Source organism: Ranitomeya imitator, chromosome 1 (genome assembly GCF_032444005.1).
Source record: "Ranitomeya imitator isolate aRanImi1 chromosome 1, aRanImi1.pri, whole genome shotgun sequence".
In the NCBI taxonomy this organism is placed as follows: domain Eukaryota; kingdom Metazoa; phylum Chordata; class Amphibia; order Anura; family Dendrobatidae; genus Ranitomeya; species Ranitomeya imitator.
Window position 1 is genome coordinate 362,620,005 of NC_091282.1, and position 144,179 is coordinate 362,764,183.

The window sequence follows — 144,179 nt, forward strand, 5'->3', positions numbered from 1 at the left end:
CAGGAAAATGGCCGCGGGATGCCGCGCGTGCGCAGAAGAGATCGCGGCGGCCATTTTCCCAAAGCCGAGATGCAAACTCGGCTTTGGGAAAATGGCCGCCGCGATCTCTTCTCGGCTTTGGGAAAATGGCCGCCGCGATCTCTTCTGCGCACGCGAGGCATCCCGCAGCCATTTTCCTGTGGATTCGTCACTGCGACATGCGCACACCACTACGCCACCAACGGAAAGCTGGGGAAGAAAAGAGCGATGTCACCACGCCCATCTGACCAGACCAGCCTGATTGACAGGCGAAAACGGCGACTTTGGTAATGTATTTCGCAGCATAAGTGGGGAATCGGGGTACAATACATACACTATAGTACCGCACAGCGCAGGCCCTATTTAACAGTATTTATATCTCAATCTAAAAAAACGGGGGTGACAGGTTCCCTTTAAAAAAAAAAAAAAATACACCTCTAGTCTAGTAGATGCACACCCAGATTATGAGCTTGGGGTATGTCAGAGGAAAGCTTGTACATGAGTATAAGGGCTCACACTCACTTGCGAGCAGCTCGGATGAGTGTCGCATGTTAATACCCGGCCCTGCACCCGGCACTCAGGAGTGGAGCGTGCGGCTTCATGTATTCCTATACGGCCCCACGCTCCGATCCGAGTGCCGGCAGCAGCGCCGGGTATTAACATACGAGACTCATCCGAGTTGCTCGCGAGTGAGTATGAGCCAAAAGCAAAAGACAGAAAGTGTAAGCAGCAGTGAGGTATCCAAAGCAGAATCCACTTTAATAACCCAAGGTCTGCCCAAAAATAAAAGTAATTTGAAAGAAACGTGTGAGTGTTTTGTCTGCAAGAAATCAGGGCACCTAAAGGGTAAGTTCACACAAGGCGTTTTTGCTGCTTATTTTTGCTGCATTTTTTTAATGCTAATTTTCAGCTGCTTTTTACAGTACCAGCAAAGCCTGTAAGATTTCAGAAATCTCATACACACACATTGTTTTTCTGTCATCAGGATTTTGAGCATTGCAGCGTTTTTTTTAAACATAGGCCATGTCACTTCTTTCAGCGTTTTTCACCCATTGACTTGAATGGATGGTGAAAAAACGCTGCAAATACGCAGGTTGACTTTTCTTGCAGCGTATTTGCGGCAGAAAAGTCAAGGACAGCCAGATGTGACTTCACACTCGACTCGACTGGTGGGTCCATACAGCCTGCCATCCAGCAAAGCGGACCCGAACCCCATTCCTTTGAATGGGGGGGTCCGACAATACAGTGTTTGCCACGCTGTCATATGCATAATAGCGCGGCAAACACCGCTTCTGATTGGTGGGGAAATCCTCCCCACTGGTCAGAGAGCCGCGGTTCCCACGCTGTCAGAAGACAGCGGGAGCCTCTCAGCTGTGATCAGAGGTATAAACTTTACCTTCATTCACTGGTGTCAGCTGATGGGATTACTGCTCCTATCATCTGACACCTGCTACCGCTAATTACAGCAAGAGCAGGAGCGGCGGATGGGAGTATTCATCAGCCGCTCCTGCGCTGTTCATTGGGTCTGGAGCCGCCAACTCCAGAGAAGTGGTTTTGTGTTAAATTGTACTGAACCTGGCTGTTATATCCTGAGCGATCGGATCCCCGTAGCTGCAGAGACTGTATATCATTTTGTTTTGCTTTCCTGTTTTTTTTTCCCGAAGGACCGTGTTTATTTTCACTTTACGTTGGTTTATACCACATGTATAATAAACCAGCCGAAGATTTAAAGAGACAGTGTACCTGTGTCTACCTCCGTGTGCAGCCGAGTTAGATGATCTACCACAGCGTGTGCATCAAAGTATACATGGTGTATAGACTCTGGGGCAACTAGTCATATAACTGATGACAGGAGCTTCTTCTCTAACCTTGACTACAGTCAGAAATGCAAGGAAAGTGAATACACTGCTAAACATCAACAGCACAAGAATTGTATCCATGCATGGCACGGGCATCTTGCACTTAGAGACCTAGAAGCAATAAGAAAGTTAAAAAAAAAACTAATATCAACTGCTGGCGATACTACAGTCAATCGGTGTAATCAGACAATGATTTATACTAGCTGTCTTAAAGGGAAAACACGAATAAAATCCTAAACTAAGAATAGTCCTACAAAATCAACTTCTGGACTTGACACACACAGATGTTTGTGGTTCAATGAATATTCAAACTCCTGAAAAGAAAATAAATGTTCTCATTTTTATCAATGATTATTCAAGATACATAGTGGTCTATCTGCTTCACAGCAAAGATGAAATTCCAGAGAAACTTCGAATATATCTCGCTATATAACAAATTTGGGAGAATGCCAACATTTCTGCTTGCAGATTATGGAACTGAATATATAAGTTGTGGCGCTAAGTCACTTCTCACGGTCAAGCCTTGAGATAGACTATTCAAGGAGTCTGAGGTCAAAAGCCAGAAAGGTACGTCATAAAAAGAAGGAAGAGATAAAGACGTAGTCAGGTAACGTTTCGAGGTCAGAACACCAGGAGGATAACGGATCAGAGCAGAAGGGGTAAAACAGAGGGATGTTTAGAACGAGGTCCAAGGTCAGGCAACAAAAGATCTACAAAGAGAACACAAGGCACAGAGAGACAAACCACACAGTAACTGAATGTCTGGCAGAGGTCTGGGAGAAACAGCCCTGTTAAAGGGAACCTGTCAGTAGGATTGTGCACAGTAACCTACACACAGTGTCAGGTTGGCGCTGTTATACTTATTAAAATGATACCTGGTGATGAAATCCGTCTTGTGGTTGTTGTTTAATCTTTATTTTCAGTTTTGAGTTAATGTTCAATTTGTTTTTATTAATCAACTAGATTGTGGCCCGATTCTAACGCATCTGGTATTCTAGAATATGCATGTCCCCGTAGTATATGGATAATGACGATTCCAGAATTCGCGGCAGACTGTGCCCGTCGCTGATTGGTCGAGGCAACCTTTATGACATCATCGTCGCCATGGCAACCATTATGACATCATCGTCGCTGTGCCCGTTGCTGTTTGGTTGAGGCCTGGCGGCCTCGACCAATCAGGGACGTGGGATTTCCAGGACAGACAGACAGACAGACAGACGGAAAAACCCTTAGACAATTATATATATAGATATTGAAAATACAAAAAACACAACATACGACCAAATATATCATGATCTTAGTCATGCAGGACTTAACAAAACTTGTAATGATAACCATATTCATACGGAAACAAATAGATCACTGAACATTGCAGCTGCAAAAAAAAAGCGACCTCTATTTTCATATCAGTGGTTATGTGCTGTCTCCGCCATCTAATTTGTTACCTCTGATTACCTGTTTGCATAATTTGCAGTTTTCTCAGTATACAGTATTGATATAGTCATACCTTTATTTATTTGTAGTGTTTTGGCTCCCTCTAGCGGTCAGAATCATGTTGACAGTTCTATTTTTCTGTTTTTGTATTTTCCATGTCTGATTCTCCTCCCCCTTTGCAATGCATTATGGTAGCTCAGCCTCCATTTCCCTCCATTTTCTCTTCACTTTCAGTCCGCTTTCAAGAAAAGACGCTTGTACTTCATCCCCCTTGCGATTGCATTGCCGGTATGTCTTTATGTTTTCTCTAGATATTCCTGCTCTATATTAGCCTAGCCTAGCCAGTTGTACTCCTAGTTCAGTTACTAGCTTTCTAAATGTTATGCATAATGTACATCATGTGTAGTATGTATTTTTACTATACCATGCACTGATTCTATGTATATCATTGTTTACAGTTTCACCGCATCAATATACCACTACGTTTAATATAGCACAGACTCAACCACAGTCTCCTTATTGGACTCCGGTATAGCGGTTTAGCTGCCTGTATAGCTACGTGAGCCTGCCTTATTTAGTGAGGACAGAATAGGTTAGCACTGCAGCCTTGCAGCGCTGGAGTCCTGGGTTCAAACCCCACCAAGAACAACATCTCCAAGGAGTTTGTATGTTTTCTCCGTCTTTGTGTGGGTTTCCTCCGGGCACTCCGGTTTCCTCCCACATTCCAAAGACATACTGATAGGGAATTGAGATTGTGAGCCCCATCAGGGACAGTGATGATGTGTGCAAAATGTAAAGCGCTACGGACTATGTTAGCGCTATATAAGAAAAAATAAAGATAAAGAAAGATATCAGCAAATGAAAAATTATTCAGAAAATTCCAACATAGAGGTTAGAAAGAGAAAGAGGGAAAGATAAAAACATTTTTTTAGGAAGGGTGGGAGGATTAGAAGGGAGAAGAGGGATGGAAAAAGGTAGGGAAGAAAAGATGAGGCAAATAAGAGGACAATCTTGAGATAAGCACAAATCAACCCAAAACCACTTCATGGGAGAGTGACCCATCTGTTAAATAGTTTATAAAAATCCATTGAGTCCTGAAACAGGATACAGTTGCTCCACAATCTCCTAAATCCATCACCATTTTCAGAGCTTTTGGCCGTGAGTTCTTCCATCCTACAAATATTAACCATCTCTGCAAGCCAGTTTTGAGTTAATGATATGCCCGTGCTTTGGGGCGGCCTGTGGGGGTCTTCATGTGGTGCTCTGATTAGGTATTCATCAGTATGGCTTCTGACAGGTCACTGATCCCTCACTCACCTGCCCCCTAGTTTACATAAAGGATATTCTATATATTTAAAAAATAAATCGCCTGCAGGCAGACGGTGGTCGACGCTCATAGCAAGTGAGCCTTTCTGCTATTCACAGGCGATCTGATCATCATCTGTGTGTAGCAGAGGCGATTGAAGTACAGCAGCTTCTAGTCTCCCATAGAAACTATTGAAGCATGCAAAAAGTAAAAAAAAAAAAAAAAAAATATTAAAAAAATTTCAAATCACCCCTCTTTTGCCCCATTGAAAATAAAACAGTAAAAAAAAATGAAATATACACGTTTGGTACCGGCGGCGTTCATAATCGCCTGATCTATCAATATTAAAAAAAAAAAACGATCGCTTATCAGCTTAACGAGAAAAAAACAATTAAACCGTCAGAATTAAGTTTTTTTGGTTGGCGCTACATTGCAATAAAATGCAATAACGACCGTTCAAACTTTGGATTTTTTATTGACCGAAAAATAAAAAAGTTATGGCTCTGGGAAGAAGTAGAGCAAAAAAGGAAAATGCAAAAACGAAAATACCTCTCGTTAAGTAGCCTGGCAATCACCTAGGACAATGAACACCTAGAGACAGCTATCGCCTCCCAGTCTCTGATTGGACAGCCGAGCTGTCAATCAACACATTGACCGCACAGCACGCCCCTGTACCAGACTGGATGGCTGAGCTGTCAGTAACTGCACTGAGGGGTGGAACCGTGACAGAAGTAACGAAGTCAGGAAAAATGGAATCGTGTTTCAGACCACTGTACGACACAACTCTGAAGAAAAAGGCGTAGCAGAAAGAAGAAATCGGGCACTTTGTGAAGTGGAAGAAGCATGCTATTTGATGCAAATTTTCCAACAACATATTGGGGCAAAGCAATCATGACAGCGTGTTATCTTCAAAACAGACTACCAGGTTAAGCTACTGAGAAAACTCGATTTAAGCAATAGATTAGGAAAGATATATATCTTGGTACCGTGTTAGCCAGTAGATAGAAAAATATTTAGAATTGAGAGTCCTCAGTAGTCTCGAAAGCTTGCAATTTGTTACCATCTTTTCAGTTAGCCATTAAAAGGTATCAACCACTGAGGACTCTCAATTCGAAATATTTTTCTAGCAATAGGTTAGCAAGAAGCCTGAACTATGGTACAACAGATAAAAATATTCAGAATTAGTATTTGTAAATATTCTCAGAGAAAAGCGTACCAAGTGGGATCTCATGCAAAAGTGGGTATCCTGGTGTGCCACAGTGAAACCCAGAAAGGATATAGAATTCTGCACCCAGAAACGAGCAAGGTCCCAATAAGCAGAGATTTATTGTTTGATGAGAATTTTGTGTTGCTCAAGTTTCATAACATCATTCCAGTAGTCCAGCTGAAACAACAAAAATCTCAGTCACAATTTTCAAAATAAGAATAGGATGTAGAAGTTTGGCTAGGTTCAAACAGGCTGTGATTCAAAGCACTCACTGTGTGTTTAGATGGAGCACTGTTATGGCCGGCAATCAGGCAACACAGCGTGCAGTAATCAGCGCACATTCAGAGATCTGGCAATAACCAAAAACAATAGGACGAGCTCTGAGACGTGGAATCTCTGTAGACTGCAGTACCTGATCTATCCTCACACAACTATAAGCAGCAGTGGATTGCGCCTATCACTACCTATGCAACTCGGCACTGCCTGAGGAGCTGACTAGCCTGAAGATAGAAATACAAGCCTGACTTACCTCAGAGAAATACCCCAAAGGAATAGGCAGCCCCCCACATATAATGACTGTTAGCAAGATGAAAAGACAAACGTAGGAATGAAATAGATTCAGCAAAGTGAGGCCCGATATTCTAGACAGAGCGAGGATAGCAAAGAGAACTATGCAGTCTACAAAAAACCCTAAAACGAAAACCACGCAAAGGGGCAAAAAGACCCACCGTGCCGAACTAACAGCACGGCGGTGCACCCCTTTGCTTCTCAGAGCTTCCAGCAAAAGATAATAGCAAGCTGGACAGAAAAAACAGAAAACAAACTAGAAGCACTTATCTAGCAGAGCAGCAGGCCCAAGGAAAGATGCAGTAGCTCAGATCCAACACTGGAACATTGACAAGGAGCAAGGAAGACAGACTCAGGTGGAGCTAAATAGCAAGGCAGCCAACGAGCTCACCAAAACACCTGAGGGAGGAAGCCCAGAGACTGCAATACCACTTGTGACCACAGAAGTGAACTCAGCCACAGAATTCACAACAGTACCCCCCCCTTGAGGAGGGGTCACCGAACCCTCACCAGAACCCCCAGGCCGACCAGGATGAGCCACATGAAAGGCACGAACAAGATCTGGGGCATGGACATCAGAGGCAAAAACCCAGGAATTATCTTCCTGAGCATAACCCTTCCATTTGACCAGATACTGGAGTTTCCGTCTAGAGACACGAGAATCCAAAATCTTCTCCACAATATACTCCAATTCCCCCTCCACCAAAACAGGGGCAGGAGGCTCCACAGATGGAACCATAGGTGCCACGTATCTCCTCAACAACGACCTATGGAATACATTATGTATGGAAAAGGAGTCTGGGAGGGTCAGACGAAAAGACACCGGATTGAGAATCTCAGAAATCCTATACGGACCAATAAAACGAGGTTTAAATTTAGGAGAGGAAACCTTCATAGGAATATGACGAGAAGATAACCAAACCAGATCCCCAACACGAAGTCGGGGTCCCACACGGCGTCTGCGATTAGCGAAAAGCTGAGCCTTCTCCTGGGACAAGGTCAAATTGTCCACTACCTGAGTCCAGATCTGCTGCAACCTGTCCACCACAGAATCCACACCAGGACAGTCCGAAGACTCAACCTGTCCTGAAGAGAAACGAGGATGGAACCCAGAATTGCAGAAAAATGGAGAGACCAAGGTAGCCGAGCTGGCCCGATTATTAAGGGCGAACTCAGCCAACGGCAAAAATGACACCCAATCATCCTGGTCAGCGGAAACAAAACATCTCAGATATGTTTCCAAGGTCTGATTGGTTCGTTCGGTCTGGCCATTAGTCTGAGGATGGAAGGCCGAGGAGAAAGATAGGTCAATGCCCATCCTACCACAAAAGGCTCGCCAGAACCTCGAGACAAACTGGGAACCTCTGTCAGAAACAATATTCTCAGGAATGCCATGTAAACGAACCACATGCTGGAAGAACAAAGGCACCAAATCAGAGGAGGAAGGCAATTTAACCAAGGGCACCAGATGGACCATCTTAGAAAAGCGATCACAGACCACCCAAATGACCGACATTTTTTGAGAAACGGGAAGGTCAGAAATGAAATCCATCGAAATATGTGTCCAAGGCCTCTTCGGGACCGGCAAGGGCAAAAGCAACCCACTGGCACGTGAACAGCAGGGCTTAGCCCTAGCACAAATTCCACAGGACTGCACAAAAGCACGCACATCCCGTGACAGAGATGGCCACCAGAAGGATCTAGCAACCAACTCCCTGGTACCAAAGATTCCTGGATGACCGGCCAGCACCGAACAATGAAGTTCAGAGATAACTTTACTAGTCCACCTATCAGGGACGAACAGTTTCTCGGCCGGACAACGATCAGGTTTATTAGCCTGAAATTTCTGCAACACTCTCCGCAAATCAGGGGAGATGGCAGACACAATGACTCCTTCCTTGAGGATACTCGCCGGCTCAGATAACCCCGGAGAGTCGGGCACAAAACTCCTAGACAGAGCATCCGCCTTCACATTTTTAGAGCCCGGAAGGTATGAAATCACAAAATCAAAACGAGCAAAAAATAACGACCAACGGGCCTGTCTAGGATTCAAGCGCTTGGCAGACTCAAGATAAGTAAGGTTCTTATGATCAGTCAATACCACCACGCGATGCTTAGCACCCTCAAGCCAATGACGCCACTCCTCGAATGCCCACTTCATGGCCAGCAACTCTCGGTTGCCCACATCATAATTACGCTCAGCAGCAGAAAATTTCCTGGAAAAGAAAGCACATGGTTTGAACACTGAGCAACCAGAACCTCTCTGTGACAAAACCGCCCCTGCACCAATCTCAGAAGCATCAACCTCGACCTGGAACGGAAGAGAAACATCTGGCTGACACAACACAGGGGCACAGCAAAAACGACGCTTCAACTCCTGAAAAGCTTCCACGGCAGCAGAAGACCAATTAACCAAATCAGCACCCTTCTTGGTCAAATCGGTCAATGGTCTGGCAACGCTAGAAAAATTACAGATGAAGCGACGATAAAAATTAGCAAAGCCCAGGAATTTCTGCAGACTTTTTAGAGATGTCGGCTGAGTCCAATCCTGGATGGCCTGAACCTTAACCGGATCCATCTCGACAGTAGAAGGGGAAAAGATGAACCCCAAAAATGAAACTTTCTGCACACCGAAGAGACACTTTGATCCCTTCACGAACAAGGAATTAGCACGCAGTACCTGGAAAACCATTCTGACTTGCTTCACATGAGACTCCCAATCATCTGAGAAGATCAAAATGTCATCCAAGTAAACAATCAAGAATTTATCCAGATACTCACGGAAAATGTCATGCATAAAAGACTGAAAAACAGATGGAGCATTGGCAAGTCCGAACGGCATCACCAGATACTCAAAATGACCCTCGGGCGTATTAAATGCCGTTTTCCATTCATCTCCCTGCCTGATTCTCACCAGATTATACGCACCACGAAGATCAATCTTAGTAAACCAACTAGCCCCCTTAATCCGAGCAAACAAGTCAGAAATCAATGGCAAGGGATACTGAAACTTAACAGTGATCTTATTAAGAAGGCGGTAATCAATACACGGTCTTAGCGAACCATCCTTCTTGGCTACAAAAAAGAACCCTGCTCCCAATGGTGACGACGATGGGCGAATATGTCCCTTCTCCAGGGACTCCTTCACATAACTGCGCATAGCGGTGTGTTCAGGTACGGACAAATTAAATAAACGACCCTTAGGGAATTTACTACCAGGAATCAAATCGATAGCACAATCACAATTCCTATGCGGAGGTAGGGCATCAGACTTGGACTCTTCAAATACATCCTGAAAGTCCGACAAGAACTCTGGGATGTCAGAAGGAATGGATGACGAAATAGACAAAAATGGAACATCACCATGTACTCCCTGACAACCCCAGCTGGTTACCGACATATAGTTCCAATCCAATACTGGATTATGGGTTTGTAGCCATGGCAACCCCAACACGACCACATCATGCAAATTATGCAGTACCAGAAAGCGAATAACTTCCTGATGTGCAGGAGCCATGCACATGGTCAGCTGGGCCCAGTACTGAGGCTTATTCTTGGCCAAAGGTGTAGCATCAATTCCTCTCAACGGAATAGGACACCGCAAAGGCTCCAAGAAAAATCCACAACGTTTAGCATAATCCAAATCCATCAGATTCAGGGCAGCGCCTGAATCCACAAACGCCATGACAGAATACGATGACAAAGAGCACATTAAGGTAATGGACAAAAGGAATTTGGACTGTACAGTACCAATAACGGCAGAGCTATCGAACCGCCTAGTGCGTTTAGGACAATTAGAAATAGCATGAGTAGAATCACCACAATAGAAACACAGTCTGTTCAGACGTCTGTGTTCTTGCCGTTCTACTTTAGTCATAGTCCTGTCGCACTGCATAGGCTCAGGTTTACTCTCAGACAATACCGCCAGATGGTGCACAGATTTACGCTCGCGCAAGCGACGACCGATCTGAATGGCCAAGGACATAGACTCATTCAAACCAGCAGGCATAGGAAATCCCACCATTACATCCTTAAGAGCTTCAGAGAGACCCTTTCTGAACAAAGCCGCTAGTGCAGATTCATTCCACAGAGTGAGTACTGACCACTTCCTAAATTTCTGACAATATACTTCTACATCATCCTGACCCTGGCATAAAGCCAGCAGATTTTTCTCAGCCTGATCCACTGAATTAGGCTCATCGTAAAGCAATCCCAGCGCCTGGAAAAATGCATCAACATTACTCAATGCAGAATCTCCTGGTGCAAGAGAAAACGCCCAGTCCTGTGGGTCGCCGCGCAAAAAAGAAATAATAATCAAAACCTGTTGAATAGGATTACCAGAAGAATGAGGTTTCAAGGCCAAAAATAGCTTACAATTATTTCTGAAGCTCAGGAACTTAGTTCTGTCACCAAAAAACAAATCAGGAATCGGAATTCTTGGTTCTAGCATCGATTTCTGATCAATAGAATCTTGAATCTTTTGTACATTTACAACGAGATTATCCATTGAGGAGCACAGAGCCTGAATATCCATGTCCACAGCTGTGTCCTGAAGCACTCTAATGTCTAGGGGAAAAAAAAGACTGAAGACAGAGCTAAAAAAAAAAAATGATGTCAGGATTTCTTTTTTCCCTCTATTGGGAATCATTGGTGTGGCTCCTTGTACTGTTATGGCCGGCAATCAGGCAACACAGCGTGCAGTAATCAGCGCACATTCAGAGATCTGGCAATAACCAAAAACAATAGGACGAGCTCTGAGACGTGGAATCTCTGTAGACTGCAGTACCTGATCTATCCTCACACAACTATAAGCAGCAGTGGATTGCGCCTATCACTACCTATGCAACTCGGCACTGCCTGAGGAGCTGACTAGCCTGAAGATAGAAATACAAGCCTGACTTACCTCAGAGAAATACCCCAAAGGAATAGGCAGCCCCCCACATATAATGACTGTTAGCAAGATGAAAAGACAAACGTAGGAATTAAATAGATTCAGCAAAGTGAGGCCCGATATTCTAGACAGAGCGAGGATAGCAAAGAGAACTATGCAGTCTACAAAAAACCCTAAAACGAAAACCACGCAAAGGGGCAAAAAGACCCACCGTGCCGAACTAACAGCACGGCGGTGCACCCCTTTGCTTCTCAGAGCTTCCAGCAAAAGATAATAGCAAGCTGGACAGAAAAAAACAGAAAACAAACTAGAAGCACTTATCTAGCAGAGCAGCAGGCCCAAGGAAAGATGCAGTAGCTCAGATCCAACACTGGAACATTGACAAGGAGCAAGGAAGACAGACTCAGGTGGAGCTAAATAGCAAGGCAGCCAACGAGCTCACCAAAACACCTGAGGGAGGAAGCCCAGAGACTGCAATACCACTTGTGACCACAGAAGTGAACTCAGCCACAGAATTCACAACAGAGCACATTTTACTTTCACTTTGCAAGCTGACAGACGAGATGTTAAGATCTTAAGCTATAAGAAATACCAGTTGTAAGCTGTGTTATCTTTGTTCCTGAACAAATATATATACACTGTTGAACGGCTGGACAGTACAGAGATTAATGTGCTGCCGACAAGTACCCTCTGTAATGTAAAGTGCTACGGAATATGTTGGTGCTATAGAAAGAAAAATTATTATCATTATTCTTTTGAGATCTCTCTGGTCAGCGTGCATCTGCGTACCATTTAACTGTATAGGAAATTGCAAAGAACCACTGCAAAAAACCATAAACCGTATGGTTAGTATACATTTTTTATGGTGTACAGGTGTCTAGGCTTCTATCCTGACTATGGCCACTGTCGGCGCTTACCTCCTTGGCGTAAGCACGTGACAATGGCCAGTAATGAGTGCATCCTTAGCCTTAGTTGTGCTGTGATATGGGCAGAAAAATTGGTGATAAGCGATTTCTTTTTCTTTACCGTATGGTCACTAATTAGCACAATTTTTTCATTTCCAGTAAAAATGCATGTACGAAGACATCCGAAAAGAAAACATAATAAAACATAATTGTTTGCTTTAATTTTCTGAAAGCAGTCATAGAAAATAGCACTTTGTCCAAAATTTTTCAGAATTTACAAGATTACTATACACTTAAATATTGTAACAGAAAACAAACAGTTCTACCGACGGATAAGTGGTCTTGTCATAGGTTGGAAATACTTTGGGTCAGAAAGTGAAAGGTCAAAGAATTTTAAAGAAAGTAATAGACAATGTGTAATCTTATTGAGGGTCGGAGTCAGGAAAAGTATCGTTTGTATTAGAATTATTGGGGTATAGGTCAGTCAAAGACAGAAAAGCTTGACAACTAATGTGACAGATAAAGACAGCAAATCAACGGTTACAAAGAGCGGCCGTACAATAGGGATGCTTTACATTCCACAAGTTGCTTTGCTCTTTTATCAAGTAAGAAAATATACTTTGGGATAATTTATTAGATCTTCTTTTCATGGCAAAAACAATATTAAACTGTGTATCTTCCCCAATCCACAGTATTGACATAATGTTTTCTAATGTTACTTTTTTCTTTTCTTTTAAATCTTTTTTTTTCAGAATTTGTGCACTATATTATATTTATTTTTTTAGACCATTTTGGGGTACAAAATATTTTTTGATCGCTTTTTATTTAGATTTTTCAGATGCAGAATGAACAAAAATCAGCAATTCAGTAACAGTTTTTAGCTATTTTTTTCATGCCGTTTACAGTGCTGTAAAAGTGATCTATTCGTCCGGTCAGTATGATTACAGCGATACTAGATTTATATCGTTTTTTATGCTTTGCTGCTTTTGCAGACTAAAAATAATATTTCTAAAAAATGAATTTGTTTTTGCATCACCATAGAATACCAATACCTGCAGACAGATCTCTAATGATCCTACTGCTAATATAATAATAATGAGATTAGGCAGGTTTTTTCAAGATACTTGAGACTTAAAGGGAACCTGTCAGCAAGATTGTGCACAGTAACCTATACACAGTGTCAGGTCAGCGCCGATATACTGATTAAAATGATACCTTGGTTGATGAAATCCGTTTCGTGGTGGTTGTTTATTTTCAATTTTGAGTTAATGATATGCTCGTGCTCCGGGGTGGCCTGTGGGGTTTTTATGTGGTGCTCTGATTAGGTATTCATCAGTATGGCTTCTGACAGGTCACTAATCCCACACTGACCTGCCCCCTAGTTTACATAATTAATTTTATGTATTAAACAAAAAAAATCACCTTCAGCAGGTGCCGGCGGAAGTGCCTGCGCTGCAGCATGATCGCATCTATAATGTGATTTTTTTTTATGGTATACATTAATTGCTTAAAAAAAAAAGTCTGAAAATGGCGCCGGCCACGCCTGTGCAGTAGCAGCAATCCGATAGCTGGTGCTGCGCAGGCATCAGCGGTGCCATCTGGCTAGAGAAAAAATAATTGCATCCTTCAAGATGGCACCGTCTGCGCAGTGGTGTCTATTTGATAGCTGCTACTGCGCAGACGCCGGTGGCACCATCTTGGAGGAGGTAATTTTTTCTTTCTTTAGCAAGATGGCGCCGCTGGCGCCTGTGCAGTAGCAGCTATCAGATCGCCGTTAGCTGCTACTGTGCAGGCGTGGCCGGTGCCATGTTCAGACTGATTTTTTTTTTCTGAATTAATGTACAGTGGGCACGGAAAGTATTCAGACCCCTTTAAATTTTTCACTTTTCGCTTCATTGCAGCCAGTTGGTAAATTCAAAAAAGTTCATTTTTTTCTCATTAATGTACACTCTGCACCCCATCTTGACTGAAGAAAAACAGAAATGTAGAAGTTTTTGCAAATTTATTAAAAAAGAAAAACTGAAATATCACATGGTCATATGTATTCAGACCCTTTGCTCAGTATTGAGTAGAAGCACCCTTTTGAGCTAGTACAGCCATGAGTCTTCTTGGGAATGATGCAACAAGTTTTTCACACCTTTATTTGAGGATCCTAGCAGATCCTCTCCAGTTCTGTCAGGTTGGATGGTGAACGTTTGTGGACAGCCATTTTCAGGTCTCTCTAGAGATGCTCAGTTGGGTTTAGGTCAGGGCTCTGGCTGGGCCAGTCAAGAATGGTCACAGAGTTCTTCTGAAGCCACTCCTTTGTTATTTTAGCTGTGTGCTTAGGGTCATTGTCTTGTTGGAAGGTGAACCTTCGGCCAAGTCTGAGGTTCAGAGCACACTGGAAGAGGTTTTCCTCCAGGATATCTCTGTATTTGGCCACATTAATGTTTCCTTCAATGACAACCATTTATCCTGTCCCTGCAGCTGAAAAACACCCCCATAGCATGATGCTGCCACCACCATGCTTCACTGTTGGGATTCTTTTGGGCAGGTGATGAGCAATGCCTAGTTTTCTCCACACATACCGCTTAGAATTAACACCAAAAAGGTCTATCTTTGTCTCAAACCAGAGAAACTTATTTCTCATAGTCTAGGAGTCCTTCATATGTTTTTTAGCAAACTCTTTGTGGGCTTTCATGTGTCTTGCACTGAGGAGAGGCTTCTGTCTGGCCACTCTGCCATAAAGGCCCGACTGGTGGAGGGCTGCAGTGATAGTTGACTTTGTGGAACTTTCTCCCATCTCCCTACTGCATCTCTGGAGCTCAGCCACAGTGATCTTGAGGTTCTTCTTTACCTCTCTCACCAAAGCTCTTCTCGCATGATTGCTCAGTTTGGCTGGACGGCCAGGTCAAGGAAGACTTCTGTTGGTTCCAAACTTCTTCCATTTAAGGATTATGGAGGCGAATGTGCTCTTAGGAACCTTGAGTACTGCAGAAATTCTGTTGTAACCTTGGCCAGATTGGTGCCTTGACACATTTCTGTCTCTGAGCTCCTTCACCAGTTCCTTTGGTCTGACATGCACTGTGAGCTGTGAGGTCTTCTATAGACAGGTGTGTGCCTTTACAAATCAAGTCCTATCAGTTTAATTAAACACAGCTGGACTCCAATGAAGGAGTAGAACCATCTCAAGGAGGATCTCAAGGAAATGGACAGCATGTGGCTTAAATATGAGTGTCTGAGCAAAGGGTTTGAATACATATGACCAGGGGTGTCAAACTGCATTCCTCGAGGGCCTCAGACCATGCTTGTTTTCAAGATTTCCTTTGCATTACACAAGGTGCTGGAATCATTCTGTGCAGGTGATTAAATTATCATCTGTGCAATACAAGGAAATCCTGAAAACATGACCTGTTTGCGGCCCTCGAGGAATGCAGTTTGACACCCCTGCATATGACCATGTGATATTTCCGTTTTTCTTTTTGCAAAAATTTCTACATTTCTGTTTTATTTCAGGCAAGATGGGCTGCAGAGTGCACATTAATGTGAAAAAAATAACCTTTATTGAATTCACCAAATGGCTGCAATGAAACAAAGAGGGAAAAATTTAAAGGGGTCTGAATACTTTCCGTACCCACTGTATATTGGTATACATTATGTATATAACTCCTAATAACATTTAGAATGGTAGCTAGATGTAATGGTAATTGCTATACTGGCCGAGATCAAATAATGCTGTCCGCTAGATACAGATACCGCGTCTGCTCTGCATTTATTGAATTATGATGTGTACTTATGGGCAGTAGCGTAGCTACCGGAGGGCAGAGGGTGCGAGCGCCCCGGGCCCCGCGCTCTGAGGGGGCCCACCCGGAGCTACGCTACTGTGACTGCATCGGCGCGAGCAGTGTGCCGATACAGTTAAATTCTGCGCCAGAGCAGGGAGAATCGATCTCCCTGCTCTGCCACTATGGGGCCCCTGAGCAGATGGGGGGCCCGGTGCCAGCAGTGGGCCCCCCGCTCGTCATCGCAAGTCAGCTGTTTCGGCATCTAGCTGATATAGCTGACCATGGTCATGAGGGAAGGAGTGCTGCACTGCGTTCCTTCTCCCATCATCCCCCACATCGTCTGACAGTTGGCACGATGACGTCACCGTCCGGCGCCCGCTGTCAGGAGATGAGCGGGAGCAGGGAGTGCCGCTAGAACAAGGAGGAAGAGAGGTGAGTATTGTGTTTTTTTATGGGGGTGCTGTCTTATATACTGGATCTGCCTATAGGGGGTGCTGCCTTACATACAGGATCTGCCTATGGGGAGTGCTGCCTTATACATAGGATCTGCCTTTGGGGGTGCTGCCTTATATACAGGATCTGCCTATGGGGGGGTGCTGCCTTATATACAGGATCTGCCTTTGGGGGTGCTGCCTTATATACAGGATCTGCCTATGAGGCGGTGCTGCCTTATATGTAGAATCTGCCTTTGAGGGGGGTGCTGCCTTATATACAGGATCTGACTATAGTGAGGGTGCTGCCTTATACTACAGGATCTACCTATAGGGGGGGTGCTGCCTTATACATAGGATCTGCCTTTGGAGGGGTGCTGCCTTATATACAGGATCTGCCTATGAAGGGGTGCTGCCTTATATATAGGATCTGCCTTTGGGGGTGCTGCCTTATATTCAGGATCTGCCTATGGGGGGTGCTGCCTTATATACAGGATCTGCCTATAGTGGGGGTGCTGCCTTATTCTACAGGATCTGCCTATGGGGGGTGCTGCCTTATACTACAGGATCTGCCTATGGGGGGTGCTCCTCATCCTACAGGATCTGCCTATGGGGCGGGGTGCTGCCTTATACTACAGGATCTGCCTATCCTATGGGGGTGCTGTCTTATACTACAGGGTCTGCCTATAGGGGTACTGCCTTATACTACAGGGTCTGCCTATGGGGTGCTGTCTTATACTACAGGATCTGCCTATAGGGGTGCTGCCTTATACTACAGGGTCTGCCTATGGGGTGCTGCCTTATACTACAGGGTCTGCCTATGGGGTGCTGCCTTGTATTATATTGAGGACTAACTGGCACATTATACTATATGGAGGTTATCTATGGGGGCCATCATACAGTGTGGAGATTACAGTGAAGGGGTCATTATACAGTGTTGGAGCCATCAAACAGTTTGAAGGCTACTAAGGGGTCAGTATACTGTGTGGGTGGTACTATACAGTGAGGGGGCTGTTGTGAATTCTGTGGCTGAATTCACTCCTGTGGTCACAAGTGGTACTGCAGCTTCTGAGCTTCCTCCCTCAGGTGTTCTGGTGAGCTCGTTAACTGCTTCATTACTTAACTCCGCCTGATGCTGCTATCCTTGCTCCTTGTCAATGTTTCAGTGTTGGATCTGAGCTTCTCCTGATTGTTCCTGTGACCTGCTGCTCTGTATAGCTAAGTGCTTTTTGCTTTTTTGTTGCTTTTTTTCTGTCCAGCTTGTCTTTTGTTTTGCTGGAAGCTCTGAGACGCAAAGAGTGTACCGCCGTGCCGTTAGTTCGGCACGGTGGGTTTTTTTTGCCCCCTTTGCGTGGTTTTGCTTTAGGGTTTTTTGTAGACTGCAAAGTTCGCTTTACTGTCCTCGCTCTGTCCTAGAATATCGGGCCCCACTTTGCTGAATCTATTTCATCCCTACGTTTTGTCTTTTCATCTTACTCACAGTCATTATATGTGGGGGGCTGCCTTTTCCTTTGGGGAATTTCTCTGGGGCAAGTCAGGCCTATTTTTCTATCTTCAGGCTAGCTAGTTTCTTAGGCTGTGCCGAGTTGCCTAGGTAGTTGTTAGGCGCAATCCACAGCCGCTTTTAGTTGTGTTTAGGATAGGTTCAGGTGTGCAGTCTACAGAGTTTCCACGTCTCAGAGCTCGTTCTTGTATTTTTGGGTATTTGTCAGATCACTGTGTGCGCTCTGATCGCTAAGCACACTGTGTTTCTGGATTGCCTTCATAACACCTGTCATTAGCAAACATAACAGTACAAGGAGCCCAAACTAATGATTCTCAATAGAGGGAAAGAAAAAGTTCTGACATCATTTTTTTTTCTTTTTTTCTTTCTGCTCTGTGTTCACTTTTTTTTTTCCCCCTAGACATTTGGGTGATTCTGGACACAGGTGTGGACATGGATATTCAGGGTCTGTGCTCTTCAATGGATAATCTCGTTATAAATGTACAAAAAATTCAAGATACTATTGATCAGAAATCTATGTTAGAACCAAGAATTCCTATTCCTGATTTGTTTTTTGGAGATAGAACTAAGTTTCTAAGTTTCAAAAATAATTGTAAGCTATTTCTGGCCTTGAAACCTCATTCTTCTGGTAATCCTATTCAACAGGTTTTGATTATTATTTCTTTTTTGCGCGGCGACCCTCAAGACTGGGCATTTTCTCTTGCGCCAGGAGACCCTGCATTGAGTAGTGTCGATGCGTTTTTCCTGGCGCTCGGATTGCTGTACGATGAGCCTAATTCAGTGGATCAGGCTGAGAAAAATTTGCTGGCTTTGTGCCAGGGTCAGGATGATATAGAAGTATATTGTCAGAAATTTAGGAAATGGTCAGTACTCACTCAGTGGAATGAATCTGCGCTGACAGCTTTGTTCAGAAAGGGTCTCTCTGAGGCTCTTAAGGATGTCATGGTGGGATTTCCTATGCCTGCTGGTTTGAATGAGTCTTTGTCTTTGGCCATTCAGATCGGTCGACGCTTGCGCGAGCGTAAATCTGTGCACCATTTGGCGGTACTGCCTGAGGTTAAACCTGAGCCTATGCAGTGCGATAGGACTATGACTAGAGTTGAACGGCAGGAATACAGACGTCTGAATGGTCTGTGTTTCTACTGTGGTGATTCCACTCATGCTATTTCTGATTGTCCTAAGCGCACTAAGCGGTCCGCTAGGTCTGCCGTCATTGGTACTGTACAGTCCAAATTCCTTCTGTCCATTACCTTGATATGCTCTTTGTCGTCGTTTTCTGTCATGGCGTTTGTGGATTCGGGCGCTGCCCTGAATCTGATGGATTTGGATTATGCTAAACGTTGTGGGTTTTTCTTGGAGCCTTTGCGGTGTCCTATTCCATTGAGAGGAATTGATGCTACACCTTTGGCCAAGAATAAACCTCAATACTGGGCCCAGCTGACCATGTGCATGGCTCCTGCACATCAGGAAGTTATTCGCTTTCTGGTGTTGCATAATCTGCATGATGTGGTCGTGTTGGGGTTGCCATGGCTACAAACCCATAATCCAGTATTGGATTGGAATTCCATGTCGGTATCCAGCTGGGGTTGTCAGGGGGTACATGGTGATGTTCCATTTTTGTCGATTTCGTCATCCACCCCTTCTGAGGTCCCAGAGTTCTTGTCTGATTATCATGATGTATTTGAAGAGCCCAAGTCCGATGCTCTACCTCCGCATAGGGATTGTGATTGTGCTATCAATTTGATTCCTGGTAGTAAATTCCCTAAAGGTCGATTATTTAATTTATCCGTGCCCGAACACGCCGCTATGTGCAGTTATGTGAAGGAATCCCTGGAGAAGGGACATATTCGCCCATCGTCATCACCACTGGGAGCAGGGTTCTTCTTTGTAGCCAAGAAGGATGGTTCGCTGAGACCGTGTATTGATTACTGCCTTCTTAATAAGATCACTGTTAAATTTCAGTATCCCTTGCCATTGTTATCTGACTTGTTTGCTCGGATTAAGGGGGCTAGTTGGTTCACTAAGATAGATCTTTGTGGTGCGTATAATCTGGTGAGAATCAGGCAAGGAGATGAATGGAAAACTGCATTCAATACGCCCGAGGGTCATTTTGAGTATCTAGTGATGCCGTTCGGACTTGCCAATGCTCCATCTGTGTTTCATTCTTTTATGCATGACATCTTCCGTGAGTATCTGGATAAATTCCTGATTGTTTACTTGGATGACATTTTGATCTTCTCAGATGATTGGGAGTCTCATGTGAAGCAGGTCAGAATGGTTTTTCAGGTCCTGCGTGCTAACTCTTTGTTTGTGAAGGGATCAAAGTGTCTCTTCGGTGTGCAGAAAGTTTCATTTTTGGGGTTCATCTTTACCCCTTCTACTATCGAGATGGATCCAGTTAAGGTCCAAGCCATCCAGGATTGGATTCAGCCGACATCTCTGAAAAGTCTGCAAAAGTTCCTGGGCTTTGCTAATTTTTATCGTCGCTTCATCTGTAATTTTTCTAGCATTGCCAAACCATTGACCGATTTGACCAAGAAGGGTGCTGATTTGGTTAATTGGTCTTCTGCTGCTGTGGAAGCTTTTCAGGAGTTGAAGCGTCGTTTTTGTTCTGCCCCTGTGTTGTGTCAGCCAGATGTTTCTCTTCCGTTCCAGGTCGAGGTTGATGCTTCTGAGATTGGAGCAGGGGCGGTTTTGTCACAGAGAGGTTCTGATTGCTCAGTGATGAAACCATGTGCTTTCTTTTCCAGGAAGTTTTCGCCCGCTGAGCGTAATTATGATGTGGGCAATCGAGAGTTGCTGGCTATGAAGTGGGCATTCGAGGAGTGGCGTCATTGGCTTGAAGGAGCTAAGCATCGCGTGGTGGTATTGACTGATCATAAGAACTTGACTTATCTCGAGTCTGCCAAGCGCTTGAATCCTAGACAGGCCCGTTGGTCGTTATTTTTTGCCCGCTTCGACTTTGTGATTTCGTACCTTCCGGGCTCTAAAAATGTGAAGGCGGATGCTCTGTCTAGGAGTTTTGTGCCCGACTCTCCGGGTTTATCTGAGCCAGCGGGTATCCTCAAGGAAGGAGTCATTGTGTCTGCCATCTCCCCTGATTTGCGGCGGGTGCTGCAAAAATTTCAGGCGAATAAACCTGATCGTTGTCCAGCAGAGAAACTGTTCGTCCCTGATAGGTGGACTAATAAACTTATCTCTGAACTTCATTGTTCGGTGTTGGCTGGTCATCCTGGAATCTTTGGTACCAGAGAGTTAGTGGCTAGATCCTTCTGGTGGCCATCTCTGTCACGGGATGTACGTACTTTTGTGCAGTCCTGTGGGATTTGTGCTAGGGCTAAGCCCTGCTGTTCTCGTGCCAGTGGGTTGCTTTTGACCTTGCCGGTCCCAAAGAGGCCTTGGACACATATTTCGATGGATTTCATTTCTGACCTTCCCGTTTCTCAAAAGATGTCAGTCATTTGGGTGGTCTGTGATCGCTTTTCTAAAATGGTCCATCTGGTGCCCTTGGCTAAATTGCCTTCCTCCTCTGATTTGGTACCTTTGTTCTTTCAGCATGTGGTTCGGTTGCATGGCATTCCTGAGAATATTGTTTCTGACAGAGGTTCCCAGTTTGTTTCAAGGTTTTGGCGAGCCTTTTGTGGTAGGATGGGCATTGACCTATCCTTTTCCTCGGCTTTCCATCCTCAGACTAATGGCCAGACCGAACGAACCAATCAGACCTTGGAAACATATCTGAGATGTTTTGTTTCTGCAGACCAGGATGATTGGGTGTCCTTTTTGCCGTTGGCTGAGTTCGCCCTTAATAATCGGGCCAGCTCGGCTACCTTGGTTTCTCCATTTTTTTGCAATTCTGGGTTCCATCCTCGTTTCTCTTCAGGACAGGTTGAGTCTTCGGACTGTCCTGGTGTGGATTCTGTGGTGGATAGGTTGCAGCAGATCTGGACTCAGGTAGTGGACAATTTGATCTTGTCCCAGGAGAAAGCTCAACTTTTCGCTAATCGCAGACGCCGTGTGGGTCCCCGACTTCGTGTTGGGGATCTGGTTTGGTTATCTTCTCGTCATATTCCTATGAAGGTTTCCTCTCCTAAGTTTAAACCTCGTTTTACTGGTCCGTATAGGATTTCTGAGGTTCTCAATCCTGTGTCTTTTCGTTTGACCCTCCCAGACTCCTTTTCCATACATAATGTATTCCATAGGTCGTTGTTGCGGAGATACGTGGCACCTATGGTTCCATCTGTTGAGCCTCCTGCCCCGGTTTTGGTGGAGGGGGAATTGGAGTATATTGTGGAGAAGATTTTGGATTCTCGTGTTTCTAGACGGAAACTCCAGTATCTGGTTAAATGGAAGGGTTATGCTCAGGAAGATAATTCCTGGGTTTTTGCCTCTGATGTTCATGCTTCCGATCTTGTTCGTGCCTTTCATGCGGCTCATCCTGGTCGGCCTGGGGGCTCTGGTGAGGGTTCGGTGACCCCTCCTCAAGGGGGGGGGTACTGTTGTGAATTCTGTGGCTGAATTCACTCCTGTGGTCACAAGTGGTACTGCAGCTTCTGAGCTTCCTCCCTCAGGTGTTCTGGTGAGCTCGTTAACTGCTTCATTACTTAACTCCGCCTGATGCTGCTATCCTTGCTCCTTGTCAATGTTTCAGTGTTGGATCTGAGCTTCTCCTGATTGTTCCTGTGACCTGCTGCTCTGTATAGCTAAGTGCTTTTTGCTTTTTTGTTGCTTTTTTTCTGTCCAGCTTGTCTTTTGTTTTGCTGGAAGCTCTGAGACGCAAAGGGTGTACCGCCGTGCCGTTAGTTCGGCACGGTGGGTTTTTTTTGCCCCCTTTGCGTGGTTTTGCTTTAGGGTTTTTTGTAGACTGCAAAGTTCGCTTTACTGTCCTCGCTCTGTCCTAGAATATCGGGCCCCACTTTGCTGAATCTATTTCATCCCTACGTTTTGTCTTTTCATCTTACTCACAGTCATTATATGTGGGGGGCTGCCTTTTCCTTTGGGGAATTTCTCTGGGGCAAGTCAGGCCTATTTTTCTATCTTCAGGCTAGCTAGTTTCTTAGGCTGTGCCGAGTTGCCTAGGTAGTTGTTAGGCGCAATCCACAGCCGCTTTTAGTTGTGTTTAGGATAGGTTCAGGTGTGCAGTCTACAGAGTTTCCACGTCTCAGAGCTCGTTCTTGTATTTTTGGGTATTTGTCAGATCACTGTGTGCGCTCTGATCGCTAAGCACACTGTGTTTCTGGATTGCCTTCATAACACCTGTCATTAGCAAACATAACAGGGGGCATTATACTGTGTATAAGAGAGCATCATACTGTGTATAGGGGAGCTGTACAGGGGAGGCTCGGGACATTATTAAATGTAAAGTGGGCACTTATTGTTATAGGGGAACTCAGGATACTGTGACTATCAAAGGGGCACACAGGGCAATATTACTTTCTAGGGGGCAAAATGTGGGTGCTGTTTTCTAGGGCACTTGCACCCGGCATTACTATATTATAGAGGGGTACTTTAGAATTTAGAGGGTACAGAGAACCACACAGCAAGTGCAGTAATAAGGTCACATACGGCAGCAGAGGCTCAGTATCGGGGTATCAGGTGCAGTAATAGGGTCGCATACAGCAGCATCGGCTCAGTATTGGGGTATCAGGTGCAGTAATAGGGTCACATACGGCAGCAGCAGCTCAGTATCAGGGTATCAGGTGCAGTAATAGGGTCACATACGGCAGCAGCGGCTCAGTATTGGGGTATCAGGAGCAGTAATAGGGACACATACTGCAGCAGCGGTTCAGTATTGGGGTATCAGGGGAAGTAATAGGGAGACACATACGGCAGCAGCAGCTCAGTATTGGGGTGTCAGGTGCAGTAATAGGGACACATACGGCAGCAGCGGCTCAGTATTGGGGTATCAGGTGCAGTAACAGGGTCACATACGGCAGTTGTTATCAAGGCTACCTGGTTAGGGGCCCACTCAGAAGCTTCACCCCCCTTGAACCAAAACCCTAGCTACGCCTCTGCTTATGGGATATCGTTCAGACTGTACCCTCAGCCCCTGATGAAGCCACCTTGCGGTGGCGACACGCGTCGGGCATCTCCACAAGCTCCCCCTACTAATGGCCATATTGGTGGTATCGTACCGGGTCTCCATTTATACAAACTTTGTGTCCTCAGTCTATTTCACGCTTTTATGGGCTACTATGCGTTTTGCCCAGGTGTATTTTGGAGCATTTGTTCCTTCATACCATGGACTCTTTTATATATTTGACCTTTGGTAGACCACTATATCTGTTCTAGTGGAATTTTTTTGCAGTTTATTTCAATACATGGGTGTGAACTATATGTGTATAAATTTAGTGAAGTATTCATCTTCACATCTACGCCTTTTACTTACATTTATGTATATCCTATTATTTGAGAGAGAGAGAGAGAGAGAGAGAGAGAGAGAAAAAAAAACAAAAAAAAAACCCACCAAATTCCCATTGACTTTGCATTGGGTTTCGTGTTTCGGTCGATCCCCGACTTTTCGCCATAATCGGCCGATTTCACTCGACTCGACTTTAGAGATAGTCGAGTTTCGCGAAACCTGACTCGACCCTAAAAAAGTATTAAAACACACAAGTACCAAATGATCACAGGAGATATATTATATATCTATTTATATCCCACATACGTCATATATTGCTCCCCAGGTACTCAGTGCAAATGTGTGATTACCATCACTACGTAGACTAGTTAATCCCAGACACCTTGACTACAGACACACCAGAGTTTAGCACCACACAGGGAATGATATTTAAAAATCTGCCTTTATTACACAATTAGAGAAATAGCAACAATATAATTCATAAAAATATGTATCAATATAAAAACACAATTTCAGAACGTACCACTGGACATGTAAGATTTTTTAATATATCAGCGTACCCAATATTACATTAGTTGATCACCCCTAAAAATATGTATCTATATAAAAAAATAATAAAAACCTATGCCAGATGATATTAAAAAATCTCTCTTCTTTATAATCATAGGTCTTATACCAGGTGCTATGTGTGAAAAAATAAATATATAAATAATGAAAATAAATAATAGTGCAAACTATATGCTCCTCAAAAGTGCCAACTTTTTCCACAATTCATGGACTAGAAACCGTGCTATGTGCTAAGCAACTAGACATCAATCAAATGCCTCATAATAAGGTGCTATGTGCAATAAAAGATAAGTGACACGTCAGCAGACCTCAACCAATAACAAAATACTAAGTGCTAAGAGTAACTGGTACTTCTCAAAGTGTGCACCCAGATTCATATAAGTGAATACACGGTGCACAGGGGGACCTCAAATAATAGTATGGATATTGGTAGAATACCTTGGGTAGCTGTGTCCAGTGGTACCGCACCCCAACGCGCGTTTCGGTCACTTCCTTCGTCAGGGGGTGAAGATTATGAGTCCAGAGGGGTTTATATATCGGCGTTCTCCTATCGTTACCGACGTTACCAAGGACACGGGGACGCACGGGGACGCACATCCACAGGCTCCGGATCACAGACCACGCATGGGCGATCTCTCCTATACTGCGCCCCGGGTGGTGCGCATGCGTGGTCTGTGATCCGGAGCCTGTGGATGTGCGTCCCCGTGTCCTTGGTAACGTCGGGTACTCGGCCCCGTACGTCCGGTCACGTGGGGCGTGACCGCTTCCTCCTGGATCCTCCTGACTGCGCATGCGCCGGACTCACTGTGGGCGCAAGTGATAGGAGAACCCCGATATATAAACCCCTCTGGACTCATAATCTTCACCCCCTGACGAAGGAAGTGACCGAAACGCGCGTTGGGGTGCGGTACCACTGGACACAGCTACCCAAGGTATTCTACCAATATCCATACTATTATTTGAGGTCCCCCTGTGCACCGTGTATTCACTTATATGAATCTGGGTGCACACTTTGAGAAGTACCAGTTACTCTTAGCACTTAGTATTTTGTTATTGGTTGAGGTCTGCTGACGTGTCACTTATCTTTTATTGCACATAGCACCTTATTATGAGGCATTTGATTGATGTCTAGTTGCTTAGCACATAGCACGGTTTCTAGTCCATGAATTGTGGAAAAAGTTGGCACTTTTGAGGAGCATATAGTTTGCACTATTATTTATTTTCATTATTTATATATTTATTTTTTCACACATAGCACCTGGTATAAGACCTATGATTATAAAGAAGAGAGATTTTTTAATATCATCTGGCATAGGTTTTTATTATTTTTTTATATAGATACATATTTTTAGGGGTGATCAACTAATGTAATATTGGGTACGCTGATATATTAAAAAATCTTACATGTCCAGTGGTACGTTCTGAAATTGTGTTTTTATATTGATACATATTTTTATGAATTATATTGTTGCTATTTCTCTAATTGTGTAATAAAGGCAGATTTTTAAATATCATTCCCTGTGTGGTGCTAAACTCTGGTGTGTCTGTAGTCAAGGTGTCTGGGATTAACTAGTCGACCCTAAAAAAGTAAAAGTAGCTCAACCCTAGAAATCAGTATCATGGGTCAGAAAAGAGGCCGAGAGACAACAGGTTAAGAGTTCAATAATATTTATGATGGTATGCAGGTAAACAGATATGACACAGCAAGTTAGTAGCAGACAGAGCTGGATAAGCAGTAAGCACGTGTACAGACCGTGGAAGTCCAAGTATGTGAGATCCAGAGACCTGGAGACCAGGCCAGGCCTCCTAGCAGGGAACAGTCCAGCAGCAGAGATGAGTGCAGAGCAGATCCAGGGAAACAAGTCTTATGATGAAGAGATGTAGATCCGGAGACAGATGGGGTATCCCAAAGTAACGAAGAAACCAGCAAGATAGCAATTCTTCCAGCTTGATCACAAGTCCAGGAACAAGATACTCAAGCAATGAGTAATATACAGAGCTCCCTTATATACACCACAGACAGGAACAAGGAAAGTCTGACAGGAAGCAAGATGGCCCCCGTGAGGCCAGTGACTCCATCTTAGGTAAGGGCAAAAGTAACCGAACTGAGGGCAACAGCAGACAGGAACAGATGTACAGTCCAAATCCTTACAAGGGTTTTGTATATGTCATGTTTATGACTTTTTAATGTTTTTTAATTGGTACAGTAACTGTTTGTTTGTATCCAATAAAATTATTTTTGTATTTTGCGGTGATCCCTGTTATGGGCTGTAGCCAGGGTTGAGCGAAACGGGTCGAAAATTTTCAAAAGTCGACGACTTTTGGCAAGGTCGGGTTTCATGAAACCCGACTCGACCCCTGTGTGGGGTCGGCCATGAAGTCGGCGATCTTTTGAATCTAGAATCGGAATTCCGATACCGATTCCCGATATGTTTAAGATATCGGGAATTGGTATCGGAATTCAGATTTAAGTGTAAAATAAAGAATTAAAATAAAAAATTTGCTATACCTACCCTCTGACGCTCCCTGGTACTAACCGGGAACCTTCCTTCCTTAGAATCAGCCTTCCAGGACCTTGCGGTGACGTCGCGGTGATGTCGCGGCTTGTGATTGGCCGCGCAGCCGCCCATGTGCCCATGTATATACCTAATAGGTATATACTCACCCTCGGACGCGCCCTGCTTCTTTCCGGCAGCCTTCCTTCCTAAGAATCAGCCCTTCCAGGACCTTCGGTGACGTCGCGGTGACGTTGCGGCTTGTGATTGGTCGCGCGAGCGGTCACATGGGTGGCCGCGCGGCCAATCACAAGCCGCGACGTCACCGCGACGTCACCGCAAGGTCCTGGAAGGCTGATTCTAAGGAAGGAAGGTTCCCGGTTAGTACCAGGGCGCGTCAGAGGGTAAGTATTGCGATATTTTTTATTTTAATTCTTTATTTTACACTAAAATATGGATCGCAGGGCCTGAAGCAGAGTTTCCGCTCCTTCAGACCCTGGGAACCATGGAAACCCAATGCACTGCATTGGGTTTCGAGTTTTGGCCGACCCCGACTTTTTTATAGGATTGGCCGATTTCACTCGACCCAACTTTTGAAAAAGTCGGGTTTCGTGAAACCCGACCCGATCCTATAAAAGTAAAGGTCGCTCAACCCTAGCTGTAGCTTTTTCTCTGTATTAGTTTTGTCTCTTCTTTACTGACTTCAGGTGTATCCCCATACTTATTGTGTGACTATATAACTGAGAAATAATAATTGTGAATGTAAATTACCATTAAACAGGTAGCCACATAGATGTGCTCAGCGTCCCCTTCACCGCCAGCTTCTTTGGGGGCGTGTGTAGTACAATTCTTAATGTTATAAGGAGATAATGAGTTATATTCCACTTACAGTATTGTTACATTACTTACTTGATTATGGGTATTGCAACTATATGAAGATCCTATGGGTTCTAACATATTCTCATTTAGTACTCACTACAGAGCATATTTCTTCTGTTACCTTATAGGGGGAGTCATTATGCCTATATTTGTCCCCTTTGTTATTAACTGTATTCTGGTTTACATCTCTATTTGCTTGGTGTCCCTTTATAGCATTTTGCTTTTCTATTTCCTGTTTTTAATATTATATATTGAATAAAAATGTATCCTAATTACGGTATATCTGTTTTGGATCTCTTACTATTCTCCCGCATGTACTGTATTTGTGGGGTCTTTGTTGTCATACCTTACTGACTAAAGCCTATCCCAATATAAAAGCCTTCAAGTCATCGGCACTGATATGTACCAAATGCCCACGCAATATTAGGGAACAATCTAATTCGGGCTAGTATTGGTAACTTTACCTGTGTACCTACTGATGGCCAGACCACGGCTATTTTGCTCTGGTGTGCGCCTCTACGGGTCCCGGCTATTATTTTACTAGTCTTATATTACTTTTCTAATTTTTCCTCTATTCCCCTTTCTTCCCACCTCTCCCCTTTGTCACGACCCACAAGGGTCGGTCCAGCGGACGGCATAACAAACGCCAACAATGGAATGGGAAAAGGGGGATGAAGGCCCTAATAGTAGGGAACAAGGGATGGGGCACCTCCTAACTCAGCCTGTGCCTATCCCTAAGCTCCCCTAGTGCCCTATGTGGGTCCTTACCCCCGCCGCTGTCACGTACCTGGTCCCTAGCTGTCACCTCACCAAACCCTGGCTAGTGTACTAGCTAGTGAAAATACACAAGCAACTTAGCTCCAGGCTCTGCTGCCAAGCTCCACACCACAGATGATATGGAAACAGGACTCCAAACTCCACAGACGTAGCAGTTTCAGTGCTGACACCAGAGAGGTGCAAATTCAAGGCGGGTCAACATAGAAAACTCTATTACCAACAGTCAGCTGATGCGTCAGGTGACTATTTAAAGGATGGTGGGAGTGGTCACCACCCACATCAGCTGACCTGCAAACAGAGCAACAGCCAGCAAGGATACTGACATTAACCCTTGCTGGCCCAAAAGGAAAAACGACATTTACATTAAAGCAGAACCAGAGCTGTCACAACTTCCACAAAATGAGTCGTGACGCCCCTTCACTCTTTTCATCTCAAACTCATCATTCATTTAATTTATAACATCCAATTTTCACTACATATTCTATACAGCTTATGTTACATTTTCTGCCCAATAAACCCATCCAGGGGTTTATGCACATGCCTATAGACACCTAGAACTCCCACTTTTTGCATAATCTGCACTCTATGACATACATCTGATTTTTCCGCCCACGACATGCTCATCATGACGCAATTCACGTCATCTCACTGGCACTATGCCACCTCCCAACTTACAACTTGCAGTCTGATTCTCTGCCCACGACACTTTCATCATCACGCAATTCACATCATTTTCGCTACCACTTTGCCTCTTCTGACATGGCGACCCTCGTCATTTGATTCTACGCCTACGACACGCCCATCATGATACAATTTATGCCATCTCACTGGCACTACGCCACCTCCAACACTTTGACCCTCGCCACCGGAAGCACAATACTTAAACCCCATAGTCTGCATTTCCAGTAACCCCTTTAACGGCTAGGGATGCGCATTCTTTACTTTTGTACTGTACATATTGGATCCAGGTATGAACTGAGCTACTCATTATCCAGTAGCTTTATTTAATGTGGGCTTAAAATGTTCTCTCCATATTCATTCATCAGTCTCCACTGCAGTGGGAACAACGCATGTCCTAATCCTCTTATCTAAGAGATTCAGGAACATTACCCCTACTTCAATGTTTTCTAGCGGCTGGTGCCCCCATAAATCATCTTTTGTTCTGACTGTCTTTTTATATATCATCATTTTCTTATTACTTCATAATTCCATGACATCCCTTGAGGACTTTTAACTTTTGCTCCAGCCGGTGTGCATGCATATATGTATTTATACACATTATGCTTTATGTGTTTTTTTTTTTTCATTTTTTTTTATTTATCTTAAGTGTTGTGCTATATCTGAATTTTCCAATTTCCAATTGTTCCAATTTGATAAATGGAGAATGTTCTCATACTATGTACAGTACAGACCAAAAGTTTGGACACACCTTATATTCTATTGGACACAGTCTATTCAGTAGGACTATCAGCTGTGTATCCACCAGGCTTCTGCACAACACAACTGATGGTCCCAACCCCATTTATAAGGCAAGAAATCCCACTTATTAAATCTGACAGGGCACACCTGTGAAGTGAAAACCATTACCGGTGACTACCTCTTGACTACCTCTTGAAGCTCATCAAGAGAATGCCAAGAGTGTGCAAAGCAGTCATCAAAGCAAAAGGTGGCTACTTTGAAGAACCTAGAATATAAGACACAATTTCACTTGTTTCACACTTTTTTCTTAAGTATATAATTCCACATGTCTTAATTCATAGTTTTGATGCCTTCAGTGTGAATGTATAATTTTCATAGTCATAAAAATACAGAAAAATCTTTAAATGAGAAGGTGTGTCCAAACATTTGGTCTATACTGTATATACAGGGTGATCATAAAAGATTCATCGGGTTTCAAAGACGTATATTACATGCATAATAGTGACTGACACATGATAACAAACATAAACTCTCCAAGTTTAGCACATTATTTTACAAATGTTCTGAGTCATTTTTTTTTTGGTACATGACAAATATCTATGCGATGTTTGATTTCTGTCCAAAGGTCTCTCGAACCCTCTCCACTGCTTTGCCTTTTAACACTCAGTAATACAGGGCTTTTACATTTACACAAATATTCTGTGTCCTTAAATTTCCGATACCACCACAGAATGCTCCGGAGACCAAGAGGGTCTCTTTCATACTGTCTTCAAAATAATTGCTGCATGGTATCAATTGATACACCAAAAAAGACTAACTTCACAAAAAAGGCCAGTAAAAATATAATTTTTATTAATAGACAATAGTAAAAACACAGTAATATTGGTGAGGGGACACCTCAAACACAGAACAGAAGGTGGGTAATCCCGAGAGACTCCAAACAATTCAATACAATTTGTATAACACGTATCCAGACAAGTGTCCATATACAATTAGTCATGTACCTACTAGCGATAACATACAGCTCTTAGTGAGAGATAGACAAGCAAGTACAATAAGGAATAGTTACCAGATAGGAGCGCTCCTGGAGCCCCACCACACCCGACGCGCGTTTCGCTAAATATTCTGTGTCCTTAAATTTCCGATACCACCACAGAATGCTCCGGAGACCAAGAGGGTCTCTTTCATACTGTCTTCAAAATAATTGCTGCATGGTATCAATTGATACACCAAAAAAGACTAACTTCACAAAAAAGGCCAGTAAAAATATAATTTTTATTAATAGACAATAGTAAAAACACAGTAATATTGGTGAGGGGACACCTCAAACACAGAACAGAAGGTGGGTAATCCCGAGAGACTCCAAACAATTCAATACAATTTGTATAACACGTATCCAGACAAGTGTCCATATACAATTAGTCATGTACCTACTAGCGATAACATACAGCTCTTAGTGAGAGATAGACAAGCAAGTACAATAAGGTATAGTTACCAGATAGGAGCGCTCCTGGAGCCCCACCACACCCGACGCGCGTTTCGCTAAATATTCTGTGTCCTTAAATTTCCGATACCACCACAGAATGCTCCGGAGACCAAGAGGGTCTCTTTCATACTGTCTTCAAAATAATTGCTGCATGGTATCAATTGATTTACACTTCTCATACTCTAAAACACGAAACGCTTGCATAGTCGCCATTTTGGGATCTGATGCCGTCCTACCACTTGGTGAGTCACAAACAAGTCTGCAGGCGAGATGTGACCGTTCAATACATTGTTATTAATATAAACATATGATTACACCATATGTTTCAGGTGTATTTTTCTTCCTTTTGGATATATATACATATCAAGCTTGGACACACTCATTGTCAGAGTAAGAGCCCTGAGCTTGAAACGCGTAGACAGATATCCTAATCCCCCCCTTCACTCCTCACTTCTCTCCTTCTTCCCTCACATTTTATTTTATCATTATAATTTTTTCATTTTAAATGTTATCATTAAAAACTATGTTTTAATCTCAACATCAAGTGGATGCTGGAATCCTCTTTTTCTGTTTGATCTTGTGAATATACATCATTGACTAAAGTCATTTGCAACTTACCATCTTGATAGTGCAGTGGATATTTCTTCTTGGATTGACTGAGTCGACAGCCTACTCCCCCAGCACCTCTCTTCTTTTTGAGTCCAGACTATTTCTCTTCATTTGCATCACCATATTCTGAGAGCAGTAACCTTTTTATTTTTTTTTCCAAATTTGCTAAATAAACTCTTACAGTTTATTGTACTGCTATCTTTGCAAAACAGGGATGCACGGTCACTGAACAATGAAGTTTACTAATATGTTGATTACACTTTGTACTGGGCCATGCAGTTTGTTGACTTGCAAGCATTGAAGGATAAACTATAATCAAACAATGCGAGCTAACATCATCACACCTGCCCCTTGACTTGAATGATGGATTGAAGGACAATTGTGAACTATATAAAGAGACTTTGCCAAAGGAGTCTACAGGATGTCAGCTTAGGGGACCATGGCCCCAGATGGAAGAATACAGATTTGTTTCATTGACCATCATTGAACCCTCAGAGACGTCTTGAAGAATCCAGGTTGGGACAATCAGGTCACCTGGCCACATTCCTCACTGCTCTTGGTTAGCTTCCTAAGCTTGTTGCTACCTCCTTCTGTGCTGGCCTGCCAAAAGCAGGGTGCCACTGTTGGGGGTAGTTGGACCTGGAAGCAGCTCTAATCCCGGCGAGTGAGGGTGAGACTCTGTAATTTGCACCATCTTGGTATTTTGCTGGGACTGTACTATATGCTATTGTTTGTTGTTGATTCAATTAACTATTGCAACACTGTTTTACGCTCACCCTGTGTTGTCTATCTGAGTAGAGTTCTGCCCATGGGAAATGAAATCGGGCATTCAGTGGTATGAGTACTGGTCCATGCAGTCTTTATAAAGGCAGCCGGGCCAGCAAACAAGAGCACTCACTGATCCCGTGTCTCTCTCTATATAATATATGTATATTGTAGCGTGGCTAAGGGTCGTATAGTCAACGGGAGGTATGTGTCACAGAGATGGCTTGTCTCTGTGATGTAACCCGGAGTGTATGGCTTGTCTCTGTGATGTAACCCGGAGTGTTTTCTTTAATGCACATAAGCACTAAGGGATCGTTTAGTACAGTTTGGTCTGGGTTACGGGTAGCTGTCCATAAACCCCAGTCGACCTACAGTATACTCACACATACCAGCAGCTCTCCTAAACAGATAAGTTTCGGCAATCCTCATCTCTTTATTGGAGTAAGTAAATAAGTAATTATACAAAACTAGTCTGCTTGTTATTATATCCATGATGATATAGGGTATTAACTACCGTATCACCCCATTAGCCTCTACTACTGGACATTCCATCCTACTATGGCTCTATGAATAATTAATTTTCAACTTCCTCTACTGCAAAAGTGAGTATACCTTACTTTTTGTCATTCACATCACAAGATACAATCTTAGAGCAGTGAATATTGTAATATATATCATGCCACAGTACATGTTGGCATTCATGGTTCCCCCAATGAACGGTAGCTCCCCTCAGCCGGCAGCACTCATTCAGCCCCAAACCATGGCACTGCCATTACTATGCTTGACTGTAGGCAAGTCACACTTGTCTTTGTACACCTCACCTGGTTGCCACCATACACGCTTGCCACCATCTGAACCAAATAAGTTTATCTTGGTCTCATCAGACCACAGGACATGGTTCTAGTAATCCATGTCTTTAGTCTGCTTGTCTTCAAAAAAGTGTTTGAGGGCTTTCTTATGCATCATGTTTAGAAGAAGCTTCCTTCTGGGATGACAGCCATGCAGGCCAATTTGATGCAGTGTGCGGCGTATGGTCTGATCACTGACAGTCTGGCAGTACTCATATGTCTATTTTGAAAAGTCAACCTCTGGATATGACTCAGAGCATGTGCACTCAACTTCTTTGGTCATTCACACCTGAGATCTTGCAACACTAATCAGTTACATAACAGCGGGGAATGAAAATGGCTAATTGGCCACAATTTGGCCATTTTAATTTAGGGGTGTACTCACTTTTGTTGCCAGCAGTTTAGACATTAATGGCTGTGTGTTAAGTTACTTACACCAAATTTACACTGTTATACAAGCTGTACACTGACTACTTTACATTGTATCAAAGTCTTATATCTACAGTGTTGAAAAAATATAAAATATTTCCAAAAATATGATGGGTGTACTCAATTTTTTTTATACTGTGTGTGTGTATACATATGTGTTTACATGAGCAGTACTACAGTATACATATACAATACTGCACAAAAGATTTAGGCAGCACTATAAAGCAATTACATAGAAATATTAGTATTATTTGTAATTTGATATGCTGTCATATATATTTTATCATATTACGCCTATTACTATTATTACTAATGGGTAATTGCTTTAGTTCCATTGTACTCAATATCTTACAGCTCCTTTTTCAGTCAGGCACTTTATTTCAACAGGTGACCTCCTTTCCTTCGGTTCACAATGCTCTTTTTTCCATTCCCACTAAATTCCTTTGGAGAGGTTTACACAAAATTTGCATTCATTTCTTGGTCATCTAAGACTGTTATATTGTTCAAGTCCCCAAGGATTTTTTTTCTTTACATGTTTTTCCTACTTTGCTTTGTCTCTCAGTTTCTACTTCACTAATTCCCCTGCTCCCGCTGTCTGCTAATGTTCAACTCTTTTCTATTAATCTCAGATTGCTCATGGACAAAGGAATCTGGGGAATAGAAAGCACTGGATCTGGTGTCCTGGCTATGAGAACAGAGGCTGATCGTATCTTATTTTGTGTAACTTTGATATATTAGTATAACCAAAGTTGTATACCCTACTACTGTAAATGTCTTGCCATAAGACTATGTTACCAGTGGTAAGAATAGTTAGATATACTTGTATACGTATTAAGTATGAAAAGTAATAAGTAAATGAATTAGTGGAAGTATATGCATCCTGATTGTGCAACTTTAAAGGGAACCTGTCACCTGAATTTGGCGGGACCGGTTTTTGGTCATATGGGCGGAGTTTTCGGGTGTTTGATTCACTCTTTCCTTACCCGCTGGCTGCATGCTGGCCGCAATATTGGATTGAAATTCATTCTCTGTCCTCCGTAGTACACGCCTGCGCAAGGCAATCTTGCCTTGCGCAGGGGTGTACTACGGAGGACAGAGAATGAACTTCAATCCAATTTTTCATCCAGCATGCAGCCAGCTGGTAAGGAAAGGGTGAATCAAACACCCGAAAACTCCGCCCATATGACCCAAAACCGGTCCCGCCAAATTCAGGTGACAGGTTCCCTTTAAACATAAACTATCGATTGGCTGACAGCTATCTATCCGGACTGCCTAATACACGTGAACGCCTGGCTTAGCCGAGCACTTCTGTGTTCTACTCACTAAACAAAAAGATCTACTGTAGAAATTCGGTATAGCCTAATCCTTCTATTTCTAGACATCATCTCATCTGATGGGGAAGAGTCAAGAGGCCCACATACATGTTGGATGATTGACTGATCCTGCCCAAATTGGTGGGTTTGGCTGACTTTTATCTTCTGTGTATGTGGGTCTTAGTTAACCCCTTTCTGACATTAGACGTACTATCCCGTCGAGGTGGGGTGGGCCCCTATGACCACCGACGGGATAGTATGTCATATGCGATCGGCCGCGCTCACGGGGGGAGCGCGGCCGATCGCGGCCTGGTGTCAGCTGCCTATCGCAGCTGACATCCGGCACTATGTGCCAGGAGCAGTCACGGACCTCTCCCGGCACATTAAACCCCGGCACACCGCGATCAAAGATGATCGCGATGTGCCGACGGTATAGGGAAGCTTCCCGCAGGGAGGGGGCTCCCTGCGGGCTTCCCTGAGCCCCCCGCAGCAACGCGATGTGATCGCATTGCTGCGAGGGTCTCCTACCTCCTTCCTCGCTGCAGGCCCTGGATCCAAGATGGCCGCGGCATCCGGGTCCTGCAGGGAGGGAGGTGGCTTCACAGAGCCTGCTCAGAGCAGGCACTGTGAAGCCTTCAGTCCTGTAAGTGAGATCGGTGATCTGACAGTGCTGTGCAAACTGTCAGATCATCGATCTGTGATGTCCCCCCCTGGGGCAAAGTAAAAAAGTAAAAAAAAAATTTTCAAAATGTGTAAAAAAAAAAAAATTCCTAAATAAGGAAAAAAAAAAATATTATTCCCATAAATACATTTCTTTATCTAAATAAAAAAAACAAAACAATAAAAGTACACATATTTAGTATCGCCGCATCCGTAACGACCCAACCTATAAAAGTGGCCCACTAGTTAACCCATTCAGTAAACACCGTAAGAAAAAAACGAGGCAAAAAACAACGCTTTATTATCATACCGCAGAACAAAAAGTGGAATAACACGCGATCAAAAAGACAGATATAAATAACCATGGTACTAATGAAAACGTCATCTTGTCCCGCAAAAAACGAGCCGCCACACAGCATCATCAGCAAAAAAATAAAAAAGTTATAATCCTGAGAATAAAGCGATGCAAAAATAATTATTTTTTCTATAAAATGGTTTTTATTGTATAAAAGCGCCAAAACATAAAAAAAGATATAAATGAGGTGTCGCTGTAATCGTACTGACCCGGAGAATAAAACTGCTTTATCAATTTTACCAAACGCGGAACGGTATAAACGCCTCCCCCAAAAGAAATTCATGAATAGCTGGTTTTTGGTCATTCTGCCTCACAAAAATCGGAATAAAAAGCGATCAAAAAATGTCACGTGCCCGAAAATGTTACCAATAAAAACGTCAACTCGTCCCGCAAAAAACAAGACCTCAAATGACTCTGTGGACCAAAATATGGAAAAATTATAGCTCTCAAAATGTGGTAACGCAAAAAATATTTTTTGCAATAAAAAGCGTCTTTCAGGGTGTGACGGCTGCCAATCATAAAAATCCGCTAAAAAACCCGCTATAGAAGTAAATCAAACCCCCCTTCATCACCCTTTTAGTTAGGGAAAAATTAAAAAAATGTATTTATTTCCATTTTCCCATTAGGGCTAGGGTTAGGGCTAGGGTTAGGGGTAGGGTTAGGGTTAGGGTTAGGGCTAGGGTTAGGGTTAGGGCTAGGGTTAGGGTTAGGGCTATTGCTAGGGTTAGAGCTAGGGTTAGGGCTAGGGTTAGGGTTAGGGTTAGGGCTAGGGTTAGGGTTAGGGCTAGGGTTAGGGTTAGGGCTAGGGTTAAGGCTACAGTTAGGGTTGGGGCTAAAGTTAGGGTTAGGGTTGGGGCTAAAGTTATGGTTAGGGTTTAGATTACATTTACAGTTGGGAATAGGGTTGGGATTAGGGTTAGAGGTGTGTCTGGGTTAGAGGTATGGTTAGGGTTACTGTTGGGATTAGGGTTAGGGGTGTGTTTGGATTAGGGTTTCAGTTATAATTGGGGGGTTTCCACTGTTTAGGCACATCAGGGGCTCTCCAAACGCGACCTGGCGTCTGATCTCAATTCCAGCCAATTCTACGTTGAAAAAGTAAAACAGTGCTCCTTCCCTTCCGAGCTCTCCCGTGTGCCCAAACAGGGGTTTACCCCAACATATGCAGTATCAGCGTACTCAGGACAAATAGGACAACAACTTTTGGGGTCCAATTTCTCCTGTTTCCCTTGAAAAAATACAAAACTGGGGGCTAAAAAATAATTTTTGTGGGAAAAAAAAGGATTTTTTATTTTCACGGCTCTGCGTTATAAACTGTAGTGAAACACTTGGGGGTTCAAAGTTCTCACAACACATCTAGATAAGTTCCCTGGGGGGTCTAGTTTCCAATATGGGGTCACTTGTGGGGGGTTTCTACTGTTTAGGTACATTAGGGGCTCTGCAAACGTAATATGACGCCTGCAGACCATTCCATCTAAGTCTGCATTCCAAATGGCGCTCCTTCCCTTCCGAGCCCTCCCATGCGCCCAAACGGTGGTTCCCCCCACATATGGGGTATCAGCGTACTCAGGACAAATTGGACAACAACTTTTGGGGTCGAATTTCTCCTCTTACCCTCGGGAAAATACAAAACTGGGGGCTAAAAAATAATTTTTGGGGGAAAGTCTTTTTTTTTTAATTTTCACGGCTCTGCGTTACAAACTGTAGTGAAACACTTGGGGGTTTAAAGCTCTCAAAGCACATCTAGATGAGTTCCTTAGGGGGTCTAGTTTCCAAAATGGTGTCACTTGTGGGGGGTTTCTACTGTTTAGGTACATTAGGGGCTCTGCAAACGCAATGTAACTGGGGTACATTAGGGGCTCTGCAAACGCAATGTAACTGGGGGCAAAAAAAATAATTTTTGTGGGAAAAAAATTTTGTTTTATTTTTACGGCTCTGCATTATAAACTTCTGTGAAGCCCTTGGTGGGTCAAAGTGCTCACCACACCTCTAGATAAGTTCCTTAGGGGGTCTACTTTCCAAAATGATGTCACTTGTGGGGGGTTTCAATGTTTAGACACATCAGGGGCTCTCCAAACGCAACATGGCGTCCCATCTCAATTCCAGTCAATTTTGCATTGAAAAGTCAAACGGCGCTCCTTCCCTTCCAAGCTCTCCCATGCGCCCAAACAGTGGTTTACCCCCACATATGGGGTATCAGCGTACTCAGGACAAATTGTACAACAGCTTTTGGGGTCCAATTTCTTCTCTTATCCTTGGGAAAATAAAAAATTGGGGGCGAAAAGATAATTTTTGTGAAAAAATATGATTTTTTATTTTTACGGTTCTGCATTATAAACTTCTGTGAAGCACTTGGTGGGTCAAAGTGCTCACCACACCTCTAGATAAGTTCCTTAGGGGGTCTACTTTCCAAAATGGTGTCACTTTTGGGGGGTTTCAATGTTTAGGCACATCAGTGGCTCTCCAAACGCAACATGGCGTCCCATCTCAATTCCTGTCAATTTTGCATTGAAAAGTCAAATGGCGCTACTTCCCTTCCGAGCTCTCCCATGCGCCCAAACAGTGGTTTACCCCCACATATGGGGTATCAGCGTACTCAGGACAAATTGTACAACAACTTTTGGGGTCCAATTTCTTCTCTTACCCTTGGGAAAATAAAAAATTGGGGGTGAAAAGATAATTTTTGTGAAAAAATATGATTTTTTATTTTTATGGTTCTGCATTATAAACTTCTGTGAAGCACTTGGTGGGTCAAAGTGCTCACCACACCTCTAGATAAGTTCCTTAGGGGGTCTACTTTCCAAAATGATGTCACTTGTGGGGGGTTTCAATGTTTAGGCACATCAGTGGCTCTCCAAACGCAACATGGCGTCCCATCTCAATTCCTGTCAATTTTGCATTGAAAAGTCAAATGGCGCTACTTCCCTTCCGAGCTCTCCCATGCACCCAAACAGTGGTTTACCCCCACATATGGGTATCAGCGTACTCAGGACAAATTGTACAACAACTTTTGGGGTCCAATTTCTTCTCTTACCCTTGGGAAAATAAAAAATTGGGGGAGAAAAGATAATTTTTGTGAAAAAATATGATTTTTTATTTTTTACGGTTCTGCATTATAAACTTCTGTGAAGCACTTGGTGGGTCAAAGTGCTCACCACACCTCTAGATAAGTTCCTTAGGGGGTCTACTTTCCAAAATGATGTCACTTGTGGGGGGTTTCAATGTTTAGACACATCAGGGGCTCTCCAAACGCAACATGGCATCCCATCTCAATTCCAGTCAATTTTGCATTGAAAAGTCAAACGGCGCTCCTTCCCTTCCGAGCTCTCCCATGCGCCCAAACAGTGGTTTACCCCCACATATGGGGTATCAGCGTACTCAGGACAAATTGTACAACAGCTTTTGGGGTCCAATTTCTTCTTTTACCCTTGGGAAAATAAAAAATTGGGGGTGAAAAGATAATTTTTGTGAAAAAATATGATTTTTTATTTTTACGGTTCTGCATTATAAACTTCTGTGAAGCACTTGGTGGGTCAAAGTGCTCACCACACCTCTAGATAAGTTCCTTAGGGGGTCTACTTTCCAAAATGTTGTCACTTGTGGGGAATTTCAATGTTTAGGCACATCAGGGGCTCTCCAAACACAACATGGTGTCCCATCTCGATTCCAGTCAATTTTGCATTGAAAAGTCATATGGCGCTCCTTCGCTTCCGAGCTCTGTCATGCACCCAAACAGTAGTTTACCCCCACATATGGGGTATCGGTGTACTCAGGACAAATTGTACAACAACTTTTGGGGTCCATTTTCTCCTGTTACCATTGGTAAAATAAAACAAATTGGAGCTGAAATAAATTTTTTGTGAAAAAAAGTTAATGTTCATTTTTATTTAAACATTCCAAAAATTCCTGTGAAGCACCAGAAGGGTTAATAAACTTCTTGAATATGGTTTTGAGCATCTTTAGGGGTTCAGTTTTTAGAATGGTGTCACACTTGGGTATTTTCTATCATATAGACCCCTCAAAATGACTTCAAATGAGATGTGGTTCCTAAAAAAAAATGGTGTTGTAAAAATGAGAAATTGCTGGTCAACTTTTAACCCTTATAACTCCCTAACAAAAAAAATTTTGGTTCCAAAATTGTGCTGATGTAAAGTAGACATGTGGGAAATGTTACTTATTCAGTATTTTGTGTGACATATCTCTGTGATTTAATTGCATAAAAATTCAAAGTTGGAAAATTGCGAAATTTTCATTATTTTCGCCAAATTTCCGTTTTTTTCACAAATAAGCGCAGGTACTATCAAAGAATTTTTACCACTATCATGAAGTAAAATATGTCACGAGAAAACAATGTCAGAATTACCGGGATCCGTTGAAGCATTCCAGAGTTATAACCTCATAAAGGACAGTGGTCAGAATTGTAAAAATTGGCCCTGGTCATTAACGTGCAAACCACCCTTAGGGGTAAAGGGGTTAATGCAAGACATAATCATTGGATAGGAGTGGTGATGTTTCTGGCAAAAGAAGACAAGCCCTTTTTCTTAATTTCAGGAAATAGATATCTGGCCAAATATTGGTGGAATCTATTCGTTTCAAAATGTTGGTGGCAGTAGGGACTTGTAGATTATACTTCTAATATTACTGCTAAAGTACATACTCTTGCCACTCTCGCATGTGGGGGTGCACGCAAGCATCCCAAAAGCAAAGTGTCCCAGAAGATAAGCATTGTGAAACAGCAGTTATTCCATGGCACAGAACTAACATCCATCTCTCTTCACACAGGTATAAACTCCCTCTGCTTGCTGTCTCCTGCAATACATTCAAATGGTGCAACTTCCTACCTCTAATAGCTGTCTCATCTGCTGCAATAGTCTCTAATGGTATAAACTCCCTCTGCTTGCTGTCTCCTGCAATACATTCAAATGGTGCAACTTCCTACGTCTGATAGCTGTCTCATCTGCTGCAATAGTCTCTAACGGTATAAACTCCCTCTGCTTGCTGTCTCCTGCAATACATTGAAATGGTGCAACTTCCTACCTCTGATAGCTGTCTCATCTGCTGCAATAGTCTCTAATGCAATCTGGACTATAAATTTAGAACCATCCTTAGGGGTGCACGCATGTGGGGGTGCACGCAAGCGTCCCAAAAGCAAAGCGTCCCAGAAGATAAGCGTCGTGATACAGCAGTTATTCCATGGCACAGAACTAACATCCATCTTCTCTCTTCACAGAGGTATAAACTCCCTCTGCTTGCTGTCTCCTGCAATACATTCAAATGGTGCAACTTCCTACCTCTGATAGCTGTCTCATCTGCTGCAATAGTCTCTAATGGTATAAACTCCCTCTGCTTGCTGTCTGCTGTCTGTCATCTGCCACTCTACCATCTAGCAACATATTTTAATGTGCCTGCTTAATGATTGGTATAATTTATTGGTTGCATTGTACGATTTACTCACTGTTTGATGTATATCCATGACTGTGGCCACTCTAGATACTATCAGGTGGAAGGTGTCATAGCATGTTACCAACCACAATGTGTTTGATCATTTAACCACCCCCTGGTGTGCTGGCCCCAGCTGCCACATTATCCCTACCCTGGTCCCACAATCCATCTCTTTTGACCCAGCAGTCTGGACTATAAATTTAGAACCATCCTTAGGGGTGCACGCATGTGGGGGTGCACGCAAGCATCCCAGAAGCAAAGCGTCCCAGAAGATAAGCGTTGTGATACAGCAGTTATTCCATGGCAGTTAGTCAGGGCAGGAGTCAGGTAACCCACACTCTGCTCTCCAGTCTATCCATGTGCTTTATTCCTATCCTCCTATGCTCCCTTGCAATGCACATTCACCACCCAATCCCCCCTCCACCACGACTCATATACATCAGCTCCTCTCTCCTTCCCTCTCCCATTTACAGCTCCCATGCACTTCTTACCTTCTTGAAAAACCTCAGCCCATCTTGCCCAAACATACTGCACAAAAAAACTTCATACACTTCCAAAAACTACTTGCTTTTTATCTTATCACTCCTAGTGATTTCGGGGGACATCTCCCCCAACCCCGGTCCCCCATCCCCCAACCTCAACCGCTACCCTACCTCATACCAAAACCATACTAACCTTATTAATATTACTTGCACTCCCTCGTCTCTCTCTTTCAATTGTGTCCTTTGGAATCCACGTTCTGTATGTTAGAAGCTTCCTTTCCTGCACAACTACTTTGTGAACAACTCTCTGAATCTGTTGGCCCTCACTGAAACCTGGATCTAGGACTCTGACACTGTCTCCCCTGCTGCCATTTCCTATGGTGGCTTACAATTCTCCCATTCCCGAGACCCACAAACAGACCTGGTGGTGGAGTCAGCATACTCTTGTCCCTACAATGCACGTTCCAGGTTATACCCCCAGTTCCATCACTCTCATTCCCTTCTTTTGAGGTCCACACCATCAGGCTCTTCCGTCCCTTCTCCCTCAGAGTAGCGGTCATATACCGGCCCCAAGGCTCACCCACACACTTCCTGGACCACACACTTCCTCAGAACTCCCAACCCTTATCCTGGGAGACTTCAACATCCCCATTAACAGCCCCACTTCCACATCTGCATCCCATCTTCTATCACTAACCACTTCTCTAGGCCTCTCACAGCCTCAACCTCTGAAACACACAAAGTCGGTAACTGTTGTGAATTCCGCTCTTGGGCTCCCTCCGGTGGTTGTAAGTGGCACTTTTGTGAGTTCTGCTCTTGGGCTCCCTCCGTTGGTTTTAAGTGGAATGGCTGCTCCTTGGATTTAGCAGTCTGCAGCTGCTTCCACTGATTGTCTTTCTGCTCGGCTATTTATGCCTGGCTCTTCCCTTCAGCCAGTGCCACTTGTCAATGGTTCCTGGTTGGATTCACATCTCTCTTGGATTTCCCTGATATCCTGACCAGTTCAACAAAGATAAGTCCTTTCTTTGCTCTCTTCTGTCCACATGTTGTGGACTTTTTCGTTCTGTGCATTCTATGTTTTGTCCAGCTTGTCAGTATGGATTAATTTCAGTTAAGCTGGAAGCTCTGGGAAGCAGATTTACCCTCCACACCTTTAGTCAGGTGTGGAGATTTTTGTAAACTCTGTGTGGATTTTTGTAGTTTTTAATACTGACCGCACAGTATTCCGTCCTGTCCTATCTATCTAGCTAGACTGGCCTCCTGTGCTACATCCTGGTTTCATTCTATGTATGTCTTTTCCCTCTCCACTCACAGTCATTACTTGTGGGGGGCTATCTATCCTTTGGGGATTTTCTCTGAGGCAAGATAGTTTTCCTGTTTCTATCTTTAGGGGTAGTTAGTTCTCAGGCTGTGACGAGGTGCCTAGGGAGTTACAGGAGCATCCCACGGCTACTTCTAGTGTTGTGTTGAGCTTAGGGACTGCGGTCAGTACAGGTACCACCTCCTTCAGAGCTCGTACCATGTTGTTCCTAAACCACCAGTTCATAACAGGTAACACCCTGGACCTGGTCTTTGTCCGGCTCTTTTCAATCTCCTACCTAGATAGCTCACCGCTTCCCCTCTCTGACCACAACATTCTATCCTTCACACTCACAATTCCTCGCCCACCCCAGCACTCTCCTGACTACCACACATTCAGAAATCTACATGCCATTAACCCTCATACACTTTCAGACTCCTTACACTCATCATTGTCCCCAATCTCTTCTTTTTCCTGTCCTGATCTGGCTGTACATTACTACAATGACACTCTTAGATGCACCCTTGACCAAGTAGCTCCCCTCACCCCCAGAACCTCCAAACACAGAGTAAAACAGCCTTGGCTCACATCGCAAACCCGATTTCTCCTGCGATGCTCTAGGAGTGCTGAACGCTTATGGAGAAAAACTCATACACCAGAAGACTTCATACACTTCAAATTTATGTTAAGGACCCTGCCCTTCACCTCACCAAACAGATCTACTACACCACCCTGATCTCCTCACTATCCAAGAACCCCAAGAAACTTTTTAACACCTTTCACTCCCTCCTCAGGCCAAAAGCACAAGACCCTATCACAGACATTTGTGCTGATGACCTGGCTTCACACTTTATAGAGAAAATAGACAATATCCGTCAGGAAATCTGCTCCCAGACACCAAGTGCAATGACTCCCATCCCTCCCTGCATCTCCCCTGGCTCACGCTCCACATTCGATCCCATCACAGAAGAAGAAGTCTCCAAGCTCCTCTCCTCTTCTCGTCCAACAACATACACCAATGACCCCATTCCCTCACACCTCCTCCAGTATCTCTCTCCAGTCTTCACAACTCACCTAACTACAATCTTTAATCTCTCCCTCTCCTCTGGCATTTTCCCCTCCTCCTTCAAACACTCTATCATTACTCCTTTACTAAAAAAAACTTACCCTCGACCCATCCTGCACAAACAACTACAGACCGGTCTCCAATCTCCCCTTCATCTCAAAACTCTTGGAGCGCCTGATCTACTCCCGCCTTACCCGTTACCTCTCCACTCATTCCCTCCTAGACCCTTCACAGTCCGGTTTCCGCCCCCTATCTTCGACAGAAACTGCACTCATCAAGGTCAAGGTGACAAATGACCTTCTGACAGCAAAATGTAATGGTGACCACTCTCTGCTCAGTCTCCTCGACCTTTCTGCAGCTCTCGACACTGTTGACCACCCTCTCCTACTCTCTAGGCTCCAGTCACTAGGCATTAAGGACACTGCTCTCTCCTGGTTTTCCTCCTACCTTTCTGACAGCTCCTTCAGTGTTCTGTTCTCTGGCTCCACTTCATCGCCTCTTCCTCTCACTGTTGGGGTACCTCAGGGCTCAGTCCTTGGCCCCCTTTTATTCTCCCTCTACACAGCCCCAATTGGACAGACCATCAGCAGATTTGGCTTTCAGTACCATCTTTATGGTGATGACACACAACTATACACGTCATCCCCTGACCCTACCCCCGCTGTACTACAGAACACCACTGACTGTCTGCAGTCTCCAACATCATGTCCTCTCTCTATCTGAAACTCAACCACTCCAAAACTGAACTTCTTCTGCTCCCGCCTTCTACTGACCTCCCTAAATCTGACATTTCCCTCTCCGTGGGTGGCACCATAATAACACCCCGGCAGCAGGTAAGCTGTCTGGGTGTTATGTTTGACTCCGATCTATCCTTCACCTCCCACATACAATCTCTTGCCCGCTCATGCCGCTTACACCTAAAGAGAAAACACCGTGTGCACAGCTATACTGTGGTGCTTAGACTAGGTTCCCAGACCTTCAATATAAATATGAAGAAGTCTAGCACTCAACTTAAGCGGCGATAGATTTGATTTATTTGTAGCACTTGAAACGTTTCAGTCCATAAGGACTTTCATCAGTCACGTGCCGTTAGAAGCCCATAGGGCTGGGTTCAGAAAGAGCAGGGATGCACTGCCAAGGGACTAGCGGTGTATACCGTGTCTGGAGGCAGTGCCCCTCTTCCCGAACACCAGCGCTTTCAGCTTGTGGGTGCTACATCCTGATGTGCGGCCATTGCCCCACCATTACAGCACTCTAATTAAGCTCTATTTTACCTCCATTCTCTATAACGCAAGCTGTGGCGGCGCTTTTTGCACATTCTGTGCATCCCTGCTCTTTCTGAACCCAGCCCTATGGGCTTCTAACGGCACGTGACTGATGAAAGTCCTTATGGACTGAAAGGTTTCAAGTGCTACAAATAAATCAAATCTATCGCCGCTTAAGTTGAGTGCTAGACTTCTTTATATTTATGCTTACACCTAAAGAACATCTCTAGAATCCGTCCTTTTCTCACCATGGAGACAACAAAAACCCTCACTGTCGCCCTGATCCACTCCCGCCTGGACTACTGCAACACTCTATTAATTGGCCTCTCCTCACTCGACTTTCCCCTCTCCAGTCCATCCTTAATGCAAACGCAAAAAAAAGCATACAATAAGCATGCCATCATTTAGAATGAATTCTGCATGTTTTGTGCACATGCTGCGTTTTTTCCGCGAAAAAAACGCATTGCGGTAAAAAACGCAGCATGTTCATTAATTTTGCGGATTTCCCACTACAAAATGCACTGGGAAATGTCCGGAAAAAAACGCATCAAAAACGCGGCAAAAACGCATGCAGATTTCTTGCAGATTTCTTGCAGAAAATTTCAGGTTTTTCTCAGGAATTTTCTGCGAGAAATCCTGAACGTGTGCACATAGCCTAACTCTTGGCTTTTATCACAAATAATTTATGAGTAAGAGTGTGTTCAAAATGTTTAAGTACCAGCCATACCTGATACATTGACTAATGCCTTAGGGAACTGTGATGCTTATCTTAAGATATAAACTGGTATCACATTGTTAAAAAAAAGTATTTTTGTGGTCTTCTTCTGAGATGACTGGACGAAGCTCCAAGGAAAGATGCTCTATTTTGCAGTGACTTCAGCATCCCAAGCAGAAATTGTAAATGATCCTCCATAGCCCAGTATGTATCTTATTCATAGCCTTTGTCAGTCCTCACATGTCATACAGGAGCACCACAAACAATTCACTGGCGCAAATATATAAAGTGCTTAATACTACATTTTGGTGTGAATACTTTTCTGCCCAATGACGACAAAAGTATTCTAGGAGTGATACCTTTATTGGCTAACCCGAAAATAATATGCTTGCAAGCTTTCAAAGCACAGTGTCTCCTTCTTCAGGTGGGATTACATATAGATTAATAGGAAGAAAGCACAACATTTAAAGAATACTACAGTAGGACATTTGTTAGGGGGGTGGGAAGTGTGATGAGTCCATAAATAAGCCAAGGAAATCAAATTAGGCATTCTCTAAGGGTACCGTCACACAGTGCAATTTTGATCGCTACGACGGCACGATTTGTGACGTTACATCGTCGCTTAATTATCGCTCCACTGCGGTCACACTTCACGATGTACGGCGCTGGAGCGATAATTTCATGACGTATTTGCGATGTAGAAGTCGTATGGGACAGTCGTACGGTCGTGTCACACAAGACGATTCAGAGCAAATTTTGCATAATCTGTGCGTGACGTTGTTCACCAGGGGGCGTGTCGAGCTGCTAGCTATGTGCTGATAGGCCACAGGTTCTGTGCACACAATTGGTTGGAAAATTTGTCACCTGAGCGCTATTGTTTCCAAGCCACCTCACCGGTTTCAAAATTTCCTTTCTTCACTTTGTACTTGGACACTTGTTGGACTAGGACATCGGATTCAGTATTTCACAGAATATTCCACGCTTTGCACCGCAGCTTCGAGGTATGTTACACCGCTTGGGCATAGTGGATAGAACGATGTACTGTCGTCATGAGTGCTTCGTTCCGTCACTGAAGCGATGCGGATGGTACGCTGTTGTGACTGGTTGTGACTGGTGGGCTAGAGCGTGGTAGATGGAATGCTGTTTGGTCGGCATGACCGCTTCGTTCCGCCGCTGAAGCGATGCGGATGGTACGCTGTTGTGACTGGTTGTGACTGGTTGTGTCTGGTGAGCTACAGCGTGGCAGATGGTACAATGTATGGTCACCATGAGCGCTTTGTGTGACTGCTGTAGGGAAGCGGGCGGTACACTGTTCTGGGTTATGGTGGCCTATGGCGTGGCAGATGAAACAAGCGATGCGGATGTTACGCTGTTGTGACTGGTTGTGACTGGTTGTGACTGGTGGGCTAGAGCGTGGTAGATGGAACGCTGTTTGGTCGGCATGACCGCTTCGTTCCGCCGCTGAAGCGATGCGGATGGTACGCTGTTGTGACTGGTTGTGACTGGTTGTGACTGGTGGGCTACAGCGTGGCAGATGGTACAATGTATGGTCACCATGAGCGCTTTGTGTGGCTGCTGTAGGGAAGCGGGCGGTACACTGTTCTGGGTTATGGTGGCCTATGGCGTGGCAGATGAAACAAGCGATGCGGATGTTACGCTGTTGTGACTGGTTGTGACTGGTTGTGACTGGTGGGCTAGAGCGTGGTAGATGGAACGCTGTTTGGTCGGCATGACCGCTTCGTTCCGCCGCTGAAGCGATGCGGATGGTACGCTGTTGTGACTGGTTGTGACTGGTTGTGACTGGTGGGCTAGAGCGTGGTAGATGGAACGCTGTTTGGTCAGCATGACCGCTTCGTTCCGCCGCTGAAGCGATGCGGATGGTACGCTGTTGTGACTGGTTGTGACTGGTTGTGTCTGGTGAGCTACAGCGTGGCAGATGGTACAATGTATGGTCACCATGACCGATTTGTGTGGCTGCTGTAGTGAAGCAGGCGGTACACTGTTTTGGGTTATGGTGGCCTATGGCGTGGCAGATGGAACAATGGATGGTAGGCATGAGCTCTTTGTGTGGCTGTTGTTGTTAAGCGTTTGGCACACTGGCAAAAGTATTGTTTAAAGGACTCTTTGTCAACCGTGTAATTTTTTTTTTTTTTTATAATTATTTTTCAGATGTCAAATCGTGTGGAATTCATCAGGGAATTCATCGAAATATACCAGTCTTTTCCCTGCCTCTGGAAAATCAAATCTCCAGAGTATTGTAACAGGGAAAAGAGGCAGGAGGGTTATTTAAAGCTCATTGAGCTTTACAATCGTCATGCACCAGAAGAGCCAGCAAACGAAGCGGTTATTAAAAAGAAAATTCAGGCGCTCCGCACGGTGTGGAGGAAGGAGCTTAACAAGGTTCTTCACACTACAAAGTCCGGGGCTTCCACCGAAGATGTTTATGTGCCAAAGCTTTGGTATTTTGAACATCTGAATTTTCTGAGGGACCAAGAGGTGCCACGGACTTCCACGTGTTTTCGCTTGTTGGCACCTGTGGAACAAATTGTTTCGGAGAACCACGCCGAGCAGGAGTCACAAGGGCAACAAGTAAGTAGCTCTTTGGACGAAAGTTCACCAATGTGTCCTATAATTACATAATTTTTCTCTGCATTTTATGTTTTATACTTCTGATTATCACATCAGTTTGAAGTTATTACAAAAACATGTCCACATAAGTAACCCTGTCGCAGTAAAGTATTATATGGGGAACATAATATGTATGAAATGGCGATATTTCTAAACCATACCATCTAAGCAATATAGAAAATAGTATCGCTTCAAGCTGCCGATGTACTCTTGTTGAGACTATTTAGACTATAAAATATTCATCAGGTTCCCCTAGCAGTCAACACAGTGTAGTTAAAAGTATTAAATAAATGGGAAGGTTAAAGAATATTACTAAGCTTAAAATATATTACAACCTTTTTTTACCTACTACGAATATATAGTTTGGATGCGGTTATGGTGGTCAAACTTTTTGTTGCCAGGTTCGTAACTTGTTTTTTTTTTTTTCCCCCAGGATGACAGTGCGCAGGACAGTACACTGGACTGTTCACAGGACTGCACGACAACAGATTTAGTGGAGGCGGCACCTGCCAGGACTCAATCGAGGCAAGGTCCAAGGAAACGGAAAGCCACCTCAGACGTTTCACATGAACTGTTGAGCCTTGCAAAAAAGGTGTTAACAAACAATGTTAGCCCTGCGTTGCAGGGGTTTGGACACTATGTTGTTGACAAACTGGCCAAAATGGACGACAGCCAAAGAACACTAGCGGAGCGTCTAATATTGGAAGCAGTAAACAAGGGTACAGATGGCGATTTGGACAAGCACCCTCGTTTGGTCTATTCCCGGCCAATGCAGCGGACAGAGCCCTCATATTACAATGGTTGGTCACAGTGTCAGACACCAATGCGACACAATGTTCCCGTTTCCCACTTCGGCCAGCCACCCCCTAACCACTCCTACACGCCAATACCTTCACATATGGCTTCGCCCGTCAGGCACCAAAGTTATCAGCCGGAAGAATCATCGTATCACAATTTGTGATTTCCTAACTTCTTTTACATTACTTTTTATTTTATTGTCTTGTTAAAATAATGTTTCAAATAAAAGCTTTTATTAGAAATTCTATCACGACTGTTTGATTGGTGTGTCTCGATCACAGCACTGTATGAGGGCACAAATTAACGTAACAAATTCATGTACAGTTAACTAATACAAAAAAAATGGAATCATAGTTTAACTAAATATTTTTAATGTAACAACCAAAAATGTATTATTGGCCCGCCTCTAACTGCTGGCACATGTCCCGAAGCTTCTGCAGCTCCTCCATTGCCACATTGTGCTGCTCCTGAATCCGCGCCATAGTGTGGATAAGCCTTTCTATGCCGGCTTCAAGATCCTCCTTGTTCACACTGACGACAGCTGTGGGTCAAAAAACATAACATTAATAACACTGTAGTCTCCCGATGTGTCTTTGCTTCTGTGAAGGAAAAAAGAAAAAAAAACAGTCAGCATATAAGGCAATACTGACTTGGGGGGGGGGGGGGGGGGGTTGGGGGTGAAAGAGTGGGCCTGCCACAAAATCAAAATAACTTTATTGTGGGAACCTACTAGGATGTTGAGGCACGGAGGGCACTTCGGGATCAGAGTCCGTGTTGAATGCCTCGTGCTGTCGGCGGCGGCGCTGTCTCTTTGCCTCTGTGAAGGGAAAAAAAAAAAAGGTCTGTTAGCATATATGGCAACACTGGCTGCCGGGGGAGGGGGGGGGGAAGAGGGGACCTGCAACTGAATCCAAATCACATAATTGTGGGAACCTACTAGGATCTGGAGTAGTTGACCCGGAGGGCACAGATCCAGAAGAGGCTGTGCGGGATGCCTCGTGGCGGCGGTGGTGCTGTGTCTTTGCCTCTGTGAAGGAAAAAAAATAAATAAATTTAAAAAAAAAGGTCTGTTAGCATATATGGCAACACTGGCTGCCGGGGGAGGGGGGGGGGAAGAGGGGACCTGCAACTGAATCCAAATCACATAATTGTGGGAACCTACTAGGATCTGGAGGAGTTGACCCGGAGGGCACAGATCCAGAAGAGGCTGTGCGGGATGCCTCGTGGCGGCGGTGGTGCTGTGTCTTTGCCTCTGTGAAGGAAAAAAAAAAATAAATTTAAAAAAAAAGGTCTGTTAGCATATATGGCAACACTGGCTGCCGGGGGAGGGGGGGTGGGGGGAAGAGGGGACCTGCAACTGAATCCAAATCACATAATTGTGGGAACCTACTAGAATCTGGAGGAGTTGACCCGGAGGGCACAGATCCAGAAGAGGCTGTGCGGGATGCCTCGTGGCGGCGGTGGTGCTGTGTCTTTGCCTCTGTGAAGGAAAAAAAAAAATAAATTTAAAAAAAAGGTCTGTTAGCATATATGGCAACACTGGCTGCCGGGGGAGGGGGGGGGGAAGAGGGGACCTGCAACTGAATCCAAATCACATAATTGTGGGAACCTACTAGAATCTGGAGGAGTTGACCCGGAGGGCACAGATCCAGAAGAGGCTGTGCGGGATGCCTCGTGGCGGCGGTGGTGCTGTGTCTTTGCCTCTGTGAAGGAAAAAAAAAAAATTAAAAAAAAAGGTCTGTTAGCATATATGGCAACACTGGCTGCCGGGAAGGGGACCTGAAACCAAATCCAAATCACATTATTGTGGGAACCTACTAGGATCAGTTGTCGTTGACCCGGAGGGCACTGGGACAGTTGACCCGGAGGGCACTGGGACAGTTGACCCGGAGGGCACAGATCCAGAAGAGGCTGTGCGGGATGCCTCGTGGCGGCGGCGGTGCTGTCTCTTTGCCTCTGTGAAGGAAAAAAAAAAGGTAGGTCTGCAGTTAGCAGTTCATACTGTCCCATAGCTGTGGCACATAGTGGCTCTGCAACGTTCAAACTGTCCCATAGCTGTGCCGCATAGTGGCTCTGCAACGTTCATACTGCCCCATAGCTGTGCCACATAGTGGCTCTGCAACGTTCAAACTGCCCCATAGCTGTGCCACATACTTTTGGGTACCTGCGTACTGACCTCTGCGAATCTCCTTGCGAAGCTCCTGCAGGCGCTCTGGGCTTTTGGGCTTGAGATCTCCCCATTTTTTCACAATCTGGGCCTTGCTGCGAGTTATCCCAAACCGCTTCCTGAGGCCCTCAGACACCACACGGACAACTTCATCCTTGTGCTGGTTGCGGTGCAGCACCAGCCCAGTTGTCTCGTACTGCATCCGATCCATTGTTCCAATAAGGAACTTGAGCTCTGGGATGCCCATAGGAGGATCACGGCGACTGGCAGCCATTATCAAGATGTCAGGGAACCAAAACAAGCTAGCGCAGGCACGCCGGAACGCTGTAACGTCATCACGCCGTCATAGACCACGAGCGTACATTACGTGACGCTCCGGCGTTAAATAACCATCCTTCGAACGGCATTTACTATGTGCGTTCATTCCGTACCGCTCAGCCGTCACAAATGTGACGCTGTCCATAAACGGCAACGCTATTGCGATGCCGATCTGGCGGCAGGACGGCGGAGTACAGCTCCTCCTCTGGGCGTTGCTGTTCAGGGTCATTCCATCTAAAATGGCGGCGAGAATGCGTTCTGCTCCTCTGGGGCAGCCAGAGCTCCTTTTTTTTATTAGACATATGGATGCCCTGGATTATGAGGGTCTGGAGAGCCGCCCTGCCCACCCACACATCCACAAGCGGGAAGTGCTTGGCCACATAGCCAGAATGATGGAGAGGAGGTTTGGCGTCTGCCGCAGTCAGCTTCAGCTGCGTAAAAAATGGGCTGACCTCCGCTATAAAACGCCACAAATGTTTGCTGAGTTGCGTGCGGAGGCAAGGCGAGGCAAGTACTAGTATGGGGGGATTGGGAGATGCACGCTGTCAGGAGGGGGGGGTTTGGGAGGGAGGCTTGCGCTCATGGTCGCCAACGTGACCTCAAATGCATTAAAACACATGCCCCGTTTTTGTAAAATTTAGTTATTTTCCAAGCAGAATATGCGTTGTCCGTGAGAAAACTTGTCGGGTTCCCTAATCTCAACCACCATCTTGAAATTATTATGATGTCCATTATTTTTAGTTTCTCAATTTCCCAAAAATATTAACAGAGGAGGTTGGCCTACTGATGAAATAATACGTTTTCCAAAGACAGGAAGACCATTGAACACCAGAGCCCACAGACATGCCTGAGTATCGCACCCCTGTAAAGTGTGATCTCTATTTTATGTTTGAGTATATTGTAAGCTTTGATCTGCAGCACTCAACATTTGTGTGTAAACATTGTGATTCTTTACTTTAGGTGTAGAGAGACAGCGGCGGCAAGTGAGACCCACCATTGCCACCAGTACCCCATCTTCACAAACCAGTGGGAGCCCACAGTCCGGGACATCACGTAAGTTCACAATCATTGATTGCATTTTTTTTAACATCACACGGGACATAACAGGGTAGCTGAAATATTTGAAGACATTACAGACGCAATAATGACCCAGCGGCCTACCACGCCTCCACCATCTGTTGCGACCATGCACCCTCGCACCCCTGTGAAGTGTGATATAAATTTTATGTTTCAGTATATTGTTAGCTTTGATCTGCAGCACTCTACATGTGTTTTTAAAGATTGCGTTTGTTAACTTTATGTGTAGAGAGACAGCGGCGGCAACAGGTACCTGCCATTGCCAGCAGCACCACAGCATCCACCACCAGCGGGAGCCCACAGTCCATGACGTCACGTAAGTTAACAATCATAGATTACAGTTTTTCAACTGCATACGGGACATAAGAGGGTAGCGGAAATATTTGAATACATTACAGACGCAGTAATGACCCAGCGGCCTACCACGCCACCACCAGACAGCAGACGGCCTCGCACCCCTACACCACCCTCAACACCTCCCTTCCGACACTCCTCTTCCTCCCCCGGGTCGGCGGCATTCTCCCCAGAACATAACATACGTAAGTGACCAAAACAGCGAGCGCTTCCCAACGGCGTGTTCCATAGTTAACCAGATCTGTTATTATTTCCTTTAAGGTGCTGCAGCAGTGGCCAGATCGCTGGGGTGGGAAATTAGCAGCTCTGGTTCTGGCAATGAGGAACCGGCATCCCTTCTCCGTAAGTATCAAGATAATATGAGTGGTTTTCTGCTGGATGTCACAATAGACAACTAAAACTGTAAAATTTAATAAAATTTACATCGCCCTGTGGTGCCAGACCAAATAGAAATTTACAACACACAAAATTTGGTCCTGCCCCAGAGGTCGAGATGTATTTTCAGCGGAATCAACATTGGTTCTCCAACCTCTTCTATCCACAGAACCGCCCACCGTAAGAGAGCTCCTGGCGAGACAATTGCGCCTGGAGCGGACAGCAGCGCTCCTGCAGCAGACAGCAGCGCTCCTCCAGACTCAAGTAGAGCAGCAGGGCGTGACGCTGCGACACCTCTTGGGCCGTGGAAGGAGATAATTTTTTTTGGGGGGGGTTTATGTTATATTTTGTTGTTTAATAATTTAAAACCAAGAAATTGTTACAAAAAAAACCAAAAATCTTCGCATTCTTTCTTTAATGTTTACCAAGCTATAAGGGTTAACAGCACCATTTTATAGGCATCACATTTAAAGTTATTTAGAGAGGTTTATATGACAGCAAAGCAAAAAAAAATATTTTTTTATACGGCGCGATCCTGCCAGGGTACAGCTCCAGAACCATTAAAGTACTGACAGTATTTTTCGCGACAGTCCCTTGCAACGTCTGCCTGTCTGCCAGATCCAAGTGCTTGAAGAGCTGTAAAATTATCAGGTTGTGTACGCCATTCCCCGGGCACAATATCTCCGGTTCTTGCGTCCACTGCATCAATAAACGAAGGAGGAGAATAGGAGCTCATATCATGACGTCTCAGGAAATTATGGAGCACACAGCATGCCAAAACCACAAAGTCTATAGACGGCAGCTTCAAGTTGATAGCTGTGTGGAACACTCTAAACCGATTTGCCATAATCCCAAAGGCATTTTCAACCACACGACGGGCCCTCGACAACCGGTAATTAAAGATTCTGCGCTCCGGTGTGAGTGTTCTCTGTGCAAATGGCTTCAGCAAATGTGGATGAAGAGGGAAAGCTTCATCAGCGATGAAGACAAAATTTAGGTTTGCTTTTGTGTCTTCATTTAGTGGCAACAGCAGTTCATTGTTCCTCAAGCTTTCCCCAAATGAAGTGTGTTCAAAAACACCACCGTCGGAGACTCGACCATTCATGCCAACATCCACATCGACAAACTCATAGTTCGCATTGACAAGGGCCATGAGGATCACACTGAAATATCCTTTGTAGTTGAAAAAAAAGGATCCAGAGTTGGCTGGTTGCGTGATGCGCACATGCTTTCCATCTAATGCACCACCGCAGTTTGGAAACTGCCACAGCTCATCAAAATCGGAAGCAATCCTCTTCCACTCATCCGCCGTCTTGGGAAACTGCAAGATGAGAAGGAAACATGTACAAATTAGGTCAAATATATTATGCACATACACTCTCATGTGGACATCCTACAGTGATTGAGGCGCAGTATGGATTAGTATAACAAAGTCAACAACCCTGAGTATGCAGGCAGCCATTTTTTCAGATGGCTTCGGTGACTCAGAGGGGGTGCTAAACAATATATCTAAATTATATAATCAATAAAATTACGTTGGGAGCAGCAAATAAAAGAAGGGTGGCGCAGGGTTGGAGCAGCACATATCAGAATGGAGACGCAAAATGGTAGCAGCACATGTCAGAATGGAGGCGCAGGATCACAGCAGCACATGTCTGAATGGGGGCGCAGGATGGGAGCAGCACATGATAGGATGTAGAACATATACCAATAGAAATGCTCGCCATCAGGGCGTAGAACGGGTTCAATAGCTAGTATAATATATCGACATAACACAGCAGCCAAAAAAAATATAGTAGTACCTCCATATAATGCCTTAAGCTCTGCACAATGGCCTCGCATGTCTCCGGAATCACAACGCTCAGGAAAGGTCTGGAAACAGCGGCGGAAAACTGCAAATCCTGAAGAGACCTTCCTGTTGCCAGGAACCGCAGTGTCACCGCCAACCTTTCCTCCACGGGCACGGCTGCACGCATCGGCGTATCACGCCTTTGTATGAGTGGCGTAACAGCAGACAGTATTATTTTGAAGGATTCCTCGGACATCCGAAGGTAGTTTCGGAAATCATGAGGGTTATTGTCACGTAACTCTCTTATGAGACCCATGTGTGACAATGTGGATCTTTTCTGCAGCCAGCTCCGGGTCCACATGCGACGTTTTCGTTTAGGACGTCTCTCCTCTTGGAGACGTGCTGCCTCAAACACCAGGGCAGCAGCAACAACAGAACTCTCATTGGAAGTGAGCATAGTTCCTAAAAAGAAAACAAACGTACAATAAATACACGTGCTTACAAAACAATGTTCTGACCATTGATCTAATAACTATATATGTTACTACTGGTATTAAATGGGGCAGTCAACCATCTCGATCTGTAAAAGGATTAATTAATTGGGCCACGCTACAGCTGTGTACCTGAGGTTCTCAGGCCTACCCTACTCAAAGGAACAATCGACCACACTCCAGCGTTTATCCCCATTGAAGCGCAACATATGCTACGCTGTAGCGTTATACATACCTTTTGCGGTAAAAGTCTAGTAGTTAAAAGTCCAGGGAATCCAGCGAATTTAGGAGTTCTGTTTACAGCACGTGCTACAGAGAGAAATGAATAGCGCGCTCGAGAGCTCCGGTTTTATCCGCTGGGAACAATAGTCCTTTGTCGAATGAGCGCACAGTATTGTACCGCCCAATCAGCACACGGGAGGTGGAGAATTCAGCGCTCCTACGTAGCCAGCTCCTCCGCCCTTTACATCGTATACAATATCGTGCACACCTTTGTTACACCATGCGATCATGCCGCCACAGCGGGACACTAGACGACGAAAGAAAGTTTCAAACGATGTGCTACGACGTACGATTCACAGCGGGGTCCCTGATCGCAGGAGCGTGTCACACACTGCGATATCGTACCTATATCGCTCGAACGTCACAAATCGTGCCGTCGTAGCGATCAAAATTGCACTGTGTGACGGTACCCTTACAAATGGAGAGGCAGTGGGAACAATGTTCTTAGTTATCTGGAGTCTGTCTGGTGGAGGTGTGAATTGTATCCATGTAGTGACTCATAAATCCAGGTGTTAAATTGAGTCCAAAACAAGAAGAGAATGTCCAGCTTCACTGAATCCGTAAAAAAGAGTTTTCTTTATTCACAAACTTAAAGCATAGAGGATACAGACTTCAGCATGAACCATATGGGTAAGAATCTCAACGCGTTTCTGGAGACTAAGCTCCCTTAATCATGACATTCCAAAAAGACCCATGTGTCCCACTTAAATAGCCCTAAACCGGAAAACACTCCGGTGGGGTAAATGATTAACATAACTAATTTGAAGAGTGGGCGTAAGATAAACAGATATAAAAGCTTCCATAACATGGTAATCCATTTGAACAATATACATATACAATGAAGCAGAAATATTACCAATAATTATACAGATTAAAAAGATTTATACAATGAAATAAGTTTAAGTTTGTGAATAAAGAAAACTCTTTTTTATGGATTCAGTGAAGCTGGACATTCTCTTCTTGTTTTGGACTTTATACGCCTGGACACAGCGGGTCCGTGCTCCTGAAGTTTGGTTTATGCATCACGGGTGAACTGGCTTATATTTCTTTTTTCCAAGTTAAATTGAGTCCTAGTGTTAAAGAATTGAACATCTTCATTAGTTTGAATTCCCAATTTTTTCTTTCCCTGTCATCCTTAAAATGACCTTTTAGTATTAAGACTTGTAAATCTGTCATACTGTGTCAAGGTCCAGAGAAATGTTTTCCCACCGGCGTGTCCATTTCATTCCTGATTGTGTGTCTGTGTAGATTCAGCCTAGTTTGTAGGTACTTCCCAACCCCTAACAATTGTCCTACTGTAGTATTCTTTAATTGTGCTTTTTTCTTATTAATCTATTTGTAATCTGCCTGAAGAAGGAGCCCCTGTGCTCTGAAAGCTTGTAAACATATTATTTTCTGGTTAGCCAATAAAGGTATCACTCCGAGAATACTTTATTTTTCTGGTTAACACAGTATTACAATATAATTTGTTATTGTACATCAATACTACATTTTGCAACTAGTCCTTATTGGTAGATTTTGTGTTCATTCAGTGAAGATTAAGTGGTATTATACATGCCAAATGGCAAGAAGCCCACTTCACGATAACTCAGTGGCATGATGCCAAGTAAATGCCAACAAAAAGGCACATTCTTCACCACTTTTCTCTTGAACATATGGTAGTATCCATTCACTATATAGAGTCTTATTGATTCAGCAGTTATTTGCTTGCTGGGTATTGTCCTATCGATTCTATGCCCCTTATCCTGCTCACCTGGGGAGGTGCGGACAATGTATCATAGGAGACACTCAAGTGCAAATAAAATAATAATATATCCCTCTAATGCACCCCTCCTGAAGAAAATGTGTTTATGTATGTCGTACAAAGAGAAAAATATGGAAAAATGCCAGGCAAGAAAGGGGGATAAAGTAAAACCAGAGATAAATAGGAAATGTTCACCCAAGTGCTTTAAAGGGATTAAAGCTGGGCTCAGTTGGCAGGAAGTTTGGTTGAATAGAGAAGGGGAGGCCAGCTGGTCTAACAGTGGGGGATATCTGCACCGTGAGCCTGGCAAGTCAAACATAATCGCTTAAATAATATTATCTGTAACCAGGACCTCTTGATCCCTTCTTCTTGCAATTCGCGAGAAGAATGAACGTTAGGCCTATGCTCAGCTGCTTTAGTGGCTGAAAATTAAGAAGACAGGAGCCATGGAAACCCAGCACCTTTTAATATGCAGCATTGGCTACAAATTCTCCGCTCTGTCCTGTTTGACGACATTAAGATGTAAATACTTACAGAAGCGCAGCACAAAAGCTGTACAAAGCTGCCATATTCTGAAGGTTTTCTTGTACAGCTCAGCTACAGTATACTGGTTGCTATTTAACACTGTATTTTTCCATTACCGTTTCTTACAGATGCAGCGGTAGGAGGAGAAACATTATAAAATGCTGGTCTCTAATAAAGTAAGGCATGTGTCAGCCTTGAGAGTTCTGCTCTGAAGACTAAGGTGCCTTTTCTAGAAGGCGATGACTCCTAGTTTAGCAATTCCCATTATTGGATAAATCCAGAGTTGGACGACATATACACCTTCCTATTAAAGTTCCCATCGTATCGAAATATATATTTGTAAAAAAAAAAAAACAATCTTTTTATCGCAGAGATTACTTTTATTAAACAAACACATTTCACATGGAAACTATAATAAAAAAACTATGTTCTCGTAATTTCTCCTAACAAAACAAACTGTTTTCTATACATTCCTTACAGTTGACAGTCTATGTCTGCCTTCAAACACCAAAGTGTAGATAAAAAGTTTGCCTAACAATCGGTTCTTAAATGATAAAGTCCCATAGATAAAATTAAATACATGCCTCTTTGACTGCAGTATGTCGGCATGGTTTCTTTCGACGGTCATGTGGCCTCTGAGGGGCTGCAGCCTTCACACTTCCATCTGACTGAACTGTAAAAGCTGTAGACCCTCAGCGAACGCTATAAGTAGCACCAGCGATTTCATGCCAATGCTTAGCCAGACTCAATGCCAATGCTATTGGTTAGGAGCACATAAAAGACTATACGGACAGGACAGTATGGGTTCACAGCTGCTGGTTTCTGTGAGGTAAAACATTTTCCTGCCTGTTTAAAAATTTGTTTTACCTCACAGAAAAAATCAGCTGTTATCCCATGCTGTCCTGTCTGTATATTCTCTTTTGCATCCTCCCCTGCCTATGAGCTGTGGTATGATAAGACCACGTCCCTGTACAGTCAGACACAGCCATTACACAGCACACAACAGGAGCACATTTATAAGATTATCTCAGCACAGGAACATTATTTTAACACATCCAATTGTGGAACTTAGTATTATTCCAAGATCTATTGATTTTAGTGTATATTGTTCATGGGAAAACCGACTTCAAGGATCGGTTACGAATCCAATTTTTAGTTTTCTTATAACATGTGTAAGACCAAGGAGTAAAAATAACATTTTATTTCAAAATTTTGTGGATGTGAAAGTTGCAAAATTATGATCCTTTGTCCTTTGGATTGTTAAATTGATTTGACATTGCTATAACACTATCAGTCCGCAACATGAGTATGTTTTATCTGGGGGGACTTTTGCTTTAATGAAAGGGTTTTCCAGTGGTGGAAACCCCCTTTTTACAGAAACGTCAAATACATAGCTTTACTGATCTTGTTCTGGTCCTCAGTTACATCCTCTAGGCCAGTGTTCCCCAACTCCGGTCCTCAGGAGCCACCAACAGGTCATGTTTTCAAGATTTCCTTAGCATTGCCCAGGTGATAATTGCATCACCTTCACAGACAATAATTCCATCACCTGTGAAATACTAAGGAAATCCTGAAAACATGACCTGTTGGTGGCTCTTGAGGACTGGATTTGGGGAACACTGCTCTAGGCTTTGGCTGCATAGTGACTTCGGCCGAGTCACAGGTTGTGTTGGCCAAGATTGTTCTGTTCATCAGCAAAATTGCAAAGGAATGGAATGGAGTGGCAATGAGACCACAACTAGCGAGTCACAAAAAGTCAGAAAGAGTTGGATTTTTTAAGACTGCCTTATTTTGGTCGCTTTAACCTAATGGTTGCAATCCAACCCCATTCACCTGCATTATACTGTGCCATGGCCAAAGTCACTGTGTAAATCCAGCCTCATTATTAGGGCTTGTTTTCACTTGCGAGGAACACGTCCGTGTCTCGCATGTGGAAACGAAGCTCTGGTGCCGGCACTCCGGAGCGGAGCGTGTGGCTGCATGTGTTGCTATGCGGCCGCACGCTCTGCTCCACAGTGCCGGCACCAGAGCTTCGTTTCCACATGCGAGACACGGACGTGTTCCTCGCAAGTGAAAACAAGCCCTTACCCATTCTCACAGCTGCATTCACTATTCATCAGGCTGTTAAGCTAGAATGTTCATACAGCCCCTGTTTGCTCAATATAACAGCCCATGTTTGCTCTGGTGATTTGCATTACCTTGCAGTCCCAAGGCGAGTTTCACTTCAGTTGCAATATGAGCATATTACAGGCACATTTTAGTGCCCACATTATGGCTGAGAATCCTGGACCGACTGCAGGTGTAAAAGGTCTCTGTCAGGATCGAATGACTGTTCAAACCAAGTAGAGGTACTTGGTGCACCATGGGATTGCCAAACATTTCAGTGCACCTTCCCACTTACTTGTTTTTCCTCCATCTCCGCCTTCACCTTCTTTGATTGACAGCTATGGCTTTATAGAGCCAGAAAAGGGAAGAGATAGTTGAAAAACCAATATGTATGAAGGTACATTTAAATTTTTGGCCACACCAAGGGTGCACAGAACACTTGTACTTGGTCATTCTGTGCTGACAAACTCCCTTTAATTATTTGAAATATCATCGACCTATGATTATGTAATATACACTGTATGATATATCGTGAGGCTGTTTTTGCACATCCCATAAAACAGGGATTGTGTTTGTTTCGCAAAACCCATTCAAAAAGATGGGTCTCCTAACCTAGGCTAACTGCCTCATATATTCCTGTGAGGCAGTTAAGGTACCGTTACACTTAGTGATTTACCAATGATCACGACCAGCGATACGACCTGGCCGTGATCGTTGATAAGTCGTTGTGTGGTCACTGGAGAGCTGTCACACAGACAGCTCTCCAGCGACCATCGATGCTGAAGTCCCCGGGTAACCAGGGTAAACATCGGGTTACTAAGCGCAGGGCTGCGCTTAGTAACCCGATATTTACCCTGGTTACCATTGTAAATGTAAAAAAAAAAGAAACACTACATACTCACATTCCGGTGTCTGTCACGTCCCTCGCCGTCAGCTTCCCGCACTAACTGTGAGCGTCGGCCGTAAAGCACAGCACAGCGGTGACGTCACCGCTGTGCTCTGGTTTACGGCCGGCCGGCGCTGACACAGTCAGTGCGGGAAGTTGACGCCGGGGGACGTGACAGACAACGGAATGTGAGTATGTACTTTTTTTTTAACTTTTACAATGGTAACCAGGGTAAATATCGGGTTACTAAGCGCAGCCCTGCGCTTAGTAACCCGATATTTACCCTGGTTACCAGTGAACACATCGCTGGATCGGCATCACACACGCCGATTCAGCGATGACAGCGGGTGATCAGTGACCAAAAAAAAGGTCCTGATCATTCCCAGCGACCAACGATCTCCCAGCAGGGGCCTGATCGTTGGTCGCTGTCACACATAACGATTTCGTTAACGATATCGTTGCTACGTCACAAAAAGCAACGATATCATTAAAGAAATCGTTATGTGTGACGGTACCTTTAGCTCGCGTCAGGAGACCTGGCAGTTGGGTATTGTGATCTAAGTATGATCATGTGAAAGCAGCCTAATTTGATGGACCAAATGTTGACTGTCTCAGAATGCAGTGCTGAAGTCAGCACTAAATTATAGGAGCTCAGAAACTTGTCTGTCATGAGTTGCCCCATAAGTGACCAGCGGAATACGTAATGTAATTCAGGACCAATAAAAAGATTAACAGCTAAATGTATTTACAAAATTGTGCTCAATTTTTTTCAATATAAATTCTAAGATGGTGTTAAAAAGCAGACATTGCTTTCAAGAGGGTGTAAAGCAAGTAGAGTTATTAATGGTTGGCTGGAAGCTATGACTAGAGGGGTTTTCTGGTCTTATGTCCATGAAGCTTATTCACAACGAGAAGTCTCCAACTATCTAATAGTGTGAGTTCTATCTTGTCACCATTTCTACATCATTGCTGGTTAATACATCCATCCTAATCAAAGGAGCTCTATAACAAGCCCTGCAGCTGGAGATGACCAGGACAGGCTCTTCAACCCCAGGATGCAAGCATGAATGTTTCCATTCTCTGATAGCAATCACTTATCTTCATGAATATATTAGAAAGATGCATACCGTTCATTATACAGCACTAAAACTTGTTACAGAAAACCTTTTAATGCACTTGTCGGGCTAGATAAAAAGATGTGTTTAAAATAGGTTCCGGCTGTTCTGTTTCTGAATTTCGATACAACACAGACCTTCCTCCTTTTTTACGTTGTGTTGTGTATGAGGAGGACTGATTGATTAGTTCATTTCAGTATCTTAGCCAGTTTCCTGTCAATGCAAGTCGATATATAGAAAAGGGGGCTGGCTTGACTATTGGACAGAGCAGGTAGGCCGGCCTGCTTATACCCATCAGCGAGGGAAGGAAGCTCTCTCTTGTGTCAAAACAAATGTCAAGTAAAGGGGTTTTTCCACTTTAAAGAAAGTGGACCTCAAATGGTCTTATAGAAGCAAAAATAACAAGCAATGCAGGTTTTCACCCTCCATGGGTCCAGCACAGGATCCCTGTTGCTGGTTAGTGTTTTGCATGCAACAGTGATGTCATGTTTGCAAGTCCACATTACATCTGAGCTTAGCAGCAGTGGTGAGAGCTGCTGAGCTCAGTTTTTGGCTGCAATGGTGATGTGCACTGTCGACATCAAGTTACTGCTGCTTACAAAACACTGAGATATGAGCAGAAGCAGGGAGTCAGTATTTGACCTAGGAAGGCTGAGTACTTGCTCTTATAGTTATTTTAGGTATTTTAGAATGCTTGGGTTCCACTTTCCTTAAATGGAAAAATCCCTTAAAGTATTAACTTAGATTTTAAACACATTTCCATTATTATCCAGCAGGACATCCACTTTGGAGTTTGAAAGCAAGTCAGTATAATTATTAATAGCAGTCATGAGTTTAAGGAGATGCTAATGATGACCAGGGAAGAACAATGCTTTTATGTGCATATAATTTCTAAGGCTAGGTTCACATTGCGTTAATGGGTTAACGCTAGCGGACTCCGTTACATGGCGAAATTGTCGCAATTAACCCCATGCAACGGATCCGTTAGCGCACCCATTGACGGCAATGTGCTAACGGATCTCTAGCGCATCGCTAGCGCATGCCATTTTCGGCACGCGCTAGCGATGTCCCGTTAGTTTTGGACGGACCGCGGATGCTGCTTGCAGCATCTGAGGTCCGTTCCTCGCTAGCGCAGATCGGGTATCTGCGCTAGCGGGATCAGCAAACGCGATCCCCTTTGGGACATTGCGTTAGCGCAGTCCGTAGCGCTATGCGCTAAACAGACTGCCCTAACACAATGTGAACCTAGCCTAAGAAAGCCATTTTATACAAGTTGTCTGACAGGAAGGAAAATGGTAATATCTGTATTGTCCGGTTCTGTGATGCAGGGTAACTTTTAACATATTCACATGGCTGTAAACTGATACAGAGTAAAAGACTGTCAAGTATATGCATGATAATGTGAAGCTTTAAATCTGATAAGAGCGGAAATACAGTGGCATGTGAAAGTTTAGTCACCCCAGGTCAAAATTACCGTTATTATGAACAGTTAAGCAAGTTGAAGATGAAATTATCTCTAAAAGGCCTAACGTTAAAGATGACACATTTACCAGTACTTAGTATTTTAGGCAAAAAATATATATTTTCATGTTTTACATTTTAAAAATTACAAAAAGGTAAATGGGGTGATGCAAAAGTTTGAGCTCCCTGCATGTCAGTATCTAGTATCACCCCTTTATGAAAATATCCCCGCATGTAAATGCTTTTTGTAGCCAGACAAGAGTCGTTCAATTCTTGTTTGAGGGATTTTCATTTATTCTTCCTTGGAAAATTCTTCCAGTTCTGTGAGATTCCTGGGTCGTCTTGCGTGCATTGCTATTTTGAGGTCTAGCCACAGATTTTCAATGATGTTCAAATCAGGAGACTGTGAGGGCCATTGTAAAACCTTCAGCTTGCGCTTTTTGTGGATTTTGACGTGTGTTTAGGATCATTATCCTTTTGTAGAAGCCATTTTCTTTTTAATTTCAGCTTTTTTACAGATGACGTTATGTTTGCATCAAGAATTTGATTACATTTCATTGAATCCATTCTTCCCTCTACCCGTTAAATGTTCCCTGTGCTATTGGCTGCAACACAACCCCAAAGCATGATTGATCCACCCCATGTTAATGGTTGTCAAGATGTTCTTTTCCTGAAATTCTGCACCCTTTTTCTCAACATTGTGGCCAAAGAGTTCTATTTTAACCACAAGACTTATTTCCAAAATACATCAGGCTTGTTTAGATTGTCTTGCATATTTGTGACACTGAATTTTATGGTGAGGAGGCAGGAGAGGTTTTCTTCTTATGACTGTTCCATGAAGGCCATATTTGTGCAGGTGTCTGTGAACAGTAGAACCACAACTCTAGAGTCTGCCAAATCTTTCTGAAGGTCTTTTGCAGTCAAGAGGGAGTTCTGATTTGCCTCTCTAGCAATCCTACAAGTAGCTCTCACTGAAATTTTGCTTGGTCTTTCAGACCTTATCTTGACCTCCACTGTTCCTGTTAATTGCCATTTCTTAATTACATTTTGAACTGAGGAAAGGGCAACTTGAAAATGCTTTGCTATCGTCTTATAGTCTTCTCCTGCTTTGTGGACCGCTGCCATTTTAATTTTCAGAGTGCTAGGCAGCTGCTTAGAAGAACCCATGACTGGTGTTTTTTGGCACAAATTTACAGGAGGCTGGCCTTTCCTAGCGATGATAGTGAACAAGCCATAACCCTAACAGGCTAATTAAAGGGAACTTGTCATGTCCTTTTTGTGTTTTAAACTGCCTCCAGTGTGTTGTTATTGATGCATTGTGATTCACTAACATTGTTTTTACAAAGAAAAGTTCCCAGTATATAACATACCTTTTGTTTCAGTCATAGGGGTGGCACTTTTTACCGCTTCAGTCAGTCAGTCATGGTCCTGTTCAAAATTATTCACACTCACCGCATTGTAATTGATTGCTGTGACTGGCCTGACGTCACTGCAACGGCCTCACAAATCCCGCATTAGCGCACATGCTCTGGAGCCGCTGTAAGTGGAAAGAAGTGCAAAAAGAAGCTGGCGACTTTCACCCAGATTCAGTGCGCATACCCAGAGAGCTGATGGGCAGTGTGCAAGTGTGGGATTTCCAAGGCCATTCTCGTGACGTCAGGCCAGTCATGGCAATCAATCGCAATGTGGTGGGTGTGAATAATTTTGAACAGAACCATGACTGACTGTCACTGTAGTGGTAAAAAATGCCGCCCGTATGACTGAAACAAAAGGTATAGGATGCAATCTACTCATGATATTAATTGTGTTTACACATATACAGTGGGGCAAAAAAGTATTTAGTCAGTCAGCAATAGTGCAAGTTCCACCACTTAAAAAGATGAGAGGCGTCTGTAATTTACATCATAGGTAGACCTCAAGTATGGGAGACAAACTGAGAAATAAAAATCCAGAAAATCACATTGTCTGTTTTTTTAACAATTTTTTTGCATATTATGGTGGAAAATAAGTATTTGGTCAGAAACAAACAATCAAGATTTCTGTCTCTCACAGACCTGTAACTTCTTCTTTAAGAGTCTCCTCTTTCCTCCACTCATTACCTGTAGTAATGGCACCTGTTTAAACTTGTTATCAGTATAAAAAGACACCTGTGCACACCCTCAAACAGTCTGACTCCAAACTCCACTATGGTGAAGACCAAAGAGCTGTCAAAGGACACCAGAAACAAAATTGTAGCCCTGCACCAGGCTGGGAAGACTGAATCTGCAATAGCCAACCAGCTTGGAGTGAAGAAATCAACAGTGGGAGCAATAATTAGAAAATGGAAGACATACAAGACCACTGATAATCTCCCTCGATCTGGGGCTCCACGCAAAATCCCACCCCGTGGGGTCAGAATGATCACAAAAATCCCAGAACCACGCGGGGGGACCTAGTGAATGAACTGCAGAGAGCTGGGACCAATGTAACAAGGCCTACCATAAGTAACACACTACGCCACCATGGACGCAGATCCTGCAGTGCCAGACGTGTCCCACTACTTAAGCCACTACATGTCCGGGCCCGTCTGAAGTTTGCTAGAGAGCATTTGGATGATCCAGAGGAGTTTTGGGAGAATGTCCTATGGTCTGATGAAACCAAACTGGAACTGTTTGGTAGAAACACAACTTGTCGTGTTTGGAGGAAAAAGAATACTGAGTTGCATCCATCAAACACCATACCTACTGTAAAGCATGGTGGTGGAAACATCATGCTTTGGGGCTGTTTCTCTGCAAAGGGGCCAGGACGACTGATCCGGGTACATGAAAGAATGAATGGGGCCATGTATCGTGTGATTTTGAGTGCAATTCTCCTTCCATCAGCAAGGGCATTGAATATGAAACATGGCTGGGTCTTTCAACATGACAATGATCCAAAGCACACCGCCAGGGCAACGAAGGAGTGGCTTCGTAAGAAGCATTTCAAGGTCCTGGAGTGGACTAGCCAGTCTCCAGATCTCAACCCTATAGAAAACCTTTGGAGGGAGTTGAAAGTCCGTGTTGCCAAGCGAAGAGCCAAAAACATCACTGCTCTAGAGGAGATCTGCATGGAGGAATGGGCCAACATACCAACAACAGTGTGTGGCAACCTTGTGAAGACTTACAGAAAATGTTTGACCTCTGTCATTGCCAACAAAGGATATATTACAAAGTATTGAGATGAAATTTTGTTTCTGACCAAATACTTATTTTCCACCATAATATGCAAATAAAATGTTAAAAAAACAGACAATGTGATTTTCTGGATTTTTTTTTCTCAGTTTGTCTCCCATAGTTGAGGTCTACCTATGATGTAAATTACAGACGCCTGTCATCTTTTTAAATGGTGGAACTTGCACTATTGCTGACTGACTAAATACTTTTTTGCCCCACTGTATACTGGGAGCTTTTCTTTGAGAAAACAACGTTAGTGATGTACTGTACATTGCATCACTAACAACACACTGGGGGCATTATAAAACACAAAAAGGACATGACAAATTCCCTTTTAGGTTTGAAACCTTTGTCAAAGTTATCTGAGCTCACAAGTCTCCAAGGCTGTCCAAACTTTTACATTGGCCCATGTTCATTTTTGTAATTTTTAAAAAGTAAAAAATGACTATATATATTTGTTTGCCTAAAATACAAAGGAAATCGGTCATCTTTAACTTTAGGCCTTTTAGAGATCATTTCATCCTCACCTTGCTTAACTGTTCACAAGAACAGGAAATTTGACCAGGGGTGCCCAAAATTTTACATGCCACTGTATGTGACCAGTTGTAGGCACCATATTTATTAACCAGCTGAAACATTTCATGCAGTTCTAACGACGCGGAGCATGTTCTTCTCTGAAACACTGAGGCATTTCTGAGAAAACATAAGCCGATTCATCATTCTTCTTACACCTTTTTTAGAGTAAATGTTTGCTAAATTATTATGGCTTTTGTGCTGTTTTTACTTTAGTTTTTTTGAGCTTTCATAATTTTTTAGGTTTGCTTCGCAATATGAACATGGTTTTCATTACACAAATTAATTAATAATGTGAAACTTTTCAAAATGTAGCCAAATTATTTTGGGAATTATACTGCACTTGAAGACTAAGATGCGTTATTTTGAAGCTTATTTACAGGGTCGTGCAATATTTTAATCAAATAAGGTGCAAAATGAAAAAATGGAACAAAAAAAATCATCAAATATCATGCGCCTTTTTGTTGAATTTGGTACAAAACGTGCTAGGTCAAAAAAGCAACAAATGAAAAAAAAATACTCTAAAAAATGCAAATACTGTATTAGGGCCATAGTCTGTGTAGATTTCTTGCTGCCCATCTTTCAGCAGCAGTGATCGGCTGACAGGTTCCCTTCAAGTCCTATTTATACAATTCCCAGCACAGAGATCATGACAGTTGTATGTGACGTATTAGCTTTGGAGATAACGATGGTCTGCAGACAGAATACATGTACAAGAGGTCAGAACTGATCTGGAGCTTGCTCCTGTTGGTATTAGTAACCATTTATCAAGAGTTGTATGACATAACGCCCAGCAATATTATTGATATATCTGCCCCAATGTCTATGAAGGTGTTCCCCTTCATGCTGTACCAAGTTCTATTGTTCATTATGGCTAGTGCTGACAATGGCCATATACTACATAGCTTCCTTTGAGTCATCAGGTTTATGTAGATATACACTACATCCATAAGAATAGTACATTTAAGCTCCTGAACCCTAATGAAAAAAAATACATCAATTATAGTTCTGGTTTCTTCTTATGGGATACTGGGACCGTTTGGGCTTCCTCAGTTTTTCAGGCCTAGCATTGACCACAGTCTCTGCCTTCTGGGATCTTTAATCCATTATGTGTCATTAATACATTGTGACAGATAAGGAAAATGTTTTTTCCAAGCTTTTGACTACATTCTCATAGAACGCACCTTTTATGTGATAAAGAACGCATGGAACAAAAAAAAGACAGTTTGTGGAGTGAGGTAACAGGAAAGCTATGGCAACTTTTGCTATTCATCCATAGAATAGACTTTGCACAGATCTTTTGCATTTTGTAGGTTTTGCTTATTTATGTGTCTACAGTTCGAGTTGGAGATTTCATGACTTATAGTACGCGAGTGGCTGATTTGACATATTCCATTTTTCTTTTCCATCATTGGGATTTCATCTTCTGATAAAATGTTAAATTGTTTCCTGATGATTCCAGCTCAATAGCTAGTTCTGGATAACAATCTTTCTCCACTAACCTAAGTATTTAAAATTCAACTGAGCTTTGAAATTGGGCTAAAATTCAATTTTCAAACTCATATTATGAAAGAACCCATAATCTTGGTTAGATAACTTGGATTTCATAAGGTGACTTAACATTTGACTCCTTTGTCTTAATTGTGTCTTCCTACTGGGAAAGTTTATTGAGATCAGAACAACCTTTTTAAGTCAAACAGTGTCATTACATCTATTTTCAGATCAGCCGTCTATTTCTCCTCTTTACCCGAGCTCTCATGTAAAACCTCTGTACCACCTGGATGTTTTTCTTTTATTTCCATTAGCCCTCCAGCAGGTATGTGCCCAATTTTAGCTGCTCGTAAGCCAATCAAGGCTGGTGGTGTAATAACAGCAGTTGGAGAGTTGATGCTACCATTTGATGACGTAGGACCACTAGTAAGATACGCAGTATATTGGTTCCAGAATGATAATGGGCTAACTCCAACCAATTGTGTTGGAATATCTCTGGACAGGAAGTCTTGTAGCTTCACTGGGGTTCCAGATAGCAAAGGACTAAGGTTATCCAGAGAGAGACGCCTTCCTCTTCTGGATGAGCTATTATTCCATACATGTGTGCTCATATGGACCTGCGGTTAAAAAGAAAGGTTAGAAAATGTTAATAAAAATTAATGAAGTGCATGTAGAAGGTTTTGAAAAATCATATTGAAGCACAAGTCAAATACATAATATTGAGGGCCTTTACGTTTTGATTATTATGTATACCTATTCATCTTACACTGCATTCACAAGAAGCTAGTAGACTATTCATGTTCAGTTTATTCAGTATTCTATATTGCTGAGCCACTCATAATCAGCCAAGGAGGTCTACCAGCACTGAACCAACAAGAGGTGCTCAGGCAAGCAGGTCTACCAGCACTGAACCAACAATGGATGGTCAGGAAAGGAGTCTACCAACACTGAAACACCAACAGGTGGTCAGACAAGGAGGTTTATCAGCACTAAACCAACAATGTGTGGTCAGGCAAGGAGATCTACCCACTCTGAACCAATAATACGTGATCAGGCAAGAGATCTACCAGCACTGAACCAACAATAGGTTCAGACAAGGAGATCTGCCAGCACTGAATTAACAAAGTGAAGCTTTCTTAGGAACAGCCCTCAATTTGACCTACTTAGCTACAATATATTCAGTTTGCTTGTGTTTAGAAGAGACTTCTAACTAATTTATTACAAGCAATTCTTAGCACTTACAAGAAGTCACTACTAAAAATCAAAATAAACTACTAAAAATCAAAATAATTTATGGTGCTTTGGAGTTTATAGCATGCTAAAATCAGTGCTAATATTACATTTAATGTTGGTGATCCTGTGCGCTTTAATAAAAAATCTTTATAATACTATATATATTAAAATTATGGCATATTTTGTGAACATTTCTACTTGTGCAGTATATTTTAGTGTGGGTTTGTGTAATTCAGTGATTGTCACAAGTTTGAATTTCACTGAATAGTTCATTGAGATGGAGAGCCTACCTTTAGGTTCCCCCGTGTGGTGAACGCCCTTCCACACATATTGCAGGAAAAAGGCTTCTCTCCTGTATGTATCCTCTCATGTATCTGCAAAGCACTGGCCGAGGAGAACGTCTTCTTACATACTATGCACAGATGCTGCTTAGGGCTGCGTCTCAAAGGAGGGGACAGGGAAGAAGGCACCGTCAGCCGTGGAAGCTGGACCAATGCCAATGTCTGGGTTGGGCTTAATACTTCACTCTTCACTGCTCTCACCAGAAATGTCTGGCCTGGACTTGGCAAATCTGCACTTGGGTGTTTAGGACTGCCGATTGGCTGCGGAGGGAAGTTTTGGCTCACCTGGTGTGCTTGGAGCATATGCTTCGTCAGTATGGATGCCTCCAGGAAACTCTGCTTGCAAACTAAGCAATGGAACAGCCCATCTTTGGTGTGACATTTCATGTGGTCCTCCAGTAACTCCTTGCTGGACAGTTTTTCAGAACACAGATTACATATGGGCATGTCATCCTTTTTATCTGGACTTTGCGCTGATGTATTGCTTGTATCTACTTCGGAATCCTCTTTCTTTTCATTGTTGCTTTTACAGGATTCCGATTTCTTGTTGGCATCTTCCACGTTTTTGTCCTCCTCAGTTTTCTCTTCTGCGTCACTGTTCAGCTGTTCACAAATCATTTTTTCTTTTGTTTCCTCAGGTTCTTTGCTAGTGCTTTGTTCTGGTTCTGAAACAATTTCAGCACTGTTGTTAGCTGGTATGTCATTCTCTTCTTTTTTCTTCATAACAGAAGCAGCAGCATCATCATCCATGCTTGATATTTCTGACTCTACTAATGCTGCCTTTTCACTTTCTGATTCACTAGCATCTAAAGAATCTTCATCTGTACTCATTTCGTCTGAAAAGTCTGGCGTACTTTTGTCTTCTATTGATTCTGTTTTGCTACCATCGCCATGGGCAATGTCTCCATTTGGAATCTGCCCATCTAGATGCATTCGTATGTGTTGTTGGAGAGTAACTGCATTAGTAAACTTCTTCTGGCAAATTGGACATGAATTTTGGAGTTTTGAAGATAAACTTGATTTATGACCTACATAGTGAGCTTTCAAATTCCCCTTGGTTGAGAAAGCTCGGCCACATATTTTGCATTTGAATGGTCTTTCCCCACCATGTTGATTATAATGCAGTCTAAGTGCCCTGGGACAGCTTAATACTCTTAAGCAGATGACGCACTGATTTGGAGCTGTTACCTGTTTATCAATCTTTTCAACCAATTGTTGCAATTTTGAAGTCTCTGAGTATCCTAATGGATCCACGGCATAAGAGAATGGGAAGCTTCCAGACTTAAAGTGACTAGCAAGCAATGCCCAACTAGGAAGGGAAGTTACCAACTTACTAATTTGCATCCTTCCTGTGGCATCAATTCCTCCAGTAACTGTCCTTTCAGCTGGAGGTGTGTTTTCATCAGACTTTGCCTTTGGACAACCATTGGGACCCTTTAATACAGAAGAAACATCTCCAGATTTCATGAGGACTAGTTTGTTAACTGGTGGCAGTCCTTGAGTACCTGAGCTAGAAAAGAGATTTAAGCCTTCAGTTGTCATTATTTGGGGTATTACAGGCTTCTTTTCTATTGTCTCTTCTTCTGCTTTCTCTGGAGGTACTGACATGCCGTATGGGAGTCCATTACTGGTTAAAACATAATCCAAATGCTCAGGAACTGGATGTGGGTTCATTTGTATATGAGGGTACTTTTCCTTATGACGATGGAAATGTACTTTCAGATTGCCTCTAGTTGTAAAGCGGTTTCCACATATGTTGCATTTATATGGTCTTTCACCAGTGTGAGACCGCAGGTGAATTTGGAGGGCACTGTCGCTGCCAAAAACCTTTGCACAAAATCGACACTTGTGCTTTCCTGATGCTCTTTCTTGTTGACTTTCAACACGTAGTGACTCATTATTTTTCTGCTTTAAAAGGCTCGTGGTATTTTCCAGTACTCTTGCCCCTAAGAATAATCCAGTTGGTAAATTGGGTAATCCTGGAGGAAAAATTGCATGTGGTGTAATGAGTTGACTTGGTGGGGAGTTTGAAATTACTGCTTGGCCTGTAGCAGATTTGTCACCAAACCCATCCATGAATTTGTCTTTCAAATTGGCAATACTTCTGGCTGCAAATGTCTGTCCTATAGGGTTGTAGAGATGAAGGAAGGATGGTTTTGATGTTTCATCTCTACAAAATATTTTTGCTGAGTCAGGCAGAGATTCAGATTGTTTTGTTGGGCTAAATATAGGTAAAGATTTTGCAGTAGTGTTTTTCTCTGGTGGAGATGTCTGTGGATTTGATGGAGTCATGGAAAGAGATCCAAGCATAAGTACCTGTTGACATATTTGCTCTGTTATTTGCATTTGATGTATCTGTCTCTGCTGGAGAACTCTCAGTTCTTCCAATATCATGGGAATGTTGATGGGAGCTGCAGCGGTCTGACCTCCAGTTACAGCTTCATGACTCATTGGGGCTAACCCTGCTTTTGGTCCTGAGAGACCTTCCATAATCAGTCCTCCATTGGGAATGAGAAATCGTTGAGATGGGCCCACACCTTTTTTGTCCATTTCTGGTTTCATAGAGTCCATTATTTGAGAACATGCTTCTCTTTCATCTTGTTCGGTCACCATTGTGTGTTTTCCTGATGCAACACTTTCAGGAGAACTAGGTCCAGAAAGAGACTCTTCAATCATGCTGGTTTGTTGATTTTTCCTATTAGCTTCCCCTTGATTCTCTACAATTACTACAACATGGTTGCTTAGTGGGCAGCATTCCCTGTGCTTGGCAAATTCTGAAGGTTCATCAAACTGGGCGCAGCACTTTCTGCATATTTGAACCTCTTCACCTGTGTCCCCTGTAAAAAGATTACATCAAAAATTAAAGTTGGCAAAGAGTTAAATCTAATGAGTTTGACATACACTATATGGATTCTCAAGTAATGATTTTTACTCAAAAAGTTGACTGTTCTTGCTAACCATGTACACCAGTGCAACTACAAGTATATTATTGATGTTGCTTGGAGGCTAAATAATACTCCGCTACATTATATATTTTGATTTTTAGACAATAAAATTAGTAAACTAAAATCTAACCTAGAACATTAGTGCTTTTTATTTTCGATAAAACCCCCATTTCGATCTTCCTCTACCCCCACATAAAACACACACACTCTCTCTTCATTTAACAGGGCTCTCTTTGTATCCCAGCTTTTGTCAAACATTAATACTCTGGAGAGAAAAGCCAGCTTCACAGCTCCTGGTAATTGATTTGTATTCATACAAGAGCCAAGGGGACCGACTTCCAAGCATTGATATGGTAATCCTTTCATGGTAACTGTCCCTTGTTCTGGCTAATTTACTCCGGGGTTCTTCGAGCTTAATTAAACTTGTTGAATTGGCTGGGGGTACTAGGTCTTTGAGCTACAGCTTGGGAAGAGAAAGTACACAGCACCAAGTAACTGCTTCTTGGAATTTACTTTCATCTTCTATATGGAAAGATCAATGTATACTGTACTAGATGCACTTATATCTATTTGCTTCTCGTAAAATGAGATAAGCCTTTTTTATTTGCCTGCATGTTGGATTAGGCTCCACCTAAAGGCCCCTTCACATTAAGCGACGCTGCAGCGATACCGACAACGATCCGGATCGCTGCAGCGTCGCTGTTTGGTCGCTGGAGAGCTGTCACACAGACCGCTCTCCAGCGACCAACGATGCCGGTAACCAGGGTAAACATCGGGTAACTAAGCGCAGGGCCGCGCTTAGTAACCCGATGTTTACCCTGGTTACCATGCTAAAAGTAAAAAAAAACAAACACTACATACTTACCTACAGCCGTCTGTCCTCCAGCGCTGCGCTCTGCTTCTCTGCTCTCCTCCTGTACTGTCTGGGAGCCGGAAAGCAGAGCGGTGACGTCACCGCTCTGCTTTCCGGCTCACAGACAGTACAGGAGGAGAGCAGAGCACAGCGCTGGAGGACAGACAGCGGTAGGTAAGTATGTAGTGTTTGTTTTTTTTTACTTTTAGCATGGTAGCCAGGGTAAACATCGGGTTACTAAGCACGGCCCTGCGCTTAGTTACCCGATGTTTACCCTGGTTACCAGTGAAGACATCGCTGGATCGGTGTCACACACGCCGATCCAGCGATGTTAGCAGGAGTCCAGCGACGAAATAAAGTTCTGGACTTTAGGTACCTTCACACATAACGATATTGTTAACGATATCGTTGCTATTTGTGACGTAGCAACGATATCGTTAATGAAATCGTTATGTGTGACAGCGACCAACGATCAGGCCCCTGCTGGGAGATCGTTGGTCGCTGAAGAAAGTCCAGAACTTTATTTCGTCGCTGGACTCCTGCTGACATCGCTGGATCGGCGTGTGTGACACCGATCCAGCGATGTCTTCACTGGTAACCAGGGTAAACATCGGGTAACTAAGCGCAGGGCCGCGCTTAGTAACCCGATGTTAACCTTGGTTACCATGCTAAAAGTAAAAAAAACAAACACTAGATACTTACCTACCGCTGTCTGTCCTCCAGCGCTGTGCTCTGCACTCCTCCTGTACTGTCTGTGAGCCGGAAAGCAGAGCGGTGACGTCACCGCTCTGCTTTCCGGCTCCCAGACAGTACAGGAGGAGAGCAGAGAAGCAGAGCGCAGCGCTGGAGGACAGACGGCTGTAGGTAAGTATCTAGTGTTTGTTTTTTTTTACTTTTAGCATTGTAACCAGGGTAAACATCGGGTTACTAAGCGCGGCCCTGCGCTTAGTTACCCGATGTTTACCCTGGTTACCGGCATCGTTGGTCGCTGGAGAGCGGTCTGTGTGACAGTTCTCCAGCGACCAAACAGCGACGCTGCAGCGATTCGGATCGTTGTCGGTATCGCTGCAGCGTCGCTAAATGTGAAGGGGCCGTTTATTCAGCGACCAACGATCTCCCAGCAGGGGCCTGATCGTTGGTCGCTGTCACACATAACGATTTCATTAACGATATCGTTGCTACGTCACAAATAGCAACGATATCGTTAACGATATCGTTATGTGTGAAGGTACCTTTACAAATCTGAAGGTCCGTGTACACATTAAACTACTGCCAGCCGAACCCACCAATTTCGGCTGATACTGTAATGTGTATTTGAGCCCCAGATAATTGATTGTTGGGGCAGATATTGATTCTGGTATTCACATAGCCTTTGTAATAGACAACAGAGGAGTGCTTGGCCAAACAAGTGCTCCTGTGTATCGGATGGGTGCTGAAGATCAGCCAAGAGTAGTGCTCGGCAATCTCAAGAGTGAATGCTGCAGTTGTGCGCATGGTCAACCTCCGATCCATTCAGCCAGGTCCTTGAAAGCCCTGGTAATTGAGATCACTGGGGGCCATGGTGGTCAGACCTTCAATGATTGAAAAGTTATCCCCTATTCTGGGAATACTGGGTACATTTTAAACTTGAGAAGACCAGTTTCACACATCTGACTTTCACGGCCTGAGTATGAACCATGATGTCTGAACCAACCATGGGTTCCTGACCTGAACTCAACAGCCTCATAAGCATGCATGAGACTGATGAGTTTGGCTCTGGATACCTGCAACTGGTTTGGACATACTTTACGGTAAAACTTGGATAAAGCAGCATAACTCCTGATGTATGTTGACATGAGGCAGATACTTTGCAGATCATGTCAGTTTATGCTTCAGATATTAAAGGGACACTGTCACCTGAATTTGGAGGGAACAATCTTCAGCCATGGAGGCGGGGTTTTTGTGTGTTTGATTCACCCTTTCCTTACTCGCTGGCTGCATGCTGGCTGCAATATTGGATTGAAGTTCATTCTCTGTCCTCCATAGTACACGCCTGCACAAGGCAAGATTGCACCGTGTGCAGGCATGTACTACGGAGGACAGAGAATGAACTTCAATCCAATATTGCAGCCAGCATGCAGCCAGCGGGTAAGGAAAGGGTGAATCAAAAACACAAAAACCCCGCCTCCATGGCTGAAGATTGTTCCCTCTAAATTCAGGTGACAGTGTCCCTTTAACCTATGCAATGAATAGGGTAAAATCCATAGCAAATTCACATGTGGATTTAGTTTTGGATTTTGATGCAGATTTGTTGCGGAGACCCAGCTGAATTGGCAATTAAAAATTGGTACATGTGAATTCAACCTTAAAGTGATGAACACATACATGTTATGATTTTCATGAAATGTCATTTCTTACAGTTATGCTCAAAAGTTCACATACCAAGGCAGAATTTTTGCTTTCTTGGCCTTTTTTCAGTGAATATGAATGATAACACCAAAACTTTTTCTCCACTCCACTGTTTTATACAGTTCAGATACCTTTTCCTGTAGATCAGTTGATAATTTTTTTCTTTCCTCATGACTCACAATCCAGAAATGCCAGTGGCTGGATGAAAGATGCAAGAGTCTGTCTGGATCCCAGAAACTCAATCAGCTTTTATGCACACACACTGATTACAAGCAAACAGGTCACAGGTGAGGATGTTACCTTTAGCAGCCATTCAAACCCATTTGTGTCAGCTTCTGTGCATGTTATCTGGCCCAAATCACCAGGGTATGTGAACTTTTGATCAGGGTCATTTGTATGTTTTGGGCTGTCATTATGATTTAAAAAACACAGTAGTTTGACAATAAATGGCTTCACCCAAACACTAACCATGAGTGGAGAAAACGTTTTGGTGCTATCATTCATAATCTTTGAAAAAGGGCAAGAAAGCAAAATTTCTGCTGGGGTATGTAAACTTTTTAGCACAACTGTACATCTTTTTGTTCCATACTATCCTTGTCCTATTTGTTCTGGAGTATTCCTGATAAGTTATTAATAGCAAAGGAACACATGATATTATGATAGGCCTCCCACATTAGGCTATAATACATTTCTGTACCCCAGTATGGATCAATAGGGCAGTAGGGTACCCATACAAGTTTATTATGCCATAGCACCTCCCTATATGCCTTTGATTACACACAAAGGATATTTTAACTCATTAAAGAAGCCATCCCATGAACTTTATTTTTTCTCCATACACCGATTTATATGTGTATGTAGTGCAGTGTGTGTAAATATACTCACCTGTCGCCATCTTCTACGATATCTACTCCTCTTCTCAGTGATGTCACCGTTCTTCAGATTTACCAGCTCTCTCTATGCTCTAAGCAGGAGCTGGAAGTCTCTTTAACAATGTAAGTCTATAGAGCCTTGTTCTGACACTATAGCCTTACTTCTGGGTCATGGGAGGGCCTTTTAAGTATGGATCTATCAGAGAAAAATCATGGATTTGCACTTTTGGATACCTGCACGCTACAGGTATATATCCTGAAAAAAGAAACACAATCTCAAATACAGATACCATAGTCTATGGCAAAGTCCCGGTATTGTCGGCCAGGACTAATGTGGGTATATACCCTATGAAGCTCCCAAACAGCATGTAGCTACCAGAAAGCGGAGCATATTAACAACAAAACAATTCAAAATATTAAAAAGTACACAACTTTAATAGCATAATACATCAAAAAAGACAATCAATTAAACACATAGGAAAAACAGAGCTATTTGAATTTGACCAAGGTACACCAGTAAAACAATGGTGGTATGACATGGAGAGAAGTAATTCTTGTATTCCAACACAATGCTAATTACCCCTAGCAAAAAGTAAGTACTGTATTTTCTGGCGTATAAGACTACTTTTTAACCCCTGAAAATCTTCTCAAAAGTCGGGTATCGTCTTATATGCCAGGTGTCGTCTTATAGGGCAGATGCGGAGTAATCTGCGGTCGCCGCATATTGTGGGGGGAGCGGTCCCAATGACAAGGTGAGGGGGCGCCTCACTGGGAAGGTGTAAGTGAAGCAGAGGCAGAGAAGGAGATAATAGGATACAAGGGCGAGCCAGATGAGTGAAAGAGGAGTGTTTTTCTAGGCACAGCATCGCTCTCTCTCTCTTTTTTGCATAACCCTGGCATCCCAGACGCTGACAGTTTGCTTCACTTACACCTTCCTGGTGAGGCGCTCCCTCACCTCGTCATAGGGACCACTCCCCCCCCCACTATATACGTCGACCGCAGATTGCTCCGCACCCACCCTATAAGACGACACCCGGCATATAAGACAACCCCCGACTTTTGAGAAGATTTTATATTTTAACTGGAAAAGTTGGGGGTCGTCTTATATGCCCAGTCGTCTTATACGCCGGAAAATACGGTACATATAAAGAAACAGTGCAAATGTCTGTGTAATGTTCAGGGGAATAGCATATCACTACTGCTATATAGATAAATTGTAGTCAATGACCACTCATTACTAGTGTTGAGCATTCCGATACCGCAAGTATCGGGTATCGGCCGATACTTGCGGTATCGGAATTCCGATACCGAGTTCCGATACTTTTGTGGTATCGGGAATCGGTATCGGATCCATATTAATGTGTAAAATAAAGAAATAAAATAAAAAATATTGATATGCTCACCTCTCCGGAGGCCCCTGGACATCACCGCTGGTAACCGGCAGCCTTCTTTGTTTAAAATGAGCGCGTTTAGGGACTTCCATGATGTCACGGCTTCTGATTGGTCGCGTGCCGCTCATGTGACCGCCACGCGACCAATCAGAAGCCGCGACATCATTCTCAGGTCCTAAACTCCTCATTCTAGAAATTTAGGACCTGAGAATGACGTCGCGGCTTCTGATTGGTCGCGTGGCGGTCACATGAGCGGCACGCGACCAATCAGAAGCCGCGACATCATTCTCAGGTCCTAAACGCGCTCATTATAAGCAAAGAAGGCTGCCGGTTACCAGCGGTGATGTCCAGGGGTCTCCGGAGAGGTAATTATATCAATATTTTTTATTTTAATTCTTTATTTTACACATTATTATGGATCCCAGGGCCTGAAGGAGAGTTTCCTCTCCTTCAGACCCTGGGAACCATCAGGATACCTTTCGATACTTGGTGTCCCATTGACTTGTATTGGTATCGGATATCGGTATCGGCGATATCCGATACTTTTCGGGTATCGGCCGATACTATCCGATACCGATACTTTCAAATATCGGACGGTATCGCTCAACACTACTCATTACCAAAGAAATATCCATGTAGCAGAGGGGTTATTGTTAGCATCTAGTAAATCTTAACCATGTCAATGTCCATGAGTGCAAGCACGCGAGGAAGCGGAAGCGAAACGCGCGGAATTTTATATATCCTGGTCCTGTACAATACCGTGTAGAGGATCAAAAGTAAAGTGATGAGTTAAAGGGGTTGTCTAGCAGGGCTTCATTGGTGGAGCAATAAATGAGGAGCAAGACTTCATCGCTGTAGCAGTAAGTAAAGACTGAAGGGGGACCAAAGAGTGACAGAATGGGAGCAGGGGGGAATCAATGAGTGAATGCCTTTTTTAATATTTGAAATACCATTTTAGGAAATGTTTCCATAAAAAGTTGGAGAATGCATATACAGTGGGGCTTTTTTCTGTCTATCAGGATTTTAGGTAACTTTTAGAACATTCATTTCAGTGGGGAACAGTATGGCATCTACAGTATATGTTATGTTAGGCCATGACTACACAATGCAGTTTTGCTAATTTTTATATATTTATTTATTTCTTAGCTAGAAGATTTGGATTCTCATCCATTCCTAAATATAACAACTCATTAAAAAAATGCTCCAAATCTGCATTATGAAGCACATTGTGACTTTTCTGCCAGGATGAGCCTCCTCCTCATTATGTTATTAAATCCTCTGACCAATGTGATGACATCATATGCAGTGTATTGTTCGCAGACCGTTTATTGCTGCTTGGCACGCCGCACAATTGTACAATGATTGACAGGAAAGCATTGAAGAAAAACTGTGTGAACCCAAAATCTCAGTGTGAACCAGAAGTCAGAAATTCCCAGCTGATGCCACCTGCGAATTATGGACGACAGCACCAGCTAATTAGAACAAATCACTGATTTCACTGTAATTAGCAAAATATTGTGCCCAATACCAAGTTTTGATGCTGGATTTTAGCAGAATTGTGGTCTTAGATTGATGTAGTTGCATGCACCCTCTAGTCATTCATCTCTTCATTTGTTAAATATTAGCTTGTTAAATATCAAAAGGGAAGTTTGACATCGCAATTTGTGCTGACCCTTCAGCAAGAGTGGGTCCCCTGTCTACCCCTTCCTCATGACTTATATATAGCATGCTCGTCTAGATGTACATAGACTAGCTGAAACCCATTGGCATCGTCTCAATCTAAGTAGTAGGATAGTGAGGCCATGTTCGGGCATTGTGTTTCCAATTTTCTAAAAATGTGGTAAAAATCAGCCTATTATCTATGTTTTTTGGAAAATTGCAGCAAAATAAATGCATAAGACATAATGTGAACACTGCCTGAGGAAGACGCCAGACATGGCATTCGTATGGACGCTTTTGACACCGGTTTTTGAACTGAAGATAAAAGTGAATACGAAAAGAGATAAAAATGTAAAAAAAAAGTCTCATAAGTCTCATTTTTTTTGTATCTACTACTATGTTTAGCTCAAAACCTGCATATATTACTCCACATCTCACCTCAAGTAAAATGTCCTTTGTTAAAAACTAACACACACAAGATAAAAATAGTCCAGAGCAGCTAATTGCAGAAGGATCGGCCAACCACATGATGTTTATGGAGGCCTTTTTAATATACGGTAATCACTTTAATCGATTTATAAAAATTATGCACAGGAGAGAAGAATCAGGTACTTGAGCTGCTGATCTTTTTGATCAATGCGCAGATAAGCTACTACCAGAGGAGTCTGGCAGCGGCTCTCATGGGGAACATGTATGGAAGAGTCAGGAGAGATAGCTGTCACCTTAACTAATGTACCGGTTCCTTAGCGGGAACCTGTCACCTGATTCATGATGCCCAAACCGCAAGCAGCTTGAATCAGAGTCTGGGTGCACGATTGTAGCCAGGTGTTTTTTTTAATTTCAATGCTGGAGTAGTGCCACTGATGTTAGTTCCCTGACCCTAGTATTATATTCATCAGCCAAAGTCTTCAGTTCTTCCTGCTGCTGCTCCGGTCCTGATCCGCCATATTGTGACCTTAACCTCTGACTGACCGGAAGTCAGCAGTAGCGCTCACAAGCTCTCAGTGCAAGTCTATGGGATCCCCCTTCTGGCTCTCATAGACTTATATTGAGTTGTGATTTCGGCATCGCCCAGCAAACACTGGAGCAATCCGGCAGGTCACAATCTGCATAAGACCGACTGAAGGAGCGCTGATAAAGGATGAAGACGGAGGCTGGTAAGTATAATACTAGAGAGAGAATATACATTAGTGGCACCACTCCAGTGTTAAAAATAAAAAAAAATGCTGGAATGGTGCTTTTAAGATTCATAGCCATAGACAAGACTAGTCTGGCTCCACCTCTGGCTAAATCTTCCCAGCACTGCTATAAGTGATTTACAATTCTCTCGCTATAGGAGAGTCCTGTCAATCACTTGCAGCAACACTAGGAAAAGGGCAATAGCCAGACACGAGCTCGTCCAGCTCTGCTACATAGTAACATAGTAACATAGTAACATAGTTAGTAAGGCCGAAAAAAGACATTTGTCCATCCAGTTCAGCCTATATTCCATCATAATAAATCCCCAGATCTACGTCCTTCTACAGAACCTAATAATTGTATGATACAATATTGTTCTGCTCCAGGAAGACATCCAGGCCTCTCTTGAACCCCTCGACTGAGTTCGCCATCACCACCTCCTCAGGCAAGCAATTCCAGATTCTCACTGCCCTAACAGTAAAGAATCCTCTTCTATGTTGGTGGAAAAACCTTCTCTCCTCCAGACGCAAAGAATGCCCCCTTGTGCCCGTCACCTTCCTTGGTATAAACAGATCCTCAGCGAGATATTTGTATTGTCCCCTTATATACTTATACATGGTTATTAGATCGCCCCTCAGTCGTCTTTTTTCTAGACTAAATAATCCTAATTTCGCTAGTCTATCTGGGTATTGTAGTTCTCCCATCCCCTTTATTAATTTTGTTGCCCTCCTTTGTACTCTCTCTAGTTCCATTATATCCTTCCTGAGCACCGGTGCCCAAAACTGGACACAGTACTCCATGTGCGGTCTAACTAGGGATTTGTACAGAGGCAGTATAATGCTCTCATCATGTGTATCCAGACCTCTTTTAATGCACCCCATGATCCTGTTTGCCTTGGCAGCTGCTGCCTGGCACTGGCTGCTCCAGGTAAGTTTATCATTAACTAGGATCCCCAAGTCCTTCTCCCTGTCAGATTTACCCAGTGGTTTCCCGTTCAGTGTGTAATGGTGATATTGATTCCCTCTTCCCATGTGTATAACCTTACATTTATCATTGTTAAACCTCATCTGCCACCTTTCAGCCCAAGTTTCCAACTTATCCAGATCCATCTGTAGCAGAATACTGTCTTCTCTTGTATTAACTGCTTTACATAGTTTTGTATCATCTGCAAATATCGATATTTTACTGTGTAAACCTTCTACCAGATCATTAATGAATATGTTGAAGAGAACAGGTCCCAATACTGACCCCTGCGGTACCCCACTGGTCACAGCGACCCAGTTAGAGACTATACCATTTATAACCACCCTCTGCTTTCTATCACTAAGCCAGTTACTAACCCATTTACACACATTTTCCCCCAGACCAAGCATTCTCATTTTGTGTACCAACCTCTTGTGCGGCACGGTATCAAACGCTTTGGAAAAATCGAGATATACCACGTCCAATGACTCACCGTGGTCCAGTCTATAGCTTACCTCTTCATAAAAACTGATTAGATTGGTTTGACAGGAGCGATTTCTCATAAACCCATGCTGATATGGAGTTAAACAGTTATTCTCATTGAGATAATCCAGAATAACATCCCTCAGAAACCCTTCAAATATTTTACCAACAATAGAGGTTAGACTTACTGGCCTATAATTTCCAGGTTCACTTTTAGAGCCCTTTTTGAATATTGGCACCACATTTGCTATGCGCCAGTCCTGCGGAACAGACCCTGTCGCTATAGAGTCACTAAAAATAAGAAATAATGGTTTATCTATTACATTACTTAGTTCTCTTAGTACTCGTGGGTGTATGCCATCCGGACCCGGAGATTTATCTATTTTAATCTTATTTAGCCGGTTTCGCACCTCTTCTTGGGTTAGATTGGTGACCCTTAATATAGGGTTTTCATTGTTTCTTGGGATTTCACCTAGCATTTCATTTTCCACCGTGAATACCGTGGAGAAGAAGGAGTTTAATATGTTAGCTTTTTCCTCGTCATCTACAACCATTCTTTCCTCACTATTTTTTAAGGGGCCTACATTTTCAGTTTTTATTCTTTTACTATTGATATAGTTGAAGAACAGTTTGGGATTAGTTTTACTCTCCTTAGCAATGTGCTTCTCTGTTTCCTTTTTGGCAGCTTTAATTAGTTTTTTAGATAAAGTATTTTTCTCCCTATAGTTTTTTAGAGCTTCAATGGTGCCATCCTGCTTTAGTAGTGCAAATGCTTTCTTTTTACTGTTAATTGCCTGTCTTACTTCTTTGTTTAGCCACATTGGGTTTTTCCTATTTCTAGTCCTTTTATTCCCACAAGGTATAAACCGCTTACACTGCCTATTTAGGATGTTCTTAAACATTTCCCATTTATTATCTGTATTCTCATTTCTGAGGATATTGTCCCAGTCTACCAGATTAAGGGCATCTCTAAGCTGTTCAAACTTTGCCTTCCTAAAGTTCAATGTTTTTGTGACTCCCTGACAAGTCCCCCTAGTGAAAGACAGGTGAAACTGCACAATATTGTGGTCGCTATTTCCTAAATGCCCAACCACCTGCAGATTTGTTATTCTGTCAGGTCTATTAGATAGTATTAGGTCTAAAAGTGCTGCTCCTCTGGTTGGATTCTGCACCAATTGTGAAAGATAATTTTTCTTGGTTATTAGCAGAAACCTGTTGCCTTTATGGGTTTCACAGGTTTCTGTTTCCCAGTTAATATCCGGGTAGTTAAAGTCCCCCATAACCAGGACCTCATTATGGGTTGCAGCTTCATCTATCTGCTTTAGAAGTAGACTTTCCATGCTTTCTGTTATATTTGGGGGTTTGTAACAGACCCCAATGAGAATTTTGTTACCATTTTTCCCTCCATGAATTTCAACCCATATGGACTCGACATCCTCATTCCCTTCGCTAATATCCTCCCTTAAAGTGGACTTTAGACAAGACTTTACATAGAGACAAACCCCTCCTCCTCTCCGATTTTTACGATCCTTTCTAAACAGACTGTAACCCTGTAAGTTAACTGCCCAGTCATAGCTTTCATCTAACCATGTCTCGGTTATTCCCACTATGTCAAAGTTACCTGTAGATATTTCTGCTTCTAGTTCTTCCATCTTGTTTGTCAGGCTTCTGGCGTTTGCGAGCATGCAGTTTAGAGGATTTTGTTTTGTTCCAATCTCCTCACTGTGGATTGTTTTAGAAATGTTCTTACCTCCAGCTACAGACAGGCTCTTCCCAGTGCTGCTATAAGTCATTTACAATTGTCTCACTATGGAGGAGTCCTGCCAATCAACTGCAGTGACATTAGGAGAAGCCGGACAATGCTATATCTAGACACAAGGTTGTCCGGCTCTGCTACAGACAGGCTATTCCCAGTGCTGATATCGGTAATTTACTGGTCTATCCCTCAGGAAGAGACATGTCAATCATCTGCAGCAGCACTGTGAGAAGCCAACTGTGGTCTGGCGGTGCCCCAGGCCGGCTTTTCCCAGCTCTGCTATCGATAATTTACAGGTCTAACACTCATGAAGAGATTTGTCATTCACCTGCAGCAGCACTGGGAGAATCCAGCCAAGGATTATAGCTGGGGATGAGACTAGATATACAGTTGTGTGAAAGTGTTTTCCCCCTTCCTGATTTCCTATTCTTTTGCATGCTTGTCACACTTAAATGTTTCAGATCACCAAAAAAATTTAAATATTAGACAAAGATAAGACAAGTGACCACAAAATACAATTTTCAATTGAAGGTCTTTATTATTAAGGGAAAAAGAAATCCAAACCTACAGGGCCCTGTGTGAAAAAGTGAATGCCTCCTAAACCTAATAACTGGTTGGGCTACCCTTTGCAGCAACAACTGTAATTAAGTGTTTGCGATAACTGGCAATGAGTCTTTTACAATGCTCTGGAGGAATTTTGGCCCACTTATCTTTGCAGAATTGTTGTATTTCAGCCACATTAGAGGGTTTCCGAGCATGAACCGCCTTTTTAAGGTCATGCCACAGTGTCTCAATCGGATTAAGGTCACGACTTTGACTAGGCCACTCCAAAGTCTTAATTTTGTTTTTCTTAAGCCATTCAGAGGCTTGAGGTAATGAACAGATGGCCAGAGATTATCCTTCAGGATTTTTTGGCAGATAGCAGAATTCATGGTTCCATTTACCACAGCAAGTCTTCCAGGTCCTGAAGCAGCAAATCAGCCCCAGACCATCACACTACCACCACAATATTTTACGGTTGGTATGATGTTCCTTTTCTGGAATCCTGTGTTACTTCAATGCCAGATGTAATGGAACATACACCTTCCAAAAAGTTCAACTTTTGTCTCGTCAGTCCACAGAGTATTCTCCCAAAAGTCTTGGGGATCATTAAGATGTTTTCTGGCAAGACTGAGATGAGCCTTTATGTTCTTATTGTTCAGCAATGTTTTTCGTCTTGGAAGTCTGCCATGCAGGCCATTTTTGTCTAGCCTCTTTCTTATGGTGGAGTAATGAACACTGACAGGCAAGTGAGGCCTGCAGTTCTTTGGATGTTGTTCTTGGGTCTTTTGTGACATCTTGGATGAGTTGTCGCTGCTGTCTTGGGGTAATTTTGGTCAGCCAGCCACTCATGGGAAGCTTCACCACTGTTCCATGTTTTTGCCATTTGTAGATCATGGCTCTCAGTGTGGTTTGCTGGAGTCCCAAAGCTTTAGAAATGGCTTTATAACCTTTTGCAGACTGATAGATATCAATTACTTTGCTTCTCATTTGTTCCAGAATTTCTTTGGATCGCAGCATGATGTCTAGCTTTTGAGAAGTTTTGGTCTACTTCACTTTGTCAGGCAGGTCCTATTTAAGTGATTTCTTGACTGAGAACAGATATGGTAGTAATCAGGCCTGAGTCTGGCTAAGGAATTTGAACTCAGCTTCCCAATTATGTGATAAACCACAGTTAATTTATGTTTTAAAGGGGGGGGGGGGCAATCACTTTTTCACACAGGGCTCTGTAGGTTTAGATTATTCTTCCCCTTAACAATAAAGACATTCATTTAAAAACTGCATTTTTTTTCTTGTGTTATATTTTACTGTGTTATTATACTTGTGTCTAATATTTTAATTTGTTTGGTGATCCGAAACTTTTAAGTGTGACAAACATGCAAAAGAATCGGAAATCAGGAAGGGGGCAAACACTTTTTCACACAACTGTATAGAGCATATTATGTCTGCAATGTCAAGAGTGTTCTAGAGAAAAATATCCCTGACTGCAATTGTGCAGCAGTTGAGCAGCATGAATCAGGTTACAGGCAGAGCTCCACAACAACATGGCATTGTCCTGAGCTACAGTAAAATTTCACCTGAACTTGAATTATTCCCTATGTGAAAAAAAGTTGTTGGCAAATAGGTGACCGCCACCAATTTTTTTTTGTTCAATCATCACAAGATTACTTGCTATAAAACATTGCAGTTTCTTTGTGAGTCCCGCTGTGAAAGAATGGTACCTGTATACTGTACGTACGTTAAAAAAAAAAACAATTTAAAACTATGGATGATTTGATGCAATGAAAAAAGTGCAATTTGTAAAGCCTTGTGCATGAGCGGTGTTCACAAGTGCCTTCATTTTTGATATGGCTTTGGTTATGATTTGTAACAGTATTTTATTCTTTCAACTACAGTAAAATATTCTACTATGGCAAAAAAAAATCACAAACTAATGTCAGAATTCATAGCTCCAATTTTTTAAAATAAAACCAGTTTCATTAGTTGAGGGATTTTCCAATGAGAGACCTTGATGACTTATCCATGAGATGTGACATGAATGTCTAATAGCTGCGGGTTCCACCTCTTCGACCGCCACCTATCTCCAGGATGGGGGTCTTCTGATATAAACACATTTACTCAGCTATATTTGGAACTCCCATAGCAATGAATGGAGAGAGCCTACGCATGCTCTGCCAACTCTTCACTTACTGGTGGTCAGAAGCAAGATGGAGTAGGGATTTGGAGGCCCTTCGCTCTGGAGATAGGTGCATGTTTTAGAGGTGAGACTGGCATCTATCTCACATTTATGGCATATCCTTTGGCTATGGGGTAAATGTTTCTTGTGAGACTACCCCTTTAGGCCAGGGCTACATGATGACACGGCGACATGACTTTGAAATCACAGTGACGCATTGCAACTTTACATTTAAAGCATTGTGACATCCTGTGACACCGAGTCGCAAATATTTTGAATTGTTTTGGATTTTTTTCGCTGGTCGCAAGCGGCTTAGTTGGGTCAGACTTCAATGCAAGTCACATATGACTGCAACATCTCTACAATTTTGCCATTTTTTACAGCGAGATCACAGCTGCCAAATAGTCATTTGACAGCCAGTCACAAGCTGGTTTCACAATTTTTTAATGCCGCTCAAAATTACTCAGAATTGCTATCGCACGACACGTCACCGTGTAGCCCCAGCCTTAACTTGACTTATTCTTGCTGTATCTGATACAGATAAATATTCCAGCACAATAAACAATCACAATAATTATCTCCTCATGACACACCAGTCGATCTGCCCTTTCAGGGTATATAGACGTCCTACAGAGGGGTCTCCTCTCTATGAGCCAGGATGGAGAGTTGCTCTCTAAGCAGGCACCTTGAATGTCTCATATGAGTGAAAAATCTTTGAGGAGATGACTTCTAGGATATCAATATATATAACATATATTTATCGATTTTATATAATAATGCTTGGTCTTTAGAACCAGTAGCACATCCTTAGTCATAGAGGTTGCGCTCCACTTGACCATTCCCCATAATCTCCCTCAGCTTCAATATTTCATATCCTACGGCACAACAACACATTACACGTGATGTATCATGCTATTTTGGAATGGAAAATCGGTATGCAAATCTAGCAATTACTCAATTAGCATAAGGTATAAGTGTAAAAAAAATTAGAGAGGTAGTATTCACCTGTCTGATCTTGTTTCCTCCAGGATAAGAAGATAAACCTTGAATGAGATGATCTAACATTATAGTTGCGTGGAATTATTACATTTTGCTGGTTGATACAGGCTATGTAAAGGTGAGTTATCTTTCCTTTGTATATATCATATATCATACAGAATTAGTAAGCTAACTGTGCGATTCATGTCACGTTACAAGCTGGTCAGGTAAGGCCGCAGCGCCCACCCTTCTAAGATGAGCTGCAGAAGCCCAGTGCGTAGACGCCTGCTCCTGCTTCATTCACCCCCTCCTCTCCTGCTCTTCACCCCCTCCTTCACTCACACTTTTTCTCCTATTCAGATCCTGGGAAAAAGATTTTGCAGCTGGCTGAACTTAGGTTGTGAGTCACAAAAGCCCCCTCTCATCACAGGGACAATGCAAAGAAAGTGTCCCAACCCAATGAGCTGAGAATGGAGCCAACCCCCCTGAATTCCCATCCGAGCTTTGCTGCTGATTCTACAGGCCAGAAAGGCTTTATCTCATCCACACTGTGTGTGGCCTTGCATTAATATTACGTATTTGCGAGATGCCAACATATTCCGCAGTAGCTTGTAAGAGCCAATTAACAAAGGAGTCCTGGACACTTTCTAGAAAAGCATGTATATTAGAATGTTCTAAGCCTGCTCAGGCTCTTTATGTTCTAGTGTTCATTGTTAAAGGGAACCTGCCACCTGAATATGGCGGGTCCTTTTTTGGGTCATATGGGCTGTGTTTTCGGGTCTTTCATTAACCCCTTTTTTCCCCACTGGCCGCATGCTGGTCGCGAAATTGACTTGCTGTTGATTCGCTTTCCTCCCTAGTTAACGCGTGCACAAAGCAATCTTGCCTTGCGCACGAACAGTATGCTTTGTCCAACTGTGGGCAAAGCCGAAAACCATTAGTGCGCATGCGCTGGCACGCTGTGTCCCAGAAGTATTTTGCTGTGTTCCGGGACATAGTGCGACGGCGCATGCGCACTAATGGCTTTCGGCTTTGCCCGCAGTTGGGCAAAGCATACTGCGCGTGCGCAAGGCAAGATTGCTTTGCGCACGCGTTAACTAGGGAGGAAAGCGAATCAACAGCAAGTCAATTTCGCGACCAGCGGGAAAAAAGAGGGGTTAATAAAAGACCAGAAAACACCGACCATATGACCCAAAAAAGGTCCCGCCAAATTCAGGTGACAGGTTTCCTTTAAGGTAATAATTAATAGACCTTCTTAATGTAACAGTAATTCAACTTCAAATCTACTTTCCAGGTTATCTGACTTTAGAAAAATAACATTTATTAGATTGAATTAGGTCATCCAGTTTCAACATATTGGCATTGGCCTCGATCCATCAAAGTGTTCACACCAGAATTCTGCCTAAAACACTGAAACTTCACATTGCTCAAAATTGGTGCAACATTTCAAAGCTTTTGGGTCAGTTTTCCTAGAAAGTTTATTCATTGTGTAATGGAGACACATGCAGTTTTGGGATATACTATTTTTTTCCGCTCATTGCTTACTACTATTATTAGCAGCAACTTTTAATTGTTCACTACTGGAACCTGAGAACCTGTCCTGGTCATGTAATGATCAAAATGGGGGCCAGTTTTTTACAGTTGAAGGCCATGATAACTGTTTCGTAGGAAGCCTTACACCTGAGTGACCATGACTTAACTAGGACAGAGTTAATGAATAAATGTTTCTATTGCGTGACTGCAAGCAGAGATTTTGAATTGATGTATACAAGGAAAAGGAGGCATTATTTGCTGGTGCACACGAGCATGTATTCTTTCATGTGAGAGAATCAGGTCGATTATGAGTAAGGAGATTAACATATTGTCCATGTTCCTCTTTGAAGAACAAGTGTGTTTTCGTAGTGTGAATATTGATATTCGTTAATGATGTATGTTGTTTAACAGCAGGGAAAGTGAGAGAAAATGGTTGGGACTAGCCCAGAGTGGGAGGGGCTAACCTGAAGAGACAGAGACAGCTTCCGTCAGTAAGTTAAAAAGGGCCCAGAGTGCATAGAAAGAGAACCTAAGGTCTGATATGTGAGCAGTGCTGCATGATGTGGGTGCCCCTAACGAGACAGGAGACCGAGACGGAGGATAGCGAGATCCTAGCGGACCTCGCCCACACGACTACCACCCCGTGCCACATTACATATGCAAATCACACTCTGATCAAACTCTGATCAGAGCATAAGCATTGTGCGATCCAATTCTTTCGGATGAGGAGAATATGGAGAAACAAATGTCTCCATCTTCTCCATTCTGTCAGTCTGTGGAAATCATACTGCACTCAGATGTCATCCGAGTTCAGCTAAATGTTTTCCACACACTCACTGACTTGCATGGCTGACCTCGATACAAATTTTGAATCAAACTCGAGCATGCAGTGGCCCTATAGCAGAACACTATCCCAGGTGCAATCCGAAATTCTGCACCTGCCCTTATGTGAATTAATTTATCCTTCCAGTTCTTTTTAATCTCTTTATATCTCTTTATTAATGACCTTGTTGGTGAAATTGAGAGTAAAGTTTCAGTCTTTTCTGATGACAACAAACTGTGTAGGATATTAAAAACTGACCTTGATAGTAAAATATTACAAAATTAACTGGATAAGATGTCTTAATGGGCAAACACTTGGCAAATGAGGTTTAACCCTTCAGTGACAGAGCCAATTTGGCACTTAATGACCAGGCCAATTTTTACAATTCTGACCACTGTCACTTTTTGAGGTTATAACGCTGGAATGCTTTAACGGATCACGCTGATTTTGATCCCGCTGAGTTTTTTTGTGATATATTGTAATTTATATTAGTGGTACAATTTATTCGATATGACTTGCGTTTATTTATGAAAAAACAGAAATATGGCAAAAATTTTGAATATTTTGCAATTTTCAAACTTTTAATTTTTATGCCCTTAAATCACAGAGATATGTCACACAAAATACTTAAAGGGACACTGTCACCTGAATTTGGAGGGAACAATCTTCAGCCATGGAGGCGGGGTTTTTGTGTTTTTGATTCACCCTTTCCTTACCCGCTGGCTGCCTGCTGGCTGCAATATTGGATTGAAGTTCATTCTCTGTCCTCCGTAGTACATGCCTGCACAGTGCAATCTTGCCTTGCGCAGGCGTGTACTACGGAGGACAGAGAATGAACTTCAATCCAATATTGCAGCCAGCATGCAGCCAGCGGGTAAGGAAAGGGTGAATCAAAAACCCAAAAACCCCGCCTCCATGGCTGAAGATTGTTCCCTCCAAATTCAGGTGACAGTGTCCCTTTAATAAATAACATTTCCCACATGTATACTTTACATCAGCACAGATGTGTAAACAAACATTTTTTTGTTAAGAAGTTATAAGGGTTAAAAGTTGACCAGCGATTTCTCATTTTTCCAACAAAATTTACAAAACCATTTTTTTAGGAACCACCTCACATTTGAAGTGATTTTGGGAGGTCAATATAACAGAATACGCAAAAGCGACACCATTCTAAAAAACAGCACCCCTCAAGGAGCGCAAAACCACAGTCAAGAAGTTTATTAACACTTCAGGTGCTTCACGAGAACTAAAGCAATGTGGAAAGAAAAAATTAACATTTTTCTTTTTTCACAAAAAATTTATATTGGAACCATTTTTTTATTTTCACAAAGGTATCAGGAGAAAATGCACCACAAAATTTGTTGTGCGATTTCTCCTGGGTACACCGATACCCCATATGTGGGGAAAAGCCACTGTTTGGGGGGCATGGCAGGGCTCAGAAGAGAGGGAGCACCGTTTGACTTTTTGAATGCAAAATTGGCTGAAATCAATGGTGGCGACATGTTGCGTTTAGAGACCCCCTGATGTACCTGAACAGTGGAAACCCCCCAATTCTAACTCCAACCCTAACCTCAACACACCCCTAAGCCTAATCCCAACCCTAACCATAACCCTAACCACAACCCTAAACCCAAAACACCCCTAACCTTAATCCCAACCATAACCCTAACCACAAAACTAAAACCAACACACACTTAACCCTAATCTCAACCCTAACTGTAATCCCAATCATAACCACAACCCTAACCACAACCCTAACCCTAAACCTAGCCCTAACCATAACCCTAACCACAAACCTAATCCCAACATACCCCTAACCCTAATCCCAAACCTACCCATAACCGTAACAACAAACCTAACCCTAACACACCCCTAACCATAATCCCAACCCTAATCGTAATATTAACCATAACCACATTTTTTACATGGGATTGATACAGGCAGCTGCTCCCATTTCAGCATTTTTGGCTACAGGAAAACTAGAGAATCTTAAAAATGTTATTAAAATACTTTGGCCTGCCCAGCCCTTTGAGCCATTATAAATATGTGACCGTAAAAGTATGCTGTATCAGTTATTTAAAATGCATTGAGCACACATTGGAAACTAGAAATTGTTTGTTTGGCACATTCACAAGCTCTGAGATGTATCGAGTCATAATGCTGCACCCATAAAAATTTACATGCACTAGTGTACCTCCATTAACTTCTGATTTAATTGAAATTCTAGTGATAGACACTATGCTAGAGTTCCTTCAGTTGTTAGGATTACTTCTGTAGAGATGAGATAGTCAAGGAGTCCGAGGTCAAAATCCTGGAAGTATGTCATAAACAGAAGAAAGAGATAAAGGTATAGTCAGGTATCGTTCTGAGACCAGAATACCAGGAGCATAGCGGATCAGAGCAAAAGAGGTTAAACAGACAAATAGAATGAGGTCCAAGGTCAGGCAGCGAAAGATCTACAAACAAAACGCAAAGCACAGAGAGAAAAAACACACAGTAGCTGAATGTTCATCTGGCAGAGGTCTGGGAGTAACAGCCCAGTTAAGTAGCCTGGCAATCACCTGGGACAACGAACACCTGGAGAGAGCCAGCACCTCCCAGTTTCATATTGGATGGCCGAAATGTCAATCAACAAATTGACAGCTTGCACCAGACTGGATGACTGAGCTTCCAATCAAAGTGCTGACAGCTTCAGCACGCCCCTGTACACGACTGGACTGCTAATTTGTCAGTAACTGCATCACAGACACACGAGGGGTGGAACTGTGGCAACTATACACATGACAGATTATACCTGAAGGAGCTTTCCATAGACATTAATATGGAATTGGCTTCCATTTGTAGCTGTAACAGCTTCTACCATTCTGGGAATTTTGGAAGGCTTTGTACAAGATTTTGGAGTGTGGCTGTGGGAATTTTTCCCCATTCTTGCAGAAGAGAATTTGTGAGGTCAGTCAAAAGGTTGGCTGAGGGGAACTGGTTCACAATCTCTAATTCATCACAAAGGTGTTTGATGGGTTTGAGGTCAGGGCTTTTGATCTGGTCCATGAAGTTCTTGCATACCAAGCTACCAAACTTGGCTTTGTGGACTTTGCTTTGTGCACTGGGACAAGGTCACAGTGGAACAGAAATTGTTAGTTGTCCAAATTGTTACTAGAAAGTTGGAAAAACACAATTGCCCAAAATGTCTTAGTTTGCTGAAGCTTTAAGATTTCAAGTCACTGGAACTATTGCTCTACCAACCCCTAAGAACCCCTGAAAAACACCATTGTATTATTCTTCATTCCCCAAAACCAGATTCATCTATCCACCTTCCAGGTGACTTCTTAGGTCATTTTTCCACTGCTCCAGAGTCCACCAGCTGTGGTGTTTTACTCTACTCCATGCACTTGATGATGTAAGGTTTGCATGCAGCTGCTTGGCCATAGAAACCCCTACTATGAAGCTTCCGATGCAGAGTTTTTTCTTGCTGATGTTATATGAATGTCACGACACAGCTGTCAGGTGACCAGGACCAAGGGATCCTTCCCTGTCCCTAGCACTAGGGGGCACTCTAGCTCGCCCTGCTAGCCGGGATACTTCAGATGGCAAAGATGCCGGGGCCTCCCGCTGGTGGCATGAACTCATAAGAACTCTGTAGCATGGGAAAATATACAGAAAATTTCCTGTGCTACAGAGTTCATGCCGCCAGGGGGCGCAGCTTCGGTGATGGCACCGCTAGTCACCGAAGCTCCGCCCCTGCATGTCATTAATTCCCCAGTCGTTTACAGCCAGGAGCGGTTGCATTAGCAGCGCTCCAGTTTGTAAATGTAAATATGGATTACTGCGTGGGACTGACTGTACGCTGGACAGGTATGGTATATAGTTGCTTTCTTATTTTGGAATTTTTTACAGAAGAACGAGGGCTTCGCTTGGATTGAGCGTGCAATAAAGATATTAAAAACCTGTGTGTTTCATTATTTAATTAAAATACTTTGTTCTTAGTGTGTGTGTGTTTTATTAACCTTTTCACAACTGTGGGATTAGTAATGGATAGGTGTCTTATTGACACCTCTCCATTACTAAGCCGGCTTAAAGTCACCTTACAATAGCAAGGTGACATTAACCCCTTATTACCCCATATGCCAATGCTACAGGGCAGTAGGAAGAACCGGGCAAAGCTCCAGAATTGGCGCATCTAATAGACGCATATTCATCACTGTAATGAGCGGTACCACGTGACCGCTCACACAGGACCTGCTGCCAGCGCTGAGAGGAGACATCACGGGAGCTGGGTGAGTATTTCTCTGCAAGTGGGCGGGCGCACAGGGGATGGGAGGCGGGAGGTGACCCCCAAACTTTATTTTTAACACAAACAAAAAAAAAACTTGATTTTTCATCTCTTGTCTCCTGCAGGGGACAAGAGATGAATGCCGCCTTCAGCACCACATGCAGTGGGGACAGCGCTTACTGTAGCGCTGTCTCTCCTGCAGGCGGTACGTGCACACGGAGGAGAGTGCACACTGTTCTCCGTGTGCACGTGTGCGGGACCTATTGCGGTACGTGCTGCCGGAGAAAAGCGGATATGTCTCCGTGTTTTGCACACGGACACACGGTCCGTGAAAACACGGAGACATGTGCATAGACCCATTCATTTGAAGGGGTCTACGTGTGTCAGTGTCTCCGGTACGTGAGAAAACTGTCAGTACACGTACCGGAGACACTGACGTGTGAAAGAGGCCTATCAAAGGTAGTTGGATTCTCCTATTCAATTGTATCAGCCAGTGCAATCAAAAAGTTATCAAAAAGTTGCATGTACTCAAGGAGACACCAATGAAAACCACCAATGAAAAATCAAGCCTTCACAGAGCTCTGCTGCTGAAATAAAAAAGTAAAAAGTAATCGCTCTCAGAAAATGGTGACACAAAAGTAAACAACTCCTCTCCATCTTCCAAGAGCCATGTTTTTTTTGTACAGAAATATATTCACTGTGCAGTAAAAATGACATCTTAACTTTATTCTATTGGTTGGTGCAATTATACTGATTTCTAATTTTTGTAGTTTTATGTTTTACTGCTTTTATCAAATGTTTCAAAAACTAAAAAAAAGATAAAACTTGGTTTGTGGTGCCATATTTTTAGACCCTTCACTTTTTTTTTTTTTTTCTGTCGAGTGAGCTATATGAGGATTTGGTTTTTGCTGGCAAGCTGTAAGTTTCATTGGGTTACACAAGACTATTTGATTGCTTCAGATTCGATTTTTTGGGGAGGCCAAATTAGCAAAATACTACAAGCATTTTAATGTGATATTTTGCAGTTTCATAATTTTATGGATATGCGTATTTCTTTTTTTTTTAAATTTCCAGAATAGAAAAATGGTATATTTAAAAAATAAAATAAAAAAATTATCTATTTTTAAACCATTTGTAGCCTTTTTCAATGGTTCACTTTTGGGACTTGAACAATCACTTGACTTGTAATTTGAATGATTTCTTAAAATGTCATTCAAAGGAGCACAAAAATGGCAGACGTCATGGCTTTCAATACATCCCTGGCTGCCATGACAATCCATCAATGCACCCTGTGATCATGTTGGGGCATGTGATCTGTTTGATCATCTAGATGCTGCAGTAGCCATTGATCATGGCATCTACGGGGCAAACTGCAGCCATCGGAGCTAGCTCTCATCTCAGCAGACAGAGGCATTTTTAAAAATGTCACCTGACACTCATTTTGCATGGAGCAGGTTCTGCTCCATAATGACGGCTGTGACTGTGGCTACTGTTAAGGTAAGACCAGACATGAAACGACTTCAATCACCACCAAAGGCTGGAGTTTTGGCACATTTTGTCTCACTCTACTAACTTCTGTTTTATTTACAAAGGGTCATTTTTGAATTTTGCTTTCCAATTACCTTTTATAGAAAAACACTTTTCAGAAATAAATAATGAGGAAATTTCAAGCTTAATAAATTGAGAATATTTAACAATAATTACGCCAGTGGCAGATTACAATGAGGGCAAATTGGGCAAGCGCACAGAGGCCAAAGGCTCAAGAAAGTGGTAGGAATGACCAGATTGTCCCCATTACAATCTGAACCACCATCGTTGGTGCAGGTTTCAAGGTCGACAGCCAAGGTTAACTTCCTGTAGGTCTGATGCCTGCCATGTACAAGTAAATCAGCATCTTAAAGAAACAGATATAACTGAATATGTCAGTGGTATGGCAGGATGCCATCCCTCACTCCCTGCCCAACTTGGTCTCTGTGATGCAGGAAAGCAACGATGCAATTGTCTGCGTTGTTCAAGAGAATCTTGGCCAGGAGAAGCCTATGACATACATGGAAATGGCTCTGCATGGGATGCTTGAAAGGTAAGTGACATTTCTCTGCTGCTATTAATTTAGTTATATATTTTAAGGGGGAAGAGGGACAGTGAGTAATGAATGAGAAAGGCAAGGTGGCTAATAAATAGGGTAAGAGGAGAGACACAGTGGTAAAGAATTGAGGAGAGAGAGGCATAGTGGGAAATATATTAATGAAGAGATAGCGTTGATACAAGCTGCTAAGTGGGCGCTCAGGGCTCAGTTGAAGCAAAAGCTAGCAGCCCTAAGCGAGCTAGAGAAGCTTCCGCAGTCCCAGGCGGTGACTCGGAATCTTCTCTCTCACCACCGTTACCAGACAACTCAGCGCATTGCTGTATTTCTGAATATGGCCGATGAGGTTCAGACTGGAGACGTCATACGAGATATATTCCATCAAGGCAAACTGTGTTTGCTACCAGCCTCGCAGTACACACATGGATATGGTGAGGCTCAATTCAATGGAGGAAATCAACCTATTGCCAGTAACCACATGGAATATACGGCAGCCCAGACAAGAAGACTACAGAGAGGAGGCACTGGCCACTGGTTTCGGGAGTTGAAGAAGGTCTGATATGACAAGGCCATCTATAACCTGTTTCCTCCCATACGTCTCTGAACTAATCTCCCGATATCTTCTCTCACGTAATCTCTGGTCCTCCCAAGACCTCCTTCTCTCCTCCACACTTATTCGCTCCTCATCCAACCACCTCCAAAACTTCTCCCGAATATCCCCCATCCTCTGGAATTCTGTGCCCCAACACGTCCGACTATCAACCACATTCAGATCCTTCAGATGGATCCTGAAAACCCACCTCTTCAGGAAAGCCTACAGCCTGCACTGAGCCCACTGTCTCCTCACCACTACTGGAGCTAATGCCTCACCAACATCAGAACTGCTACAATTCCCCAACCTACTGTCTCCTTCCCCACCATCCTGTAGAATGTAAGCCCGCAAGGGCAGGGTCCTCTCCCCTCTGTATCAGTCTGTCATTGTTAGTTTGTTTACTGTAAGTAATATCTGCAATTTGTATGTAACCCCTCCTCATGTACAGCACCATGGAATCAATGGTGCTATATAAATAATAATAATAATAATAAGACATGGGTAATGATCTGGAGGAAAAGTACAGTGGGTAATGAATTAGAGCAGAGGAGACACTTTGGTTAATGCATTAGGGAGAGCAAAGTGGGTAATGGATTTATATGTTCAATGGGAGCGAACTGCAGCTACTGAACAAATATTTTTAATAGGAGGGTGCTATTGTGTTTGCTAATTTTTTTGGGTGGGAGCAAGCAGGTTTTATACAGTGGGGAAAATAAGTATTTGATACACTGCTGATTTTGCAAAGTTTTACCACCTACAAAGAATGAGGAGGTCTGTAATTTTTATTGTAGGCATACTTCAACTGCGAGAGACAGAATCTACAAATAAAAAGCAGAAAATCACATTGCATGATTTTTAAATAATTAAATTGCATTTTATTGCATGAAATAAGTATTTGATCATCTACCAACCAGCAAGAATTCTGTCTCTCACAGACCTGTTAGTTTTTCTTTAAGAATCCCTCCTACTCTGCAATAATTACCTGTATTAATTGCACTTGTTTGAACTCATTACCTGTATAAAGGCCCCTTCACATTAAGCGACGCTGCAGCGATACCGACAACGATCCGGATCGCTGCAGCGTCGCTATTTGGTCGCTGGAGAGCTGTCACACAGACCGCTCTCCAGCTACCAACGATGCCGGTAACAAGGGTAAACATCGGGTAACTAAGCGCAGGGCCGCGCTTAGTAACCCGATGTTTACCCTGGTTACCATCCTAAAAGTAAAAAAAACCAAACAGTACATACTTACCTACCGCTGTCTGTCCTCCAGCGCTGTGCTCTGCTCTCCTCCTGTACTGTCTGTGAGCACAGCGGCCGGAAAGCAGAGCGGCGACGTCACCGCTCTGCTTTCTGGCTGACTGACGCTCACAGCCAGTACAGGAGGAGAGCAGAGCACAGCGCTGGAGGACAGACAGCGGTAGGTAAGTATGTACTGTTTGTTTTTTTTTACTTTTAGGATGGTAACCAGGGTAAACATCGGGTTACTAAGCGCGGCCCTGCGCTTAGTTACCCGATGTTTACCCTGGTTACCAGTGAAGACATCGCTGGATCGGTGTCACACACGCCGATCCAGCGATGTCTCCAGGGAGTCCAGCGACGAAATAAAGTTCTGGACTTTATTCAGCGACCAACGATCTCCCAGCAGGGGCCTGATCATTGGTCGCTGTCACACATAACGATTTCATTAACGATATCGTTGCTACGTCACAAAAAGCAACGATATCGTTAACAATATCGTTATGTGTGAAGGTACCTTAAAAGACCTATCCGCACACTCAATCACACCCCAACCTCTCTACCAAGGCCAAGAACAAAGAACTAAGGACACCAGGCACAAAATTGTAGGCCTGCACAAGGGTGGAATGGCCTACAGGACAATAGGTCATTTTGGGCAGCACGGTGGCGCAGTGGATAGCACAGCAGCCTTGCAGTCCTGGGTTCAAACCCCACTAAGGACAACATCTGCAAAGAGTTTGTATGTTCTCTCCGTGTTTGCGTGGGTTTCCTCCGGGTACTCCGGTTTCCTCCCACATTCCAAAGATATACTGATAGGGAATTTAGATTGTGAGCCCCTACAGGGACAGCGATGATAATGTGTGCAAAACTGTAAAGCGCTGCGGAATATGTTAGCGCTATATAAAATAAAGATTATTATTATTATTAATAGGCAATCAGCTTAGAAAGAAGGCAACAACTGTTGGCACAATTATTAGAAAATGGAAGAAGCACAAAATGACTGTCAATCTACCTTAGTCTGGGACTCCATGCAAGATCTCGCCTCGTGGGGTAAGAATGATTCTGAGTAAGGTCAGGAATCAGCCCAGAACTACACAGGAGGACCTGGTCAATGACCTAAAGAGAGCTGGGACCACAGTCTCAAACATTACCATTAGTAACACACTACGCTATGATGAATTAAAATCCTGCAGTGCTCACAAGGTCCCCATGCTCACGCCAGCACATGTCCAGAGCCGATTGAAGTCCCCTAATGACCATCTGGATGATCCAGGCATGGGAGAAGGTCATGCGATCAGATGAGTCCATGTTTGGTGGAAGAAGGATGAGTAGAACCCCATTAACACCATCCCAACCGTGAAGCATGGTGGGGGAAATATCATACTTTGGGGATGCTTTTCTGCAAGGGGGACAGGACGACTGCACTGTATTGAAGGGAGGATAGATGGGATCATGTATCGCAAGATTTTTGGCCAACAACGTTCTTCCTTCAGTAAGAGCATTGAAGATTGGTCGTGGCTGGGTCTTCAACATGACAATTACCTGAAACACACAGGGCAACTAAGGAGTGGCTCCATGAGAAGTATTTCAAGGTCCTGGAGTGGCCCAGCCAGTCTGCAGACCTGAACCCAATAGAAAATATTTGAAGGGAGCTGAAACTCAATTTTGCCCAGTTACAGCCCCAAAATCCCTGCTGCACTGTGTGAAAACTTGGTCAAGAACTACAGGAAACATCTGACCTCTCTAATTGCAAACAAAGGTTTCTGCACAAAATATATGCTTTTATATTACAGTATCAAATACTTATTTAATGTAATAAAATGCTAATTAATTATTTAAAAAATCATACAATGTGATTATCTAGTTTTTTTTTAGATTCTGTCTCTCACAGTTGAAATGTACCTATGATAAAAATTACAGATTTCTCCATTCTTTGGCCATGTTCACACAGTGCGTTTTTTACCGCGGAAACGCAGCGGTTTTGCCGCTGCGGTTCCGCAGCTGTTTTCCATGCAGGGTACAGTACAATGTACCCTATGGAAAACAGGACCCACTGTGCACATGATCCTGAATTTAAAAAAAAAAACCGCACTGATTAGCTGCGGTAAAAAAGAAGTACCATGTCACTTCTTTTTGTAAAACAGCAGCGGTTCTGCACCCATTGACCTCCATTGTGAGGTGAAAGCCGCAGTAAAACCCGCAGATGAAAAAAATATCTGCGGGTTTTACTGCGGTTTGTGGTGCAGAACCGCTGCAGTGTGGCTGCCCCCCCGTGCCCCAATCCCACCCCCCCATGCTCCGATGCCACCCCCCCGTGCTCCGACGCCCCCCCGTGCCCCCATCTCCCCCCCTTATACTTACCCGGTCCCGTTGTCCGTCCGGCCGTCTTCTCCCTGGGCGCCGCCATCTTGCAAAATGGCGGGCGCATGCGCAGTGCGCCCGCCGAATCTGCCGGCCGGCAGATTCGTTCCAAAGTGCATTTTGATCACTGAGATATAACCTATCTCAGTGATCAAAATAAAAAAAAATAGTAAATGACCCCCCCCCCCCTTTGTCACCCCCATAGGTAGGGACAATAAAAAAATAAAGAATTTTTTTTTTTTTTCCACTAAGGTTAGAATATGGTTAGGGTTAGGGGTAGGGTTAGGGGTAGGGTTAGGGTTAGGGGTAGGGTTAGGGTATTTTCAGCCATTTTAACCTTAAAAAACTTCCTAGAAAACACACAGACTCTGGCTAGAAAACTGCATCAAGAAACGCATCAAAAAACGCATCAAAAAACGCATCAAAAAACGCACCAAAAAAGCACCAAAAAAAGGACCTGCGTTTTCTGCCAAGAGCTGCGGTTTCAGTCCTGAAAAAAAAAGGATGGAAATCAGGAACGTGTGAACATACCCTTTGTAGGTGAGAAAACTTGCAATATCGGCAGTGTATCAAATACTTATTTTCCCCACTGTATACTTAATAGGGGCATTCAAGCTTCTGACTTATTAATGTATATTTTTAAGGGGGGACACATTGGCTAATTATATATTAATGTTGTGGTGCAAGTTTGCATTTAGGGGTGCAGCATGGGATTTTTTTTCAGGGGTCTTATACAGTTAACCTAGTTATTTTTTTTTGAGACACACAGTGATCTGCTAAAAAGCGAAGCGCCACAGACTTCTGCGCTGCAAATTCACAAGTGAGACCTTGTTGAAAGAAATCGACATTAAAGCATGGCCAGATTGAGAAGAAATGAAGGAAAACAACTCCATCAGTTGAGATCTCAGGTGATACACTGGATATAAATATTTATTCTATAACTATACTGTGAAGCCGGCTGATAGATGATGGTATTATGGATAGCACAGTTACTTATTAGTACATAGTTACCTCTCTTATTATGTATAGCACCATCCATTGTTATATAGTGTTCTCTTACTTCAAAGTATTCTGCCTTATTATGTATACCACTTTTCCTTATGAAATGGCTTTCTCCTTTATTATGTATAGTGCCATGCCTTATTACATATATTTTACTTCCTTATTATGTATATTGCCATCCCCTGTTACATAGTGTCTTTCTGTATTATATATAATGCTGTTCCTTATGACATACATTGTCTTCCCTTATTATTTTTAGAGGTTCAATGTTAACTAATGTTCTCCCTCACTACATACAGTAACTGATGCTTCTGTGTGTGATTTTTATTACTTTAGGGTGTGGTCTGCATTTATTTTAAGGAGTCAAATGCTGCAGGTAGGGCAACAGAGTGCTAAATATAACACTTTTTTCTCTGCTCTTTTATTTGCACTTAAAGGGATTGTTCACAAATAGGACAACCCCTTCTGATACCTTACTCTTGGTCCTGATAAAATAAAAAAGCTTATACTCACCTCTCGTGCCGGCGCCGTTCCCCCGGTGTCAGCACTCGATCTTCTCGGGGCTCTTGTGCGGTTGTATGACATGTGATCCCAGTGCCCAATCAGCGCTGGCGTCACTGTCCCCGCCTTCGGACAAATTAAACATGAAGAGGAAGTCTGAGATCTGCTGCAGCCCGGACCTCCTCTTCATGTTCAATTTGCCCGAAGGCGGGGACAGTGATGCCACGTGACACAATGACCACACGGGAGTCCCGGCCAGAGTGAGTGCCGAGTGGTGAGTATGGGCTTTTTTATTTTGTTAGGTCCAAGTGTGGGGTATAAGAAGGAGTTGTTCAATCAGTGGACAACCTCTTTAAGCAACTGTGAGTCAACCGACACAAGACCTCCCTGTCAGATGACTGGTGGCATACATAGTCTGAACTACCTTTAATCGACAACTGAATATCAGAAATAAAGACTCATATGGAGTGGAAATGAACAGATAGGCTAGCATCCATTAAACATTTTCAGAAATCCATCAGCAGAAGGTGCCTCCAAGGCATCAGGCACATGTGCAGTGAAGTGACATGTACTGGCTTTATATGTGCACTGCACTGGATTTGCAAGAGCTGGCTTGAGAGGACACATCCAGTTTTCATGGTTATCAGCCAAGCTAGAGTGGGTACATGTAAGGTATTGACACTGTGACTATTCATCCAATAGGTTTCACCTCCATGACTCATGACTACTAGTAAGTACATAATACAGTTACTGATAATACACATAGTGACACATATAGAAAGTTATTGAACTACAACACAAGACGGTGGCACTGGTTTAGGGACCTAAGAGGTGGTGGTAGATTCCACTTACGATACTCGCATTAGGTGGTACAATACTAATGTCCTTTTCTCTCCTAGTCTGTAACAGAATATGTACTGGAGTGAATTCATTACATGCTCAGAGATGATGAAGAATGGGAGAAGAGGACAGGACTTACACATTGTTTGAAACCTAAAAGTCTGAATGATTAAATGATTGTTCTATAAATTTACTAAAATTGGCTTACGCCTCAATTCTTCATGTCCATCCTCCATCGATATTATTAAAAGCGTCATAATTCTCTATTTAAAACAATCAGGAAATTGCTGTTTATGGACTTTTACTAATGATTCATTTAATCATGGACTTTTCTAGCTTTATAGTCAGCGTTTCTGCCCTTACATTTAACACAATAGCGGACATTGTACAAAGATTATCGGGAACAGTATTGTGAATTTGGCCTTTTCACATCACTGTTCACGCTCTAAACTAGCAGGTGAGCGAATGCTGGAAAAGTAAGAATCCTTCATTATATGTATATCATAATGAACTAGGAAGATTTAAAGAAAATTGGGTTCACAGTAGTTTTGCTGAAGTTGGCACTTGGGTTATGAAAGAGAATGAAGAACTGATCGCAAAGAGGAGAGAACTCTTCTGGAGACCGATATACCTCTGACGGCGGTATCCATGTCTGTACAGATAACTTATATGTTTCAGGTCTTATAGTAAACCTAATAACACGGAGATTACTGATAATTGTGGCAAAATATTCATCAATGTTGCATTGGTTCGTTCATTAAAGTGTCCACTGGTAAAAACAAATCAACCAATACTTTAGAATAAGAAATTTCAAGATTTTTAAGCAATTCACTAATTCTTTCATTATCCTAGAACTTTTTGCATTTGAAAACTACAGCATTTAAGTTAAGCAGACAGAGGGAGAAACTTCACTTTTTTCCCATCCATTGAATAAAAAGTGGGAAGTTGAAGGCAATTCAAAAGGTAGAGAAACTTAGATTTAGGAAACAACATCCTATTAGTGTTACTGTGAAATAGTTTTCCATTGTTTAAGCTACCGTACATTATCATTTCTATAAAATAGCCTTGTAATGTTTTTCACAAGGACTACTGAGAAACAGATAGAAAAGAATAGAGAAGTGTTTAAGGATAGACTTGAAAAATGAGATTTAGATATTATAGGTACTTTAAATAGATAGTGTCGGTAGATTATGCATATAGTTTCTGTAAATAGATAAAGACTACATGTGGATATTGATGTATCGTGAACAGAGGCTAAAGATAAGTACTGTAAATTGGTACTATAGATATATAATATAGATACTATATATATATATACACACACTATAGATACTGTAAATGGATTCTATAGATATATGCTATAGATACTGTAAACAGATACTATATAAATACTATAAATCCTATAGATATATACTGTAAATAGATACTATATACAGTATATATTCATATATATACACACACACTATTGATACTGTAAATAGATACTATAGAGAAATATTGTATATAGATACTGTAAATAGATACTCTATATGCTCTACATATATATACTATAGATAATGTAAATAGATACAATGAATATATATATATATATATATATAAACACACACTATAAATACTGTAAACATATATATTTATTATATACTGTAAATAGATAGCGTAGTTATATACTATAGATACTGTAAATAGATATTATATATACTATAAGTACTATAAGCAGATACTATAGACACTGTAAATAGACACTATAGAGAGATACATTGTATGCAGGTAGATTCATGGTACATGGATAGATACTGTAAATTGTACTCTCGATATATACTATAGACAATGTAAATATATATTATGGGTATATCCTGTAGTTAGATACTGTGAGTAGATATTGATAAATACTGTAAGTAGATACTATAGGTACTGTAAATAGGTATATAGGTATATACTATAGATTCTGTAAATAGATACTATGGATTAATACTGTAGATAGTGTAAATAGGTACTGTGGATAAAACTATGAATAGATCCTACAAATAGATGCTATAGATAGATACTAGATAAATAGTATAGATGGATAGATTGATACTGTGCATACATAGACAGATGCTATAAATATATACTAGATATATAGTACAGATGGATACTATATATTGCTAGATAGACAGATGATATAGATCAGTATTGTAGGTATATACTATAGAGGGATACTGTAAATTAATACTATGGATACTGTAAATTGATACTATACATACATACTAAAAGGATAGTGTAGATGAATACTGTATATTGATAGATGCTAAGTAGATTGATAGATGTTGTGAATAGATACTATAGATGGATACTGTAGATAGATACTAAAGATACCTTAAACTGATATAGATAAAAGCTAGACATATACAGTTACTCTGGACATATACTATAAATATAAAAAAAAATAGATTAAAAACTATAGATCAGTAATATTGCATGTAAATATAAACAATAACGATTAGTAATAGTTTGAATAAATAGATTAGTATTAATGAATCATTCTGATGATATAAGTTAGAAAGTTCTGTCTAACAAGTCAGTGAATATTTCTTAATGGCTCCAGATCCAGGAGCCCCCGAGGTGCTATATACCCTTTATACACACATCATCACTGGAAATATGTGATAGGAAAAAACAGATAACATGCACTACATCAATATTCTGCTGTTATGTCTATAAGGCCAGCAGGTTCACACTGAAGAATTTTTGATTTGCCTTTTTTTAGCCAAAACAAGCAGATACATGACAGATAACATCGTTTTCCCGTTCACTTTTCCTCCTTGTAGGATCCTCATATTAATGTAACAAGAAAGAAATAAATGTAGCATAAGCTCAACAAGCGGAGTTATTAGAACCTGATTCCTGTCTCACACATAGCCTTGTAATGTAATCTACTTAGCTCATTGTATCTGTTTGATGACATTTGAACATGGAAACAATACATCTGTTTATCTGCAGTCCTACGTAAAGCCACATATAACACTTCTCAATTTAGGCTATAACATTGAAAATATATGATATCATAGAGCACCAAATGACTAGGAAATGCTGGCTTAAAGTGCATATTGTCATCTATTTACATTGCTACTTATTGCTGCCACAAGTTACATCCAAGTGGACTAGAGGAGCTTAGTCTAAATCGTAAAAGTTGATATCGCTATTTTCATTCTAAGTTTAAAAACTTTTCTCAGGAGACTAATAGCATGGGGAATAAGACAAGCTGCTGGGAATTGTTTCCTCCTTACATCACATTCTCTCTGTCCTTACCATTCTCTGAAGAGGTCGAGTTGTCACAGTCAGAGATGAGCTGCTGAGGTTTTCTCTGCTTCCTGCGTGACATTTCAGCCACACCACGTCCACAGAACAAGTGCAGAACCTGATCTGTGCCTGCTGCCTCACAATAGATGAGACCCTCCTTTGTTCCCTTCCCTGCTCAGTTCTGGATGTCACTTATCATATGTTGTCCTTCATATCATTCTATCTATCTATCTATCTATCTATCTATCTATCTATCTATCTATCTATCTATCTATCTATCGATCCCGCTATCCAGCCTTCACAAATGTGCTAGGAACTTTCTTTGTCTGTCTCCCTGTAGCATATTTAATCTCACCCTGTGTTTGCTTTATCTGAAGCCCCTGTCCCAAACTCTCGGGCACATCACAGTTGGTCAGCTACTAATCAGACACTCCTACTTTCTCCAACTCCCACTTAATGTGACAAATAAGGCAAGAATTCCATGAAATTGACTGATTGCCCCTCTGAAATGGGTGCCTAGTCCTCCCCCCAGAGTCACCTTCCTTTTACTATAGAGGACAGTTTGAAGAATGTAGCTTTGTGAAACTTCTATATGGTAAACCCACAGATTTTAATGTTATTTCACGGTTAGGCAATCGATAATGCAGCAGTCATTTGAACTTTTGACAAGTTATAGAAAGATGGAAAGAATATGGCTACAATTACTCGAAATAATATTGTATTACTCTCTATACACTGTGCTCTTTATAATTTCTCCTTCTTAAGTTTCCATTTTTTTTTCTACCTAATACTGTTATCTGTACTCTGAAACAAAGCTATATGTCAACATAGGCTGTTACGAAGACATCTTAAAATAAATCTTTCGCAATCTGAAAGTAGCCCTGACGTTTGGCTGGAACACCAGCCAAGGCATCAAATCCTCCAAAAATACTTGTTAATGGTGATCAGGTCAATCGCGCCACATATGCCCCAAACCTGTTCCTTGTCCTAAAGGTTGTTTGTCATGATTATTGCTCACTGGAGCAATAATCATCATTGGACATGCTAAATAAAAGATGACCCTAGACATAAGGCTGAGTTCACATCTATTCTTCAAGTTAAAATGGCAGGCACCACAATGGACCTGAAAGTGCCCATTATAAGTCAATGGAGTGCGGTGGGCACCATTGGTGTTCATCATGTGACAGATCGGCACTCCATCACTCTTGCTTTCGAAATCAGTAAACATGGTCGACCATAATACGGAAATAGAAAATCTTACATCTTACCTTACACTGAAGTTCTCGTTATTTTATAAGAGTTTTATTCGTTAAGCAATACTATTATTGTTTCCGTGTGGTTATTTTGTGTATGAATGTTTCCATAAGTACAAAATTAAAGCAAAAACTACTATTTGAAAGCTTCAGGCTAGTCCAGACTTACATAAATGTTTTCGAACATGATATTCTAGAACTAGACAATTCTGAAAAGTAATGTTAGATGGAAGAAGATATTTCGTGATAAGACTTTCCTATGACAGTAGTAAAACTTCCTCAGCATTATACTTTTACTATAAAACAGTTTATAGTTTCTTTGTACCAATCCTATACCCCTAAAAATAAGCAAATATATAGAAACAGTATATGCTCCTTAGATAAATAGTGAACAGTTTCATTAAGTTGGTTGTAAAACCTGTAAGACAAGTTTGGGATGTAGCACTGAGTTTTCTATTCTTTTGTGTCTCTTTGATCCCCATCTCATTCAGCATATCATGAAGTTCTCGCAGAGAACAATATCTCTGCAGGGGAAGACGGAGGCGGGGGAAAAAAGAGGGGGAAAAGAGGGACAGTGAGGGTAAAAGAAGAGATTGGGAGGGGATTCAATGAAAGTGACTATGAAGCCACACAGCAGATGTCCTCTAGATGTATAATTTGAAAGTGTTGTCACATACGCAGCCTCAACAGGATGCTGAGGGATATGTGTTCAACCAATTTGTAGTGCCGCAGGAAATCCTGTGACCTTCAGTATTTTGATACAGGGGAGGCCAAAAGTGTGGCATAGAAATAGGCAGATTGCACTCAACTGTCTTGAACTGAGACAAAGTTAGCCAAGGAAAACTAGAGCTAAAACAAAGGCAGTGACTCGGTGGGAAGCTTGACACGATGCCAGTGGAATATAAAGTAATAAAGATGGGGTAACATACAGGAAAGGGTTCTGGTCTGGAAAATAGAGATGTACACGTGTCTCTCTAAGACATATCAGGCTTCCGCCCCATCTCTACACATCCTATTTTAAAAAAATAGTTATAGCTTTGCCAAATTCCTTGATAGTAGGTTGATTTCAGAGAAATCAGGCTGTGGCCTAGGCCGCTCACCATTAAAATGAACGCATAGGAACAAATAAGATAGATTTATGTCAGTGAATCATAGCTATCCAATGGCTTATCGACTGACCCCTTACAGAAGATGTTGGGGAAAGTGTTTAGCAGCATCTTGTCTTCCCGTCTTGATTAGTTTATAGATAAGTAGGAGTGTAAAGGTACCGTCACACTAGACGATATCGCTAGCGATCCGTGACGTTGCAGCGTCCATGCTAGCGATATCGTCCAGTGTGACAGGCAGCAGCGATCAGGCCCCTGCTGTGCTGTCGCTGGTTGGGGAAGAAAGTCCAGAACTTTATTTGGTCGCTGGACTCCCCGTAGACATCGCTGAATCGGCGTGTGTGACACCGATTCAGCGATGTCTTCACTGGTAACCAGGGTAAACATCGGGTAACTAAGCGCAGGGCCGCGCTTAGTAACCCGATGTTTACCCTGGTTACCATCCTAAAAGTAAAAAAAAACAAACACTACATACTTACCTACAGCCGTCTGTCCTCCAGCGCTGTGCTCTGCACTTCTCCTGTACTGGCTGTGAGCGTCGGTCAGCCGGAAAGCAGAGCGGTGACGTCACCGCTCTGCTTTCCGGCCGCTGTGCTCACACAGTTGGTGGCATTGTTGGTCGCTGGAGAGTGGTCTGTGTGACAGCTCTCCAGCGACCAAACAGCGACGCTGCAGCGATCCGGATCGTTGTCGGTATCGCTGCAGCGTCGCTAAGTGTGACGGTACCTTAAGATATCATGTTGCATTATGGTGGTTCTTTCGCCAGATCCCCAGTTGTGGTGGTTCTAGGTTGTGGAGAGAGGCCCAACACCAAACTTGACAAACTGCTTCTCAACGAACGTTGTAAAAGTTCCAAACAGACACAGGTTTCAGTAATAAAATAACTAGTAGCCAAATAATCCGCTATTTCTTGGTCAGGCACAGACTACTATTTCTTGGTTTAAGACAATACAATACATACCCCTAGGTAGTGCTCTGCTGAGCTTTCTCTCCATCTCAGACACAGGCCATTTACGTACTCATGAACATCAGATTTCACAACTCTCAGCAGGTAACATTCTATACTAAGCCGGACTGGCTGACCTCAACCGGACTCTCAAGACAGAAATGTGACCTGAATTTACTGTATATGATCCACACTGTCCATGTTGGTGACATTTTTCCCTTTGTGCCCTCGATCTGGCAAAGAGACAGGAAGACATCTCTCCCACTGTGTAGCACTTGAGACTAAATTGTCCCCAGAACCATAAAGAATGAAATCTCACAACCACTTCCACACGAGAGGTTAATCAGCCTGAACATTACATAACACATTTTAAAGGGGTTGTCCGGTCTTAAGCTACATGTCTGCAGTCACTCTATGTGACTGCATACTTGTGAATCCTCACATTGCATGCACTGCGCGCTGTGAGGATTCTCTGATGCTGGCACCAGGATGAATATGCAATATGCATGCTACCACCTACATTACAACTAGACTGGGACTACAGACTTGTAGTTTAAGACTGGACAACCCTAAAATTGATGTCATTATACAGCAACAAAAAACAATATTATTAATAAAATTTAAAAAATCTTTTGCAGCACTGTATAGGAGAAAAAGCTCACCCCCCATAATCCCTACAGGGAAATTATGGGTGCAACAGCTGTGTATTAGATGCTTTAAACAGCAGATTTTTATAATGAAATGTTCTTCTATAATTTAACACTTTAAAGGGGTTGTCCACTACTGGACAACCCCTTCTTTAATGCTAAAGTGTTCCATATAAAATTAAAAGCATACATTCTTACCTTCCAGACTGCTGCCTCTTCAGAGATATTGGTTCTGTATTTCCTAGTGGTGGTCACATGGCACAATTAAGTCCCATGAGCACTGCAGACAATCAGCTGCTGCTGAGAGTAAGCCAAAAGTGTGAAGGCTGCAGCCAATCTGCAGTGGACAATGTGACACAACAAGGTCACAGGAAGCCAGGGAAACACAGCGTAAATTTCACACAAATGTCACCAGTCCATGATGTGACTATGTGTGTTTTTATTTTATCTGGCCCATTTTAGCATTTAAGAAAGGATTGTCCCCTTTAATGATATTCAATGTATATATCTGTCACAAAAGAGACTTCATTCCTACTACATGACTGATCAGTATGCAATTCAACTGCTGAAGCCTGTTGGATACTCTTAGCTGGGTGGCTATAATTGTGTAGATCAGTGAGATGATGCGGTTAACAGCGACATAAATAAATTATAGTGCTCAGAATATGGCAACACTTGCATAAGTGGCAAAACATATATAAAAAAATCTACAGAAATTTGGTATTGCTATAATTGTGCTGAAGAGTAGAAAAAAGTTGGCATGTCACTGTAGCACCCGCATCTCTGCTTGCAGTCCCTCTCAGCCTGCAGAGACACCATCGTACTCACCGTCGAGGCTACCGTCCTGCTCCTTCTGGGACTGCTGCTGCCCGGGGTGCGTGCACTCCTAGCAGGTCTCCAGGCACTATGCTTAGGGCATGCACACACACACTTCCTCTTTCTTAAAGGGGCCACGTGCGTTCCTCTATAGTCTCCCCAGCCAATAGCTAGAGGTCACTTACTATTTAAACCGCTTCCTCCAACATGGAGGTGTCTGTACAATGTTGTGAGTTTGTTGCTAACAAGCTTGTCAGTACTCAGGTCCCAGTACTTGCATCCTAACCTACTGCACCCGCCAGTGCTTTCCTCAATGGCAGCCGAGCCAGCTGCACCCGCCAGTGCTCACCTCAATGGCAGCCGAGCCAGATGCACCTGCCAGTGCTCATCTCTCCGTCAGACTGTTCTGTCTACACCTGCGGTTCCTGCCATCTTCTCTGCCTGCCTGCATCTGTCGGACATTCCCCCGGGCCATACCAGGTACCCGCTCCTATGGGTCAGCTGCCATCTACTCAAGGTCAGTCCTGGAGCAGCACCTGGATCACCTCCCTTGTCTCTCCATGGACTGCAGTGTCATTAGTTGCTGAATGTCCATGGTCAGATTGGGTGAGGCTCTCAGTCACGCCCCTCCAGGCCTTCCTCGGGATTTGGCACAGTGGTTCCACCACCCAGCCATTTACAGTCACTTTTACCACATTCATGTCAAGGGAAAGAGTACTTTAAAAATCAACCCCAAACTAATAAATATTAATAATAAACCCCCAAAATTGCAGAGTTGCCATATTTGTTTTTTATTATTCCTCCAGCCTCCTCAAACTATTTTTCAACACAATCTAAGCACTGCAAATCAATACCATTAAAAATATACTTGTCACCCAAAAAACAACCTCTTTTATGGCTAATCTGACTGAAGAACTAAACAGCAAAAGCTCTAGGAACATAGTACAAACATAAAAAAATAGAAAGAGTACACAGTAATACAATAAAAAATACAATACTCAGAGCATGAAAAAGAATGCTGTGTCCTCTAGGCCCAAAATAAGCTGCATTTTAAAGGGGTTAATATACCGCCTAAAATTGAAAACCTTTGCAAGTTAGGGTCTCTCTTGTACCTTTTCTACCAAAACACTAGGGTGCAGAGATCTATTTTGCCAAATGCCAGGATGGTTGAAATGCTGGTGCCACTCGCAATATAATGTTAATACTTTTCATCAGTTCTTCCATTGCTTGGTACCCCTTCTATGACACAGCAAGGTTGCTGATAAGCAAGACATTCATATATTACATGGACAGCAATCAGGGTTGAATAGTCCATACAAGGAAACCATACAGCCACTATGGGACCCGTGAAGAGGGAAGAGGCTCTGTGCTGAGTCACCTCCCATCTCGCCAATTAGCCCCACCTGTCGTCGCAATTTCAATGGTATCTGCTTCCACAACAGCTCTCTTCTGCACCACTCCCCTATACGTCTTAAAGTGACTCAGCACAGGAAGTGGGAAGATACTGAGGACACTACAGAATGAAAAGTGGGATCACTGGCCACACACTTGCAAAATACAGTAAATTCAGAGAAAAAGAAGTGTGTAAAGCATGGCGAGGATCACCAATATATACAAAATGTAAATATACTTATTCAAGTACATATACAAGAAAGAAAAAAACACAGATAAAAACAATTAAAAAGCACAAAGGCTAAAATATGTAACTACTGGAGGACCATATAAGGACCATCCAGACTCATCCACTGTGTGTACCAGGGGTATATAATAAATACAATACAGTCAAGCTGTCCTGGAGAGATAACTGTGCAAAAATATAGCAGACATTATAACACAAGGTCACTGACTTGAAAATGTGAAAAAATACAGGAATAATCTTACACATAAACCTGTTATGACCTGGTGGTTAGGAGCACCCGACCTGATAGTTAAACTCATACAGGACGAGCTCTGGGATGTGGGAGCTCTGCTGACCGCAAGCCCTAATCCTATCACACACACTAAAAATAGCCGTGGAGCGCTCCTGAAGCTCCCTAGGCGCCTCGTCACAGCCTCAGAGCTAGCTAGCCCTAGAGATAGAAAATAAAGCCTACCTTGCCTCAGAGAAATTCCCCAAAGGAATAGGCAGCCCCCCACATATAATGACTGTGAGTAAAGATGAAAGTCACAAACGCAGAAATGAAATAGGCAGAGGATAGGAAAGGAATCTTTGCGGTCAGCACAAAAACCTACAAAAGACCATGCAGAGTGTGCAAAAGGGTCCTCCGCACCGTCTCACGGTGCGGGGGTGCCACTCTGCATCCCAGAGCTTCCAGCTAGCAAGACAAAATCAGGATAACCAGCTGGACAAAGAAACAATGAGCAAAAAATAACAATAAGGAACTTAGCTTCTGCAGGAGAAGACAGGTCACCAGGCAGATCCAGGAGCGAACTGAACCAATGCAAAAACATTGACAGCTGGCATGGAGTAACGATCTGAGTGGAGTTAAATAGAGCAGCCAACCAAAGGATAAACCATGTCACCTGTGTAAGGAACCTCAGAAGCAGCAGCTTCACTCATAGAAACCAGAGGGAGCCCATAGACAGAACTCGCCGAAGTACCATTCACGACCACAGGAGGGAGTTCGACAACAGAATTCACAACAGTACCACACCCTTGAGGAGGGGTCACCGAACCCTCACCAGAGCCCCCAGGCCGATCAGGATGAGCCAAATGAAAGGCACGAACAAGATCGGCAACATGAACATCAGAGGCAAAAACCCAGGAATTATCTTCTTGACCATAACCCTTCCACTTGACCAGGTACTGGAGTTTCCGTCTCGAAACACGAGAATCCAAAATCTTCTCCACCACATACTCCAACTCCCCCTCGACCAACACCGGGGCAGGAGGATCAACGGAGGGAACCATAGGCGCCACGTATCTCCGCAACAACGACCTATGGAACACATTATGGATGGCAAAAGAAGCTGGAAGGTCCAAACGAAATGACACAGGATTAAGAACCTCAGAAATCTTATATGGTCCAATGAAACGAGGCTTAAACGTAGGAGAGGAAACCTTCATAGGAACGTGACGAGATGACAACCAAACCAAATCCCCAACACGAAGTCGGGGACCAACACAATGCCGGCGGTTAGCGAAACGTTGAGCCTTCTCCTGGGACAATGTCAAATTGTCCACCACATGAGTCCAAATCTGCTGCAACCTGTCCACCACCGCATCCACACCAGGACAGTCCGAAGGCTCAACCTGCCCTGAAGAGAAACGAGGATGGAAACCAGAATTGCAGAAAAAAGGAGAAACTAAAGTAGCCGAGCTGGCCCGATTATTAAGGGCGAACTCAGCCAAAGGCAAGAAGGACACCCAATCATCCTGATCAGCAGAAACAAAGCATCTCAGATATGTCTCCAAAGTCTGATTAGTTCGTTCGGTTTGGCCATTAGTCTGAGGATGGAAAGCCGAAGAAAAAGACAAATCAATGCCCATCTTAGCGCAAAAGGACCGCCAAAACCTCGAAACAAACTGGGAACCTCTGTCCGAGACGATGTTCTCCGGAATGCCATGCAAACGAACCACATGCTGGAAAAACAATGGCACCAAATCAGAGGAGGAAGGCAGTTTAGATAAGGGTACCAAATGGACCATCTTAGAGAAGCGATCACAAACCACCCAAATGACCGACATCTTTTGAGAAACAGGGAGATCAGAAATAAAATCCATGGAAATATGCGTCCAGGGCCTCTTCGGAATCGGCAAGGGCAAAAGCAACCCACTGGCACGAGAACAGCAGGGCTTAGCCCGAGCACAAATCCCACAGGACTGCACAAAAGAACGCACATCCCGTGACAAAGGAGGCCACCAAAAAGATCTAGCCACCAAATCTCTGGTACCAAAGATTCCAGGATGACCAGCCAATACTGAACAATGAATCTCCGAGATAACTCTACCAGTCCATCTATCAGGGACAAACAGTTTCTCCGTAGGACAACGGTCAGGTCTATCAGTCTGAAACTTTTGCAGCACACACCGCAGATCAGGGGAAATGGCAGATAAAGTTACCCCTTCTTTAAGAATACCCGCCGGCTCCGGAACACCCGGAGAGTCAGGCACAAAACTCCTTGACAGGGCGTCAGCCTTCACATTCTTAGATCCCGGAAGGTATGAAACCACAAAATCAAAACGGGAGAAAAAGAGCGACCATCGAGCCTGTCTAGGATTCAACCGTTTGGCAGACTCGAGATAAGTCAAATTCTTGTGATCCGTCAAGACCACCACACGATGTTTAGCTCCTTCAAGCCAATGTCGCCACTCCTCGAATGCCCACTTCATGGCCAACAACTCCCGATTGCCCACATCATAATTGCGCTCAGCAGGCGAGAATTTTCTAGAAAAGAAGGCACAGGGTTTCATCACCGAGCCATCAGAACTTCTTTGCGACAAAACAGCCCCTGCTCCAATTTCAGAAGCATCAACCTCCACCTGAAAAGGGAGCGAAACATCTGGCTGGCACAACACAGGGGCAGAAGCAAAACGACGCTGCAACTCCTGAAAAGCCACTACAGCCGCAGAGGACCAATTGACCACATCAGCACCTTTCTTGGTCAAATCAGTCAACGGTTTAGCAATACTGGAAAAGTTAGCGATGAAGCGACGATAAAAATTAGCAAAGCCCAGGAACTTCTGCAAGCTCTTCACAGATGTCGGCTGAGTCCAATCGTAAATGGCCTGAACTTTAACGGGGTCCATCTCGATAGTAGAAGGGGAAAAAATGAAACCCAAAAATGAAACCTTCTGAACTCCAAAGAGACACTTTGACCCCTTCACAAAGAAGGAATTCGCACGAAGGACCTGGAACACCATTCTGACCTGCTTCACATGAGACTCCCAATCATCCGAAAAGACAAAAATGTCATCCAAATATACAATCATAAATCTATCCAGGTACTCTCGGAAGATGTCATGCATAAAGGACTGAAACACAGATGGAGCATTAGAAAGCCCGGATGGCATAACCAGGTACTCAAAATGGCCCTCGGGCGTATTAAATGCTGTTTTCCATTCATCACCCTGTTTAATTCGCACAAGATTATACGCCCCTCGAAGATCTATCTTGGTGAACCAACTAGCCCCCTTAATCCGAGCAAATAAATCAGACAGCAGCGGCAAAAGATACTGAAATTTGACTGTGATCTTATTAAGAAGGCGGTAATCAATACAAGGTCTCAAAGAACCATCCTTCTTGGCCACAAAAAAGAACCGTGCTCCCAATGGTGACGACGACGGATGAATATGACCCTTCTCCAAGGATTCCTTTATATAACTCCGCATAGCGGCGTGCTCTGGCACAGATAAATTAAACAGACGGCCCTTAGGAAACTTACTACCAGGAATCAAATTAATAGCACAGTCGCAATCCCTATGAGGAGGGCACCAGATTTGGGCTCTTCAAATACATCCCGGTAATCTGATAAAAACTCAAGGACTTCAGAAGGAGTGGAAAGCGAAATTGACAGCAATGGAACATCACCATGTACCCCCTGACAACCCCAGCTGGACACAGACATAGATTTCCAATCCAACACTGGATTATGGACCTGTAGCCATGGCAACCCCAAAACGACCACATTATGCAGATTATGCAACACCAAAAAGCGAATATCCTCCTGATGTGCAGGAGCCATGCACATGGTTAATTGAGTCCAGTACTGAGGCTTATTCTTGGCCAAAGGCGTAGCATCAATTCCTCTCAATGGAATAGGATACTGCAAGGGCTCCAAGAAAAAACCACAGCGCCTGGCAAACTCCAAGTCCATCAAATTCAGGGCAGCGCCTGTATCCACAAATGCCATTAATGAATAGGACGACAGAGAGCAAATCAGAGTAACGGACAAAAGAAATTTAGACTGTACCGTACCAATGGTGGCAGACCTAGCGAACCGCTTAGTGCGCTTAGGACAATCGGAGATAGCATGAGTGGATTCACCACAGTAAAAACACAGCCCATTCCGACGTCTGTGTTCTTGCCGTTCGGCTCTAGTCAAAGTCCTATCACATTGCATAGGCTCAGGCCTATGCTCAGAGAATACCGCCAGATGGTGCACAGCTTTGCGCTCACGCATGCACCGATCGATCTGAATGGCCAAGGACATAGACTCATTCAGACCAACAGGCGTGGGAAATCCCACCATGACATCCTTAAGGGCTTCAGAAAGACCCTTTCTGAAAATTGCCGCCAGGGCACATTCATTCCACTGAGTAAGCACAGACCACTTTCTAAACTTCTGACAGTATACCCCCGCTTCATCCTGACCCTGACACAAAGCCAGCAAGATTTTCTCTGCCTGATCCACTGAATTTGGTTCATCATAAAGCAATCCAAGCGCCAGAAAAAACGCATCTACATCTCGCAATGCAGGATCTCCTGGCGCAAGGGAAAATGCCCAGTCTTGAGGGTCACCACGCAACAAAGAAATTATGATTTTTACTTGTTGAACGGGGTCACCAGAGGAGCGGGGTTTCAAAGCTAGAAACAGTTTACAATTATTTTTGAAATTCAAGAATCTAGATCTATCCCCAGAAAATAAATCAGGAATAGGAATTCTAGGCTCTAACATAGGATTCTGAACCACAAAATCTTGAATGTTTTGTACCCTTGCAGTGAGATGATCCACACAAGAGGATAGACCCTGAATGTCCATCTCTACACCTGTGTCCTGAACCACCCAAAGGTCTAGGGGAAAAGAAAGACAAAACACAGTGCAAAGAAAAAAAAATGGTCTCAGAAGTCCTCTTATCCCTCTATTGAGATGCATTAATACTTTTGGCCAGCTGTACTGTTATGACCTGGTGGTTAGGAGCACCCGACCTGATAGTTAAACTCATACAGAACGAGCTCTGGGATGTGGGAGCTCTGCTGACCGCAAGCCCTAATCCTATCGCACACACTAAAAATAGCCGTGGAGCGCTCCTGACGCTCCTTAGGCGCCTCGTCACAGCCTCAGAGCTAGCTAGCCCTAGAGATAGAAAATAAAGCCTACCTTGCCTCAGAGAAATTCCCCAAAGGAATAGGCAGCCCCCCACATATAATGACTGTGAGTAAAGATGAAAGTCACAAACGCAGAAATGAAATAGGTTTCAGCAAAGGGAGGCCAGACTTACTAAATAGACAGAGGATAGGAAAGGAATCTTTGCGGTCAGCACAAAAACCTACAAAAGACCACGCAGAGTGTGCAAAAGGGTCCTCCGCACCGACTCACGGTGCGGGGGTGCCACTCTGCATCCCAGAGCTTCCAGCTAGCAAGACAAAATCAGGATAACCAGCTGGACAAAGAAACAATGAGCAAAAAATAACAATAAGGAACTTACTACTGCAGGAGAAGACAGGTCACCAGGCAGATCCAGGAGCGAACTGAACCAATGCAAAAACATTGACAGCTGGCATGGAGTAACGATCTGAGTGGAGTTAAATAGAGCAGCCAACCAAAGGATAAACCACGTCACCTGTGTAAGGAACCTCAGAAGCAGCAGCTTCACTCATAGCCACCAGAGGGAGCCCATAGACAGAACTCGCCGAAGTACCATTCACGACCACAGGAGGGAGTTCGACAACAGAATTCACAACATAAACCCCTGAGAAGTATTAAGAGGAATAGAGGAAAGAACCCCACGTTTATCATCACAGAGCGTGGCTTTCTCAGGGAAAAGTAGAGAGGGAAAAGTTGTTGTCAGCCTTATGTAGTAAAGTTTAATTACCCATGTGGCAGGTGTGCAGAGGCAGAGTGGCGTCCGGATGCAGCAGTTGTGCAAGCGTGCCCTGAAAATGAAGTCACTTCCTACTTAAAATTGAATGGCGTGTATGTGCATGCGCGCCGGCAGTGCCCTGATCATAGAATGTCCATTTGGACGTGGTAGAGACCTGTTGGCACATGCGCAAAGCAATGAAGCTTGTAGGACCTGGTGGTCGCATGTGGTCACATGTAAATGCGTACGCACTAAAGATGTCTAATGGCAAGTTTTTTACAGGATAGAAGGACCTATGTATCATGACCTTATGGTCATGTGGTTATTGCATGCGCAGTAGAGATATTTCAAGGCGTAAGAGGACCTGTGTATCAGCACCTGATGACCCCATGGTGGCATATTGCACACAATCCACGTTTATTGAAGGAAGGAACACATACTCAATGCGTGCGCAAACATAGAGAGGCACAGCCAATAAAAAAGTAGATGGCCAATGCAAAAGAGCAGGTGACCGCTTACAAGGGAGAATTGTAAGACTTACACAAAAAGTATATCCATCCACACTATATGGGCTAGGGAAAGGCGGCGCATATGAGCTTAATGGGTATAGGCAACCACAATTTGAAAAGTAAAATAAAAACTATAAAAAAAAAGAGAAGATACCTGGTTTTGACATGAGATTTTGCAAGGATGCACTCAGACAAATGGTGTGAGCTTAAGCATAATGACATATATATGCCAAATTTATATAAGTAGAAAATATATAGAAAAATATAAATAAACAAATAGAAATAAGGTAGAAAGAAATAAGCTAGTACCTAACCCATGAATGGGAACATGGTGCGGTGGTAAGTAAGCTGAAGGATATTATATATACACCAGGGGATAATTAATTTATGAATATTTATTCCAAATAATGTAGCACACAGTGTAGGAAGGTAAAAGCAGAATTACAATGGTGTTCTGTCACAGTTCCTTTTTCACATAAAGAGAAAAAGGATGTTCTGTTGATATCAGGGACCCAAGAAATAAGATGAATAGCCAGACGGGTCCAGATGCTCAAGTATGTCAGGCAAAAGAAGAGATATCAGTGGTGGTAAGTGGACAAAATGTCAGGTGTATGGGTAAAGATAACACTGGTTAACATAAAAAAAAAATCATCAGCAAAGGTAATATGTCTGTTTTATGAAGTTTGATGTGCTGATTCCAAAAATATGCTTAGTTTTGCTCTATCACACAAAGTTTCTGAGACAGAAATATTTTTGTTATTACGTTATTTCTGCATTTTCAATGTGGTTTTTCCCAGGTTATTCCCATTTCTTTGCTTGTCTTACTTAATTGTGAATTTTCTTACGGGAACAACATCAGTAAAGGTTTTAGTGAGTTTTATGGGAAGGAGTATTGACAGTTCAGTCAACCAATGACTGCTTCTTGGAAAGTCACATGTTATGGAGAGGAGCTAACTGTTATGAAGCGCTAAGATTTGAGTCAGTCAGAAAAGGATGGTGATGGCAGCAAGGACTGGTATGTGAGACTCTGACAGGAGACAGGCCTGTACAGGGATCTGAGCCCTGCCGCAAGGAGATAGAAGGGAAGGCAGCGGACAGCCACCATTGTGAGAGGATTTTAACCCCTTCCCGACCTTTGACGCCACATAGGCGTCATGAAAGTCGGTGCCAATCCGACCCATGACGCCTATGTGGCGTCATGGAAAGATTGCGTCCCTGCAGATCCGGTGAAAGGGTTAACTCCAATTTCACCTGATCTGCAGGGACAGGGGGAGTGGTAGTTTAGCCCGGGGGGGGGGGTGGGTGGCTTCACCCCCCGTGGCTACGATCGCTCTGATTGGCTGTTGAAAGTGAAACTGCCAATCAGAGCGATTTGTAATATTTCACCTATTAAAACTGGTGAAATATTACAATCCAGCCATGGCCGATGCTGCAATATCATCGGCCATGGCTGGAAACACTGATGTGCCCCCACCGATCGCCCCCCCAAGCCACCGATCTGTCCGGTACCACTGCTCCGGCTCCCCTCCGTCCTGTGCTCCGCTCCCCCCGTGGTCTTGTCCGCTCCCCCGTGCTCTGATCCAACCCCCCGCGCTCCGATCCACCCCCCCGTGCTCCGATCCACTCCACGTGCTGCGATCCACCCCCGCGCTCCGATCCACCCCCGCGCTCCGATCCACCCCCCCTGTGCTCCGATCCCCCCCCGTGCCTCCTCCCACCCCATCATACTTACCGATCCTCTCGGGGTCCGTCCGTCTTCTCCCTGGGCGCCGCCATCTTCCAAAATGGCGGGCGCATATGCAGTGCGCCCGCCGAATCTGCCAGCCGGCAGATTCGTTCCAAAGTGTATTTTGATCACTGAGATATAATCTATCACAGTGATCAAAATAAAAAAAATAGTAAATGACCCCCCCCCCCTTTGTCACCCCCATAGGTAGGGACTAGGGTTGAGCGAAACGGGTCGTTCATTTTCAAAAGTCGCCGACTTTTGGCAAAGTCGGGTTTCATGAAACCCGATCCGACCCCTGTGCGGGGTCGGCCATGCGGTACGCGACTTTCGCGCCAAAGTCGCGTTTCAATGACGCGAAAAGCGCCATTTCTCAGCCAATGAAGGTAAACGCAGAGTGTGGGCAGCGTGATGACATAGGTCCTGGTCCCCACCATCTTAGAGAAGGGCATTGCAGTGATTGGCTCGCTGTCCGCGGCGTCACAGGGGCTATAAAGGGGCGTTCCCGCCGACCGCCATGTTACTGCTGCTGATCTGAGCTTAGGGAGAGGTTGCTGCCGCTTCGTCAGAAGCAGGGATAGCGTTAGGCAGGGTCCATTAACCACCAAACCGCTTGTGCTGTAGCGATTTGCACTGTCCAACACCACCTTCGGTGTGCAGGGATAGTGGAAGCTACATTTTTTTTTTTTTCCTCAGCGCTGTAGCTCATTGGGCTGCCCTAGAAGGCTCCCTGATAGCTGCATTGCTGTGTGTACGCCGCTGTGCAAACCAACTGCTTTTTTCAAAGCACAAATCCTCTTGTTCCTTCCTTTCTGCACAGCTATCTTGTTTGTTTGTCCACACTTTTTATTTAATTTGTGCATCAGTCCACTCCTTATTGCTGCCTGCCATACCTGGCTGAGATTACTGCAGGGAGATAGTAATTGAAGGACAGTTCCTTTTTTTTTTTTTTTGTGGGAGATTAAGATTGGCATTTCTGCTAGAGTGCCATCCCTGTCTGTGTCATCTCTCACTCAGTGGGCCATAGAAAGCCTATTTATTTTTTTGCTTGATTTGGGTTATAAAATCTACCTGAAAAAATCACTACATCAATCAGTGGGAGAAAAATATTGGCCTCAGGGCTTGTGTGCCACTCCTTACTCCTGTGTGTGCCATCTCTCACTCAGTGGGCCATAGAAAGCCTATTTATTTTTTTGCTTGATTTGGGTTCCAAAATCTACCTGAAAAAATCACAACATCAATCAGTGGGAGAAAAATATTGGCCTCAGGGCTTGTGTGCCACTCCTGACTCCTGTGTGTGCCATCTCTCACTCAGTGGGCCATAGAAAGCCTATTAATTTTTTTGCTTGATTTGGGTTCTAAATTCTACCTGAAAAAATCAATAAATCAATCAGTGGGAGATTAATATTTGCCTTTGGGCTTGTGTGCCAGTCCTAAGCGTGCCATCTCTCTCTCTCAGATAGTGGGCCATAGAAAGCCTATTTATTATTTTTTTTATTGGGTTTATAAATTTTCCCTGGAAAAAAAAAAAAAAGTGGGAGATTAATATTGGCCTCTGGGCTTGTGTGCCAGTCCTGAGCGTGCCATCTCTCTCACAAATAGTGGGCCATAGAAAGCCTATGAATTTTTTTGCTTGATTTGGGTTCCAAAATCTACCTGAAAAAATCACTAAATCAATCAGTGGGAGATAAATATTGGCCTCTGGGCTTGTGTGCCACTCCTGACTCCTGTGTGCATCCTCTCTCACTCAGTGGGCCCTACAAAGCCTATTTTTTTTTAATTTGTTTTCTAAATTCTCCCTGAAACAATCATTTTATTTTATTTTGTTTCTAAATTCTTCCTGAAAAATTCATTTTTTTGTATTTTTTTTTTCTAAAGTCTCTCTGAAAAAAAAAAAAAAAAATCAAATCAGTGGGAGATTAATATTGCCCTTTCTGCTTGTGTGCCAGTCTTGACTCCTGGGTGTGCCATCTCTCTCTCTCTCCAATTGTGGGCCATAGAAAGCCTATTAATTTTTTTGCTTGATTTGGGTTCCAAAATCTACCTGAAAAAATCACTAAATCAATCAGTGGGAGATAAATATTGGCCTCTGGGCTTGTGTGCCACTCCTGACTCCTGTGTGCGTCCTCTCTCACTCAGTGGGCCCTACAAAGCCTATTTTTTTAAATTTGTTTTCTAAATTCTCCCTGAAACAATCATTTTATTTTATTTTGTTTCTAAATTCTTCCTGAAAAATTCATTTTTTTGTATTTTTTTTTCTAAAGTCTCCCTGAAAAAAAAAAAAATCAAATCAGTGGGAGATTAATATTGCCCTTTCTGCTTGTGTGCCAGTCTTGACTCCTGGGTGTGCCATCTCTCTCTCTCCAATTGTGGGCTATAGAAAGCCTATTAATTTTTTTGCTTGATTTGGGTTCCAAAATCTACCTGAAAAAATCACTAAATCAATCAGTGGGAGATAAATATTGGCCTCTGGGCTTGTGTGCCACTCCTGACTCCTGTGTGCGTCCTCTCTCACTCAGTGGGCCATAGAAAGCCTATTTTTTTTTTATTTGTTTTCTAAATTCTCCCTGAAACAATCATTTCATTTTATTTGGTTTATAAATTCTTCCTTAAAAAATCATTTTTTTTTATTATTTTTTTTTTTCTAAAGTCTCCCTTTTAAAAAAAAAAAAATAAATCAGTGGGAGATTAATATTTGCATTTGCGCTTCAGTGACAGTCCTGCGTGTGTGGCATCTCTCTCATTTGTTGCCACCAACAACAGAGTGTGTAACATTGTGCCTGATTTTCGTTGTGGTCTCACCCACCTGTAAAGGGGTAGCTAAATCATACTGAAGTTATAGCTCACCGTGTAAGTTGTGTGACAGCAACAAATACCGTTAGTTTGGTAACGTTTTTAAAACAATGAGGAAGTCTGGTGGAAGAGGTCGTGGCCGGGGGCGTTCATTGTCAGCTGGTAATGAGGGTAGTGGTAGTGGTGGAGCATCAGGTGGTCGTGGGAAAAAAAATATTGCACCTAAGTCTGGAGCTGTGGAGCCAGGTTCGTCGTCTGGCTACACAAGGCCTCGAACGCTCCCTTTTCTGGGAGTAGGAAAACCGCTTTTAAAGCCGGAGCAGCAAGAGCAAGTTTTGGCTTATCTTGCTGACTCAGCCTCTAGCTCTTTTGCCTCCTCTCGTGAAACTGGTAAAAGTAAAAGCAGCGCGTCGTTAGTGGATGTTCACGGTCAGGGACAAGTCGCTTCCTTGTCCTCTTCAGCAAAAACAACAACAGAGAAGAATGCAGCAGGCGACACAACGGGTTACTCCATGGAGCTCTTTACACATACCGTCCCTGGCTTAGAAAGTGAAGCAGTTAACAGTCCATGCCCATTACAAGTTGAATCTGACATGGAGTGCACTGATGCACAGCCACAGCCAGACTACTATGCTGGTCCTTTGACTCAGACCACAACATTGCCCTCGCAGGGTGCTGATCAAGAATCAGACCCTGATGAGACTATGTTGCCCCATCACGAACGCTATACCACCGACCGACACGGTGACACAGACGAAGTTGCACACGAGCTACAAGAAGAGGTAATAGATGACCCAGTTTTTGACCCCGATTGGCAGCCATTGGGGGAACAGGGTGCAGGCGGCAGCAGTTCTGAAGCGGAGGAGGAGGGGCCGCAGCAGGCATCAACATCGCAACAGGTTCCATCTGCCGGGCCCGCATCTTGCCCAAAACGCGTGGCAAAGTCAAAACCTGTTGGAGGACAGCGTGGCCATCCGGTTAAAGCTCAGTCTGCAATGCCTGAAAAGGTATCCGATGCTAGAAAGAGTGCAGTCTGGCATTTTTTTAAACAACATCCAATTGATCAGCGCAAAGTCATCTGTCAAAAATGTTCAACTACCTTAAGCAGAGGGCAGAATCTGAAAAGTCTCAATACAAGTTGCATGCATAGACATTTAACCACCATGCATTTGCAAGCTTGGACTAACTACCAAACGTCCCTTAAGGTTGTAGCACCCTTGGCCAATGAAGCTAGTCATCAACGCAAGTATCTGTGCAGGTTTCTTTGCCAGGCCAAAGCAGTCAGGGTCAGGGAATCACCAGTTTCGTAGTAGGAAACACTGCATCTAGGGCACCGGCGGCAACAATACCATCTCCCACCGTCTCTCAGTCTGCCATGTCCACCGGCACCCCCGCTAGTTCCACGATCTCCAGCTCTCCAGTCCAGCTCACCCTACATGAGACTATGGTTAGAAAAAGGAAGTACTTAGCCTCGCATCCGCGTACACAGGGTTTGAACGCCCACATAGCTAGACTAATCTCGTTAGAGATGATGCCCTACCGGTTAGTTGAAAGCGAAGCTTTCAAAGCCCTGATGGACTACGCTGTACCACACTACGAGCTACCCAGTCGACACTTTTTTTCCAGAAAAGCCATCCCAGCCCTCCACCAGCATGTTAAAGAGCGCATCGTCCATGCACTCAGGCAATCTGTGAGCACAAAGGTGCACCTGACAACAGATGCATGGACCAGTAGGCATGGCCAGGGACGTTACGTGCCCATCACGGCACACTGGGTAAATGTGGTGGATGCAGGGTCCACAGGGGACAGCAAGTTTGGGACAGTTCTGCCTAGCCCACGGTCTAGGAAACAGTTGGCTGTAGCCGTTCGCACCCCCTCCTCCTCCTCCTCGTCCTCCTGCAGAAGCGAGAGCTCGTCCACAGACCGCAGTCGCACAACCACTCCATCCGCAGCTGCCACTGTTGCACACCAGGTCTCCCATTATGGGGCAGCTACTGGCAAACGTCAGCAGGCTGTATTGGCTATGAAGTGTTTGGGCGACAACAGACACACCGCGGAAGTTCTGTCCGAGTTCTTGCAGAAAGAAACGCAGTCGTGGCTGGGCACTGTAGATCTTGAGGCAGGCAAGGTAGTGAGTGATAACGGAAGGAATTTCATGGCTGCCATCTCCCTTTCCCAACTGAAACACATTCCTTGCCTGGCTCACACCTTAAACCTGGTGGTGCAGTGCTTCCTGAAAAGTTATCCGGGGTTATCCGACCTGCTCCTCAAAGTGCGTGGACTTTGCTCACATATCCGCCGTTCGCCCGTACACTCCAGCCGTATGCAGACCTATCAGCGTTCTTTGAACCTTCCCCAGCATCGCCTAATCATAGACGTTGCAACAAGGTGGAACTCAACACTGCACATGCTTCAGAGACTGTGTGAACAGAGGCGGGCTGTTATGTTTTTGTGGGAGGATACACATACACGGGCAGGCAGTAGGATGGCAGACATGGAGTTGTCAGGTGTGCAGTGGTCGAAGATTCAAGACATGTGTCAAGTCCTTCAGTGTTTTGAGGAATGCACACGGCTGGTTAGTGCAGACAACGCCATAATAAGCATGAGCATCCCCCTAATGCGTCTGCTGATGCAAAGTTTGACGCACATAAAGGATCAGGCGTCTGCAGCTGAGGAAGAGGAAAGCCTTGATGACACTCAGCCATTGTCTGGCCAGGGCAGTGTACAGGACGAGGTAGCGGGCGAACAGGAGGAGGAGGACGAGGAGGATGATGGGGATGATTATATTTTTAATGAGGAAGCTTTTCCGGGGCCAGTGGAAATTGTTGGCGCGGCAAGGCCGGGTTCTGGTTTTTGGAGGGACACAAGTGACGTGGATTTGCCTGAAACTGCCCCTCAACAAAGCACAACCACAGATTTGAGAACTGGAACTTTGGGCCACATGGCGGATTATGCCTTACGTATCCTCAAAAGGGACACACGCATAACAAAAATGATGAACGATGACGATTACTGGTTGGCCTGCCTCCTTGATCCTCGCTATAAAGGCAAATTGCAAAATATAATGCCACATGAGAACTTGGAACTAATATTAGCAACCAAACAATCAACTCTTATTGACCGTTTGCTTCTGGCATTCCCTGCACACAGCGCCCGTGATCGTTCTAACACGAGCTGCAGGGGCCAGCAGACCAGAGGTGTTAGAGGGGCAGAAATCAGAAGTGGCGTTGGCCAGAGGGGTTTTCTGACCAGGTTGTGGAGTGATTTTGCTATGACCGCAGACAGGACAGGTACTGCAGCATCAATTCAAAGTGACAGGAGACAACATTTGTCCAGTATGGTTACTAACTATTTTTCATCCCTTATCGACGTTCTCCCTCAACCGTCATTCCCATTTGATTACTGGGCATCAAAATTAGACACCTGGCCAGAATTGGCAGAATATGCATTGCAGGAGCTTGCTTGCCCGGCAGCTAGTGTCCTATCAGAAAGAGTATTCAGTGCTGCAGGTTCAATACTAACAGAAAAAGGACTCGTCTGGCTACCCAAAATGTAGATGATCTAACCTTCATTAAAATGAACCACAACTGGATTTCGAAATCTTTTGCCCCACCTTGCCCGGCTGACACCTAGCTTTCCTATGTAAAGGTCTTGCCTGTGGACTATTCTGAACGACTTTTCCAATCTCGTAATTTGCAGCACCTGATTGTCCAGCATCCGACATGTTAACACCTCCCTAAATGGCCAAAGTCCCCACACGGGGCCGTGGTATCGCCACTTGGCGCCAGCACCCGTGAGAGTACTGTTTGTCTGAAGAGGTGGGTGTGCCCGCTTTTGGTCGACGGCACTGCCACTAGGTCCCTCATAGTACAATAAAGTGTCTGGCAGTGGTGGTGCGCACCCAACGTCAGACACACCGTTGTAATATAAGGGGCCCTGGGCCTGTACCGCCGGCCACAAGACAGTCCCCCCCCCAGGTCAAACAGTGCTCTACGACTTGCAAAATTTTCTCTCACAGCTCCACCAATGTTTAGTCTATGCGCTGACATCTTTCAATGCCTGGCACTGTCAATACCATTGTATTGACATTTTTCTTATGTTAGGCCTTCGAAGCCTGTCTGCGGTCACTCCTTCCACTAGGCCTCCACTGACCTGTCTACTGCTGCCCGTGTTCCCCTGGAACCAATTTTAAATTGCCTACAGCCAGCCCAATTTATTATGTTAGGGCTTCGAAGCCTGTCTGCGGTCCCTCCTTCCACTAGGCCTCCACTGACCTGTCTACTGCTGCCCGTGTTCCCCTGGAACCAATTTTAAATTGCCTACAGCCAGCCCAATTTATTATGTTAGGGCTTCGAAGCCTGTCTGCGGTCCCTCCTTCCACTAGGCCTCCACTGACCTGTCTACTGCTGCCCGTGTTCCCCTGGAACCAATTTTAAATTGCCTACAGTCAGCCCAATTTATTATGTTAGGGCTTCGAAGCCTGTCTGCGGTCCCTCCTTCCACTAGGCCACCACTGACCTGTCTACTGCTGCCCGTGTTCCCCTAGAACCAATTTTAAATTGCCTACAGCCAGCCCAATTTATTATGTTAGGGCTTCGAAGCCTGTCTGCGGTCCCTCCTTCCACTAGACCTCCACTGACCTGTCTACTGCCGCCCGTGTTCCCCTGGAACCAATTTTAAATTGCCTACAGCCCAATTTTTGTTATGTTAGGCCTTCGAAGCCTGTCTGCGGCCCGTTCTTTCCACTACTACTACACTGACCTGGCTACTGCCGCCCGTGTTCCCCTGGAACCAATTTTAAATTGCCTACAGCCAGCCCAATTTATTATGTTAGGGCTTCGAAGCCTGTCTGCGGCCCGTTCTTTCCACTACTACTACACTGACCAGGCCACTGCTGCCCGTGTTCCCCTGGAACCAATTTTAAATTGCCTACAGCCAGCCCAATTTATTATGTTAGGGCTTCGAAGCCTGTCTGCGGTCCCTCCTTCCACTAGGCCTCCACTGACCTGTCTACTGCCGCCCGTGTTTCCCTGGAACCAATTTTAAATTGCCTACAGCCAGCCCAATTTATTATGTTAGGGCTTCGAAGCCTGTCTGCGGTCCCTCCTTCCACTAGGCCTCCACTGACCTGTCTACTGCCGCCCGTGTTCCCCTGGAACCAATTTTAAATTGCCTACAGCCAGCCCAATTTATTATGTTAGGGCTTCGAAGCCTGTCTGCGGTCCCTCCTTCCACTAGGCCTCCACTGACCTGTCTACTGCTGTCCGTGTTCCCCTGGAACCAATTGTAAATTGCCTACATCCCAATTTTTGTTATGTTAGGCCTTCGAAGCCTGTCTGCGGCCCGTTCTTTCCACTACTACTACACTGACCAGGCCACTGCTGCCCGTGTTCCCCTGGAACCAATTTTAAATTGCCTACAGCCAGCCCAATTTATTATGTTAGGCCTTCAAAGCCTGTCTGCGGTCCCTCCTTCCACTAGGCCTCCACTGACCTGTCTACTGCTGCCCGTGTACCCCTTGAACCAACATCAGAAAATATAAAAATAAGTATTTTGCTTATAAAAAAGAAAATACTGGAGAGATATCAAATGCAGACATTTTAACATTAAAAACAAACACATACAACAAAAATCTGGTACAGTACTAAAAATGGCCACCAGCTACAATAACTTTCTCCTGCAAGTAGTTAACTGAAAGTTTTTTTCAATTTAAAACACAGATATGGCATCCACCGAGTGTTGTCCTGTCGCGTCTTCTTTATATTATTGCCAAGAAGATGCAAAACAATGAAAATAATAAAATCATTATTTACCAAAAAAATAGAGTAAGTCAAAACCACATTGCAAATAAACATTCATTACAAATAAAGAAGCAGGGCGCGTCCGAGGGTGAGTATATACCTAATAAGAATATAATCACCCTCGGACGCGCCCTGCTTCTTTCCGACAGCCTTCCTTCCTAAGAATCAGCCCTTCCGTGGTGTAGAGAGAGGGTGTGTTACACTCCAAGGTGTTCCCCAGGTTGCCTTTCCTGAGCTTCGATCTTCATGCTCTCGTTTAGTAGTTGTCGGAAAGTAGGCTGCATTAGGCCTACAAATTGGGTATGGGGTGGAGAGAGATGGTGTGTTACACTCCAAGGTGTTCCCCAGGTTTCCTTGCCATTGCTTCGCTCTTCCGACTCTCGTTTAGTAGTTGTAGAAAGCTACACTGCATTAGGCCTACAAAATGGGTATCGGGTGGAGAGAGATGGTGTGTTACTCTCCAAGGTGTTCCCCAGGTTTCCTTGCCATTGCTTCGGTCTTCCGACTCTCGTTTAGTAGTTGTAGAAAGCTACACTGCATTAGGCCTACAAAATGGGTATCGGGTGGAGAGAGATGGTGTGTTACACTCCAAGGTGTTCCCCAGGTTTCCTTGCCATTGCTTCGGTCTTCCGACTCTCGTTTAGTAGTTGTAGAAAACTACACTGCATTAGGCCTACAAAATGTGTATCGGGTGGAGAGAGATGGTGTGTTACACTCCAAGGTGTTCCCCAGGTTTCCTTGCCATTGCTTCGGTCTTCCGACTCTCGTTTAGTAGTTGTAGAAAACTACACTGCATTAGGCCTACAAAATGGGTATCGGGTGGAGAGAGATGGTGTGTTACACTCCAAGGTGTTCCCCAGGTTTCCTTGCCATTGCTTCGGTCTTCCGACTCTCGTTTAGTAGTTGTAGAAAACTACACTGCATTAGGCCTACAAAATGGGTATCGGGTGGAGAGAGATGGTGTGTTACACTCCAAGGTGTTCCCCAGGTTTCCTTGCCATTGCTTCGGTCTTCTGACTCTCTTTTAGTAGTTGTAGAAAACTACACTGCATTAGGCCTACAAAATGGGTATGGGGTGGAGAGAGATGGTGTGTTCCACTCCAAGGTGTTCTCCAGGTTGCCTTTCCTGAGCTTCTATCTTCAGGCTCTCGTTAAATTGTGGTTAAATGGAACAACTGCATTTGGCGTACTAGTTGGTTTTGGGCCTACTAACAGTGTCTGCCGCTCCTTGCTGTTCTCCTGGTTTCCTGTCCTGAAATTCCGTTTTCAGGCGCTCGTTAAGTAGTTGTTAATGTTAGACTGCATTTGGCCTACTAGTTGGGTTGGGGCCTACTATCGGTGTCTGCCACTCCTTGCTGTTCTCCTCCACTGAACAAAGCTGTGCCGCCTGTTTACTACGGTTGCCAATTTTGAACTGCATTTCGACTACTTACTGATTTGGGCCTACTCTCTGTGTCAGCCTCTCATTCCAGTTGTCCTCCACTGCAATGCCCCCTGGTTATTCCTGTGTTACCAATTTTGAACTGCATTTAGCCAACTTTATTCTTTGGGCCTATATCTGTGTTTCCTCCTCATCCTGCCCATTGCCCAGCCAGTGATAGATGAGTCTGCTGGTACATTGACCCATAACGCAACATTCCCCGTGCATGCTACACAACAACATTGTGACCCTGCTGAAAGTCAGGTTGCTCTTCCCGCATACCATACCACCTTACACGGGGACAAAGAAGAAGGTGCAGATGAAAGTGCAGGTTCCTTCATCAGGTGGGGGGAGGAATACTAGTTGGCGACGTCACTGGCACAGGGCCTCTCATAGTACGCAAAAGTGTTGCTGCCGGTGGGAGGCGCCCCCGCCGTGCAAACACACCGCTGTACTTTGAGGGGCCCTGTGCCAGTGCCAATGCCAACGAGTGGGCCCCCCCTGCTTGCTCAGGTTCACAGCACTTGCAAAGTTGAAATACTTACCTCTCCCTGCTCCACTGCCGTGACGTGGTCCAGATTTCCTGGGCCCACTAATTACTTGAACCAGCCCTACCCACCACAACTTTAGCCAAATGACCCCCAATTTCAAATGCCTTCCAATTATTATAAGGTAAATTACGCTTGACAAGCTTCATTAAGAAGAATGGATGGTTTTGACATTAAAATGGGCACTCTAGGTGTTTTCCTGGCCCCCACTCACTGCCGACTATGCTGCCCCATTGACTTGCATTGGGTTTCGTGTTTCGGTCGATCCCGACTTTACGTCATAATCGGCCGATTTCACTCGACCCGACTTTTGAGATAGTTGGGTTTCGCGAAACCCGGCTCGACTCTAAAAAGGTCAAGGTCGCTCAACTCTAGTAGGGACAATAAAAAAATAAAGAATTTTTTTTTTCCACTAAGGTTAGAATAGGGTTAGGGTTAGGGTTTCGATATGTGCACAAGTATTCTGGTCCTCTGCGGATTTTTCCGCTACAGATTTCATAAATCCGCAGTGCTAAACCGCTGCGGATTTATGGCGGATTTACTGCAGTTTTTCTGCACATTTCACTGCAGTTTTACAACTGCGATTTTCTATTGGAGCAGTTGTAAAACCGCTGCGGAATCCGCAGAAAGAAGTGACATGCTGCGGAATGTAAACCGCTGCGTTTCCGTGCAGTTTTTCTGCAGCATGTGTACAGCGATTTTTGTTTCCCATAGGTTTACATTGAACTGTAAACTCATGGGAAACTGCTGCGGATACGCAACATTTTCTGCAGCGTGTGCACATACCTTTAGAATTAAGCTATGTGCACACGGTGCGGATTTGGCTGCGGATCCGCAGCGGATTGGCTGCTGAGGATTCGCAGCAGTGTTCCATCAGGTTTACAGTACCAAGTAAACCTATGGAAAACCAAATCCGCTGTGCCCATGGTGCGGAATATACAGCGCGGAAATTATGCGTTGTATTTTCCGCAGCATGTCAATTCTTTGCGCGGATTCCGCAGCGTTTTACACCTGTTCCTCAATAGGAATCTGCAGGTGAAATCCGCATAAAAAACACTGGAAATCCGCGGTAAATCCGCAGGTAAAACGCAGTGCCTTTTACCCGCAGATTTTTCAAAAATGATGCTGAAAAATCTCACACGAATCCGCAACGTGGGCACATAGCCTTAGGGTTAGGGTTGGAATTAGGGTTGTGATTAGGGTTATGGCTACAGTTGGGATTAGGGTTAGGGGTGTGTTGGGGTTAGTGTTGGAGGTAGAATTGAGGGGTTTCCACTGTTTAGGCACATCAGGGGTCTCCAAACGCAACATGGCGCCACCATTGATTCCAGCCAATCTTGTATTCAAAAAGTCAAATGGTGCTCCCTCACTTCCGAGCCCCGACGTGTGCCCAAACAGTGGTTTACCCCCACATATGGGGTACCAGCATACTCAGGACAAACTGCGCAACAATTATTGGGGTCCAATTTCTCCTGTTACCCTTGTGAAAATAAAAAATTGCTTGCTAAAACATCATTTTTGAGGAAAGAAAAATGATTTTTTATTTTCACGGCTCTGCGTTGTAAATGTCTGTGAAGCACTTGGGGGTTCAAAGTGCTCACCACATATCTAGATAAGTTCCTTGGGGGGTCTAGTTTCTAAAATGGGGTCACTTGTGGGGGTTTCTACTGTTTAGGCACACCAGGGGCTCTGCAAACGCAACGTGACGCCTGCAGACCATTCCATCAAAGTCTGCTTTTCAAAAGTCACTACTTCCCTTCTGAGCCCCGACGTGTGCCCAAACAGTGGTTTACCCCCACACATGGGGTATCAGCGTACTCAGGAGAAACTGGACAACAACTTTTGTGGTCCAATTTCTCCTGTAACTCTTGGGAAAATAAAAAATTCTGGGCTAAATAATTATTTTTGAGGAAAGAAAACGTATTTATTATTTTCACGGCTCTGCGTTATAAACTTCTGTGAAGCACTTGGGGGTTCAAAGTGCTCACCACACATCTAGATAAGTTCCTTTCGGGGTCTAGTTTCCAAAATGGGGTCACTTATGGGGGGTTTATACTGTTTAGCCACATCAGGGTCTCTGCAAACGCAACGTGATGCCCGCAGAGCATTCCATCAAAGTCTGCATTTCAAAACATCACTACTTCACTTCCGAGCCCCGACATGTGCCCAGACAGTGGTTTACCCCCACATATGGGGTATCACCGTACTCAGGAGAAACTGGACAACAACTTTTGGGGTCAAATTTCTCCTGTTACCTTTGGGAAAATAAAAAATTGCAGGCTAAAATATCATTTTTGAGAAAATAATTTTATTTTTTATTTTCATGGCTCTGCGTTATAAACTTCTGTGAAGCACTTGGGGGTTGAAAGTCCTCACCACACATCTAGATTAGTTCCTTTGGGGGTCTAGTTTCCAAAATGGGGTCATTTGTGGGGGATCTCCAACGTTTAGGCACACAGGGGCTCTCCAAACGTGACATGGTGTCCGCTAATGATTGGAGCTAATTTTCCATTTAAAAAGCCAAATGGCGTGCCTTCCCTTCCGAGCCCTGCCGTGCGCCCAAAAAGTGGTTTACCCCCACATATGGGGTATCAGCGTACTCAGGACAAACTGGACAACAACATTTGGCGTCCAATTTCTCCTATTACCCTTGGCAAAATAGGAAATTCCAGGCTAAAAAATAATTTTTGAGGAAAGAAAAATTATTTTTTATTTTCATGGCTCTGCATTATAAACTTCTGTGAAGCACCTGGGGGTTTAAAGTGCTCAGTATGCATCTAGATAAGTTTCTTGGGGGGTATAGTTTCCAAAATGGTGTCACTTGTGGGGGAGCTCTAATGCATAGGCACACAGGGGCTCTCCAAACGCGACATGGTGTCCGCTAACAATTGGAACTAATTTTCCATTCAAAAAGTCAAATGGCGCGCCTTCCCTTCCGAGCCCTGCCGTGTGCCCAAACAGTGGTTTACCCCCACATATGAGGTATCGGCGTACTCGGGAGAAACTGCCCAACAAACTTTAGGATCCATTTTATCCAATTACCCATGTGAAAATTAAAAAATTGAGGCGAAAATAAATTTTTTGTGAAAAAAAAGTACTTTTTCATTTTTACAGATCAATTTGTGAAGCACCTGATGGTTTAAAGTGCTCACTAGGCATCTAGATAAGTTCCTTTGTGGGTCTAGTTTCCAAAATGGGGTCACTTGTGGGGGAGCTCCAATGTTTAGGCACACAGGGGCTCTCCAAACGCGACATGGTGTCCGCTAACGATGGAGATAATTTTTCATTCAAAAAGTCAAATGGCGCTCCTTCCCTTCTGAGCCTTACCATGTGCCCAAACAGTGGTTTACTCCCACATGTGAGGTATCGGTGTACTCAGGAGAAATTGCCCAACAAATTTTAGGATCCATTTTATCCTGTTGCCCATGTGAAAATGAAAAAATTGAGGCTAAAAGAATTTTTTTGTGAAAAAAAAGTACTTTTTCATTTTTACGGATTAATTTGTGAAGCACCTGGGGGTTCAAAGTGCTCACTTTGCATCTAGATAAGTTCCTTGGGGCGTCTAGTTTCCAAAATGGGGTCACTTGTGGGGGAGCTCCAATTTTTAGGCACACGGGGGCTCTCCAAACGTGACATGGTGTCTGCTTAAGAGTGGAGCCAATTTTTCATTCGAAAAGTCAAATGGCGCTCCTTCCCTTCCAAGCCCTGCCGTGCACCAAAACAGTGGTTTACCCCCACATATGAGGTATCAGCGTACTCAGGACAAATTGGACAACAACTTTCGTGGTTCAGTTTCTCCTTTTACCATTGGGAAAATAAAAAAATTGTTGCTAAAATCTAATTTTTGTGACTAAAAAGTTAAATGTTCATTTTTTCCTTCCATGTTGCTTCTGCTGCTGTGAAGCACCTGAAGGGTTAATAAATGTGGTTTTGAGCTCCTTGAGGGATGCATTTTTTAGAATGGTGTCACTTTTGGGTATTTTCATCCATATAGACCCCTCAAACTGACTTCAAATGTGAGGTGGTCCCTTAAAAAAAATGGTTTTGTAAATTTTGTTATAAAAATGAGAAATCGCTGGTCAAATTTTAACCCTTATAACTTCCTAGCAAAAAAAAATTTTGTTTCCAAAATTGTGCTGATGTAAAGTATACATGTGGAAATGTTATTTATTAACTATTTTGTGTCACATAACTCTCTGGTTTAACAGAATAAAAATTCAAAATGTGAAAATTGCGAAATTTTCAAAATTTTCGCCAAATTTCCGCTTTTATCACAAATAAACGCAGAATTTATTGACCTAAATTTACCACTAGCATGAAGCCCAATATGTCACGAAAAAACAGTCTCAGAACCGCTAGGATCCGTTGAAGCGTTCCTGAGTTATTACCTCATAAAGGGACACTGGTCAGAATTGCAAAAAACGGCCAGGTCATTAAGGTCAAAATAGGCTGGGTCATGAAGGGGTTAACTGTATTTCTGGGAGGGCAAGTCGCCATAGAGGGAAGAAAATAGCTCAGCCACTGTGAGTGAGGGTCTCCACAGAGAGAGAACCTGAAAGCAGCCAATATCACACTGAGAAACTGCCTGTCTGCAAATGTTCATCTGTAAGGAATAGGCTGACCCATTTACCTCACAACTGTATATAGTTATCTACCAGATTACCTCCAGTAAAATCAGTTCTAAATACAATCTGCCTCTGTTATCTCTGGGGAAATATCTACATACAGTCGGTCGGCTCATCACATTTTTTTTTTAGTTTGTCACCTCCATTCAACTGAACTTAGGGTACCGTCACACTATACGATTTACCTACGATCACGACCAGCGATATGACCTGGCCGTGATCGTAGGTAAATCGTAGTGTGGTCGCTGGGGAGCTGTCACACAGACAGCTCTCCAGCGACCAACGATGCCGAGGTCCCTGGGTAACCAGGGTAAACATCGGGTAACTAAGCGCAGGACCGCGCTTAGTTACCCGATGTTTACCCTGGTTACAAGCGTTAAACTAAAAAAAAACAAACAGCACATACTTACATTCTGGTTTCCGTCAGGTCCCTTGCAGTCTGCTTCCCGCACTTAGTGACTGCCGGCCGTAAAGTGAAAGTGAAAGCACAGCCCCTGTGCTCTGCTTTCACTTTACGGCCGGCAGTCACAGTGCGGGAAGCAGACGGCAAGGGACCTGACGGACACCAGAATGTAAGTATGTGCTGTTTGTTTTTTTTTAGTTTAACACTTGTAACCAGGGTAAACATCGGGTAACTAAGCGCGGTCCTGCGCTTAGTTACCCGATGTTTACCCTGGTTACAAGCGAACGCATCGCTGGATCGCATCGCTAGATCGCTAGATCGGTGTCACACACACCGATCTAGCGATGACAGCGGGAGATCCAGCGATGAAAGAAAGTTCTAAACGATCTGCTTTGACGTACGATTCTCAGCAGGGTCCCTGATCGCTGCTGCGTGTCAGACACAGCGATATCGTAACGATATCGCTGGAACGTCACGAATCGTACCGTCGTAGCGATCGAAATGTTATAGTGTGACGGTACCCTTACTCTACTGTTTAATCTGATTTAAAGAAGAAAAATGCCCCGACAGTGTAGCAATCATCCAAACAGATTCTGCTATGTGTATGGTTCTTATACACCAAATGGCCAAGTAAGTTCAATCACTCGTCATGATATTAAAAAGATGTACCAGATGTACTTTAAGTGTCCACTTGATGGTCAAGACAAAAGCTGCGCCCCTCATGTGATATGCTCAAGTTGTTCAAATGGTCTTTGTGACTGGTTGAATATAAGGAAAGTGGCTATGCCATTAGCTGGTCCCATGATTTGGAGAGAACCCAAAAACCATAGTGATGACTGCTACTTTTGTTTTATCAAACTGAAGGGCTTTTCTACAAAGAATAAACAAAAGATTAATTACCCTGAACTTGGATCTGCAATTATTCCAGTTCCACATGATGGTACCTTGCCAGTTCCTGTACTACTGTTGCCTGGATTGGATGAAAATGAAGTAGAATATGAAGACTATGGAGCTGAAGACATGGAAACCTCAAGTCAAGATGAGTATGTACCTGATGGAGCAGCCAAGCAGCCAGAACGTTTTACTCAACATGAATTAAATGATCTAATCAGAGACCTTTCATTGTCAAAAGATAAAGCTGAACTTCTTGTTCAAAGAGAAGAATCTTCTTCATGATGATGTCAAAGTGTGTTATCACCGAAACAGAAGTAACACTTTAGCATAATTTTTCACAGTTGATGGACCAATGGTGTACTGGCCTCTTTGAAAAACTGAAGAGTATTTTGTTTGCAGATTGGTGATTGTTTATTGACTCATCCCAGAGAAGTTTGAAAGCAGTGTTGCTCCACAATGGAAGTATGAAACGATCAATCCCTATTGTTCACTCATGTCATCTAAAGGAAAGTTATGAAAATCTGTCAGTTGTTTTGGATGCTATACAATATAAGCATCATCAAAGGAATATCTGTGGAGATTTGAAGGTGATTGGTCTGCTATTGGGAATGCAAGGAGGTTTCACAAAACATTGTTGTTTCTTGTGTTTAAGGGACAGCAGAAATACAGTAGAGCATTATGTTCGTTGTGATTGGGCACAGAGAAACATCAATGCTCCAGGTAGACACAATGTTCAGCATAATCTTTTAGTTGCTCCAACAAAAATCTTTCTTCCTCCACTACATATGGAGCGCCCCCGTAGTAGAGCAATGGGGTACTCGGTACTGGGTCCCTCGGTTCGGGGAACGGGATGTCACGGTGGCCTGACCCGGTCCATGGCCCTAGGGAAACATCCGTTGAAAATTGGGGAAAGGTCTTTAAAGGGATAATGTTCGTGACGTCACCTGTGGTATTCGGTCAGGGTGACCGACGCTGCTTAGGGTCCGCTGAGGTGATGTTATGGCAGCTAGATGGTATACCTTCCCACAGGTGAAGTATGTCCCCAGGGCTTCCGAGAGTGTAGATGATGGATGGTGTGAGTCGCAGTGAATAACGAGGACACAGGGTTGCAGTCTCTTTACCTTTTACTGAAGGTTCAGCATCCACAGTCCAGAGTGGGGACCACAGGGTAGACAGAGTCTGACCGGTCTGAAGGCAAATCCAGAGTCCCCTTATCCAGGAAGAATTCAATAGCCTTCCCCTTGTGCACAGTAACGTAGTAGGTCCCTACTTGCATAAGCTACTATAAGGTCCTCACTGTTGTTACTTCTCTCTCTGTCCCCCAGATGGTACGGATAGGACAATACCCGTATGACTGATGGCCTGAAGCTTGTTTATAGGGACACTAGAGACACCCCGACCCCCACAAGTTGCCAAGGTGTCTTCTTAGGTATAAAGGTCGGACAGCCAACTTGGAATTAACTGCCCTGCCAGACTCTGAAGTAACGGGATAGAGCTCTTTACTCCCTCAGTATTCTGGCCACTGGATCTGCGCTTCAGATGGAGGCAGCCTGCTTCTAGCTGGTCTCCCACTGACGTTTCACTCCTGTTGCTATGACTTCTTTTCTCACTCACGACAGCACAATTCCTTTCTTGTCCTTTCTTAGGATGCTGCCGCATGGGTTGCAGGCGCAGCTCCGTGTCCTTCTTTCCTTCCTCCTCAGACTTCAGTCTGGATCTGACCAGGGATCACCCCAGCCAGCTTGACCGGGAGACCTTTCCTCATCGGTCCCCAGCCAGGAACTCTCCTCTCCTTCTGATACTGACTAATTTCCTAACCAACCCTCCAGTTTTACCCTATGTGAGGAGTGGCCTAATAGATAGAACCCTTAGCTCCCCCTGGTGGACTGGCATGTGAAGTGTGTGTGTGGCTGTGATACCTGGACAGCAGATCTCTTTCATTGCCTTCAGACATAACATCATTCCCCCTGGTGGAAGAACAACATTACTGCAACGAACCAGGACTCTGGGGCACTGCACATATAAAGTTGGGATTGATTAAAAACTTTGTGAAAGCCATGGCAAAGACAAATTCACAAGGGTTCCACTACATTTCACAGATATTCTCCAGCATTTCACCAGCAAAACTCAAGGAAGGGGTATTGGTTGGTCCTCAGATCAGAGAGCATATGAGAGATGATGTGTTTGAAGGAACTCTAAATGATAAGGAATTGAGATCTTGGAAAAGCTTCAAGTGGATCTGTGAAAACTTCTTAGGAAAAAATGCACTTTTTGCATTCACATTTAGATATCTTTCCTTAAAATCTTCAGGATGTAAGCGATGGACAAGGCAAGCGGTTTCACCAGAACATTACAGTATTGGAACATCGCTACCAGGGTTTTTGGAATGACTCAATGATGGCAGATTACTGTTGGATGTTATATAGGGACAACCTGCACTCCACATCCTCACATCCCCCATCCACGATAAGGGCCATCCCCGTAGGACAATTCCTTCAGTCTCGAAGGATTTGTACCTCGGATTCCATGTTTGAGGGACAGGCTGTGGACCTTGGGGAGAGGTTTAAGGCACGTGGGTATAGCGGTCACTCAATTAAGAAGGGTTACCTTAGAGCTAGAAAAACTAAAAGAAATGACTTATTGGTTGATAGGAAAATAGACAGTAGAAAGAATAAAAATTGGGATGGGCAACCACGATTTATATCCACTTACAACCACAGATGGGATCTGATGAGATCCATTATGAACAAACATTGGTCTGTCTTATTGACAGACGTTACTTTGCGCAAACACTTGTCTGATCGCCCCCTTATGACAACGCGCAGGAGTGTCAATATACGCGACATGGTGGTACATAGCCACTATGTCGCAAAAACACCTGGCCTATTTGGCGTGGGACAGCAGAGAAGTGGCTTTTTCCCATGTGGGAGTTGTCTTGTGTGTAAGAACTTGGTGAGGTCCATATCGTTCGCGTCATCAGATGGAAGAAATTTCAAAATTAGGGAGCACATTACGTGCAGCTCTACTTTCGTAGTTTACTACGCGGTGTGCACGTGCAATTTGATTTATGTTGGATTAACCTCACGCGAACTGCGTGTCCGCGTTCGTGAACATGTACGTGACATCATGGGAGCCCGAGACGCGAACGATGTGGACAGCTTGAAACCAATACCGAGACACTTCCGTTTACACCATCACTGTGATCCCAAACATTTGAAGATATGGGGGATTGATAGAGTGCGTGCTGGCATTAGGGGAGGCGATCTGAAGCGCAAATTAGCACAATGTGAGTGTAGGTGGATAACGCTACTCAATACCATCTCCCCATTAGGACTTAACGAACACCTTAGTTTCAGTTCCTTTTTATAAATTTTGTCTCCAGTATATTTTATCTTTTGTTATTGTTTGTGCTGTGTATTGTATCTGTGTCTAATATAGTGTTTTTGTGTTTCTATCATTTTTGTGTATAGTCTTTATGCCCTGCAGCATATGTGTGCTTATGTATTGAATCTTCCGGATGGGATGTGTGGATCAATATGATTCTGTCCATGATTGAAGCACTGCCACTAGGTCTCCTCACTGAACTATTCACACTTACGAAAAATGGAAAATCCAATGGCGGACAATATAAAGTGGATGCACCTTCACATTTGTATTGTGTCGTATTATTTTTCTTTTTATTTTCTGTACCTTATTTTTTATTATTAGTATGATATATTTATATATATATATTTTCATGTTGTACATATTAGTATTACACTGTGATTCATTTGTTATGTTCACCTCTTGGTGTGTAGGGAGGAGTTTTGTCACTTCAGATACAGCCCGTTGTGATCTGTATTCGATCAATTGTGAAAATGACATATATTGAGCAATTCTCTGTGAGCATATTTTGTTACTGAATGCTATGTATATAACGTTATTATACTCTGTATGTTTTTTGGACTATAGTGACATCTGATGTGCCAATACTCTTCCCGCTATGTTCACTAGCACTTGTTTCATATTTTATTTATTGTGTAGTCCGCTGTTTACTTCTATGCACTTATTGCACTTTGCTCTTTTGTAATCTCGCATATGCGAGTAATGGTTGCTAGGGTTTCACGCTTACCTGTTGTTCAGTGCCTGTGCGCATGTCTTCTATGGTCTACAGCCGGGGCATTGTGGGCGGCGCCCTGTAA

General features: G+C 43.5%; 2 protein-coding genes and 1 long non-coding RNA gene across 5 annotated transcripts; 1 reads left to right on the forward strand and 2 right to left on the reverse strand.

The window, feature by feature from the left end:
- Positions 1-53,906: 53,906 nt before the first annotated feature.
- Positions 53,907-54,788, forward strand: LOC138657788 (uncharacterized). The gene is made up of 4 exons (XR_011317185.1): positions 53,907-54,080; positions 54,334-54,420; positions 54,503-54,643; positions 54,720-54,788. It is a non-coding gene; the product is annotated as an uncharacterized lncRNA (long non-coding RNA).
- A 220-nt stretch (positions 54,789-55,008) lies between these two features.
- LOC138657789 (uncharacterized) lies at positions 55,009-57,056 on the reverse strand. The gene is made up of 2 exons (XM_069745447.1): positions 56,636-57,056; positions 55,009-56,154 (listed from the first exon to the last, which is right to left on the reverse strand). Exons 1-2 carry the CDS (start codon positions 56,981-56,983, stop codon positions 55,354-55,356), a joined length of 1,149 nt encoding a protein of 382 aa, XP_069601548.1. The 5' UTR covers positions 56,984-57,056; the 3' UTR covers positions 55,009-55,353.
- Positions 57,057-69,219: 12,163 nt separating this feature from the next.
- On the reverse strand, positions 69,220-109,154 carry SALL2 (spalt like transcription factor 2). Of its 3 annotated transcripts, none has more exons than XM_069761326.1 (3): positions 108,777-109,154; positions 72,347-74,898; positions 69,220-71,104 (listed from the first exon to the last, which is right to left on the reverse strand). In XM_069761326.1, the coding sequence occupies exons 1-3, from the start codon at positions 108,847-108,849 to the stop codon at positions 70,727-70,729; spliced, it is 3,003 nt and encodes a 1,000-aa protein (XP_069617427.1). In that variant the 5' UTR covers positions 108,850-109,154; the 3' UTR covers positions 69,220-70,726. The 3 variants fall into 3 exon arrangements, with proteins under 3 accessions (XP_069617427.1, XP_069617410.1, XP_069617419.1); XM_069761309.1 differs by having other exon boundaries at positions 72,011-74,898; positions 108,777-109,140; XM_069761318.1 differs by lacking the exon at positions 108,777-109,154 and adding an exon at positions 90,272-90,557 and having other exon boundaries at positions 69,238-71,104.
- Between the last annotated feature and the right edge of the window lie 35,025 nt (positions 109,155-144,179).

Bases quoted from the DNA above. Each gene is read 5' to 3' on its own strand.
- LOC138657789 (XM_069745447.1), bottom strand. From the start codon at position 56,983: ATGTGGACCCGGAGCTGGCTGCAGAAAAGATCCACATTGTCACACATG. The intron at 56,155-56,635 runs GTACTACTATAT...CTCATCTTGCAG, and splicing joins GCTTAAGGCATTATATGGAG to TTTCCCAAGACGGCGGATGA.
- SALL2 (XM_069761309.1), bottom strand. From the start codon at position 108,849: ATGTCACGCAGGAAGCAGAGAAAACCTCAGCAGCTCATCTCTGACTGT. The intron at 74,899-108,776 runs GTAAGGACAGAG...ATCTTTTTACAG, and splicing joins CTCGACCTCTTCAGAGAATG to GGGACACAGGTGAAGAGGTT. The intron at 71,105-72,010 runs GTAGGCTCTCCA...TTTTAACCGCAG, and splicing joins CCACACGGGGGAACCTAAAG to GTCCATATGAGCACACATGT.